Below are 129,771 nucleotides of genomic sequence, written 5' to 3' on the forward strand. Positions count from 1 at the left end.
CAGAAACAAGCGAGAGAGAGATAACGAAGGGTATATGCGTGAAAGAAGAGCACACAGGCTCGCGAATACTCCATTCCGAGTGTCAAAACTACAAATTTCCGTTTGCTCACAGCTCCCTCCATACAGCTCCATGCTTTGATAGGAGTTGGTCTTGCAGGAAAGGGGGTTGGGTAGGGGAGAGGACGGCGCGTGTTCGAACTGGCGGAACGATATTTGTCGTCGCGGCGCTGAGGCGCCATTGTGGCGACCTGCTCGTCGCGCAACGCTGAGCGCAGCGGTCGCCGCTCAATGCGCCTCCACCGATGCGAATCTAAACTGGTGCACGCGTTCTTCTCGCGCACGCGCACGTGCTCGTCGTTCACGGCACCGCGACTCGCCACAATGGCGGCCGCGGCCCTCTCTCCCCCACTCCGCACTCGTCGTGAAACGAGTGCTGAGAGAAAAAAAAAAGAGTGAGAGAGAAAGAGCTGTCCGTCAACGACGCGGCTGCCGCGGGAGCGCCAAATTGGCATCTCGTTAACGCCAACGCGTGAGTCGCATTGAACGACGATGTCGTTGTGGGGTCGGAATGGGGCTTGCAGCCGAAGAGAACGATAAAGAGAAATAAAAGAGAGAGAGACGTTCGCGAAAACGTGTACGAGTTTACGAGCGGAACACCGGACACTAGTGGAGTGCGAGGGGTGAAAGGCGGGGGAGGGAAAAGAGAGATAGGAAGGAAAGAAAGGTCACACCACAGGCGAGGGAGGTGCGGAGGATCGCGCAGAAGAATCGGCAGAAGATGATGCAGAACGCGAGGCTGCAGAAGGTAGAGCTTCTCTGCAGCGCTTGTAGGTACTGCGGAAGAGACAGCTTTCCCTTTTCCCCCTCCGCGGGTTCTGCTTGACGCCTCAATGGCGCCCCGCTGTCCTAGCTTCCGGTCGGCCATTGAAGGCGTCTGCCGCAGGGGGTCGCGGGCGCTTTCAGCACGGGGCCCGGGGAAGCAAAGCAACCTGCGGCGCTTTTGCCGCGCTACTGATGCCGATGCCACTGTGGCGGCGGCCCCCCATTAATTCGAGCACGGCCCAGTGAGTACGGCTGCCTTGCCGTCTCTGAATGCCCCCGCGCGATCGCGGGAACGGTGGTGCCTCGCTGTACGAGCGCTACGTGGCTGTACGCAGTACACACATACATGGTTGCTGCTATGGCTCAGAGAGATACGTACGTCAACGGAACTGGTCGCAGCCGCCTAAAGGGAAACCCTCGCGGTGACTGACTAGCCCCGGGGTCGCCTGTCCTTTCTTGTCACTGCTGTGTGCCTCCACAGGCCTCGTTCTGTTCTTGTGTGTTTCTTTCGCTTCTCTCTTTATGTCACGTGGGGAAGCAGGCGGGTTAGGACCCGAGGTCCCCGCCGTAACGGTTCGCAGCAGGAGACGGGCTCTTCAAGGCGGGTTCCCCGCTGGTTTTATATAAGTTGGGGCGCGCCCGCAGAAGAGCCCGACGTACGCGGGAGGGTTCGCCGCGACGATCTCTCGCTGGGCCACTCTCATCTCGATCGCTCTCGCTTTTTCTCTGTACACGGAAGCCCCTTCTACTTGTTTTTTTTTTCTTCTCTTTTTCATTCCATAGTACGAGTGCAAATGGAAGAGTGTGTTCGTTGAAATTAAGGGTGTCTGAGTGTGCGTGTGTGACGAGTTTGACGTGTGTTAGGCTCAAGCAGTCCGCACGACTGTACAGAAATAGAGAGAGAGAGAGAGAGGAAAAAGTGAAGTACGCTTCATACTCTGCGGTGAAAGTCAAGATCGTCCTTGGCGCCGCGTCGCGGTTTTCGAAACCATCTCGAGCGTGTGCATGCGTGCCACAGCACCGCACGGAGTGTTTGCCGTGAATGCGTGCGTGCGTGATGCCCGATTTGAAGGATCGCGAGCTCTTGTGGAATTGGCGTTCTCGCCGATCGCTTTATTTGGACTCTTTCTCTTTTCATCGATTTGTCTTCTTGTTATACATAGACCGCGCACTCGTATTGGGAGCACGGCTCGGTGGTTAGGAATCTGGAATGAGGGCTACACCCGCTGCGTCGAGGCGATTGAATGCATCGCTCATTGACGTGCTCAAGATGCCGAGACAGGTTGTCGTGTGCGTGTATGGGAAGGAGGAAATTAGAAAAAGGAAAGAAAAAGGTGATTTTTTTCTGCCTTTTATTTGCCCCCATTTAACGAGCGAAATACAATGCTTTCCTCGTGCTTACTTTTGTTGACTTCCTTCCTAAACGTAGAAGAACTAAATATCATGGACTCGCATTTAACGCAGTACATTCATTATGAAAGGCTCTTCAGCATCAGAGTGTATTTTGCACGCCGATGCTGAAGAGCGTGAATATAGTTTAAATCTTGTTCTGTTTCAGGAAAAAAAAAAGCGTTCACAGTTTTATTCATCATCGATGTGCATTTCATAAGAAATTGGTCCTTGCAGCGAAGAGCAAAAATGTATGCGGCAATGAATTAACGTAAGCCTGTAATAACACTTGCGATTACCTTTGTAACCCTGAAATATGCTTTAAAACCGTTTAGATACATTTGTCATAAACCCTGTACCATGCAGCGCGAGCTGCACAGATTAGCCTGTAGAAGATACATGTTTCCCGTTGAAATATATAGAACGAGTCAAAAACAGTGAAGAGAACTGAATTGCTCATATATATTTAAAAGGAAGCACGACATGTACGAGTCACAGCGACAAGCTTGGACGTTCGACAACAATACAGGGAAAGTTTTTGCCGGGAATTACGCGGAAGCCATCTTGCCGCTAGAAAGTATGTCGAAAAAGCAATTAATCACGCTGTGTATTTCCGTCATGCGTAAGTCCCGACTGGAAATCGTTACATGCCGATGCGCTGGTGGGAAGTCAGCATATATATATATATATATATATATATATATATATATATATATATATATATATATATATATATATATATATATATATATATATATATATATATATATATATATATATCTGCAAGCTTCCCTATATAATCCGAAAGCAAAATCCAACATGCAGCATTGCTTATTGATGCGATTGGCTATTGATATGAAAACCAGGCTAGGCTTCACGGCTACTGTACGACTGTTGGTACACTCTAAACAAATGGAGTAAAAAGGAAGTAAAACTGTCCTCTAGCGCACACCCTTTTAAAAAGGGTGTGCGCTAGAGGACAGTTTACTCCCTTTTTACTCCCATATAGGTGTATTTGTGTTTAGAGTGTAGGGCGCCAGCCAGAAGCATCTCATTGGCTAAGTAAGTGCAAAGCGTGGATTGTTTCTGCTCTTATTTATGAAGGCGGTGCCGATCGTACGTGTGCTGTGCGATGTCAGTGCACGTTAAAGATCCCCAGGTGGACGAAATTATTCCGGAGCCATCCACTACGGCACCTCTTCTTCCTTTCTTCTTTCACTCCCTGCTTTATCCCTTCACGTACGGCGCGGTTCAAGTGTCCAACGATATATGAGACAGATACTGCGCCATTTCCTTTCCCCAAAAACCAATTATTATTATTATTATTATTATTATTATTATTATTATTATTATTATTATTATTATTATTATTATTATTATTATTATTATTATTATTATTATTATTATTATTATTATTATTATTATTATTATTATTATCGTACGTGCTATGAAATTCGGATGAGTGGCGTGTGTACCATCAGGTTTCAGCCAAGGTCCAGCATGAGCATCGTGCCAAACCAAAATCTAGCAATAACAAAGCAAACGATTAGAAGAAATCAAAGGTGGTCCACCCGGTAATCGAATTGTGAGTCGAATTATGAGGATGGCGGTTCACATATACCTTTCGGGGAACACGCTCGTCAGCGACACCCTGCACGCGCGTTCTGCAGGTTATATAGGCGACGAATAAAAATTCGTGGGCTTCTCCGTTAGGAAGGCGCCGATAATAGTGTCGCAGAGCGAGCTTTGTAATATCTGCGCGGAGCGAAAGTTTTGACTTTTTCTAACGAACCGCTAACTTCACCTCCGTTTCCTAGAGAAAGTTGGGGGGGCGGGTTTTGCAGGTGCAAAAACGTGGAAAGTTTTTTTTCGTCTCTGCAGCGCGCCTGCTGTACCACTGAAGACGGGGCTCAAGGAACCGAAGGTCACGGGGTCGCCAGCTTAGATGGCGCCCTGTCCTGCCTCCGCCACAGTGCAGGTACAACAAAGGAGCGGTGGGGAAGCGATGCGTAGCAGTCTATAATAGTGGTTTGCTACAAAAAAGAAGGAAAATATATTGCCGGCCGCGAGTGTATACATTAGGTATATATATATATATATATATATATATATATATATATATATATATATATATATATATATATATATATATATATATATATATATATACTCTGGCTGCGGCCAGCGCAAAATAAAAGGGTCATGAATAGCCATGTGAATGTACAGAGTGGAGTGATAGCGAGAAAGGATATATGGAAGAGCTATATGGACAAAACAATTCCCCTCTTCGTATAATTTTGTTAAACACAACGACTTGTCGTCTCAAACCTAGCAACCCTAAGGCAACGCTTGCCTCACTGGTCGGGAACGCGGCGTCTCAGGTTTGTGCGTTCACAGTTTGAAACTAAGCTATGTGATTGGCCCCGAGAAGCCATTTTTTGATTGTTGAAAAGAAAAAAAAATGCGGCCACAATACTGCCGAAATTTCTTAAATGGTGGTTCTGTGGATTTCAGGGAGTACGAGGACACTATCTGCATCTTGTTGTTGCCAGTGGCCTCTGCTGCGAAGATGTTGCGTTGCCCCTCAGTATTAGTGTATACCTGTTTTGTTGTTTTAGCTTATATGTTTTGAACCAGCGTGAATAGTGCTTCGCATCACCTTACGGTAATAAACTATATAAACCAATGCTCGATAGTTAATAGGTGGAATAGGTTAGCTCGATAGGTGGAGCCCGGAACTTATACTTGGCTACAGTATTGGCGATGGCTCCGCAGATGAGCTGCGATATACTCAATCCACAATTCCTAGTCACTTCATGCTTATAGTTAAGCTTCCGTTTTATTTTTTCGGTCAACTTCGAGCGCATGCATTGCAGAAGAGTGTTGGCAAAATATTGCACATAACATAAGATGAGGAGGAGGAGAGAAGGAATTTGGGAGGGGGGAACAAGAAACTGGTTTGCCAACCCGCCCTGGGGAAAAGGGATGGGGGGATATAAAGGTGAAGGAGAATAGGATATAGAAGAAAATGAAGGAAGTAAGAAAAAAGCTTGCGACAAAGTGACAGCCTATGTGCAGGTCCGACGTTGTCAAGAAACGGAGCAGTGCCTGGCGCCACGTATACAAAAACACACCTTGGACATAATTGTACGCACGCAAAAAAAATTGAGGGAAAAAATGTAAACAATGACGAGAAATAACAGTAACGAAAGTAATGAGAATGAAAATCAACAACGCAGAAGTTGCGAGTCAAGACAAAGTTGTCAGTGTTGCGAACGGCGAAACAGATTAGAATCTTACATCGATGCGATGTGTAGACTAGAAGGTTGATTCAATTTTTGAAAGTACATGGCATTAAAGAGTAAAAGAACAGTCACTACATTGCACACGATTACGTATGTACTTTCCAGCAGTGATCCAAGTGCGAAGAAGATGGACTTGTGACGAAATGGATTTTCAGTGGGATATATATGGTGGCGAATATGCTGCATGCTACAAACAGTAAGCAGAAAGGCTTTCGTGCGCAGATCAAGATTTGTGGTTTCACCGACCCACCTATACTGTAGTAGCAGGCTATAGGTATTTTATTACAAGCGTGTACTTTTCTATAATTAGTTGTTATGCCATGTGTGATGAGATCACGGTGTGTGCGAGGCTACAGAATACATCAGAATTCCCGCAGCGCGTTTCACTGTCCTCGAGGCGCTGCCAAACTTCTTATACACGAGAATAAAAATGGTTCACTTTCAAGTCAGCGCTCTGTCATACATTGTTAACAATAGCGGAATGTTCCGGCTTCGCTTTCTGCCTGACTCTTCAGCTGCGCTTTTTCGTGTGTTTTAGGACCTGTAATGGTTTCGCACTACACACACGCACTTGATAGACGTCTCAGTCATGCTGAGTCATTATGATGAAGCTGCGTACAACCCTTAGTTCCGAAAATGCTAATTGGAATTGAACGCACTTCTAATCTATTCGCGCCCTGTTGAAATTCAGCCTGTTTGCTTTGCAGTTTACGAACACCCTTTAACCTGATGTTTTATATGGAATGCCTCACGTTTTTAAAGCGCAAAAAAATATAAATTACACTTTTCTTGTCGCAGCCTCGTCAGTGTACAAGGCATGTTTTCACTAACACCTATTTAGAAAAAAAAAATGACGCTGCTGTTTTCAAGGAGATACCTATTCTTTGCTATAGTGTGTGACTTGCGCTTCGTTGAAAAAAACAACTTATTTTTAGAAAAATGCAGCAATGAAAACAGAAAGAACTTGCACCCCAATGACACGTTGGTGACGTTTTGCGCAATGGCAGCCGCACTCTGGACATTAATACCGGTAAATGGGAGTATGAAGGAAAGTACGCTAGAGGGCAGCTTACTCCCTCCTTACTCCTTTCTGCTTAAGAGTGTGGGAATAAGTTCGCGGACAGAAAGTCGAAGTAACGGGCAAGTGGATTAGTTCCTGAATAAATCGGACCGCCTGCACATCTTAAAGACGTACGGAAATTTCAATACGCACGAATTTTCGCGTCTAGATTGAAACCGAACTGCGGGAATCGAACGCGCGACCACGAGCTCAGTAAAAGAACAGCGTAGCCAATGAGCCGCAGAAGTGAATATGTCCAAGCAACCCGCCGCGGTGGCTCAGTGGTTAGGGCGCTCGACTACTGATCCGGAGTTCCCGGGTTCGAACCCGACCGCGGCGGCTGCGTTTTTATGGAGGAAAAACGCTAAGGCGCCCGTGTGCTGTGCGATGTCAGTGCACGTTAAAGATCCCCATGTGGTCGAAATTATGCCGGAGCCCTCCACTACGGCACCTATTTCTCTTTCTTCTTTCACTCCCTCCTTCATTCCTTCCCTTACGGCGCGGTTCAGGTGTCCAACGACATATGAGACAGATACTGCGCCATTTCCTTTCCCCCAAAACCAATTATTATTATTATTATTATTATTAAGCAACAGTCTCAAGAGCGATTTGACAGTAGCTCCACTGACATTCCTTCCACTTCCCCTTCTTAATATCATTGGCCCAGTCTGAAGGAATATTGAAAGAAGTGTCACTTTGTCCCGGCACATGTCATCGCACGCAACGAAAATATACTGCCGAGCGTGAGAGCCTGGAATATTTATATGAAAATGTGCTGTATTTCTTTGGTGTTTGTGAGTGCGCTCTTCCACTGTTGTTGTGATCAGCTGCTGGGCTAGACACCCCCGGCAGAGGGCGCAAGGTGCCTCTCAAGCTGCAACAACGCAGCTTTTTGCCTTGCGTCCTCTCTCCTTTGTTGCTGATGTAACCTTGAGAGAGTTAATAAAATATAAATATATATAAATATAAAATAAATTGTAAATTGTCTTCATCTAAACACAGCCGCCGTGGCACGGGATTTACCTATGCGGAGAACGGAGCGCTAGCCAAAGGGCACACGCCATGAAGAAGCGACGGTAATTAGGTTTCGTGAAATGAAATAGAAAAAAAATGCTGGCGGTTTAGCACTGCTAACCCCAAACTATTGTGCAAAAGCAAGCTTTTGCAGGTGCACACCAACGCCGCGTATACCTGAAAGCGCGTATCCTTTCCTTTCGTGACTTGTCCACAGATTGAAGTTGACGAAGATGACGACGTGCAATGCACAGCGCGAGCGTGTGTCGCAATTTGACACGAGGCCTGATCGACTGCACATGTGTGTGCCTCGCAGACTTTTGATGTTTTGGAAGGAGGGTTCTTGCAGGGGTATGGTGGCCTGGTATTTTGTGGCGTAAGCGTGCTTAGGCTTTTCTTTTCGGCACTATTCCCATGCAATAAAGCAAAAAAAAAAAAGTTGCCCCGCCGCGGTGGCTCAGTGGTTAGGGCGCTCGGCTACTGATCCGGAGTTCCCGGTCTCGAACCCGACCGCGGCGGCTGCGTTTCGATGGAGGAAAAACGCTAAGGCGCCCGTGTGCTGTGCGATGCAGTGCACGTTAAAGATCCCCAGGTGGTCGAAATTATTCCGGAGCCCTCCACTACGGCACCTCCTTATTACTTTCTTCGTTCACTCGCTCCTTTGTCCCTTCCCTTACGGCGCGGTTCAGGTGTCCAACGATATATGAGACAGATACTGCGCCATTTCCTTTCCCCCAAAACCAATTATTAATTATTAAAACTGCGGCGATAGCATAGCGCTCTCGTGCAGTGGCCAGCGAAGCTGATCTGTTCGCGCCGCTGCGGGTTCGAAACCCAGTCGCGGCAATATTTGTTTTATATGTCCAGGACAGCCAAGGTCATCCCCATTTAAAGTCTCGCTTATTTCTCGCCATTTCCCACATCACGTGTCTAACTTTGCAAGGCTTCACCACGCTCCCAAATTAACCAGCTTATGAGGCCAATAGTGATTTCTCAATAAAAGCAATAATGTGATCCTCCTGCACCCCTTTTCTTTGTCCCTTTTGTTTGTGTTCGCGCTTCAATATGAGCTTTAAGATTAAGGCGAGCAAAACTCACAGCACCATCACAGTCCGGGAAATTAAACTGGGGACGCAGGAGTAACACTGAACAGAGAAAGGAAAAATTTTATATCTCGAGTCCAGGCTCGGCACAGCCCCTTCGATAGCAGCAGCTGGTGCTATTGCTAGTCGCGGCAGCCAGCTGTAAAGTTTTGAGAGAGAAGGAAAAAAAAAGTGGAGGTGATGCTACGCCAATATGCTGCATCTAATTGGTTCTCCGGGAAAACGTTACGCGGGGCTTAACGCACGAGCAAATCGGGAGAGCGGGAGTGACGTACGCGGCAAAAAGTCCGGGCTAACACCGTCGCTTGTGTGTCACTCAAGGTGTACGCGGGCCAGGCCTGTGCGGGCGCACGTTCAACGATTTTGCTGTTGCCGCCGCCACCAATATTCGCTGCAGCAACGGGCCCACTCAATCTCTGCCGCGCACGGGCAGCTTGTGTTGCGTAACGGTTCGACGCCACCGAAGCTAGACCTCACGCATCACGTGACACCCCCAGCTCCCCTGTAACTCCCATCGTTTTGTGAGAGACCGCTCCACCCTCCTGGTTTCGCTCCACACAGACGGGTCGCAGTGTGAGGTAAGCCTCGTTTAACGGCTTCCCATCCTTGCCTCCTGGAACAAATTCAACACCGTGCGCACCGCCCCCCCCCCCCTTTCCGCACACCACGCGTGCGTATAACACGTGACACACGTGGACTCACTGAGGACTAAATCCCTCTCACCCTCAGGACCTTCCCCCCCCCCCCCCCCTTCTCAACTGCACCCGACGATCTCAGCCACTTCTCCTGCACAGTTTTACCGATCCACAACGCTTACGCCGCCGTCAACCCACCCCCTCTCGATGTCCCCTCGCCCACTGTACGCATTTATGGATTCCATCCGTTAAGAAACCAATCTATCCGGAACGGAAGTGTCGTCGTCATCGGCGTAGCCAGCAGCGCCCGTCATTGTTTACACGACTCAACGCGCCGCGAGCGAGCCGACCAGCCGGGCGCGGCCGGAGCGAGCAGCAGTGCCCACGAAGAACCGGCCCGCGGCACGCGAACGCCAGCTGGCGCCGCCGCCGCCGCCGGGTGGCGCAGCGGTAGCTCGCTCTCCAGCGCGCTCCCCGGTGCCCTTCAGATTTTCCCTCTCTTCATCCTCCTCAACTCGCCAAACTCCTCCCTCCCTCCTCCACCGAAAAAAAAGAAAGGAAGGCAGATGCTCAGGTAACCTGGGGGGAGTGGTCGCCGTTGCACTGGGCGGGGCGTCGCAAAATTTTGGGGCGTGGCTACTGCAACAAAGAGGCGGTGCTTGAAGTGGAGGAGGGGATGGTGGGGTCTGGTGCTCCGACCTCGCAGAACTTGCGCCCTACGCAGTCGTCGGGCCCCCATCGTCCCTCCTCCCTCTTTCGCCTCGGATTTAGGGGGAGGGCGCCGCTGGCGGGTGGGGTAGGTGGTAGGGGGGAGACAGTGAGGGGGCGCAGAGTGGCGGAGGGAGGGGGGGGGGGAGGGGACACAGCGAGCAGAGAGCCGCGTCGAGCGCACGGCCGGCAGCGTTTCAAGATGGCAGCCACGCGGAGACGCTGAAAAAGCACCCCGGGAGCGTGTCACGAACCGCGAGCGGCGTCCGGCGTCGCGCTCCCCTGTACCCCGGCCGCCATGCGACACTGGGACTGCCACACGGACGGTGAGTACTCGAGATCGACGCTGACGGATTCGTACGCGGATTTGTGTACCGTCGCTCTCACGTAACTCCCGCGCATGCTTGGAGTGGTCGTGCACGGAGCGAACGATTCCGCTAGGCGGGAGAACGCCGGTTTCTCTAGCGCGGAACGTTTACACCGCTCGCCGCCGGCTCAACCCGTCCTCCTGGCGAGCACGTGCGTCGGATTGCGCCGACGGATTTTGGACGGAGCTGACTGCCGATGGCAATGGCCTGGATGTATACGCGTCAGAAATGAATGGTGGGGAGCGTGTACTGATTCCTTTCGGTTGCTTATCCGGGCAACGACCGTCATTGCGAGTTCTCGTTATCGGCCGTGCCGCTGAGCCATTACCGGGCAACAGACAGTGTTCAAACAGGTCACAGACCGAGTACTTGGCGCTGACGGCGGCTCGAACGATAGCCAAGCTGCTGCCGTTCGGCGATCTAGTTCGCGCTGTTTTCGCGATAGCCGGATCACCCGATGGAGCACGTTAAACGGGCTTCGCCAGAGTATTTGCCTCGATAGGTGTTCTGTATGTGGCTGTTTTATTGATGTTGTTTTATTTCATGACATATATGCCACGCCTTGAACGGGGTTGCGGCCTTGTGCAGAGTAAGGAAACCATTGACCTCAATGGATAGCGTAAGTGAAACGTCACACCTGGCTGCATTCGTCACGCGAGTACCACGTGACGCTGCTTTTTGACCGCTCATTTGCTTCTTTGCTTTCTATTAACTGAAGTGGTAGGGACAGCATTTGCACAAGGTATATGTATACCTCCTTTATGCGAAGGGAAGTACATCTCGCAGGGTAAACTTCCGTGGTTGACTGCGTGCAATGTCATTTTCTGAAATCACAACCGTCTCAAGTACTGCGCGAAGACAAAAAGAAGATAAAGAAATTTAATACCTCGTTTTCAGTAACTATTGCAAGGTTCAGTGAACTCTTTTAGGCTTTTAGTGAGATAAAAGAAAATTGCTGTTTGGGGAAAGGAAATGGCGCAGTGCCTGTCTCACATATCGGCGGACACCTGAACCGCGCCGTAAGGGAAGGGATAAAAGAGGGAGTGAAAGAAGAAAGGAAGATAGTAACCCGTATTTTATTTGCGCCAATGAGAACGACTATACAGAGAGACACATGGACAGGCTTCATTTAATAATAATAATAATTGGTTTTGGGGGGAAAGGAAGTGGCGCAGTATCTGTCTCATATATCTTTGGACACCTGAACCACGCCGTAAGGGAAGGGATAAAGGAGGGAGTGAAAGAAAGGAAGAATAGGTGCCGTAGTGGAGGGCTCCGGAATAATTTCGCGCTTCCGTTTCTGTCTTAATTAGTCGTGCTGCCGACTGGGAAATTACTCTTTGTTGTCTTCGTGCTTTTAATGGGGTTCTTATTCTTGTGTTCTGAGTCGTATTTGCTGCCGCAAGTTCTGCCATCCACCTGTGGTAAAGTGTAAGTGAATGTTCTTTTTATCGATTTAGACGCTTTCTTTTCTCGTTCAATTTTTTTAATATTAATTTTTTTTTTTTTTTTGCAAAGCCGCGTTTACCACTCTACATACGAAACCGAACTGTGGTGTGACCGTGATCGTGTATCGCCCGGAAGAACAACTTTCAATATGGCAGAATTTGGTTGTGATAGAGCCCACGTGGCTGTTTAGCCCGTCAAGGTGCCTTATATACAATTGCTATGGAATTCTACTATCAATAATCAGAACAAGGCAGCGGTTTTAATTCCAGGAGAAATGAAAAAACGTTCTTTTCGGTATATATGGCATTGAACATCAGGTGGCGTAAATCAATTCGAAGCTCTCTATACCGCGGCCGGGCTCGTGACCCAGGGCTTTTTCACTCCCTGGACATGTATTAATGAAAGACTTGATTCTGACTAGTTCGCACTGATTTCTATCGCGAACTCAACTAGGGTGTCGATTTCTTTTTCGGCTTTTGGCAAGTAAATGACCTCGCATATATGTGTACAGTCGTTCGTACCACTGCCGGACCTGACCAAATATGTGTGACGTATTGTGCATGTATACAGAAGTGCTAACAGATGAATATACTCGGCGTTGTCAGTTTCTTGCTTTGCGTGCGTATAGTTTCAACTATATACTATTTCTGCGAATGTAACATTTTTATTTAGTTTTTTTGTAAAGTCCAAGCATACGCGACATTAATGTTCTATATAAATGCGCGCCTTTTACTGCAGACGTGAGGTGCACAGTATGGCGATTGCTCTCCGGCCGCCCTGTACAAGTTAATTTTCGTATTTTCAAGGTCTCCGGTCACCGCGATATGTGAACTGCATACACGTGCTGTATTCATTCATACCGAGCATTTCTGGACAAAAACATTTTTGAACGGAACAGATTATGATTCTGGATTTTTATGGCGCAAGGGCATCTGTGGTCAAAGAGCGCCATGGCACAAGGTTTTTTTTTTTTTCTTATACTCAAGGTGGGGTCAGGGACCCATTTCCCAAGCATTTCACCCTAAATAAGCCGAGCACCAGACCAGGGGAAAGCTTGTACCCATTCTATCACCGGTGGGAACCTGGCGGCACTGGGGATCGAACCCCGCTCCTCCTCTCGCATGCGAGGCGGGACAGAGTTTATAGACGCAATTTTTTCATATATTGTAAGATTTCACTATAATAATAATTGATTTTTGGAGAAAGGAAATGGCGCACTATCTGCCTTATATACCGTTGGACACCTGAACCGCGCCGTAAGGGAAGGGATAAAGGAGGGAGTGAAAGAAGAAAGGAAGAAGAGGTGCCGTAGTGGAGGGCTCCGGAATAATTTCGACCACCTGGGGATCTTTAACGTGCACTGACATCGCACAGCACACGGGCGCCTTAGCGTTTTTCCTCCATAAAAACGCAGCCGCCGCGGTCGGGTTCGAACCCGGGACCTCCGGATCAGTAGTCGAGCGCCCTAACCACTGAGCCACCGCGGCGGGTAAAAAGATAGCAATGAATATATCCGCAGATCTCCCGTCGGAAGGCTTGCATTTGTTTATAATAATAATAACAATTGGTTTTGGGGGAAAGGAAATGGCGCAGTATCTGTATCATATATCGTTGGACACCTGAACCGCGCCGTAAGGGAAGGGATGAAGGAGGGAGTGAAAGAAGAAAGGAAGAAACCTATTAACGTTTTTTTGCTGTCTTGAAAAGCGTTCCCCATTGGTTTCCTAAGGCCGCCCTAACTGCTCGCTGCGAGTGATGAAAAAATCTTCCATATTTCCATCATATTTTCATAACAGTAGCTGAAAATTTTCCAATATTCAAAATTTTTGTCTAAGAATGTTGGACATGGATGTGCGACGCGAGCTGCGGCGACGCTTATATGCGTATATGCGCAGAACCAGCTTGGCGGGTCGCCTTCCGAGTTCTCGTTATCTCTCGCATGGTTGTCGAAAAACGGCGCGCTTTATACAAAGAGCGCAACGCGACCCCTGAGATGCCTTTAGTTTCTTTGAAACCCTTTTAGCCCCGCATGTTTATGCATATTATGCCTATCTATAACCGCGCCGAGCACTAAAGTGTTTTTCCATGCGTGAAGGGTGCATGGACGCCTCGCGCGCAGGTGTTCGACGCCGCGGGGGGAATCTATAAGTGCATTCTATAAAAGCGCGCGTCGCAGGTTAGACCCGTTGTGTTCTCTTTTTCACCTCCAATTATCCCTTTTCTGTGTGGTCCATTATCTTACCAGGGGCATTTAAGGTGGTTAAGTTTAGACACGTTGTGCGCATTCAAACATGGTTTACGCATTTCGTGCTGATTCGGTTGCATTACTTTGCGGGAGCCCGTTGTGTCGAGAACACCCACAGGCAGAGATAAGTGTTTCGAGAAATTACGTTGTGTAAGTAAACGTGCTGATTAACCAGAAGGGCGAAAGCGCGCGAGGGAATGTATATAGATGCGCTGTTATTTCGCGCGTTGGGTCCGCGTGACCAGATCGAGAGGCTAAGAGCGCCTGCTTTACACTGATGCATTTTCCGGGTTTTGGGTCTTCTTCACACTCTTTCCTTCCTTTGCTTTCTGTCCGCGCTGGTAACGTTGAAAAAAATGTCCTTTACGCTTAAAAAAAAATATTTGATGAAGAGAGAGAAGTTGTTGCCAGGAAGAAAGAAAAGGAAAGTGCACAGGCCTGCCCACTGGCTCAAGCCGAGCCACGATCGCTACCACGTGCAGATAGTAGGAGAGTTGAAAGATGGGATAGAAAGACAGGATAGTGCAGACGCGCTAAAGACAAGGCCGATCCAGGAGGTAGTGCAATACCGGGCCAACCGGTGGCGGGAGTGAAGCATCCTTCAAACTCTCCGCCACATTTCCAACAATAAGTCCAATTGGACCCGTAACAGATACTCTACGGGTTCCGGACAATCGCATATTTGATGAAGGGCACACGATTATTATGCACAAAAATCACTCCTTTGTATAGAGTTCCGCCCGCCGCGGTGGCTCAGTGCATGGTTAGGGCGCTCGACTACTGATCCGGAGTTCCCGGGTTCGAACCCGACCGTGGCGGCTGCGTTTTTACGGAGGAAAAACGCTAAGGCGCCCGTGTGCTGTGCGATGTCAGTGCACGTTAAAGATCCCCAGGTGGTCGAAATTATTCCGGAGCCCTCCACTACGGCACCTCTTTCTTCTTTCACTCCCTCCTTTATCCCTTCCCTTACGGCGCGGTTCAGGTGTCGGCCGATATGTGAGACAGATACTGCGCCATTTCCTTTCCCAAAAAAAACAGTTATTATTATTATTGTTATAGAGGTCCACCCATGGCATGTTTGTTTTAATTTATCTCTTTTTTTAAGTACGCATTCCCTTACAAAAATGTCCTATGGCCGGCTATACACATTTGGCACAAATAGCTATAAACCTTTCTATCTATAGCTGTAGATACAGGCTGATATATTTTTATATAGAGAGCTTAAGATAACTGAATGGTTCCAAAGCTATAGCTTTAGTGGCATAGATTTTTCAGTAGCTGGCAATAAGCACCTCTGTGTGTGCTTATAGACGTTCATAAAAGGACTTAGACGGACAGCTTTGTTCACAGACGCCCATAGGACGTTTTTGTATGGGTTGTGAACAGGTAGCTATAGACGTAGCCCAGGGTCTCACAGGATGCCTTCTGATAGTAGCATTGTATAGTAGAATGTATCTTCGGTCACTGGCCATGTCAAAAACGTTTGTTGGCGCTTCGAAATCTGTACGCGGGTTTCTTGCTCGCAATGAAACCGGCCGTGAAAGGTAAAGCTTGTGTAGCTTTAACTAATATAATTATTTTTCATAAGCTGGGTGAACATTTCACGTTGTTCTGTTGAGTGTTTTCGGCGTCATCAGTATTATCGAGGATTCCACGGGGCAGCGCCGCGTTGACAAATTTCTTTCGATAATAGCAACGATTTCCACGTTGATTTTTAAGTCGGTTAGTTAAAAGTAAGTAAGCACGCATCTTTCACGGCCCGTTCCTCGTTATCAATAAAGAACCCATGCGAATAGCGAAACGTCAGCTAACGTTTGTGACATGTCAGTGACCGATGATTCATTCTACTATATAAGAAGCTATAGACTTTCCCGAAAAATAAAAAAATAGATCTAAGCTTACCAACTTAGCCCACTAATCAGCGAGAGCCAATTGGCGTAGTGGCATAATAATAATAATTGGTTTTTTGGGAAAGGAAATGGCGCAGTATCTGTCTCATATATCGGCGGACACCTGAACCGCGCCGTAAGGGAAGGGGTAAAGGAGGGAGTGAAAGGAGAAAAGAAGAAAGAGGTGCCGTAGTGGAGGGCTCCGGAATAATTTCGGCCACCTGGGGATCTTTAACGTGCACTGACATCGCACAGCACACGGGCGCCTTAGCGTTTTGCCTACATAAAAACGCAGCCGCCGTGGTCGGGTTCGGACCCGGGAACTCCGGGTCAGTAGCCGAGCGCCCTAACCACTGGGCCACCGCGGCGGGTATGGAGTGGCAGGCCCATTTTAACAGTTTGACACGCCAGGTCGGGCGCCACACAGGCCCGTTTTAGCGTCTACATATTCTCTCACGTGCATACTGGTCTTCCGCTTGCTGTTCGATCGCGTTTGCGGCACACTTACACTGACTCCAGGGCCCGCTTGCACGATTGCAAGTAATCTAGTTCGCAGTGTTGTCTTATATGTGCAGTCTAAATCCTCCATTGGTTTTCAGGAAAGGAAAGGCGAGTAACAGGCTTTCTGGGACAGCGGACACCTCAATCGCGCTGTGAGTTGACGGTGGTGTACGCCTACAAATTGGGGCGATTATGCTCCTTTCCTTTTCTTAAAACTAACGGAGGGTTTCGACTGCAAATAAAAAAAATGTGTTACGAGTAGCGCGTTACACGGCTGACGTCGTGACCCCTGAATTTCCTCCACTAAATGGCTTGTATACAAAGCTATTACTGTTTTCGCTTTAAAAATGAGGTATTACATGATACTGCCTTTTTTTTTTCGCTCTTTCAGTACCGTGTGAACGTCATAGAACTTCAGCTCCAAGCATATACACACAGCATTGTGCTTACATTGTACCGAAGTAGACCCCTACATCCGAAGGGTGGTGTGGTTTTGCGGGCTGCATATCAGTCACCTTTCATTTGGTCGTTTGCGCACGCCCCATGGTCGTCGTCTTGTTTTCCGTTACCGCCAAACAGTCTTGCGATTTTTCTTAATCCGGTGATAGGATATCGCTTTGTCAACGCCTTCTTCATGTCGGCGTCGTGAATGAGGCAGAAACTCGCCCTGTAAACAAGAGAGCATCCGAAGGGAATTGGATTTCGTTCATTCCAACTGTCTTTACACGGCATTTATGGATGAAAAGTGCCTCCAGTCAAGCGCTCCGGCTAATGAGAACCTTAACAACGTTAAAGTATAGTTTAAACGCGGAAACTACATACACTCCAAATACGAATACGCCTGTATGGGAGTCAGAATGGGAATAAGCTGTCCACTAGCTCAGTCCCTTTTATAGAAGAGTGTGCGCTAGACGACATATTACTTCCTTTTTACTCTATTCTGTTTAGAGTGTAGATGGTCGATTAAAAGGGAGTTAGTAGAAACTTTTTCGTCGTGCGTGGCGCTGAAGAGCCATAGAGAAGATCAAAATGGCCAGATATATCGTATGTATTTAGATATGCGAGCTGAAATCAAGACGAATTAAGCATGGACAGGGCTTGTAATCCGAACGGGAGATAGCCGATGATCTCTCAGGTTAACGGAGTGGTTTCCAGGGGAAGGCAAGTGTAGCAGGAAGCGACTGAGAGTATTAGGAGAGCGGAGATCAGGAAGTTTGCAGAGATAAGATGGCCACAGATAGCACAGCACAGTGCTAATTGGAGGGGTGTGGATGAGGTTTTTATCCTTCAGAGGGAGTAGTTAGGCTGGCGATGATATATGGAGAGCTTGGGAGCTTTGCTTTGTTCAATAAGATAGTTTTAATGCAGCTAATTTGGGAAGTTGATGCATATTGTTAGATAATAATCACTTAATATAAACAAATATCCAGGAAAACGTATCTGTCTGGAAGATAATCTAGCCTCAGAAGAGGGGCTACGTAAACAATGTAGCATCATTATTAAACATCTGTTGAAAAATATGAAACTCCTTGTACAATGCTGATTAAGGCAGCCATGCAGTCGACAGGACAGCTTGCATTTCGTATCTGAACGGTGCATTAACTTTAAATTAAAATTGAAATTGGTTTTAGGGGAAATGGCGCATTATCTGTCTCACATATCGGCGGACACCTGAACCGCGCCGTAAGGGATAAAGGATGGAGTGAAAGACGAAAGGAAGAGGTGCCGTAGTGGAGGGCTCCGGAATAATTTCGACCACCTGGGGATCTTTGACGTGCACTGACATCGCGCAGCACACGGGCGCCTTAGCGTTTCGCCTCCATCGAAACGCGACCGCCGCGGTCGGGTTCGAACCCGGGAACTCCGGATCAGTAGCCGAGCGCCTTAGCCACTGAGCCACCGCGGAACAGTAGCTTTAGCTCTCGTCATTCTGCGTGCAAGACGATTCAAGCATTCGGATAACTACTCTTTATTTTTTTTATTTTTACTTTTCGCCGCTTTTGAAAGTCTTATGTTATTCCAGCAGTTCTGTACGTCCACATCTCTTACTTTTCAGAATCGGTGACAAAATCGCTGTGATGAGCACATTTTAAATACGACAGATCTGTAACTATGTATCCTCTGCCAATGTCTGTGAGGCAACCTCGCCCCCCCCCCCCCCCTCCCATCTCCACTTCTAGTTCCTCAATTTCCCTGAAGGAGGATAACATAAAAGTTCCATGCATTGGACGCTCGAGACCCTTTTCGCGACTTGCGCCATACATCCCGACACTTCCATAACTCCGCCATTAAAACCTGAGTCTTGGACAAATTCGGAGCGTCCCACTAGTCACTCCTCCGAACGCTTTCGAACATCTACGGGCAGTGATAACAAGCATAAACGGGGTTATATTTTACGATATCATGTTATCACCATGAGGTTGCTGGATAATATAAGTCGGTGGTCTCTATTACTGATAAAGCTATAGCTTAATCTAGCAATATAGAAATAGAAAAAAAACTTCGTATACTTCTGTCGGCTGGTAAGGAGCTGATCTGGGGAACGTGTGCTGGAGCCGGGGCCAGCGGTGGAATTTAGGGCTGTTAATTCCTAGCAGAAAAGTGTGAGTGCGTGTAAGGCCCGTTTCACATGCATGCGACTTTCGCCTGCGACACTGCGAATTCTGTCGGTCTGCGACTGGGGAGAGCCGTCGGTCTAGTCGCAGACGGCTTGCGATCGAGTTCCGTCCGGTTGGTATTCGGTCGCAGTGTCGGTGTGTTCGCTTTGCGACTGACCAAAGGGGGGCGCCGAGACGGCGTGCGACGTGCGGTCACGTGGGAGCTGTTACCGCGGTGGAAGCAAAACTGTTTATTCTAATGAAAACATACGGAATAATGCCTTACATCTAAAAATACGCTGGTCATAAAATCATCAACACATTTCGTGTGACGTTTCTGTCGAGTTTAATATAATGGGTTGCCTATGCAAACATCAAGCAACCTTGCCTGTTCCTCCGAGCGAATTCGTTGTGTCGGTGTTGCATGTGAAAGCACTGAGCGAAAATCGCACTGCGGCCTCACAGTCACAGACTACACCGGATATTTTCGGTCCAGTCGCAGCATGTGAAACGGGCCTAAGGCAAAATCATCGGTCGTCGCTACGGCAAATACTGGTACAGCGCGAATTATTGGATAGTAAAGCAAACGTAAACTTCGACTGCTCATGCGCTATTTCACTGAGTGTTATATGCTGCTGAGACCAAACCAAAACAGAATCCAACCGACATATCGGTTGGAGTGCCGCAATATCTTTTTTTTTCGAATAAAAGTTGTTGTTTATTACATTCATCTTGCACCCATTTAAATGATCTGGCGTGAGGAAAAATACTAATTCCGAGCGAATGCTATATCTGCCCAGATTAACGCATTGCCTCCGAGATGGACCTTACACCTTGCCACATTTCCTAACGCCGCAGCACTGAGGAAAGATATGAATACGCGTGTTTAAAATGGGGCGAGAGTTTCGTTAGCACAATCTTAGACTCCAACACACAGAACTTAGACGTTGTTTGCACATTTCTTTATGGAATTGCACTCACTCTCTCTACTTTTATGAAAAAAAAACACGTATGTTGGACGTCATAAAAGTTTTCTTTTTTGCTTCGGATTGGTGTGACTGCCGTGCGTTGGTCTCCGGTTTAATTAATAATAATTGGTTTTTGGGGAAAGGAAATGGCGCAGTATCTGTCTCATATATCGTTGGACACCCGAACCGCAGTTTTTTTTTCCACAAATCGTTTTAGGATTGAAGCTTTGGCAAGACTAGACGTGACCTAGCTTGGTGACACCTAATAATAATAATATAATATTTGGTTTTGGGGGGAAAGGAAAATGGCGCAGTATCTGTCTCATATATCGTTGGACACCTGAACCGCGCCGTAAGGGAAGGGATGAAGGTGAGAGTGAACGAAGAAAGGAAGAAAGAGGTGCCGTATTGGAGGGCTCCGGAATAATTTCGACCACCTGGGGATCTTTAACGTGCACTGACATCGCACAGCACACGGGCGCCTTAGCGTTTTTCCTCCATAAAAACGCAGCCGCCGCGGTCGGGTTCGGGTCGAAATTATTCCGGAGCCCTCCACGAATACGGGATCGCTCAAATATGCTTGTTACCATCCCGAGTAGTGGTGACCCCACGTTGGTCGCCAAATTGCGGCACCCCATCGAACTTTTGGCGCCCAGCAGTGTAGGGTCCAAGACAACGGCAACGGTCTTGTTTACGCCCGAAAAGTAAACAGCTGTTGCCCTATTCCGGACTTCTGTTCAGAGTGCACCGAGGAGGCTTAGTGCCAACTTAGCCATGGCCGTGCAGCTATGTATACAACCAGCATCGATACATGATGGTTCTGAAGAAACGTGCAGCATGAGGTCATATATCTCATGCACATATTTATGAGAACGTCCCTGTGTCGAAGTAAGATGCATGTATAAATCGCACGCAGTATAGCGAAAGCTTTGAAATGAAGCTCCATTTTCTCAGCGTTGTCTGCGGGTTATACACTGCTCTAGATACGCCACAAAGGTCTCTACCGTGCGCGTTATCGTTCTGCTTAATAATAATAATTGGTTTTGTTGGGGAAAGGAAATGGCGCAGTATCTGTCTCATATATCGTTGGACACCTGAACCGCGCCGTAAGGGAAGGGATAAGGGAGGGAGTGAAAGAAGAAAGGAAGGAGGAGGTGCCGTAGTGGAGGGCTCTAGAATAATTTCGACCACCTGGGGACGTTTAACGTGCACTCACATCGCACAGCACACGGGCGCCTTAGCGTTTTTCCTCCATAAAAGCGCTGCCGCCGCGGTCGGGTTCAAACCCGGGAACTCCGGATCAGTAGCCGAGCGCCCTAACCACTGAGCCACCGCGGCGGGGTATTACCGATTAGCAAAGTCGTTGCTGTCGAATGCTTTGTACACCTGCATTGTCACGTGGCAAAAAGGAAAATCGGGGACACATATGACTCCGAAGCCCTCATTTATACAACTATACAACTTGTATGATACAAAATCAAACTCAGTTGGTTCAGTCCACATGTAAAAATAACTGAAAGAGGAAAGCTGAAAGTATACATAAATACTAAGGACAGCGCGGTTACTGTGCTTGACCATAATTGAACTTGCTACTGCGGTTTAGATATATATTTTTTCTGTGCATGTTTTATTCGTGCTTTTTACTCTTTTGCTGTCAATTTTGCTTAATAAAATGTATCTATTTTTCCAGTATGGTACAATGGTACTCTTCTTCAACACCGTCTTTTCGTTTTCACGTAAGGTGCCTTCAAGCACATGAACGTACATTACACCAATAACGCCTGTTTAAAAAGCCTTAAAGACCACGGCACTTATTATATGTTATCGATCGGCAGTGCTGCGCGGCGCAGTAGCTCTGATATTACCTTCCTCGCCAGTCACCCCCTGCCTTTATTTTTTTTATTATTATTATGGGCCAATGGGCAGTTGCTTCATTACCGTGTCAATTTTGGCTCTTTCCTTCGAATAAATGAATAAAAACTTGACTGGGTTTTCGGAATTGCGCGGGTGGTCGTCCTTATAAAGTCCTGGATCCCAAATGGCTCGGGCTCTGCTGAGCACCTTGCGTTGCGCGGAGCGACTCATGTGGGCCAGTTCCGCATGCCACTGCGCTTGGATGAGTGCTCTATAGCGTTGGTTTCTCTAATTGTTCTTTATGAACTTGTGCGCCTATATGCATACTGGGCGCGGCGTCCAGTTCATCACCAATTCTGTCCCGCATGGGCGTCTATACAAACAGCGCGGTTTCGCTTCAAATCGATGACTGCATGTTTACGGATGAGTCGGGACACGCTTGACAGATCCGAGCGCTGTAAATGGCCGTTAAAGCCGCTTTTGAATGCCGCGTGCTGCTCCTCATAGCTTCCTGATCTTTTTTTTTTTTCGCCTATTGCCCCTAAAGGCACGGTCGGCATCGAAGCTAGCAGCTCCCTTTATACCATATGCACTCACGCGTACGTTCCGAATTCAGGCAAGGCGAGACGATAACGCGGCTGTATAGGTTGCGAAGGAAGAAAATGGTTAGAAAACGGGCTAAACAGCAGTAGACGGATTATTACATGTAACGTTGCGATGGAAGAGGCAATAGCGCGATGGCGTCTTTGGCGTTTTGTAAGCGACGGAACGGTTGATGCCCCTTTGGGGCCGAAGGATGGCCAAGCACGAAGAAAAAAGAAGTGTCGCTTGGTTACTCGATTTATAGACTTCCCTGGCCTCAAATTGGCACCTGCTTAGTGAAACAATTAATGGCGACAGCGTTTCCGACAGCTATACACTCACGTTGGGCAGGGGAGTTGCTTGACAAGAGGGAAGGGATGGTTTATGGGGGTTTTAAAGTCCCAAAGCGACTCACGCTATGAGGGACGCCGCAGTGAAGGGTTCCGGAAATTTCGACCACCTGGGGTTCCTTAACGTGCACTGACATCGCACAGTAGACGGGCCTCTAGCATTTCGCCTCCATCGAAATTTGACCACCGGGGCCTGGATCGAACCCGCACCTTTCGGGTCAGTAGCCGAACGCCATAACCACTGAGCCACCGCGGCGGCAAGGGAATGGATGGGAGCGCGCTCAATGGATACCACTGCACGGGGAACGATGTTGCGGAGTCTTTAAGAACAGTTGCGTGAAATCGAGTGGGCATGTCAGAAACCTTGCGATAGCGTAATTTTAAAAATTAGTACTAAATAAAACGAGCAGTCCGTGATATGCATACGGATAAAAAAAAAGCTCTTAAGTGATCATCGGTGGGTCGTTGGAATGCGTTAGCAGCCAAGCGTACGTTATATCCGAGTTTGGCACACTAAACTTTGTTATATCCGAGATGGAATACTTTGAAGTGGCATACTGCCAGGGCCGTGGGCAGGTGGCTATCTACCCACCGGGTTGTCGGCAACCTGCATTTCACTGCCTACTGACAGACAACGGTCGCCATTTTCGCTTGTCAGACCTTTCTAATGCTGGAGCTATAATAAAATAAAAATCCTCTGTTCGTCATATGCAGGTAACTAAATTACGTTTGCACGAACAATGTGTTCCTGTGAAGGCTGCATTCGATGTGCACAATTGCATGCACGATTTTTTTAAATTATTTTTTTTATGCTGACGCTGTTCGTGCCACGGAGGTAATCATAACTCTACATTTGCTGTCGAAAAAGAAAGGACGGAATATGAAACAATGTCCATTGCAAGCCGTTGTTAATGGCTTCTCAATTTATTAGGTGTTTATTACACGTTGAATAAAGTAGGCGGCCAAAAAGAGGTCCTTTGTAGCTAATATGGCGTTATATATATATATATATATATACATATATATATATATATATATATATATATATATATATATATATATATATACATATATATATATATATATATATATATATATATATATATATATATATATATATATATATATATATATATATATATATATATATATATATATATATATATATATATATATATATATATATATATATATGCATGTATGTATGTATGTATGTATATTAAGGAAGCCAACAGTCACCGAAATCAAGGTGCATAGGGAATGTTTCTTTTTTTTTAATATCTAGTGCCAATGAATTAGTTTTCTTTAAAGAAAATTACTTATAAAGCAGCAGATAAAAAAAACATGCCGCCGGTGGGATCCGAACCCACGACCTCCGAATATCGCGTCCTGTGCTTTTACCAACTGAGCTACGGCGAAAGCAGCAGATTGGACAGCCGTCGCCCTATAGCTCAGTTGGTAAGAGCACCGGACGCGATATTCGGAGGTCGTGGGTTCGGATCCCACCGGCGGCATGTTTTTTTATCTGCTGCTTTATAAGTAATTTTCTTTAAAGAAAACTAATTCATTAGCACTAGATATTAAAAAAAGAAACATTCCCTATGCACCTTGATTTCGGTGACTTCGCTTCCTTAATATGTTTGTCAAACGAGCCCCTCACTTCATTTGCCTTATATATATATATATATATATATATATATATATATATATATATATATATATATATATATATATATATATATATATATATATATATATATATATATATATATATATATATATATATATATATATATATATATATATATATATATATATAGGCAAAGGGTGGATGCAGCTGGCAAAGGACAGGGTTAATTGGAGAGACATGGGAGAGGCCTTTGCCCTGCAGTGGGTGTAGTAAGGCTGATGATGATGATATATCTTATAAGCACAATCTCAGTGCACACAGTGTGAATATCTGCAGCTGACCTTCTACGTGCTTTTTTTCCAACGATCGCAATTCTAGTGAAACTGATCCAATGTATGGCCAGGAAAATTTAATAAGGAACGGTATTTCGCTCGAGAAGACTGATGCACTAGTTCGCTTCCAGGTCTACAGAGGCGGCATATCATTCATCGCCTTAGAGCTTCGAGCACAGTGACTTCAAACACATTTCAATTTTTTTCGAATGTGTTCGAGCATCGTGAAACTTGTATAGCAGCGTCGTACACTGTTGTTGACGTCATCATGTGATATAGCACTTGAACTGTACCAGCGGACATTCGTGTCAGTGAAAATGAACTGAAAACGAATACAACTCGCAGAGAGTAACAAGGCACTCGCAAAAGCTCACAGGCCGGACATTGCATAAACACTATATAGTTGCGGTTCTTGTTCATATATCCTACCAATATTGCATAGGTGAAATTTCACAGCGAAAATCTGGACTCCTCTTCACACTTCTCTACAACATAATGGAACTCTACAGGAGGCACGTTGATAGTTGTACCGGTATTTGTACCTAACCTTGTAACCGCCGCTTTTTCCCTCTATCAGAAAGCCATAAAGACTGTGCACTGCATGTCACCGCGCTACTGTTGAGCTGTTGACAAAAGCAAACATGCTTGCATTATCGCGTGAGCTTTGATGCGGGAAGTAGCTCTACTTCCTTGAACTTTTCCGAAAGAGTATCGTGAGAGTGACCACCCTCACGGCGGCGTCGTATCGTCAGGTGCCGATCTGCTGACTTTTGCACGACTTGCAACGTGTGCCTTTTTTTATTTCTGTAAAATCAAGCTTCGTCAAACTCATCGGACCTTTGTTTTATACGATCTCAGTGTTTCTTTTTGATGTCAGTGATTTTTTTCTTTTTTTCTTTGAGACTGCATACAATTTGGACATTTGCCGCCTTTTTTCGGAAGTCTGTACTCCAGCTAATTCATTTCCTTTCTTTTTAGTAACGAAGAAAAGATTCATTAGTCATTTCTGGGACTGATTTATACTTATCCTTAGCTGCCGTTTATTGCAAGATGACAAAATTCATGGCGTAATGGCGGGATTGCTGCCGCGAATTCCTAAAAATTACTGTCATGTTTTACCTTGTTTTATTACATCAGAAAATAACACAGGATATATATAAGCGCAAAGAGGATGCTTTCTCTTCGTCCACCGGGGTAACCTATCGCATAAATGCTCCGATCTTTCTGCGGTGCGCATTTATGTATTACTATATATCCATGGGTGGCGCACATTAAGTCAATAGCTGCATGCATCTGCACAAACCATATGATCATGCGAATTCGAACGATGTTAATTAATTTGGCAGAATCAGCTGTCCCCAGACGAACACCCTTTTGGGTGCTAAAAAGGGTGCAGAGATCAGCACCCTTCAGGAAGGGTGCACTGCATGAAAGTTTAGAGGGCGCGCATCAGGCCAAGGCTTTTTCTTCATGGTTGAATCAATGTGGAGCACCCTTCCAACATGCATTCGTAGAGCTGTTATGGAAAAATAGTACCCTTTAATGAGGGTGCTACCATTACATCCTCTAAAGTATCATTAAGTGCACCCTTCCTTAAGGGTGCTCATCTCTGCACCCTTTTTTTAGCACCCAGAAGGGTGCTCGTCTGGAGACAGCTGATTTGCACCCTTAAGGGTGAGAAATTGTTTAGTGTGCATTTATATTTCCGTGTGACATCATCCACTAAAACTTGTTTTTTGTATGAGTTGGTGCATATCGATTTTGTAGAAAGTTTTATTTAGCGCGAACACGCACACAAGCGTATGTGTGTGTATTTCGTCTTTGTCGTGGTCCTTGCGCTAAAACTTTCTACAAGTATCATCTACGTAAGACAAAGCAAGACCTAAAACATTGTTTTTGTTCCCCGTATTTCTGTATTTTTTATAAATACAGGTAAAGCGTTCGTCCACGTTCAAGACTATATGTGCGACCAACTAAAAACCTAGTGCTTCAATTCAAGCAGGATTAAAAATACATAAAAAAGAAAACACCTCGTATTTATGCTTCCTCGCAGAAGTGACTTAACGAAACAACTTCGCAATGCAGCTAAAGAAGGACGATTAAACATTGTGACTACTTGATAGACGCTCATTTGCGCCGCCAGCTTGTATACGTCAGTGATCGAGCATGAAAGGGGTGCGAAGTTTATCATTTACGCTCGCTAATCTGCTCTTGAGGTTTAATCACTTGCGTAATCATCAGCAATGGCCTCATATGTTTCGTATCAGCAATGCATATCGCGAGTAGCCTCGTTCGTGGCTGATTAGCCACTCGGAGACCGAAAACGACGCTGGCAACGAGTACAGGATTCTGATTGATTACAAGATTGGACAAGATAACGCAGAGTCGTTTCATGCAATGCCTGCCCTCGCGACATTAAGGGGACGGGGGTGGTCATTTTAGATGACGTCGAACTAAGGGAAAAATAATATATAAGAGTGGTACCGGATAATTTGCCCGAACCTGTTCGCAGACCATAAAACAATGACGTAAAGAAAGAAAAAAGGAAAGAAGGAAGCGAAGAAAGAAGCGTGAAAAGAGGAGACAAGACCATGGCCACATTACATGTCGACATATTGAGCTTGTCATACTAGCGCAGTTCGAACAAAGCAGGGCTATGCTTCACGTTTTGTGCGGTACTTATTAAGCTCGCTGGGTCAGTCTTTTGTTTACTTTCCCCCTGCAGTCTGAATTAACGCTCTCTTCTCATTAATCACTAGTCTTGTTCTTCGGGCTCATTTTTTCTCTTTAATGTGGCGTTCCCTTGGGGTGGTTAAAAAACCGGATCGATATCCTTTTTCTTCTCGCCATCGCATGGAGATGGCGAGATTGTTGCAATATTCTGCTCACAAATTTTTACTTCTTTTTTTCCTCTTTCCTTTTATATCCACGTGGAAAAAGTGTTTGGTAAATGCGGTACTTTTTTTTTCTTTCTTTCTATCTCTCGTTCCTTCGGTTGTGGTTGATTATTGATGCTTCTCATACATACCTTCCTTTCAGTGTGAAAAGTTTAATCATTCTTTCTTCACTCGCAAAAGTCAAACTGACAAGCATGTAATAACGAACAGTTCAATTGCATTGCTTGTCATAACACAAAAGAAAGAATTCAAGAAATAAAAAAGAAATGAAACGACGGGAAAGCCACCCCAGTAACACAGTGCTCGCGCTCATTACGCAAGTCGACTGCTTCTTTTGTTTGTTTTTATCCGTGCCCGCTCATTTGTCGTGGCCCGTGATGACCGCCTCATCATTCCCTCCCCGCCTCATTCCTTCCCCAACACTTCGCGCAACTATTCGTTTCCTTCTTGTACTGGCCCTTATTTTTTTTTTCTTCCGCGGCCTTTTTTCTTGTTGCTTAGCTTCTTTACTTTTTTTTAACTTCTCACTCTGTACTTTTCTTTTTCTGACCTTCTCTCAATAGCGCGCAGCTGACTTTTGCTTCTTCCTAACGGCAAACATAGCGCTTTCTTTTATCACGGCGCTTAATTATCAGGAGCGATGCTTTTTTTTTTTTTTGCTGCCTGCGCGCTGTTTCTCTTCTTGTCTTTCTTTTTGTTGCTTCTTTTCTGTACTCCACTATACAGCCACCGCCCTCCCTTCGTGGGCAAAGCCACGCACTGCGCGCGCTCAATTTCTCCTCATTGGCGCTTCGGGTTCGCGGCGGCGGCGGAAAGCCCATTTGCGCGCGTTAATTGGAAGAAGCCGCGCCGCCGCACACACGTTCCGTCCGTATCATCCGCGGCTGCGGGTGCGCGCGAGCAGGCTTCCGATAACGAGCCAAAGATGGATTCGGGCCGCGCTGCGAACGCGACTCTGCACGCGGCGGTTCGGAGGTGCGCTCATGCAGCGGCGCTTCCGCGCGCCGGTGGGCCGAGGATAAGTATAGTGCACAGAGGGAATCCGTTTGTGGATGGCACGGACGCGTGTATGGAGGTATAACTCTGTAGGGGGCGCTGGAAGCGGTGGGAAGTGGAGGAGCCGAATGGCAATCAGTGCGGTCGCTGAGTTCCCTGTTCTACCGGGCGGAAGAGCCGTGCATGCCGAGCTGAGTGCGCCTGCATCTTCGATAATCGATGCCACGCTGGTTTGGGTCGTATAGGCTTCCACTGCGGCCGAAAATGCAGATTGGAGATCGAACCCTTTAGGTGTAAGCTCGCGCTTTCCTTTGACGTTTGTGTGGGCTTGCCGCGCGAATGCGCACGCGCGTGTGTGTGCGTGTGTGCGTGTGTGAGTGTGCGTGTGTGTGTGTCACGCGTGCGTGTGTGTAAACATACGCGACAAAAGCAGAGGGACGGACGGTGTGGGCCAAAAAAAATAAAACATGGAGTTGATCAACGACAACAAAATAACGTGAGTTTGTCCTACTGCGGCGATAATTTTTTCCTTTCTCTCTTCACGGCATTTGATGCCGAGAGAACAAGAAATGGAGTCTCCACCAGGTGGATGTTGCGATAAACCCTTAGGGTTGCGCCAGTTCCAGCAGTATTCCAGCTAATGCTGGAAATAACGTGGGAAAGAAGCGGCCATGCAGGGATGGCGTCACTGACGCGCAAGTTTGTACCAAAGAAATGCGCGAAAGCAAAAAAAAATTGCGGATCAGAAGTGAACTTGCGAACTCAAGACATGCTTTAAAAAAAATGTGAGGATGTTCCGCGGTATACTCGAGATTGGATATGCTGTACCGAAAATCGGGATGTTCTGTTTTGGCATGGTGTTTTGGGAAGTGCGTTCACTTTTGCATGAAGCACTCGGTGGGAACGCATTTTTACACTGTTGAACGAGACCACAGCGTGCACCAGTGCCCTTGCCGTCCTGTCATGCCCTCCCTCCCTGCCCTCTGAGCGCGTCCGAGCTTGAGTGCCAGAGTGCGCAGTTTTCCTGGCAACTCATCTATCATAATCGTAATCAGACTAACTACGCCCACTGTAGGACAAACGCCTCTCTCACATCCCTCCAATTAAGCCTGTCCTGTGCCAGCTGCGGCCAACTTAACCCCGCAAACGTCATCATCTCGCCCGCAAAGCTGACCCTCTGATGCCCCCTGTTACAGCGCCGTCTCTCGGAATCCACTCTATTGCCCTGAGCTATTATCTGATCTTCTTTCCACATTACATGTCTTCCCCGTGCCCATTTCCTCTTCCTGACCCAGCTAGATGTAATGTCCCGTTTGTTACCTGATCCACTCAGCTCTCTTGATGTTACCTATATCATTTCGCTTTCCATAGCTCGCTGCCTTGTCCTCTATTTAAATTTAATGTTTTTAGTAGCATACAGAGCTTCTGCGCCATAGCTGACTACAGGCAAGATAAAACTGTTATATACTTTCCCCCTGAGGCATGCTGAAGCTGCTGTTCATGACCTGAGAATATCTACCTGAATGCACCGCTTCCCCATTCCTATTCTCCCGGCTATTTTCATTTCACATTCCGGATGTGCGCTCTCGACCTGCCCTAGTCTAATCCCTTATACCAGTTGCAATACCTCGCCGGCCATTGTAAACTGTTGGTCCCTTCCCAGTCACTTGCTGCGCCTTTAGTGTGCTAGTAATTGCCTTGTCCTATACTCATAAGACTGTATATAATAACGAGCGAGCTCTGCAGCTGTTTTCTTCTCATAACAGCCCCACGTATTTCATCGAGGACAAAGGCAAAGACGTAACACAACACACGCGTGCACAGCCCAGGTATAACACAGCACTGGCGTAACACAACACAGATGTACACAGCGCAGGCGTAACACAGCAGAGGCGTAACACAACACAGGCATAACACAGCACAGGTGTTACGTCTTTGCTCTTGTCTCTGTTTTTTCGTGCTGCTAAAATATGAATGTACAACAACTCGCCTAGTTTTCTCTTCTTCCATCGAGGCTTGAGACGGCGCCGACGAAATCTAAAATCGTTCAGCTGCATCATCCCGAGGTCAACAACAACAACAACAACAACAACAACAACAACAACAACAACAACAACAACAACAACAACAACAACAACAACAACAACAACAACAACGACGACGACGACGACGACGACGACGACGACGACGACAACAACAACAACAACAACAACAACAACAACAACAACAACAACAACAACAACAATCCCGAACTTTGCAGCTGAGCGTTCAGCTGTGATCCATATCAGCGCGACAGACGGGACAGAGAAGAGAGGACACAGCACGGAGCGCTCTGTGTTGTGTCCTCTCTTCTCTGTCCCGTCTGTCGCGCTGTTATGGATCCTCGTGAGCACCAACTCGCCCAGCAATTGGTATTGTCGTTCAGCTGTACTGTCCTCAAAATGAATATGTAGCTCCCACCCATTCCTTTGAACTTGTGGATCTTTCCCGAAATGTGTGGAAATGATTTGTGGCTTCTACGAATTTTCTCATGATGCGTCAATGCTTCTGCTTTTTTTTTTTTGCCGCCACCAACAAAAAGGCGTTTCGTCTCGTTACCTCGTGGGTTTAAATCACAGCCACCGGATGAATTCGAATATAGCGCTGATGCACGGAGGCAACAGCTGCCGTTGGATCTTTGAACAGCAGTTGAGTTGAACAGATATCAGTGGTCGCATAGTCCACTGGCTTAACTATTATAAGGTGGCATTCGACGGTCTTGCCTTGAATCGGCCATGTCGGCGACATTTTCTGGTTCAATTTCATTGGTAATCGCACGCTGTCCTGGGCAGAACAAGGACAAGAATCTACAATTTTGAGTGAAAAAAGGTTTACCTATAAATGCCCGAGCATATGCAATGTCCCAAAGAAAGACCAAATTCTGCATGCGACCTAGTAATTAAGCTGTCGGTCATGGCTATGTGCAGTTATGTGTTGCATATAGACGAAGTGAAAAATTTGTGCACAAGCTGCAATTGAGGAAAATAGATAACGAGACGCAGACATACTTTTCCTCGTCAATGTTCCCCATGCGGCAAAATAATGTAATCGACAAGGTGACCTTGAATGGAACGCAAAGTGTTTCGTAAATGCCCTCGCTAGAGTCGTTCAGGTTACCGTCAGGCGAAAGCTTGATCAACTACAATTAAATCCAGAAGAATTGAATGTTGCGTGTGCAAATAAAATGTCGGTGCCTGGGGCTGCTTCTGGTCAGGGCTGTCGTTATCACAAAGTTGTCCTTAGCTCAGTGTTCCACCCGCCAATGAAATGTGATGCGAGACTGCGTTGTAATTATGTAGGACCCTAGGCAACTTAAACGTGCCCCGGAGAGACCACCAATATAAGAGGAACCGCATGAAAAACTATCACTGCAGGGCGCACAGCCTTCTATAGCATAATATACACTCTAAACAAGAATGCGCTGAAAGAGAGTCAAAAAGAGAGTAAGCTGTCGTCTAGCGCACTCTCTTTTATCAAGGTGAATGAGCTAGAGTACAGCTTATTGTTTTTTACTCCTTTCTGCATAGAGCGTAGAGCTAAGCACCCAACAGCTTTTAGAGTTATTTGTAGGAGTATGAGGCTACCACCAACTGAGAAGAGCAGTGTTGAAACAAATGTGCTAAGCCTGAACTAATTAAAGCGGCGGCGATAGGTCAAAGAACACATTGCATGTCATATATCATATCGCATCGCGTAATGTTGCATTGCATCGAATCGTATCGGATCGAATCGTACCATGTCGGAAAGTTCAAAAAGCTTGCTCTTCGCTTCTTTATTGTGTCCCGCGTTCTCCTCTCTGTTTCATTCCTTAATGTTGATTTTTCTTTATGCTCGTATTCACATGTAAAACATTTTTTCTACTATCACTGATAACTCCATTCGATGAATATTTTTTTAGATTGCCAAATCTGTTTATTCAGATGAATGAGCCTTATCTTTCCGATGAAGCATGCACATAGTTTGGTTACAAGAAAAAAAAAAACACATTGCGTATCACAAGTCGTGGTGGGCAGCATTCTTACGGCTGAAAAACTTTCCAGAATCGGTGGCTTATACACAGAAGAAAAGCTAATAGGCTTTCTTACCAAGTGTTTTCTGCGCAACCTCCTTCAAGGTTTCCTTGCCCAGGGCAGTTTAATGAAGCAATTTCGCCTACATAAATAAAAATAGAACAAATCAAAAACTTGTCCGGGAACGTTTTATGAAAATTGGAGGTACACTTAAGCTCCGCCTTTAAGGGTATCACGTGACAACGGTTCTTCTCGCCCACGTAGACAGGGACTATGTTTCTTATGTCAAATTCACAATCATTATGTGAAAAACCACACGACACACATATAAAGCGCCGCTTTAACCGAGCGGCACCAAAGTGCTTGCGTCACCCAGAGGTAGCGTGCCTGACTCGATACCCAAGGTACTGGGGTTCGATTCTGGACTACTCCAATTTTCTTTTCAACGCAGTTCATTTACTTTATGTGCTTCCCTGTCCTAATGACTTTTTAGTCGCGTTGAGAGCTTCTAAATCACCAGTTTTCGAATGTTTTAATGAATTTTTAAATCCGCCGCTCCACGTGTCACGTTGACACGTTCTCGACCAATTTTGATTTTTCGGTTACGACGACGGTAACGTCAACGCTGGCTTTTCTGCAGGACTGGACCCTTACTCTGTCGCGTGAAAGAAAATGCAGTGCTGGGATATGGGAGCCAGTTAGGAGACGTGTTTAAAATAGCACAGAATTCTTAAAATATTTCCGACTGCTTGAATTTTTCTCACATTCACTTACAATAACATAATGCAACATTTTTTGCGGTTCATAATTCAATAATGTCTGACAATGATTCTGTGATATTTTGAAAATATTAACAATGCCTGTAATTTCCACTCAGAATCATAGTCTTGATCTCAGAACCACAATTGTTTCACCGAAACGGTGAAATAATGACCAGTAAAATTCATGGACAAAATTTCTGGCTCGAAAGTATATAACAAATTTTTTTCAAAGAGGGCATAATTAGCCTAATCTTCAAGAGCTTAAAGCTGGAGATCTTCATTTTTTATTTATGCACACCAAAATACTTAATTTGCTTCTCGCCGCAGAAATCTGGGTCAGCAGGAGTTGCGCAGAAAAAAAGAAGTTGAATAGGAAAGCTCATGACTTTTCCTCCACGAGTCACCGAACTCGAAAATGCTTCAAATCACCAATCTGCGGTTCGCCACTTCTTGTGATGCGCGGTGTTTATTTTTATTTTTTTTCACGACCGATTGTCTGTACCCTGTATCACGAAACTATCAGGTTGGTTTCTTGGTGCGGACATTTTTTTCCATCTTTCAGCAAAATTCAATCGGTAACAAAAAGAAGTCAACCGACTACAATACTAAGTGCTGTTCAACACGGCCTTGTAGATGTCGGCCCCATCGCCACAAATATCAGACCTGCTCACCTTCATGCACGGGATGTTAGCGTGGTCACTGTCGATTCTCCGCTAGGCTCGTGAGGTGCTGCGATGATGGAAAATCGAGAACTGCAGCATACCAGTGCATGCGGAAGCTTTTGGTCGTTCGTGTTAAACAAGCGAACGTAACTCCCATTAATTTGTTGGCACGATATGCAAATCCGACTAATAACAGTTTCATGGTTCGTACTTGCCATAAAAAGGCATGAGTCCAAGTCCAAGTTGAAGGGCAGAGTCCAACAGCATAATCAGGCGGGTTGCAGTGCACACGTATACGAGGACCATTCCGCTTGTAAGAGCTGCCTGAGCACGTGCTCACACGCAGGCCCTGAGGAAACGGCTGCCCGGGCGCCCGATATGGCAGAGGCGGCAGCAGCGTCCTGCGCTACGTCGGCTCGGCCGTGAACCGCGGTTGCGCTGCTGGAAAGCCGCCGGTGTGCGGGACCTGTCGGGGGGATCTCGGTGGTCGCACTGGCCACCGCCCGCCACTATGCCCCACAAGGGTACGTGCACGGCGAGCATCCCCTCGCACAACGAACACCCTGTGTACCTTGTCAGGCACCGCAGCCCCACCTATCGGACAGGCAGGCGAACATGCACGCATCTCTTTACTTCGACTGCTCTACCAGTAATAAGTAGGACGCCGAGGACAACCTCAGAAAATCTCGAGGACAAGGCAGGCACAAACACGAGTTTTCAGAGGCCCCGTTGTGTCCATCACTATGTCCCTGTATGTCCTGCGGTCAATGAACAGACTTAATGGTGACGGCACACTATAAGAGGTAGGGATGACATCGGAAACCATTTATTTAATAATAATTAATAATTCGTTTTTTGGGGAAAGAAAATGGCGCAGTGTCTGTCTCATATATCGTTGGACACCTGAAGCGCGCCGTAAGGGAGGGGATAAAGGAGGGAGTGAAAGAAGAAAGGAAGAATAGGTGCCGTAGTGGAGGGCTCCGGAATAATTTCGACCGCCTGGGGATCTTTAACGTGCACTGACATCGCACAGCACACGGGCGCCTTAGCGTTTTTCCTCCATAAAAACGCAGCCGCCGCGGTCGGGTAGTGATGACATCGGAAACCATTTTTTTGACAGTTGACTGCTTCGCTCAAGCGCTGGTATACTACTGTGGAGAGGTAGTAGTAGTAATAGCCGCAGCAGAAGTAGTAGTAGTAGTAAGTTACTGTACGAAGGAAGAAAAGGAAACTGCAGTCGGGAGGTGAGAGAGTACTTTCACTTCCTCCTTTATCCCTTCCCTTATGGCGCGGTTCAGGTGTCCAACGATATATGAGACAGATACTGCGCCATTTCCTTTCCCCCAAAACCAATTATTATTATTATTATTATTATTATTATTATTATTATTATTATTATTATTATTATTATTATTATTATTATTATTATTATTATTATTATTATTATTATTATTATTATTATTATTATTATTATTATTATTATGTCAGAGAGAGATAGAACATTCGCGCGCCGCAGCCATATGTGCCGAAGCGATCACGATGCGTGGTGCTGCAGAAGCCAGATACGTGTCCTGTCTCTTTGGATAGGTGAAGGGAAGAGTTGATGCCTGCTCTCTGGATAGGTGGAGTGAAGAGTAGATGCCTATAAACACTAAAAACAAGAGACCTCAGTCTGGTAGAAGTCTGTATACCTGCAGTCACTGAGTTTACACAAGTGCATGTACGCTTTGAGCTTCGAAGTACACCCCGGGCGCGCGTGAATGTAAAAGTGAGAAGCTGCAGTAAATACTTTGCACTGGAGGACTCACAGCTTCGCTGCTTCAGAGAGGCAGGTCATTCAAAGCGCGAGGCACGAAGTATGACACAGGGCATGACATGTGACCTCTCGCCATGAGGCTTGGTCCCGGCTGGAAGCTCATCCGGGGCCCTGGCAGAGCAGAGCATTGTTTCTTCGCGGTTTATCGCTAACTTTCTCTGGTTGCACTCGTGTGATTGAACGCACTCAGTGAGTGGCAGCCGCGCGAGTTGCATTCAGCTCTCGAAAGGGTCCACAGCGACACTAAATGCTTACTTCCTGGATTTAAATGAACTATAACCAAGAAATAATGGCGCAATTTGTCAGTTTTGATTGAAAAAAATTTTCGCAAATATTGTTCAAGTTCCGCATTTGGTTGCTTTTGTTTCGCTTAAAGCTAAATTTTTTCGCCCGGTAGTGGCATGTACTCTCGACTACTACAGCGTACGACAGTTAATTACAAAATTAATTACAAATAGCTCTGGTACGAAATGCGATGATCATCGGCTGTAGCTGCAACATTCACCAAGCGTCCGAGCAGACACAGCTAGGACCGCCGCGGTTGCTGAGTGGTTACTGCGCTCAGCAGCTGGCCCTAAAGACGCGGGTTCGATCCCGGCCGCGGCGGCCGAATTTCGATGGAGGCAAAATTCTGGAGGCCGGTGTGCTGTGCGATATGTCAGTGCACGTTAAAGAACCCCAGGTGGTCGAAATTCCCGGAGCCCTTCACTACGGCGTCCCTCATGGCCTGTGTCGCTTTGGGACGTTAAAGCCCCATAAAACAAAACAAAGACACAGCTAGGGCTCACGTGCACTCGCAAATCTCGGACGTGGTATAGGGACACTGAAATAAGCTGCTTTGTAAAGAGGGGAAAATAAAATAAAAAGGAACGCCGATGTTAGCGCTGTTGCTGGACGGCACAAAAACTATTCAGCGTCACGCTGTGGACGTAGCAATCCAGATTTGTTGTTCCGTCATGTTGACGCATTCCTGCGGCGAGTTGCTGAATTTCTGAGGCCAGCTAACCGCCAGAGTCATCTTTGGTGTAAAATTTGAATACGCGCTATGCTTTGCAGACATCTGACGTGATGCAAAATTTGGTTGAACATTAGAAAATATCGGACCATATAAAGTCTATGTATTTTGCCACTAAAGTTTTTGTCACTGTTCTGCCATTAAAGGTACAGTTGTCAGTAAAGTAGGTGAAAGTTCATACGAAGCAAACGCAATGAATTCTGAGCTAATTTTTCGTGCAATCAGCACTGCGCATTAGAACAATGCCGTGCAGCAGATGGTAAATGGGTCGCCCAAACGCCTTGAAGGCTGAATTTTTTTAACACAGATTTGCGAAACACGTTGTCGAAACAAGCGTCAGCTATATCGCCTTTTTGCTCCGCTTAGTTTATTCGGTGCATGTGGCAATCAGTCTCAAAGTGCTTTCTGTCTGCGAATTTGTACTCCTTTATGGTATTAAGGTGTTCACTGTTTTTGGCAACAGCCTCGAGATGGTCGCGAGCGTATCATTCATAACGACTAACTCTCTTCTTCTTTCTTTGTCAGCTCGGCAAAAGGTTCCTCATTTTAACCACTTTCAAAAAGAAATTTCTACTGTCAGTCAGTGGACGATGAGCTGTCCATCCTTCGTAATATGCATATCGTCGTGTAGGACGCTGTTACAAAGTTGGAATTTACGCTGCAGACTACCTTTATTTTTTCACTAAATTTTTTGCCGAAATATTTATAAGTTAAAACCATCTTTTCGCGTAGTGTGTAACTATTAACCATCACACGCGTTACGAAGCTTAAGCTTTAACTGCGTATGAGGACATCATTTACACCATGTTCATTTCTACTGTTTGCTATATTAAACTTTTTTTATGTTTCTAATCACGCTTTGGTCCAATGCATCTGCCCCTGCAGATATAGTGAAATAGACAAACTCTTCAAGACTCATTTGAAAGACAAAGAGGACAAAGCAGACGGGGTCATCACACCTGTTGTTTCCACACACCACGAGCCAAGAGTTAAAAAGAAAAATCTTGAACACGTTATTGGCATGGTTCTCGTGCAGTACGTAGTGATCACGGTGTCGTAATGAGAGGAGTATGCTTCACTGCAGATAGCATTTTTATTCAGACGGAGTTAATTGATCAGAACTAACACATTCGGAGTTTGCGAAGCTTTTCCTTGGAAAGCTTTATAGAACGCCAGAAGAAGCCACTGACTATACGATATTACTGAAATTATAGCTTGTATCCACGCTTCGAACATTACCTCAACTCCGAACGCGCCGAAGGGAGTATGCGAAGGCACCATAGGATACCAAGGTTGCCCCTGGTGGGCGTCGATGGCGACATCGGGCGCATGCCAAGACATCGACCACTTTTTTTTCGAATCAGAAAGACTGTGCTTTTGCGAGTTCCTTACGATATGGTACAACTTTCTACTTACAGCATTTCGGGCTGGTACAGTGGTTGGAAAGTTGTTTGTAATTAATTAGATTATTTAACGTAAAACGCAATTCCGTTTTTCAAGCGAACGCTGTGCGTTTCCAAATTCGCAATATGTGGCATTTCTTTTTTTAGCCCTGACGTGAGACACGCGACGTATATCGCCGCATGCTGCGTTATTTGTAAAGAATAGCGTTGTGTTAGGTTCTTTTGTGCAGAACTGAGTTACCTAAATGACAAGCCTAACCCGGATAAGTTATTCACTTTCTCTGTGTCTCTATAAGTATATTTGCGGCGATTAAAACGTCTTTCTGTCGTTTTACTTGCTTATATATGCATACGCACATCGCCAGAAACATGAAGGTACCTCCACCGTCAATAGTCTATGGAAGGATGATGTATCTTTGAAACAAATGTGATTTCGTTGATCCAAGGCGTATTGCTTGAGATTTAATGGCGCACTGTGCAATCCACACAATAACAACAGGCTGCGTGGGTTTTTTTTTTTTCTGTGATGCGTGGAAAGGTAACAACGATATTAAAATTTTCCGCTGCCATTACCTGCCTTCAACAAACATTTAACTGTGAGAGTCCATGTGCAAATTCTGTCAACATTTTGCCGCCGGTACATGGCTCCTGACAGTTTTCTGCAGCAAGAGGGTCAGCCTTTACTACTTCTTTTTCCGTACTCTTTTTTTTTCTTTTTCGAGTGAATAACCCTTACAAAGGTTACCACTACGGTTCTCGTTGTCGACAGGCCAACACTAACGTGACGGTGCGCAACAATGTGCGCACCAGCGATGTAATATGCAATTTGTTTGTTTGCTTTTGCTGGATTGCTGCTGCGGTAATGCGCCCAGCACTTATTTCAGAGTGCCAGAGAAGACAAACTTAGAGCGGGGGAAGAAAGAATAAAATAAAATTGGTAGTATTAATTGGCGCAGTCGACAGGATATAGGACAAGGCAATGTGGGCCACCTTGAGTGCTTCCAAAACCGAAGGGGCATGCTCGACTTTTCAGCGTGACAAGCGCGAGCCGACAACGGCTATGACTTGCTCAAGAAGATAATTCCTCAGCTACTGGGTTTTGTTGCTGAGAGGCGGGAACTAGACCTCAAAAACTTCCTTTTCGGGAATGAGCCAAACTGTGCACTGAAGCATTGCGAATTTTGAGGTTATTTGATGATGCCGCTTGTGAAGATGTCTGAAAGCAATTCCATGGATTCCAGCAACGACTTGTTCCTTCTTCGATTGCTACAAGAGCAAAAGTATAGCGCTGCGAGAAGCATCAACGATCGACTCATAGAAGCCACTACAATCGAAGTACATCAAATGCTCTCGATATGCAATAACGAGCCTGCACATTTTCAACGAAAAAAGCATACGCACAGAATTGGGGATAAAGTTTTTTGAACCTGCGTGTGATTGCAGGTTTCAGGTACGAACTCGGAGGGCGCACGAATAATGTACGTTTATTCTTGAGACGGCTCGGAATACGAAGCAGTGCGACGCTTTACTGAGCACATGCCGAACAATAGGCACGACTGATTATAAAGCTTCAGAAGTAACTAGCGTCAGTCCAGAACCCCTCCCCTCAAAACTCTGGCCACCGAGTTTTCTACAAGTAAAGATCGAGAAACTTGTTCGAGAGTTTTGTAGCGAGAGCTACACTGGCCGCAAAGTCGCAACTTCGCTGTGGCGGTGGTCGAGCCGTGGTCGCACCGCTTCTTGCGCCGTTGCCTAGCAACCGCTGCTGCGCCATCTGGCATGACGTCAGAGGAGAACGGCGCGCCAAGTGGGCGGTTCGTCGGAGGCGCTGTGGCCAGAAATGGAGAGCGAGTCGGTGAAGCTGAAACGAGCCAGGCTTAGCCGTCGGAACGAAACGAGGCGAAGGCGACGAGCCGAAGAGACCGAGGAAGAACGCGCAGAACGTCTCGGTAAGCGACGGCGTTAAGATGCAGCTCGGCTCAACCCAGAATGTCAACCTGTCTGAGTAGGTCGGACGACAGCCTGCTGTCTTCGTCCAAATGATGCACCTCACGTCGCGAAACAGCATCCGAAACGTGTTCAAATGATTGGACGACAATATGCGGACTCACTTAGCGCTCCCCTTAAAAACAAGTTTAACTGCATGGATCTGGCCAGAGACCCTCGCATGCAAACCACGCAGTGGAGCTCCACCATAGATCTGGTCTACCAGAGGCAAACCCTGAACTCAAAGTTCCGCGTTTGAACCATTGAGACGGCCGCCTGCTACTTCTCCGACCATATATAGCCCTCTTTGTATTAATTGATAAGCAACAAGAAGAACGACGAAAAGAAGAAGAGTTGTAAATAAATAACACACTTTGTGCATAACAATATGTCTCGGCTTTAATGTAACAGTGAGGAGAAAGAAGCTATAAACATTGTGCATAACCATAAGTTAACACTAAAGTGTAACCAAGTTTAACCATTTGCTCTCGCTACGTATATCCGGCATAGATGAGCTAAGCGACAGCCAATTTTTATGGAGAAAAGGCACCTGCTGTAAGGGACCGACCCTAATCTTCAACCCAGGAAACTCAATAGTACCAGATTAATGATGTTGACCCGCCGCGGTGGCTCAGTGAGTAGGGCGCTCGGCTACTGATTCGGAGTTCCCCGGTTCGAACCCGACCGCGGCGGCTCCGTTTTTACGGAGGAAAAACGCTAAGGCGCCCGTGTGCTGTGCGATGTCAGTGCACGTTAAAGATCCCCAGGTGGTCGAAATTATTCCGCATCCCTCCACTACGGCACCTCTTTCTTCCTCTCTTCTTTCACTCCCTCCTTTATCCCTTCCCTTACGGCGCGGTTCAGGTCTCCGCCGATATATGAGGCAGATACTGCGCCATTTCCTTTCCTCCCCAAAAAACAATTAATATTTATTATTACTAGATTAATGATGGCTTGATAAAGAAAATTTATACGCAGGCATAAGTGATGCATTCATGGTGATTGAGGAGGTTCTACATTGTTTTCATGGAGTTTATTTATTCAGCATACCCCCAAAGGCCCTCCTTCGAGGATATTAGAGGGGGGGGGGGGGGGGGGAGGTCAGTGTATAAAACATGTATAAGGAACATGAAAGGTGAGAGGGGTGAAGTGGGGGTGGATCACAGTGGTGTTGGTGGTTGGGCATTCCCCTAGCTAGGGGGCAGATGATTGGTTGTTGATGTTTGGGAGGGTGCAAGCTTCACTCACCGAGGCTCCATGCTGAGGCTTCAGTACCAGACTGACGCTTCACTACTCCACACTAAGGCTTCACTACACCACACTGAAGTTTCACTACCACACTGAGGCTTCGCTACACCACACTGAGGCTTTACTACCCCACACTGAGGCTTTACTACCCTACACTGAGGCTTCACTACCACACTGACACTTCACCACCGCACTAAGGCTTCACTACCACACTGAGGCCTCTTGCTTTCTCTTCGCGGCAGCGTGACGATATTTAGGCTCTATTGCACAGAACTCCAAATAGAACTGCATGGAAAGTGAACGCGAACAGATTTTTTATCTCGTTGCGGTTGTATAGCAATGCCCTCACGCTGAACTGATGGTTGTTACATACATGGGGATGCTCATTAAAAACTCAGCGGTGTATTCAGTGAATATTTCCGCAGTATAAAGTCACATCATAATGTTGCGAGGTCACGCCATTGAACCTCAGCTCCTGTCGACATCCTGTCGGACGTGCTAGAGCAGCATGGACGCTCAACAGGTGAACTCCGCGTCCATTTTCGTAAACGACATAGCCATGCTAGAGCAGCGACAGCGAGATCGAGCCGCATCCGAAACTGCGCGCATCCAGGCACGATGCCTGCGCCTCCGCTGTGCGCGCGCGTCTCTCGCAGCAGCCTCGCCGGCGCCGTCCCGCCGTGGTCTTCTATCTCGAGAACGCAGGGGCGCCGCCATGTCTCGAGATATGCTTCGGTGGCGATTGTTTCATCTCCTCCGGCCGCGCCAGCGGTGCCCTTGTGCGAAGGCAGCCCGTAATTGATCGGCGGTGCTCGCTCGTGATTTCGCCGCTCGCCACGGGGGCTGTGTGTGTATTGGAAAGCGCGCGCTTTGCTTTGCGCCGCATCCCTTATCGCGCCGGAGAGCTGTCGCGGACTTGAAAATGAAGAGGTGCGCGCCCCCTTTGCGGATGCGCGCGGTTTGCCGACTGCGGTGGTAAAAGCGAGGCGCTGAGGGTCGCATGGAGTTCACGTGCTGTGCACACGAGTTGTAATTCGCTTCGTTTAGCTTAATTTTGACCCGTTTCCAACGTAAAAAAGGCACCGGAATATGTGGCCTCGGAAAAGCGTGGCGTGCAAGGTGAAAAGTTCCACAAAATAAAGCGGTGCATGTCAACGCAATTACGAAACAGCACGCGTATAGCAGTGAACTATACGAAGTGCATTTCTGCTTTTGCAAGTTGTGTCATCGGCTATTCTCACGTGCAGCATTCTCGGACAATAGTTTTGAATATTGGATAATTGCGAGGGTACTTTTTGGAAATATTGAGGGTAATGGTCCGCTCTTCCGATGTGTAGGAAGATGTTTTTTTAAGTTTTTCTATCGCTCGCATCGGAGCAGTTATGACTCTCATAGAAAACGAATGTGGAACACTTCTTACGATAGCAAAAACGTTAACAGCAAAAAAATAAGAAAATGCAAGCCCGCCGACGGGAGATATGCCGACATATTCATTGCTATAGTGAAATCACAATGTATAAAAAATTGCGTTCGTAAACTTTTTAACACAGATGCTTGGGCGAGTTGGTGATCCATGAGAGTAGAGAGCGTAAAATAGACGGAGACGTAGGAAGAACACTAAGACGAGTGGTGACAGTTAAAAGGGCCCGATGTACCTTCACTTCTAGACATCCGGCCATTTTAATTGTCAGCGCTCGTCTTTGTGTTCTTCCTACGTCTCCATTTTTTCTCTTGGGGGGGGGGGGGGGGGGGGGGGGTGTTGTCTACTATCGCAAACTCTTTCCCGTTCAAAAATCCTTTTAGTACACTATTGTTGAGTACGTCTACAGGAACGGCGATGCGAACGCGTAAATCCCGCCCTCTGCTAAAGATCACTCAAACCCGTAAGGTTGTCAAAATTGTCACCGATATATTGGACCGGTCTGCATTCATCAGCTGGTCTCAAACAAGGTTTTAGTGTATATACACACATAAATATATAGTCATGAGTAGACGAGCTAAGCTCTGTTGACAGAGCATCGTGCGTCACATTCGTAAGGAGTGGGTTCGCATCCCACTGGCGGCATGCGGTTATTTTTTCTTCCAATTTCCAATCAGTTAACTTTCGTGTAGAAAAGGAACTTCTCTACTAATTTCCCATTGATCAACAGCACCGATATAAAAAAAAAAAAACCTGCTACCCAATGCTTTGCTTTGTTTCGGTGGCTGTCGGTTTCCTTCAGATGTATGTCATAAGGAGCCCCTCATATACCGTGGAATGTTAAATACACATGAGTGAGCATAAGCAGGAGAAATTTAGGTTCAAATCTACACCTAAATGTAACAGCTCGTGGAACGCACATAAATCTGTCGTCACGACTTCAACTCATGCAGCTTGCAGACTAAAACAATGGGACAAAGTATAACGAAGTAAACTGGCGCGGTCATTAGCTACAGACTCATAAACCAAATTACGGGCGAAGCGGACTCGTTCAAACCGATAAGTTTTCGAAATGAAGAAAAAAAATGAAAGCGAGGAGAAAACTAATGAGCGGAATTTAGCAATTCAAAATGAAGGTGGATACCATCTTATGATCACAAAGTGGCAAAGTCCAGGGCAATCATTACGGCTCTACTAGCTGTGTACTGCGGCGCCAAGGCATCCTAAATATAGAGAGACCCTAATGCGCCATCACGCGCACCGCTCTCATACACCTCGGAGCCGAAGTAAGACACCTTGGGTATATGGGAGCTTTTGGGCAATTACTCCCTACGCCGCAGCGAGCACCGCGGCCTCTATATATAGAGCAAACATGGAATCAATACGGCGGAAATGTGGCGCACTGCCGCCTCCACTTAGCTCGTACGTATATACACACGCCGTCTATATAATCCGCCGCTCTCTCTTCTTGTCCCTTGCTTCTTAGTCGAAGGCTTGTTGGTTTCTTGCAATCTATTTTTATTTTTTCCTCTCGCCTCTGTAATGTTCGCTCGGGTGAATCGTTGCGCAAATCAGGCGTGAAGTTATATACCACGATCAAGGTGATCGCGCTCGAACGCGCTCTCGTGCCTTTGATGGTTCCCGCACCGCTGCATGACGGTCTCCCTATATACAGGAGAAAATAGCGTTTCAACCAGGCAGAAATCCGAGAGCTCCCTCGTAAAACGATGTGCTCTATATGGGAACGATCATCTGTTATCACACGATAATATTCTTTCTTTGTTTTTAGGCAGTCATGGTGTATATGTTGACCTGTGTACCGGCCGCGTTTGTGCTGAACAATGCCAGTTTCAAAAAAAAAAAGTGGAGAAGTTCTAGGGAAGCCACATTATGTATCTTTCGGAAGGTGCGGCTAGCGTCTTTATCTATTTAGACGTTTCGCAAAAACAAAACAAAAGCTGCTTTAATTACGAATATATTCAAACATTTCTGAGTGGTTCGTCTTCAAAGTAGAACAGTGCAGCGGTCACTATAGTGAGGTGACGGTACTGGATGAATGGCCACAAATCCGACCTTCCTATAGTGTTCAGCCATTGGCAGATGTTTGCGGTATGGGGATTCGCGGGGAAAAAACATTTCGGCGTGGTGAGACAATGCAGGTCAATGAAGAGGATGTAAACGCAGCGGTACATGCCTGCTCCATCAGCTAAAACAACTAAGAGCTGAGTAGCTAGCAATACAAGGCAGAAATTCATTTTCCCCTCTAAACAGCATCCGCGTAAGATTATCACGCTAAACAAATTCTCACCCTTAAGGGTGCAAATCAGCTGTCCCCAGACGAACACCCCTTTAGGTGCTAAAAACGGTGCAGAGATCAGCACCGTTCAGGAAGTTGTGCACAGCATGAAAGTTTAGAGGGCGCGCCAGTCCAAGGCTTTTGCTCCATGGGTGGATCAATGTGGAGCACCCTTCCAAATGCATTCGTAGAGGTGTTATGGAAAAATAGTACCCTTTAATGAGGGTGCAACCATTACACCCACTAAAGTATCATTAAGTGCACCCTTTTTTAGCACCGAACAATTGGAAAAGGGTGTTCGTGTGGGGACAGCTGATTTACACCCTAAAGGGTGAGAAATTTTTTATTGTATATATACATGAAGCAAGCGCGACGTCTCGCTTGCTATGACAATCGCATGTATGCCCGACGTCTGTTAACGTCATAAATTTTTTTTATAATCCATTAAAAGTTAACACCACATCTGTTGAAAGCTGCCAACTCACATTTTACTGAAAGTGCTTGTAAGCGTGGTAGCGCAGTACAGTAAGCGGTTTTCCTTCATCTCTAGAAATATTTTTATCAAATTGTTTCGGCTACACGTATTGGATTACCGGTTTTCATTAGTGTTCCTGCAAGTCGATACAAAAGGTCAGTTAGGCTCAATGACTACTGACGAATTTTGCAGCTTCAGATTGAGTTTTTTATATGCGCTGCTGTGCACTTCAAGCTAGCATCCCTTGCCTGTAAAATTAATGAATAATAATAATAATAATTGGTTTTGGGGGAAAGGAAATGGCGCAGTATCTGTCTCATATATCGTTGGACACCTGAACCGCGCCGTAAGGGAAGGGATAAAAGAGGGAGTGAAAGAAGAAAGGAAGAAATAGGTGCTGTAGTGGAGGGCTCCGGAATGTAAAATTAATGGCCCGCTCCCCCTTTGCTTGCGCGTTCCGGGGGCATCAAAAAGTCCAGGCATTTTGTCCGTTGGGTTGCGATGGTAGTGTGCGTTTCCTCCCTGCAGTTGTGCGTATCTACGCGTCAAAGTCGAGAATATATTACCTTCGCGTTTGTGCCATCTTGGTAGAGCCAATCGCAAACAGGTGATGGTAACGTTAAATGCCGTTTGTGCGAGGCCATGTCCATATTATGCATGCGTCGCTCGTGCGATATAGCTGAGTGTACATGTGCCCTCCTCCCCCGTTCTTCTTCCTCCTCCTCTCTCTCTATTCCCCTTGTCTACCCTCGTGCCCAGATGTGTGCCAGCTGCGGTCGGGGTTCGCCATTGCACCGCCGGAACCAGGTGAGAAAAAAATGGCCCTTCCTCCTCGCACACAGAGCAGCTCAAGAAATACAAGGCAGGAGGAAGGTCACCATGGGATGTAGAGAGAAGGGGAAGCTTTGTGAGGTGATGCCAGTTTTCAGTAATTCCGTGCACTGTCTCGGCTATAGTTCCTGTTTGTCCAGTCAGACGATGAACAACACATCGACATACTAGCATATATGTATATATGCGTTATATAAACAAGTTTTTCTTGATTGTACATCGTTAGCTAAACGACTGCGAAACAGGTGGCTGTCAGGCGCGCGTACATTTCCACGCTTCCTAAGTTCCCGCGATGCTGCACACGACTAGCTAGCCGAACGAAGTTTGGGAAAGCGAGCTTCTTTTTTCTCTTCCCCGCCGGTTTCTCTCTCTCTCTCTCTCTCTCTCTCTCTCTCTCTCTCTCTCTCTCTCTCTCTCTCTCTCTATCTCTCTCTCTCCACCTCGGGTATAACCGTGGTCATGCAACGAGGGATTAATCTTCCACCGGTGTGTTGCGTGTGCGCTCCTTGTCGGTCGGTTTCGGCAAGCTTGGCGTGGATCGCCGGCGCTTCGAGCTCCGCCTCCCTTATCTGCGTCGTAATTTATGTGCGCCATGAGAAACCGCCGCGACTCTATTCACCGCCACCACCGCGAAACACCACGGCAAAAAATAAAAAAAGCAATAGAAGGAAACGCCTTCAAGCGCATAGGTGAGGAGGTGGCGAAAAAAAAAAGAAGCAAAAATTTAGGCGCTAAACGGTTGGCGGAGAAAGCGCGAACTATAATAAACGGCGCCCGCCCATCGCGCTTCCGGACTGAAGGTGCGAATCGGCATTACGAGAGGGCGCTACAAACTGAGTTAAGGAAACACGCCCCCGGAAATTGAGCGCAACTTGTAACAGATACGAAACAGGAGTAACCAGATGTGGTGACTCCTTGTTCCTTTTTGCTGCCAGGCTGCCGCCGGGCGTTTTAATACAGCTGTTACCCGATGCGGTGCAAGCTGGTTTTTAGCACCCAGCTTTCTAAACGGCGCATTTAGCCGAATGGCACAGCACGATATTATTCCTGAGAGGACAAATCTGGGGGAATTTGACGGTATGGTTTTAACGTCGCATAACTGCACATGGGATATGGGGTGAGATATGAGGGACACTGATATGCCAGCTGTTTCTGGGAAGCTGATCACTAATTTTTTAAAATAGGCTTTTTGAGTTACGAAGACGACTTCTGTGGCAGAATAATACCAGTGCCGGCGGACATCAGAAAACGGGTGAATAACGTTAACTAGTTAGCCGCTAAACTAATTTCTGATAATTATCTTTTTAACAATTACAGTTACGCACCTGGTTGCAAATAGATATTTGTAGCCGGTCGTTGCTAATAGCCAGAACTGTTTTTAGAATTTAAAAAACGCTATTACTTTTGGCTGTCTTGGCTCCACATAATTTGACTATTTCTACTAGTACGTGCACTGGAGGTGGGGTTTTGCCTCCATGCTTTTCGGAAGCGCGTGTATTTTGGCGCGGTGTAGCCAGAAATAGTTTAGTCATAGCGGCGACGACAATCGCGTTTTAGAAATTCTAAAAACTGATTGGCTATTACTTAAGGCCGGCTGCAAATCTATCAGTAATAGTGAAGAAATGAACTATTAGAATTTAGTAAATCGCTTTACTAGTTAACGTGATTCGACTGTTTGTTTTTTTTTTTTTGGCCTCCGCCAACACTGGTATGACTACGCACTGCAAAAAGCTTCTCTTTACCTCAAAAGCCCTATTTAAAAAAAAAATCAATGGTGAGCTTCCCTGGCACACCTGTTATATAGAGGAGGGTTCTGAATTAGTTTCCGCCACTTACGGTTATTTTACGTCCACTGACATCGCACAGCACACCAATGCTTCTGCATTTCGCCTCCATCGATAGCCGTTTTGTGACCAGGGCCTACAGTCAAACAGTGTCAGAATGGAGGAACCGGCCTATTTACAGGACATTTGAAGTTTGAGATCAGTGTAGCTTCTTCCTATACATTTGGGCAGTAGCGCAAACAGACGTGTAGCGGTTTCTTATTCTGTCGTTGTGAGTGTTCACTCGTACATTTCGAAACATCGCGAGAACGCTCTATCATGGGTAATGTTCTTTCAATACTTAGTGCGTCAAACACTTTTAAAGCTCGTCAGTAATGTTTGAATCGCGCCGAAGTAGAACAAGTTGCGACGTGACAAGTTATGCAGAGATAGAATCAAAGGTAGAAGCTTTCAATGCGCCGTGATTGGTAAAGTTTGAAGAACCGTGGCCGTTTCAGTCAAGGAGCTGTTTTCCATAACCCACCCACCTTATATTTTCCTTTCATTACATCTTGTTGAATGAATGTAGGCTTCTCTGTCATCACTGGAGCTGTTGGAAAGTCGCACATATAAAACTGTGCTTGAAGGCTGCACATTGATAAAGCTTCGCTGCGATATATAATTTTCTGGTCTTTGTATATACAGCTCTTACTGACAGTGACGAGAATACCATATACGGCACCTCACTATTTACGCCGATAGAGTGACACCCTGAGAAGTTTTATAGCTTTACTGGTGTCTTCGATTACCTGTCAAGAACTGAGCTCTGATGCTGACGTACACGTGATGTCCGAAACAAAAAGTACATTTCATTAAGAACGGAACTTTCATTTTTTTTATAATTTCTCTATGAACATGAAATGGTGCCGGTATGCCACTGATTTGAAAACGGACAGCTCCCAGCAAAGAACGCTCACCCCATTTTTAATTTAATTCTCACCTTTCGTACGTTTTTTTTTTCTTTTCTGGGCATCCCCTTCAGACTCTCTTTCCCCTTGGTATTCGTATCGCTGTGTTATTTCAAATCCTCTCCCATATGCCATTCGACGAAAGGCTCCGCTCTCAGTTAAGAACTACGCGGTTTTATCAAAACACAAGTCCCCACAACGTCGCGGTCATTGATTCTCAAACCATCGGAGTCACACCCTTACAACCCCGCGTATTTGCGGACACATGTGCAAACACCACTCCAAGCTGCATCAGCGCCCCTCGCGGATTGCGCTGCTTTTACAACCACTTCGGCCCTCTTGACGCGGGGCCGTGCGAGCACAGAGCCTGGCTACAAATCTACGGTTCTATTAAGGCGGATGAAGAAGGGGGGGGGGGGGGGGGGGGTATGATATAGAGTAAGGACAAAGTAAAGAAATCTTCTCGAGGGTCAATCGCCGATCTAATCGGCTTGTTTCTCCAAGAAAACGCATCTGCATGTCCGCCACGCTGTGTGCATGCAGACCATGCAGACGCAGCAATGGGAGCGGCGGCGAGCAGCTGTCTCGGTCCACAACTGTTGTCCGCGTATCACCTATACCTTCGCCAAGGCTCGGGACGCAGCAGAAACGGAGGCACACTCAGCGACCGCGCGGTAGCCGCGCTGGGGGAGAATAAAAAGGTACCGGGGAGGGTGGTGGTGGGAGAGGCCCTTCCCGCAGCCATTGTATCTCAATCTCGCCGCTTAGCCGTCCTCCCGCCAAAAAAGCCACTGTCAGCGCGCTCACATGTGCTGCACGAACATATCACGGTGGCGCTCACGGACAGCGCGCGTTTGTGCCCCCCGTATGATCGCAGTCATAGCCCAGCAACGCCCGCAGAAGCGCACGAAGTTGTGTGCGTGCGTGCGCCAAATGATGGCGGAGGGGGCGGTCCCGAGTGAGCGCTTTATAAAGGAGAGGCGGCGGCCCCCCTCCGTCGGTTGCGGTTCCCCCCCTGCTGTTCGTGTTAAAGCTGCCCCCGTGTGTCATTGTTCGGGCCGGCACAATACGCGAGGTCCGCGGTTCCGAATCGCGCGCGTTGCCTGCAACAGCGACCGTGGTCGCCATTCCGCGTTGACGAAGGCTCGATTCGCTCGTTGTATTTGCTTCTCTTACCCTGTTTCTGCTAAACCGCCTATTGCGGGACTTCTTTCCGCGTTGACCCGAATCGGACGACGAGATGTCGGAAAGGTGGCGAGTAGCATTTTTGACTAAGGTCGTCCTTGGAAGAAGCAACACGCCCGAGCGCTTCGCGCGTAATTAATTTCGTGTTTGGTTTTGTATTTCTCAAACGTGTATGTTGTTTCTTTCTCTCAGCTTATCATCGTATGTCTCTTGCAGCAATCCGCCTATAATTACTTGTTGGTTTTGTACCTATCATTAGTTAATCTTCGGCACAGGGACACCACGCAATAGGAAAGCGACTTCGCTCGTGTCATCAAGTCCCGAGGCGAAGTGTGTGTAAGTATGTATATTGCAGTGAGGGTGACAACGTGCCTTGGTCAGGAGTCTGGACTCGCTCTGCTGTTAGCAAGGTCAATACGAATCAAGAGAGCACTGTGTTGGGCGAGCTAGTCGTATACATAATTAAGAAAAGAACTGCGCAAAAAACCATGGACGAGAGAGAAACAGTCTGCGCCTGTCCTGTTCCCTTTTTGTCTATGTTTGTTTTGTGCCTTCAATTTCTTTTCCAATGCGAATCATCAGCTACACGCTTAGCTAGCCGCGCCTTGAAATTTATCTCGAGAAGTCAGCCGCCGATACAGCACTCACTCGATGCTGGAGTTTGGAGTTCACGAAGCCTGAATGTTCTTATGGCAACCGTCAGAATCATTACCTCATAATCGGTGAAAAGACTGTGAACAAGCATACAGTTCTGGAGTTTCCAACAACCCGGTACTGGTTGCAACTGTGTCGTTCGGCTTCTCTATATACGCGAGCGACCTGTCGCATGTAAAATATATTGGGTGGTGTATATATGCGCCAACTGATCTTCATCTTCCCTGTTGAGAGGCCTTTCGTTGCAAGAATTCGCAGCTTCCTCACTCTTTGCTCCGCCACCGCATAACAAAGCCCACACGTGGTTTCCAGCTGGACTGTGTCGTGGTCAGCTCCCACCTCCGCCCTCCTCTCAACGTGTTCATGATTTGTAAACTAGGAAGCGCAAAATACCGGACGTCGGACAGAGTAAGGGACACCTAGTTTACAACATGCATCACCAACTAGCCCGGCAGCTTGCTCTCCTGAAGTGTTCATGATTGTTCGCGTTGTTTTTGGTCGTAGGCTGCAGTGTGGGTCACATTCCCGTGAATCTACTCAAGGTTCTGTTATTCACCCGATGCGATATCGAAGACAACTGCTAAAATGCAGACATGCAGGCTCAGTGCAGACACACACACTTTTTTTTTCGTTACGCCTGCATGCATGCATGCGTGAGTCATGCATCAAAGTTCAAGCTACGCTCGAGCTTCGCGAAGCCTTCGCCTCGATCGGGGACACTTCTTTTGCCTATCACGGAGTGAGCGTCTTCCTGGCCCCTGAGCACTTGGAGCTCCCACGAGCCTGCAGGGACCCACGGGCGGGGGTTTCTACAAACACCCACGGGCCTGGATCCAAAGTAGGTTCTTGGATGTTTGTCGCCCATGGGTGTTTGTCGGGTGCTCGAAGTCCACGTTTTCCAACTGCGGCGAGGCTTTGGAGCGCACACGCGAAGTATAGACCGCACCTGCGGAAACTCCCAGTCCCGTACAGAGATAGAGGGACAAGGCAGGCAGGCGCGGTCGCATGGCGTAGCAGTTGGGGTCTGAGGGTAAAAAAAGGGGGGGGGGGGGGGGAACCGGAGGAGGAGTGGGAGGAATGGATGGAGGGGAGGTGGCACAAAAGCGCGCGAGCGGCGTACATTCTTCCGTCTCCCGCCACCGTCATGGTCGGGCCCCCAATTACGGCGGGCGGCGGGACAGTCACACAAAACGCAAAAAGTCTTACAAAGCAGCAAAAGCGAGCGCGTGCACGACCAGGAGGCGACCGCGGCGACGGCGGCAAACACGGCGCTGCACTCCGTTCGAGAGGGCTTAGCAGATTAAGGTCCTCCAGCGAAGAACTGCCTTTGCGCTACGCCCCGGGAGGTCGCCGGCGGCGGTGCGGCACCATCGCTGCAGAGACGCGGCTCGGGATAGATGAGGGCTTTGGGATACGCGGGTGCGCTTGTGGGTATGTGTCCTCCAGCGCGGCGTTGTTGTGTGCCTCTTTGCACTGAGGCCCAGCGGGAGTGCGCATACTTGGCCGACGAAGGGGACTCGGCGACGCCAGTTAGTTAAGATGTGTAAGTGCTACTCGGACGCGGCAGGAGGTCGTGTAGTTTGGCTTGGGGTTCGCTGGCGCCAACTAGTTTTCCGACGTTGAGGGGCTTTGAAGGGTGTACACAGGAAAGTATCCCAGTTTTGAACTCGATCGCGCCTCCGTGAAAGTGGTCTTATGTCCTCGGGGAATGCGAGTAAGAGAGTAACAACAAACTGGATGAGCGACGAGTCGCTTTTCTTTTCTTCATATGGTTGGCCTACCGGAGAGGGACTGCTTCACGAGGACCCTATGGCCAAGCAGCGGTGGGCCTTTTAGCGTCTTGCCGCTGATTTGTATCGAGAAATTCGCTATGTTGAACGGCAGCTATCCGAGCACATATACAACAGATAGTATGACATTATAACGTCTGCATGGACTACGATGAACGCCGTAGTGGAGAGCTCCGGATTGATTTCGACCACCTGGGGCTCTCCGCCGCGTTTTCCGCCCTTTTCACAAGAATATGGCTGATTAAAAAAATTCTTTAGTCTTTGACCTACAACGTCTAGAAGATTTTTAAGCAGGTAAATGACCGTGTGGTAATTTATAACGCGTGAACATTTAAATTATCTGCGCTCTGTAATGAGCATCCGTGGCAGACGGTCGTGACGGGAGTTTCCGGAAATAATGCATAAACATTTTAAGTTGGCATGGCAATGGGGCGAGCAACTTGAGCAGGAGAAAGTGTATGCAGCTTGAGTGCTGCTGTTGTTTTAGAGTAGGGCTTTTCTGCGATATTGAATGCGAAGAAGTCAATATTTTTACCCACAACTCACGCGCACGATAAATTGCTCGAAATATACAGGGCGAGATCTGCGTGGCGCTCTCTCCATTCACCGCCGGAGGAAGAGCGAAATCAGCGAATTTACGATTTTTGAGTCGCACCCAAGGCTGGAAAAGTTTTTCATCGTGTTCAACAGCCCTCGCCTGTGTCAGCAGAGTGGCCAAGGACACCCTCTCTTCAAATCTGAGCACAACTGTCGACGTCAACTTTGAAGCTTCGTTGCCCCTATGACGCGATAAGTTTTGAAATCTAGAAGGGTTTTATATAGGAGCTGGGACCAGTGAACTTGTTTTCATTCATGAAAACTAAAGATCAATTAAAATTGGGTGCATTACTTTCATAACTTAATCTTACGTCATTACATTTTGTGAGCAGTACAGTCGAACCTGGTCATAACGAAATTGTTTATAACGAAATATTGGATATAACGAAGGAATGATTATTCTCCTTGGAAACTGGATAAACACGCGTGCTATAACGAAGCTGCGGATATAACGAAGTAATCGCCGGGCCCCTTCAACTTCGTTATAACGAGGTTCAACTGTATTTGGCAATGTTATTTATCTATATTTACTGTATTTGAAGAATTAACACAGCTATTCAATTACTGTCCCGAAGTAACTTTGCCATGTTTGGTTTGCTTCTATGATTGAGAACATAGAAAAAAATATTAAAATTGCATTTCTATTTACAGTGCATCGTAAGAATTATAAAAATGCCGTGCTCGTGACTACAATTAATTACTTAATTAATTAATTATTACGCAGCTAAACTGAGCGAGCGACCATGAGGCTGCGGCTTTGGAGTAACTTCGATTACCTGGTGTTCTTCAAACCACAGGAAATCTCACTACACGGCCAGTTTTTCATTTCGGCTCCACCGCAATGTGAATGCCGCGTCCGTGTGTTGGCCGAACGGTATCAGCATCGTGCTAAGCATGCAAAAAAAAAAAAAAACCGTATAACGGGCACGATTGGTTTAATAGGTGGCGCTTTTGTCGCTGGATCTACATGGCTTTACACTCTCACCTGCTACTCCGAGGAACCGAGACTTCCATTTTATTGGCGTCAAATAACTGACCATCTGCATCTGGCGCTCTGTAGAGTAACCACCGCTCTACTGTACACTTGGGCAGTCCACTGCGCAATTTGCATACTTATGCGTATGAGAGACTTGCATCTCTCCAGAAGGTTGCGTGGGTATATAGACCCGCGTCCAGTCTAGCTCGGTCGTTTGAACGAAGTCAACCTCCGATTTTTGGCGCATAGGACTCCGTTTCATAATTCATAAAGTTGGTTTCCCCACACTGCACGCTGTCTTATAATAATGGCGTCACTAGCCATCCATGAGGCAAGGATAAAAGGCTGCCACAAGCCTGCTAGAGCTTGTTGTTGTCACAAGAACAACGTTGACAAGTTCCGCTTCACGAAATATACAAGCTGTATAGCTCCATTAGACTCACAAGTAACATGGAAACGACGCTGCAGCTGAACGCTGACGAAAAAAGTCGATTCCTGAATAATTCTATACATGGTGTGACCATTTGTTGTTGTCTCCTTTTTGTTGTTTGTGTGCGCAGGGCACAGCGGCGTCAACCAGCTGGGAGGCGTGTACGTGAACGGCCGGCCGCTGCCGGACTCGACGCGCCAGAAGATCGTCGAGCTGGCCCACTCCGGAGCCAGGCCGTGCGACATCTCGCGCATACTGCAGGTCTCCAACGGATGCGTCTCCAAGATACTCGGCAGGCGAGTCTCCTCGTGGTGCTTTTCTTTTTATCCTTCTTTAGTCCATGCTTGGGAATCTCGTGTAACTCGGGCCAAAAATATAAAAAAGTCATTGTACTACTCCGACGCATCCCGAGAGAAACGAAGGTGAAGCATCATGTATTAAACGTTGGCGTATTTTTTTTTGCTTTTTACCAGTTAATTAAAAATTGATGCCGTAAGATTTTTCAACAGCTGCAATTGCTATGTAGGGTTCAAATCGGCAAAACCTGGTCGCCAGTATTATCAGTTCTCTCAAGAAAGATACGTTTGCGTTCAATCTACATATTTTTTTCTCACGCCGTAAGCGAATACCTAAAACTCCAGGTATGCCCAAGACTGCGGCTTCTCTGCAACCGATAGCAAATGCGGCTGCCTGAACTTCGAGGGCACAGTGGCAACGGCTAGAGTAGAACCCGTGCGGAAGGTGCGAAATGTTCAAAGCCGGAGTACGCCTCGTATTTTTCGCGGAGATATAGATTACATCATAGAGGTTTTTCCAGAGCATACTGTCCGTGGGCCATTGTCAGCTTGTAACCAAAATCGCAATGACGCCACCGCCGCGCTGTCATGCGATTCAGGTGGGCCTGGGCCATGTCTGCCATAGGTGTACCGCCACCGCAGTCCCGCGAGGGGGCGCTCTCCCAGGCCCACGTGGCCCCGGCCGACCTGGATCACGTGGCCGCAAACGGCTCACTCTCATTGGCCAGCAGGTGAAGAACACGCATCAATGTCCTATTCTTGTTGGTCAGAAAGCGATCTCGTAATCTGGGAATGGTGAAGTCGTCAGGCTCTGTGCTTCGGCAGGCCTGTACACCTTTTCAAATTAACCCTTCTCGGCGCAGATATATTGCCACTGGGCTGTGCCAGCAGCGTTTGGATTGATGGATGTCACAGAGGAAAATTACTGCGCATGCCCACCGCAGCACAAAAAGCACATACGCTCAGGCAAGGTATAAGCAGTTAAAGGTCTATACAGCTCAACACGAGAAGAGAGAGAAGTACAGGAGGGGGGGGGGGGGGGGGGGGGGTTGGTAAAACGGGTACAGATGTAATTTCCTGGTTTCGGGCAGCAGGACCGAAGATGCTATAAATACATTTTACCTCGCGCGTCCTGTTCACAACACATGAAAGTCGTTGCTAGTGAGTACGTTTCAGTGAAGTTACGTTTGGTCAGTGGATATTTTTCTGCACACTGCCACGCTTACTCGTGCAACCCGCCGCGGTGGCTCAATGGCTACGGCGTCGGGCTGCTGAGCCCGTGGTTGCAGGATCAAATCTCGCCCGCTGCCGCCCAGCGTACCGTGCGATGCCAGTGCGCGTTAAAGAACCACGGATGATCGATAATATCCTGGAGCCCTCCACTACGGCGCCTCTTTCTTTCTTAATTTTTTTTTACTGTCTCCTTCATGCATTCGCTCAGGGCATGGCGGAGGTGACCGCCGAGAGAGAGAGGTATTCCCTTCGTATTTCATTTTTCTTCAGAACCAATTTATTGCGGTGCACTGTGCGATGTCAGTGCACGTTAAAGAACCCTAGGTAGTCGAAATTTCCGGAGCCCTTCACTACGGCGTCCATCGTAGCCTGTGTCGCTTTGGGACGTTGCACCCCCATAAACGAAACAAATTTATAGCGACAAATATTATCCTGTTACTCAAGGCTTTCGGTACGTCGTTGGCTACTTGCGTCCAACTTGCTTTTAGCCAAATACTATAGATAACTCATTATCAAGAAGTGGCCGCTTTTATGGCCACCTCGTGAAGACTGCCTTCGGCTAGCACTACAGTATAATCCAGTGGCATCTGAATGAATCGATATTGGGAGGACAGTGAACGAAGCATTCTTTTTCCTGAAGAGATGGAACACGTCCCGCGTAATGACAGACTTTGGTTGCGGCGCTTTAGCAAAGATGGCAAATTAAGCTTCATCGCTCACGTAATGGACGATGTCTTGCAGTCCAGGTCCTCTTCGGGCGGATGCCGCTCAAAGATGGCTTTATGCTGAGCGATAGTCTCAACTCTCGGCCACTTTGATGTGGATCTATACGTCCCAGAACAGCACCGTTAAACAATGCCGCATGCTCTAATGGAAGGCTCTGGATTAATTTCGACCGCCAGAAGTTGTTTTACGAGCACCTAAACTTCACTAAGCTGGCGCGTTGTCATGTTCCCTTCGTCGAAATGAAGCCACTACGATTGTTATCATACCTCCATGCTCAGCATATCAGAGCGCCATATCAGTTTTTCCCCCAAGCACCTGGCGTAGAATAATAGTAAGCCGTAGTTTCCGGGATGGGAAGAACTATTTTGTGGCTTCAACTAATTGTGAATACGACGTGCACGCTACAATACAGCTTTATTTTCTTTTTTTAACAACTGCAAGCTAGGTATAGCAGCTTTGGCCTCTGAGCACTGATTCGTTCAGCAGCTATGCATAGAAAGCGGAGAATGATGTTAAAGTTGAGGAAAAAAAAAAACTCAGTGCCACCTAATTATATTATGAGTTGGCAGTGCGATAGCTTTATAAGCTGTTGACGTCTTTACCTCAAGTTTTCTGTCATTCTTTCGGGGTTACGTTGGCGGACCCTTACATGTCTGCCTGCGCACAACCAGACGCCTCTTCGGGGCACTTAGCTGGTAGTTAGAAGTTTCCCCAAAGGTGCCTGGAGGTGGCTACAAGGACGCAATGAAGATACATCGAAACGTTTTGTTGTCACTTCCGGTCCAGTGGCGTCACTTCTGGTCCTGGAAATTATGTGATCAACGGCGCATTTCTTTTTTTCCGGCGTGGCTTCTAATGCTATTGCATTAAGAAAAAAAAAATAAAGGCCAACAAGTGCAGCAGATAGCTGGGCATGTAACAGTAAATACGATCAGTTATGGCGAAATATGTTGAGCGCTGTTTTATCTTTGAAGTTTTGACATGGAGTATTATTCTCGTTCATCTGGGCTTTTTGTTACTTGTCCAGGGTATTTCTACGCTATACGCGTTTGCTGTCTTGATCTTCTTTTTGAATGCCAGCCTGCCTGCAGTAAAATAGAATATAGAGGTTGTGTGAAAGTCTTGAACGGCGACAAGGCCGGATTCAGCAGGCCAGCCAACCTTTGAGGCTCTTCAAGGTTTTTAAACGCGCCTTAAGATGTCAGGTCCTGCGTGTATACGCGACTAGGGACTGCAAGGCGTATCTGGCGTGCAATATATAGCTCACAATAATAATAATAATAATAATAATAATAATAATAATAATAATAATAATAATAATAATAATAATAATAATAATAATAATAATTGGTTTTGGGGGGAAAGGAAATGGCGCAGTATCTGTCTCATATATCGTTGGACACCTGAACCGCGCCGTAAGGGAAGGAATAAAGGAGGGAGTGAAAGAAGAAAGGAAGAAGAGGTGCCGTAGTGGAGGGCTCCGGAATAATTTCGACCACCTGGGGATCTTTAACGTGCACTGACATCGCACAGCACACGGGCGCCTTAGCGTTTTTCCTAGCTCACAATGAACCGGTTTTCCAGCTGGGGAGCATCCATCTCAGAATGCTACTCATGATGACTTCGTAGAGTTGGGGTTCTATAGACGCTGCCTTCGAGGGTCTTTGCAGTTCCGGTTTCTCTTAATTTCTGTCGCAAACATGCTGGCTGACCCAAGCGGTGTGCGCAGGTACTACGAGACGGGCTCAATCCGTCCGCGGGCCATCGGCGGCAGCAAGCCGCGTGTGGCCACCCCCGACGTGGTGGGAAAGATCGCCGCCTTCAAGCGCGAGTGCCCGTCCATCTTCGCCTGGGAGATTCGGGACCGGCTCCTCTCCGAGGGCATGTGCTCCGGTGACAACGTGCCCAGCGTGAGTGCCCCGCCCTCCACTCTGCGTATGCATCTTTATTAAAGGTTGCCACGAACCTTTCATATAAAGGGACCCTGAAATGATTTCGATGGTCATATGCTAGTGCAACAGATCTGTAGAGGTGGTCTTTGTGGCTCGCCCAGACTGCCCAATGACGTCATCCAGGTAGTGGACGCGCGGTGAGGTGTGTCGCACTAATTGGTTGCGAGCTACTCTGAGCAGCCATTTTTAAAAATTATTTCTAAATTATAGCGTCCCCGCAGAGCTTTCACATTTGACCCGAATTCCCACAGAGACGATCTGTACAGATTTGTGGCACTAGAATATGACCATCGAAATCATTTCAGGGTCCCTTTAAGATACGAAAAATAGGGTCACAGTCGGACATCCGTGTCTTCAGCACCAAAAGTGCCGGATGTAAGCGGCCTTCGGGGTGCTGTTTATATATGGCAAAGTTTTGCAGAAACAGTTATCCTTTCTGAACTAAATACCCACGATTAAGAGATATTATTCCGCTGTATTTACGCTATAGATACTTTCTTCACGGCACCCGAATAAGAACTTTCGATGCCTTTCAGTTCTCTCACCAAGCCTTTCAAATAATTCGTCAAGGTCGTGGTGTCGATTGCTGAGAAATTATCGGTTTCTAACTAAAAACTCGGTTTAAATGTCATAAAGACGAGACCAAGAAGTAAAACCTATTGTCATGTTCATCTGAACTCGTGTCCGCAGCAGGTCTTCGCATTTGAACGCAACGGGCGGTCGTCGCGCGGGATAAACGAGTCCAGCTTTATACGCCATGTGTGTTCGCACCCGAAGAAAAATAATATTCATTTTCACTTATTTACGCATTCAAGATGTGCAGCGAATAATATAATAATAATAATTGGTTTTTTGGGGAAAGGAAATGGACCCGCCGCGGTGGCTCAGTGGTTAGGGCGCTCGGCTACTGATCCGGAGTTCCCGGGTTCGAACCCGACCGCCGCGGCTGCGTTTTTATGGAGGCAAAACGCTAAGGCGCCCGTGTGCTGTGCGATGTCAGTGCACGTTAAAGTTCCCCAGGTGGCCTAAATTATTCCGGAGCCCTCCACTACGGCACCTCTCTCTTCCTTTCTTCTTTCACTCCCTCCTTTATCCCTTCCCTTATGGCGCGGTTCAGGTGTCCAACGATATATGAGACAGATACTGCGCCATTTCCTTTCCCCCAAAACCAATTATTATTATTATTATTATTATTATTATTATTATTATTATTATTATTATTATTATTATTATTATTATTATTATTATTATTATTAAAGGAAATGACGCAGTATCAGGGAAGGGATAAAGGAGGGAGTGAAAGAAGAAAGGAAGAAAGAGCTGCCGTAGTGGAGGGCTCCCATAAATGTATTCTTGCGAAAGTAGCCTAACAAAACTGCCCCATGTGATTAGTCAGATTAAGAACCTGTCGTACGCTCTTTCCTATATAGCATCACAGCATGTAATTTTGTCCACCATGTCCCCTCCGTGCATGTCTTTCCTTTTCTGCGCTGCATAGACAGCTCGTGCACCCGGCATCCTCGCATGCGGCATAGCCGTGGCGGGTCTTCCTGAAACTGACAGGCAGTGAGCAGGGCAGGTCGGTGGTGGGAAGGAGCCGGCCTTATCTGGCAGTCCACATATATAAGCGGGGAGAGTGGCGGACGAGGCTGGCCCCTCAGCGGTGCGTTATCTCAGCTCCCTCAGGAACGGCCGTGCTGCCAGCTTCGTGGGCACACGTACACAGGCGGGACCGCATCCTCGCGGGAACATTAGAAGCCGCCGCCGCCATCGCAGCAGTCAGTGCGCCTGTCGAAGAGCGAGCAGCTCGAGCAGAAAGAAGCCGATGTGCGCGCGGCCTCGCTTCGCCTGCACCGATGCTCATCTTGAATCTGCGTGGGACGATGCTGCCGCGGTGGAACAGGAGGGATATATTTGAGGAAGAATTTAAATAGAAGTCTTTACATTAGCAAGACGAAGCGAACGAATGTAGACGCGCTAAATGCGTCGAGAACGTCTGGCGGATTGTTGCAGGCATAAAATACGTACATAGGGAAACGACGAAGTCGGTAAGAGCTCTACTATAGTCTGACTGGCAGGGTATGACAAAAGGAAAAGCTCCCAGGTCAACGAAGCTTTAATCCCTGACACGAATGCAGTGCATATTGAGAACTTCAAATGAAGTTAGACTATTTACGGCCGGACCGAGTAGACGACGTAGGCAGCCGCCGCGGTATCTGAGTGGTTATGGCGCTCGGCTGCTGGCCCGAATGACGCGGGTTCGATCCCGGCCGCGGCGGTCGAATTTCGATGGAGACGAAATTCTAGAGGCCCGTGTGCTGTGCGATGTCAGTGCACGTTAAAGAACCCCAGGTGGCCGAAATTTCCGCAGCCCTTCACTACGGCGTCTCTCATAGCCTGAGTCGCACTGGGACGTTAAACCCCCATAAACCATAGACGACGTAGGCAACTTGGAAGCTAGCGAAGTGACTGTCACTTCGGAGTCCGCTTGTGAATAGGTCTTCGGCTGTTGAGTGCTGGTCGGCCGTCGTTGTAGCAACTGAGGGACCGGTGATACCCTGGCGCGCTCTCCACGCACAAACGGCCGGTGTATTGGCGTAAGATAGGGGAAGGACACAGAGAGAGCGAAAGAGAAAGGAAGAAAGAAAGCGCGTGGAAACGAGGCGCGACGATAAACACGCGAGCCGGGAACCTATTTCGTCGTCGCCCGCTTCTTTTCGGCCCATTTTTCGGCCGCAAACGAGCGAATCATACCATATCTCCGGGTGTTCCCCATCCATTCATGGCTCGGGCACGCACCCCGGGGCGGCGGGGCATGCGTCGTCGGATCCTCTCTCTCTCTCCAGGCGGGAGACGCGCAAGCCAGCAAGCGCGCACGTGCGCATCCCATCTCGAAGTATGGAGAAAGAGCGGAGGGATGGAAGAGGAGGGGGGGGGGGGATGTAAGAAGAAGGCTCCTCGTATCTCCTCCCTCGCGGCTGCAGCAGCCGCCGCCGAATTCTCCCCCGGGGCACGAGGGCCGCGGCGGCGTCGGGCGACGGCAAAGCGTTAATCCGCTCCTGTCTTTAGCAGCGCGGAAAATTGGTTGCGATGTGGCGCCAGCCCGACCCAACGCGCGGTGACGGCAGGACCGAGAAGGAAGCCTGGGGGAGGAGGAAGGGGGGGGGGGGGGGTTGGGAGGGGCGGCGGTGGCGGTGGCGAAGCTGCCTAGGCGACGGCTATACGCGGCCTGCACTGCTCCGCAGTGCGGGTTGGGCGGCCGTGTGCGCTTGCTTCGTTCTCTGCTTTCCTGCGTGGCAGGCGCTCGGCACTGCCGCCAGCAGCTCGACACCCGATGCCTGCCTGGCATGCGCTTTACCCCCCCCCCCCCCCCCTCCTCCTCCTCTTGTTGTTTTTCTCGGTGCTTACATTAGTTGCGTGCAGCACTTCGGAAAAATCGGACAGCTAGATAGGAGTCCTGCAATGCGGCTCCAACTCTAAGTGAAAACGGCGTTTCACATAACAGTAACGATGCGTTTGGAAGCTAGCACTGCTCACGTGACCGACGAGTATAAATGGGTGCTCTGAAGGATGCACACTTCGTTCTTTCGTGAACGACCACGCAGACTCTGCGTGTCGCAACGTTCAGGTGCGCTCGCCATTGTCTCGTTCATGGTTGCGCTCCGTGACTGCGGCTTTCAACTTGCGGACTGCTTGCGTAGTGCCGGGCAATGCATTGTTTACAAGTGCGCGGCCTATGCTGCGGTCACCGCCGGTGATTGCTGAGCACGGTATAGCATACCACTACTCGGTCTTCGCTCCTCCTGCATAGAACTGCTTCAGGACAGAGCCGATACTGAGCCGACCACGCAGGCCTTGCGCGCGTGCCGGGGCGCTTTAAGACTAGCCCCGTCCGCAGAGTGCGCGAAACGAGGCGATCCCCGACTCATAACGCGGAGCATAAATTACAAGCGCGCGGCGGGCTCCGACCGGCAGCGTCGTCCGTCCCTGCCTGGCGCCTACCGCGCAGCGATAGCCGCGAGGATTTAAGCCAGCAGTGTTCGTCGGTGCGTGCAAACGTTTCTTTGTGTGTGCGCGTGTGCATATGAGTTTGCATCACTCGGGGGCTGTTTGTGACAAGCTGCGCCCTCGTAACAAGCTTTCTCCTCCTCGTTAGCGCGGCGGGATTTCGGGGCAGTGGCGTTTCGGGGAAAAAGAAGCCTTGGTCGCCGCCGCCGCGCCGAGATTGATTGTGCGACGCGAACCGTAGCGCCGCCGTCGGCGAGCCGACGTCGCTCGCGGTGAAGGAAATGCCGCTGAACTGTTTTTCTTTTTGCAACACTGTGTAGATGGACGCACGTACGCGTATCACACTGTGTAACGACGTCCAGCTCGCTGCGTCACCGGCCGCTCGAGGCGAAATTATGTCTCCTCACGATGAAATGAGTGCCCGCAGGGCAGTGCGCATTGACGTTGGGCTGTTTACCTAGAAGAGTGTGTGCTAGCAGGAATCGAAGGCAGTGAAGCGGACAGAAAATAAGGAACATGACTCAGATTGGCGTGATCCGTTTCGCTGCCGGTCTGAACTGCTGCTTCTTTCATGCAACTTTTACATCGAAAACTAAATTTGAAAACACAACGTGAAGGTTAGTGGCCAATGGGTTCTTATGTGCCAGAGCAACGCGTGGGGCTCCAAGGTGCTCCGTATAGTTGAGCCCAGGAGGTCAATTTCGACACCTGCGGTTAAAAACGTGTTACGACATCTCAGCACGCGACCGTATTTACATTTTGCCTCGACCGAAATGCGGCCGCCGTGGTCGAGGTCGAAACCTATACTCATTAACTCGCTGCATTGGCCATGAGCCACCGTGCCGCTAATCACGTGAAGCTATGGCTCATTAAAAACGTTCATCTCTTGTGGCTAACAAGCCAGACCAGATTCTTGGGTGCCATGTGAATCAAAGGTTACGTAGAGAAAATTCACTTCGGCGCGTTGTGTGAGCGGGCCGGTATAAAATATATAGGACAGCTTGCAGACACGTATACCAAGGGCTTCAGATCACCGTTGGCTCAAACGTACGCATGTCGAAGAGCTGTAGACACGCGCGTATCGGAGCTGTTGGGGCCGATAAAGCTCCTCACATGTTTATATATATGTGTTGCCCAAGTCGCTTCCTTTAGGTTGCCATAGCACTCACGTTTAAGTCCGGACCTTTACTCGCGATAAGTCGGACGTTCCAGCCGTCGTGCCCATATCGTTACGGATGATACAGAGCTGCTTCGGTTAGTGCGTCAGTCACTCCGAAAGTACACAAAACGCGCTCCCATGATGCAGCTGTGCTGCCACCCGGATTACAGCGAAAAGCTCAACGGAGCTTTTGTTTCGCGATGCAGCTAGAGTTTACATCATTAAGCTTCACTCACAAGACTTATGGAGAGCTTTTACGGCGCGCGTGTCGTGTCGTATCTAAATTGAACATTCTCCCGCGATGCAATTGCGCGGGTGTCATGGAATATTGGGAAGGGTATGTATCATAGTACTCTGGCGTGCAGGTGCGTTCATACATGCGCGCATGGACACATGCACATTTCGGCACAGGTATAACCAGCTTCCTGAATTTACGAAGGTCTGTCGCCAGTGTATCTTGTTCTCAGAACTGCGCCCCGTTTACTTACTTTCAACGCCACTCGTACGCCATGGACTACGTGTTACTCTCCCTTGTCCCACGTGAACTGCTGTTCCGGAAAAGGAATAAAGAGAGACGTTGCGGCTCTACGTAGCCACCGCCGTCAGACGGAGGCGTTATGAGGAGACGGGCGAGGTTTCACAATTCGTTGCCTTGAGGCGTATACGCGTACAAGCACGGAGGTGTCGTCATCAGAGCCAGCAGCGCGGCCAACTTGCCCCGATGGAATCGGCTTCCGTCTGGAGACCCGATGCATCATCGCCCGTTCCTGGCGCGAGGCGTCTTGCGCGTAGGCGAACACACGTTCAGAGGCGGACGCAGCGCAATGTGCCGGGTCGTGACTCGGCGTGAGAAGTGGCAACTTTCTCGCGCGCTTATTTGCATAGATTAGGCCTGCTCACCGCCGTCGCTGTCTTAGCAGCGCGTCGATGAATTTCTTTAAGCGCAGGCGCCTGCGCGTGAATAGCGCCGATATTCGCATGGCCAATATACAAGGTGTAAAGCAGAAGACGGGGATATGAGCGAGCCTTATGACCACCGCCACTATAGTGCGCACTATAGTGCGCGCTCCTGGCTGGACTGGCTGATCTTGGACTACTGTTGGCCCTGCTCCCGTTCGGAAATTTCTCCAAATAAACTCCATCTTACAAAGGGAACATTTTGCATGCCGTTTGGTTTGGTTTAAGGTGTTTAACGTCCCAAAGGGACTCGGGATATGAGGGACGGAGTAGTGGAGGGCTTCAGATAATTTAGATTACCTGCGGCTCTTTAACGTGCACTGACATATACCACAGTACACGAGCCTTTAATATTTCGGGTCCATCGAAATGGGACCGCCATGGCCCGGATCGAACCCGCGTCTTTTGGGTCAGCAGCCGAGTGCCATAACCACTGAGCCACCGCGGCGGCTTGCATGCACTTAAGAACTACATTTATTTATTTATTTATTTATTTATTTATTTATTTATTTATTTATTTATTTATTTATTTATTTATTTATTTTTGCATCTAGCTGGGTTCAGCTTCGAAGTGTATGAAAGGGGTCATGCTTCTGGGAGAAAAATTACATTTAAAAAAGTATATTCCTCCCTCAAATTTGGAGATAAATTATTGATAACATAAAGCGTGACCTTTCACATCGCTTCGGCCTGTATATGCACAGCCGACTACACATGTTATGATATCGGCACTGTGCAAATGAGTGCAATGAGGAAGAACCTTTTGGCAGTGCACGTTGGTTTCGCAGAGCAGATTTTGCGCGGCGTTGTAGGGCACTTAAAAAAAAAGTATTGTTACTTACTAAGGCAAACATACTAAATGCTTGTCACATATAATGCTAGCTATTAGTAACTGCAGGTAGTAAACGGAATGGTAGTAATCGTTTTTAAGGTCCGAGAGCTAGTACTCATAACTGACCTCATAAAGAAAACCCAGTAGCAAGCACGAGCTTTTGGCCTGTCACCATTACTAACTATTTTAGTAAAGCCTAGTTACGAGCACCACCAAAATTAAATATGCTTTACTAAGCTGCCCATAGTAGCAGCACCAATAAATGATGCTGCCTCTAGCAAGAGTTCCTAACTTGTAGGAAGCAATTATGCATGCAGGCTAATTAACTGGAAGTCATTTGTTTCTCGTGACTAAGTAACCACACAACAGGCAAGTGTCACCAGGTTGGTCACTGTTGACTAATTTGCTGCCGCATTATTTTGAAAGTCGCGTTAAATCAACGCTGAACATCTGCACGCAAAAAAGCAAGAAGAGAAGGAATCCAGTCTTGGATGCGTCGCTTTAACCATGTAAATGGCCACCGTGTGTTAGTCCAGTTCGGTATGATATTACTGTAATTCAGATGGAAAGCTGACTGTCAGCACTGGTATAACACATAGGCTCTGTAGCATTGTGCTGATAGCTATTATGGCTCAGATATGAAATGGAAAGGCCATTTATTTTTGCACCCAAGAACAAATTTGATCGCTACTTATGCACTTCAATTTGAAAATGCTTCGCGGACATTATCTGTCGAGGGGAAAGCTACAAATAGAATGAAAAATAAAGTGAGCTTTTCACTCATGCATACGCAATAATCATTAGTTGATCAAAGCCATTGAAAAGGCCTCCCATATATAGCTCCCGTGTGACCTGGTTCCTTGATCCTAAAAGAACCGATGTTCTATTAAACATCGGTTCACATTTATGTCTGGAGCAATGCGCTGCTAGGTTGCCAGATGCTGCGACTTGCGCAAGATGTATGACCAACTAGCCCCGTTTAAAGACTTGCTATCATTAGTTGAATGCGAATAATGTGTTCTCTTTCACAGCGGATCTAGCTGTACAGGTGCCAACGGGGTTAGAAATATGCAGTTGTTGTAAACTAGGCTTTGGTAATCGTGATTGTGAAATAAGGTTATTGGTTAAGAACAACTGCTGCCTACACCTTCTTCATGTGTATCTAGATTGTACAGTCTTTGTCAAAAGTATACAGCCCAGGGGGTGTGCTTCTGAGCCCTGCAGTGCGGCTCTTCTTGCGTACTCAGGGTCCCTAATCTCACGAAGGCGGGAGGAACTTAAGTCCTCAGCCCTCCCAAGCTTAGGACCGTCAAATGAGCTTAAGAGCCCCGCTGCATGGTTTGGAAGCACACCCCTGGGGCTGCATATTTTTGACGAAAATTGTACATATAGCCTGCACATTAAACACACTTTGGTGTTAGAATTTCAATACCGGTCAGAATATATTGTATAGCTTGATTCAGTTCGTTGTTATAGCATACACAACTGATAAACCACGTAAGCCGCCGCGGTGGCTGAGTGGTTATGGCGCTCGGCTGCTGGCCCGAAAGACCCGGGTTCGATCCCGGCCGCGGCGGTCGAATTTCAATGGAGGCGAAATTCTAGAGGCCCGAGTACTGTGCGATGTCAGTGCACGTTAAATAACCCCAGGTGGTCGAAATTTCCGGAGCCCTTCACTACGGCGTCTCTCATAGCCTGAGTCGCTTTGGGACGTTAAACCCTCGTAAACCATAAACCATGACAAACCACGTGACCTTGCCATCAAATGAATTAACACTTCTGAAATAAAGATTGGCGTTGTAATGAAGAAACCTGTAAAAAATGGCTTATTACGAGCACTGAGTGCTTCAGGCACATGAAAGAATGCTAAGATGAAACATCACGTCAAAGACACCACAGATTGTGTACGAGACCTTTAATAAAGAGATTTGCCAATGAAACCAGGGGACCATTGGGTGTTATAAACAACGAGGGTCTGGAAAATGCTGATTTCCGAAATGAATGCACTCGACTGTATCGGTGACAACCATGTCATAGATCCGATAAGAATAACAGTTGTGCGAAATGTTATAATTCTGACCAAAATAATGTAAGAGAAGTGGGGCGCAGGCTCCGCGGCCATCGATCCATTTATTAGAGAAATGCGTATAATGTAACAAACCCTTACATATAGTACCGACAGGCATTACGAGAAGGCATTTCCACTGTGTTGGAAATATCCGTGCTAACGAGTGCATTGCGTAACCAAGGTACGGAGGAAGCTTGAGTGCACGAGGTAAGATACACAGGGACTGTACAGCACTGATGGGTCGTCCATAAAATGAGCTTGCAAATTTATGGAAAGGATGACAGCAGGCACGTATGCAAAGATATGTCTCTGCTTCTGATCATTACGCTCGGGAAGTCACAGAAGAACGATTGCGTTGAGCTTGAAAACTTCTATAAAGAAAATTGAGCCATGTTTAACAATGGCTTACGGCAAGTAGTGATGCGTTGGAAGTAGTTAGCGCTTATGTTAATACCTTGAACACGTACTTTCGAATCATGAGAGATAATATCCACCAGTTATGAGCACCTGCACATTATCGCCGCTTTGGAGGTGCTTAGAGGCTGCTCCTACACAACCATATCAGCTATTCAGATTTTCCTTTCGTTCAGAAACTTGTCGTTTACTGTAGCGGCCTCATCTTGCTCTGCACCGCAAATGGAACGCGTTTACTGTTCACACAAGTTTTTTTTATGTTAGAGAAGTGTTTTCACGCAGTTTCATTGCAATTTAGTTTATTGCTGGATCGCATGGTTAGCATCGTGTGAAGGAAAGCATTTTCTTTAATGACTGTTTTGTGGAAAGCTATCATTTTTGTGAGTCACTGGTGAAAGAAATGATGAATGGAAAGCCATCCTGAATGGGGACACATATTCCTCTGAGGTGAAGTTCCCCTGGTTGGCGCACTTAAAGGTGATAAACTGCAGCTGGTCAATATTCAAGAAAAGACATGCAATTATTGGACTGTTCCTACCCTTATTAGAGCGATAGTTGGTAGTAGTAGTAAGTGGTTTTTTATTAAAATAATAATAGAAAGAAAGGAAAAGATTTTTCCTAGCCCCGGCCTCTGCCATCGATACTGAAGCACCTGAGCTGGGGCAGCGGAAATAAAGGATAGCAGGCAGAATGGAGAAATGAAATGAAAGAGGTGAGGGGACAGGAAGAGAGGATAGGGGGAATGCTAATAGTTGCTAATTATTATAGTTGGATGGAGCACATTCTGGAGTATTTCTACCGTAGCTATGCATATATGTGGTACAGCTGTGGCCACAGGTAGCTTCTTCTTTCACTTCTGCAGCTGCAGCTGTACGCAATCATACAAGTTTCTCGTCCTGGGTTGAATGAAAAGACCCGGAAATGCATGGTCGAATCTTGGAGGCTACCGAGACAGCTTGAAAGGAGGTTAAAGACAGTGCCTCCAGCAATGGGGAGAAAATCGATCGATGTGTAAAGCCAAGAGGGAGAAGGGGTGCAGCGGGGATTAGGGAAAAACTGGTGATGTATGTAGTCTGAAATTAAACATGGAGAAGCGGATTTGGGCCCGACTCATGATGCCGAGAACGGGCACTCGTTGATGTAATTGAGCGACAGAGTACTATACGGTAAGAAAAATGATTTCGTGGGTGGTACACATTAAAGTGGAGTGGTGATGTTCAGAAAGTTGCCTCAGCTTGGATGGCCACAGCCATGCAAAGGTAGCTGGAGGTCAGTGACAGTGGTATATGTGTCCTACAAAAAAAAAAAAATCCCTGCTGATGATAATGCCCGTGAATGTATATAGAAGCCGGTGGAAATACCGTTACCAATGAAAAAATGCACTTCTACTATACCCCACTCTGCCCACTTGACACTTCCACTGTACCAGTTAACGACTACAGCAGCACTGCTGTGAAACCTATTGACGGTTGACTCTGCTAGAGAGCTCTGTGAGGACGAGTCAGTCCATCTAACTCTAAAATAAGCGGGAAAAAGCCTGTACCCGCAAGAAAGATAAATACGACCTATAACCAGCTAAACGAGCCAGCGCAAACTCTGAAACTTTACGTGTGTAACGAATGGGTTCACGGTAAGCCTATGCATGCACGTGTAAGTATACAGTCTGGCACATTCGCTCACCACTCCTCGCTTCAGATGCCACGGGAACGGACCTGCTCATATTCTAGGTGTAGTAAGTCACCGGCCTGAGCATATTCGCAAGATAGACGTTTACTGTTCCAGGGTCATACGACGGTCGAACCATTCTCGCATCCACAGGAGCCGTCCAGTAAACGCGGACGGCCAAATGTCGAGTATGGTTCGATGGCAGTGCGCGGAGGAATGCTTAGAGCGCAAGCGGAAATGTCCGGGCAACTGGCACAGCCAGCAGCCAACAGGATACCCAGAACCCGATCCTGCTATGGGCGCCCGGTATGGGGTGAATGAAACCGGCCCTTCGCGTGCGCTTGTGAATCCAGGTGGGGATCAAAATCTGCGCATACCAGCAGCTTTATCGGGACTAGCTCTCAGGTTTGCAGTGACATGCGAGTGCTGTATCCCTGTGTCACGGAGGAAGACTAAGGAGTGGAAACTCCGCCGTATGCGGCGACCAGAAAAGGTCACAAGCCCGCGGCGCCATTATCCTGCTGGCGGCGCCTGGCGGCCTGGAAAGAAACTACTGAAATACAACGTCACGGCGTGCCCGCTGAAGCAAACACCCGTGTCGTCTGCTTGTCGTCTGCTTTGAGCGCGCGCCGCCTGCCCGGGCGCTGCATTTTTTTTTTTCTGCTGCTTCTACGAGGCGCCGCAAGGCGCCGTTACTGCATGGGCCCTCGTCGCTGCATGGGCCCCCGTCGCTGCATACAATTGTGACTTTATCTGGTCGCCTGCGCTCGCTCGCGCAGACGGGAGTTTCACCTCCTGTATAGTATTGCTCCGTGCCCCGTGTACAGAGCGAGCCGTGTCCCGTGCGAGGCCCGCACAGTTCTAGCCCGGGCTCCCGGAAGGATCATCGGCGACCCCGTGTCCCCGACGCAGGTGTCGTCCATCAACCGTGTGCTGCGCAACCTGGCCGCCCAGAAGGAGCAGCAACAGGCTGCCGTGCAGGGAGTGTACGACAAGCTGCGCGTGCTGAGCGGGGCCTCCCCGCTGGGATCGGCCGCGTGCTGGGGCCCCTGGCAGCCCACCACCACGCCCACCCAGCCCACCCAGCAGGGGGCCGGACCGCTGGCCGCGGCCGTCGCGGCCGCCGCTGCTGCGTCCACCACGCTACACGCGCAGCACGCCAAGGCCGCCGCCGCCGGTGAGTCGCACGTCTGGCTGTCTGTCATTGCTCAACGAGCCGCGCAGTGGTCGACGAGCGGTCAACGTGTGGTCAACGAGTTGTGAAGTGCGCGGTTTCATTTCAGAGACGAACTCTTTCAACACGTGGCCTCTCTTTTCGTGTGATAAATGGCGCCTGTCCCAGGTTGGATGGCGCGACGTCTACATCTTCGTTGCCGTACGCCCCTAAACAACAGCGACCAGGCGACTGGGCTGCGGAGCCATTGCTCATGCGCAAAGCCACGTTCGGGTGTTTTGTGCAGCTGAGCGAAATCGCGTGCGCACCGTGTGCCGTACAGTCGGGAACAAAAGTCCGTGGGCCACGTGTTCCTCAAACGGAGCCCATAGCTTTGCTATTAGCCGGCGCCTAAAGACTACACTTGTGGAGGTGAAAGAAAAAAAAAAGTTTGACTTTCACCTCAACAAGTGTCGTCTTCAGCATCTAGCTAATAGCAGAGCTATCGGCTTGGGTTGAGGAACACGTGACCCACAGACTTTTGTCCCCGACTGTACATGGCATATCGTTTGCGGGTTACTTGAGAGTGACACGAAGCAAGCGGCGAAGGAAATACGCGTTGAACGAATTTAGTCGAAGGCTATACGCTCTGCAACGTCTTTGAAGTAAACATATGTGCGACAGATCACCATTTTCACCTCTATAGCCTCCAACGTATGGCAATTGATGTCGAGGTTTATTTCACTACGTGTAGGGGGCGAGCGACCATTCGAAAATTTCTAATAGTGAGACAAATATCCTTCTATTCGATTATTCGAATGAATCAAATAGTGTGTTTTAAAAATTGTTCGAAACGAGTTGATTATGCTCTCGACTTTTCGAATTGTTTTCGAATAATAGGAGGTTCGATAAAGGCCCTGCCGTATTTTTCCTCGACGGCTGTTCCAAAAACGGACCACACCGATGCCGTGCACCATCCTTTCGCGGAAAGTATGAACGGGATGAAGGGTTCAGCGCCATGACGCGGTCCATATGTGTGGCAGCGTGCATAATGCTTGTACATGGCCTCTAAGACTGGAAGACGCGGCAGGACTCAGGCAGGTTCACCAAAACCCTGCCTTGATGCTCGCTGTCGGAGGTCATGGCTCATACGTATGTCTTATTTCCTGCGGTGTGGCTCTATAGTTCCGCAGGGGTACCCACCAGTTTTCTAATGGGTTTTCTCCGGCCTGGAGCTCGGCTCTTCTAAGGTGAAACTCTTGGGAAAAGAGTCTTTGACCAAACCGTGCAAATGGTAATTTTCCTATACTTATAACTTGACAGTCTTAGGGTTATTACGCACTCTAAACAGAAATGTGTAAAAATGGAGTAAACACTCTTCTAGCGCAACCCTTTTATAAAAAGTAATGCGCTAGAGGAAAGCTTACTGCCTTTTTACTCCCATATAGGCGTATTCGTGTTTAGAACGTATACAGTGACTTCATGTCGCGACCTGTGTGTGGACATTAATGTTGCGTCTTTCAGCAGCTGTAGCTTTAACTGTGAAAGCTTGAAACTTATAGCACCGTCCGTACAGCAGCGCCACCTCTGGCGCTTCAGTGTTTCACTTTATTGCTCATTCTGTACGAATATTCGGGCAAGTAGCGAATATTCGTAGTCGATTCAGGTTTTAGCTACACCATTCGTATTCGACTCGGAAGCGAAGCTACACTATCCTTATTCGATTCGGTTTGGATAAACTTACTATTCGCACGCCCCTAACTGCGCGTATTGCTCTTAATTTTTTTGTTCTTGCAATTTACTCAGCAGCTGCAATGCGCGGATGCTCGCTATCTGAAGCGCGGCTTGTTTGGCTGTATGGTATACGTGGTTTCGATGCATGGTGCTTGGTTTACCATTTGAAAAGAGTAATCGCGCACTCGCGTGCACACTCTATAGCCTACCGTAACCTATTCCAAGGATGGCTTGTTATATTGCGGACTACTGATTAGACTTCATTCGGTTAAGAGCACGACTGTTTCCTCTTAATGAACTTTTTTTTGTTAGTTTTAGAGAGGTTGACTACCCCGAGGTACTGTTATAGTCGTAAACTTCACTGAAAAAATATCGCTAATTCAAGCAACGCCCTGCCTACTTTGTGTACGAAGTTTGGGCGTGTTCACACCAACGGCTTGCAAAAATCGCGCGGATGTGTTCGGTTGCGTATTAGCGATCTACATAAACGTTTAGTGCGGCGGTTTAACCTGCGGATAAGCAGGTCGTTTCCGGTTTGACCGCATCGCAGAGGGGGCGCCTTTGTCACGGCTTTCCGCTCTAAGCAGGAAGCTTTAAGCGACGGCTTTGAGCGGGCCGATATATACGCTGGTCTTCCGTGCACTTGAAAAAAGCCTGTACTGGCTTTAACGGAATAAAAAAAAATAACAAGCGAAGCAATGCCGCGGAAGATATTGACTGAAAAAAAGAGAGAGAAGTTCGTAATACTATACAGTATACGTTGCCCTTTTCGCCTTAACAATATGGGGGAAAATTATGAAGAACTCAACAATAAATGCCGCCGAACTGCACAGTGCGATGCGAGTAAGCTACAGCCTCAAACACGGTTTACAAAAAGTGGGATTATTACCGCTTTCCTCTGGCCATTTGTGTCGCGGAAAGAGGTCGCTGGTGCGTATATGCACTATGAGTGTGTGCTTGCATGCACGTATGGCCGCTTTGTGCCTCCGCCGCTAGGGGGAACCACGAAGCCGCCCAGTTAAGTGAACCAAAAGCAGCTTATTAATGCATATACAGGTGTCGCAGCTACCATGACCATCGTGTCTTTCTCGACCAATGGAGCCTTCTTCCTCGCGTGCGATATTGATGGTGTGAAATTGTGTGTTGGCGCTCACTTTTGGATCAGCGCTTTATGTTCGTAAGCATTGCTTAAAATTCCTATGCTCTTTAATCATTTTACCTTACAGTTCGTTTCAAATGCGTGGGGCGCAGTACTGGTTTCTCGCAGAAAAATAATGGGAACTGATTATCATCATCGAAATATAGGGGCCCGCAACAAGGAGGGTGTAGTCACAAAGTCGTAAACTGTAAGGCGATGTAGTTTTTTAGGTAGTCATCCTGACGCGACGCCGGGCAAAAGTGGTGTAAGATAACTGGCAGTAAAATTAACGGCGCTCGGCTGTCCTCACACTTGGTTTATCCTGGTTTACGTAGTAAGAAATTTTCCGCGAACTCAGTTTTTGTGCACGTCTGACGCGAAATTTTGGATTTGCACGAACTTGTGTGCTCTGTTCGGACGTTGTTGGAACATGGATTCTGGGTTCCTACAAAAAAAAAAAGAAACACACTGAGCGTAGAGTGTAGTTGTCACGTGATCAGATAAAAAAAAAATGTTCGCTTGGTGTGGGATCAGTTTTTACAATAAACAACAAAAGAAAATCTGCGAGTTTTGACGGTCACGCCTGCTATATTTACTGAGCCTCGTTACAACTTCCTGGACAAGCGCGAGATTTTTTTTTTGTTTTCTACGAGTGTAGGCTGAATAATAAGGTAGCAAGGCGGGCGAGTTGCTGATGCATGATGTTTGGTTGTTGCCTGTTCGCTTATATTTGCCTGTTTGCTGTGATTAAACTTTAGTTGAGAGTCAGCGCTTGTCCAGTGTTTTCTACCCTTGAAGTCCCCGTTTTCCGCGCTGTGATTTTTCAAATATGAACAATAAGCTTTAGACTTCCTGTAAATGACTATTTGGCGCGTATGGACGCGTCCCCGCTTTCAGTACACCGCCACAAGCTACTTGTACGTCGCCCTGAGCATTACTACATTGGACAAAGCCACTTAACGCATGCTCAGAAACTCAAAATGTTAAGTGGAAAGGGATAGAATGCGGACCCGGCTGTGCGAACAACGTGCGGCACTTGCGGAAAGAGACTTTTGCTATGGACCTTTCCATCGTTTACACCGCACGCAGATATTGAAACACCTCCTCTTTGGCCTGTTGAGAACAGGTTTTGAAAGCTCGCGTTACGTTTGTTGCGCTATGTGCAGGCAGCGTTCCACTGATGAAAATCTCACTGCATGTGGTGCAGCGAGAGTGCTTTTCTGCACAGCACCGGAGTCTTGCGTACGGGCTGCCACACGTCAAAGTTTTGCGTGCGGCGATGCGCTCAGTGACGACGCTAGCCATGGCAAACACAATAATCACGACCAACGAAGCGAAGGCATTCGCCGAACGCTTTCGGCTCATGAGCCCTAATGATAGCACATACCGTTCCTGCGCTCTATACATGTACCACTGCTGTTGCCGTTTATGGTGGGCACTTTCTCTGCGCGATTTAATTTTAATGATTTACTTTTTATACCCATTTAGCTTCTGCAGGCAGCGGTGGTGCCAGGAATGGTAGACTAGCAACTATCCGAAGCACGTTTCAGCATACCGTGCACGAAACTTTTGATTCATCTTAACTAGCGCAAAAATTCACGGACACTGACAGCTCCATAAGCCTTTTCGCGCTAGTTAAGGTGTCTGAAATGTCGACCGACCAACTAGCCAAACTCGGCGCTTTAGCGGACACGGAACGCGATCGCACTGAGGCTGTGTTGCGCATGCAGGCTACGGTAGCTAGCTAAATAGTGACGCACTTCATAAAGATGTATAATGTAAATGTGCATTCACACTTCTTGCCGTGTTATTCTACATGCGTCACCTAGTGTTTAGTGCAGAAAGCTAACTTATTCGCGTGACATCTGCGCTGCCCTAAGGGAAAGTGAGCTTTGGTTCCATTGCAGAATAGCGTATAGAGTGATAATTTTTTGCGACTCTCACAGTGCGTGCAGTTTTCGGGGAGTCTATAAGAAGTGTGCACAAACGAAGAAATAAATGACACTAATTGGTGCACTCTCCAAATGGGCTATGCCGTGTCACCAATTCTCACTGCTTACTCTATTACCCTGTCCTATTCTATATCTGAGGAAGTCGCTTGACCTCCAAAGAATGATTTTGGGGGACCATTCATGCCACGCACATCGAGACCGCTCCACAAATGTGGTAGACCGTTATAAACGCCAGCGCCTGTAATATAGATGAGGAGCCAAGGCCAACAGCTTAGTTTGTCAAAGCCAGCTTTCTGCTCGATGTCATGTGTCTCAGTTGAGGTCAGCCATGCGTCTTCTCAGAACTGACCTGTGTAGACATCAAGCATATACGCGTTCATACGCAGCTGTTCGCCACGTATACGTTCAATTTGTAGCCATGACACAAGCCCAGGTAAAATCTGTTTTTTGCACGTGGCATGCACGTATAGCTTCCGAAGTTCCGATGCCCGCACCAGTGCAAACACGCCCAAGAAAAAGCGCCGATTCACTGCTTAATTCACCGTCGGTCGCAAGGTTAAGGGCCTGGGTGCCGCACATAAATGTCACTCACGCGGAGCCCCCACAAGGACGTTTTCTTCTTCTCAAATCGAGAGCTCCTTTGCTCCCGCATAACCGAACGAAACGTCCCTGCTCTTCAAAAAACCACCCTGTCTGATGCGCCCATTGGAAAGCCGCGGAGGCCCGCCGCCGCGCGCTTTTCTCGAAGAAAAACGTGCTTTCTCCCGCTGTCGACGGCGTCCTCGCGTCGCAAGGTGCGCACAAATGTTCGCAGCGGGAAGCCCATGGTTGCGGGGGGCGCCTGCGCCTTCTTCGCCCGCCCAGGCATGCGTGTGTGCGCGTCGAGCTAAGACCCCAGGGTGGGCACCCCCCCTGCCAACCCTGCCGAGAAAGCCCACTGGCGGGACGGACGTCAGAGCTGGCGTCGCTTCCTTCGTGCGTCAAATTTTGGTGGTGGCGCCGATTGAAGCGCACGCGCGACCAAGCGCACGTGCACGGAAGTCTGTGCGTTGTACATGCAGCGTGTACTATAACTCCGCTCCTGAACCCCCCCCCCCCTCTCCCGCTTCCTTCTGTCTGTGACAAAAGGCCGTACACACAGAAATACATATACAGACCGTCGCCCATACCTCCGGCGCAGCCTAGCGGTGACAGCCAAGCCGCGGGCTCGGCTATGTATATATGCCGCCGGATTGTCGCAAAACGTCAAAGCCGCGCACTGCCGCGCAGGAGACAGTGTGCCACACGACAACGGGTCTACGAAGAGGGGGCCGATACAGACGAGAATACAAACGTATTAAAGCAAGGGGACAGAAAAAAAAAGCAACTCTGGGCATCTCTGTGTATACAGACCGCGAATCGGACTATATAGGGAGAACAAATGCGCCGCTGGAGGTCGCCGTGGGTGCTTAGTGTACGCCTGTTTGTTTGCTTGTTTGGATTTGCATGCGCGCTTGCGTGTGTGCGGCTCCCACGGAAGGTGACACACAATGTGAGCGAAGAACGAAGGGCGAAGTGCTTTTTTCCCTTCTTCTTTGCCTGCACTCGGCGGTGTGTCGCGCCCGGGTGGCCTGTCCGTCAAAAGCGACAGGCCCTCTCCGCTCGTGAAAATGTCACGGCGGTTCTGCACCGCAGCGGTCCTTTAGCTATAGCTGCGACAGAAGCCTGGACACCCACCTGTCGAGGGTGTTGAATTCCGTTCATGCGCTGACGGCCGCGGATAACGAACTTGGCGCGGAAAAGTCGCCTATGCGTTCCTGAGTCAAGGACTGTGTAACTGTGTACAAGTGGACGCGCGTTAGGTCGTAATATAATTATAACAGCTCACTGACCGCGAGAAGAGCACGAATGATTTGTTGCGTCTTCGACCGGAACTCTCCGCGATCAGATTACTGGAGACCGGACGCGGCACTCACGTTGGTATACTGTAAACACTATAGGTTACCCACGCTTGCAATAAGTACACGTGACATCAGAACGGGACGGTCCGGGAAGGACGGCATCTGCGTGGCTAGCTCAGCATCTGAGGCGTGGCGGTGCATGCGGAATCCGCGTATTCCCTCCGAGTTCACCACTGGTGTGTTGCATTTCCCTCTTCTGAACCTATAGTCTCAGTGTTTTAAAAAGATTCTATTTCACACTTCACTTAGAACACTGTCGTCCTCGATGTTTTCCTTATGCCATTAATTTGTGCCTCCTTCATTTGTAGCACGCAAGACACGGGAAAGGAAGTCACATAACGCCGAATACTCGCGTCAAAGTAAGACGCGAATAAGAACGGGGCAGAAATTTGTATGTACTTGACAAATGCGCGGTATTTACTAGAGGTCTCCCCGCAGCATTCACAGCCGTGGCTTTCTCCTTACCCTCTATCGCCTGCACAGCCTCCGTTTCAAACGCCATGCATTATCCGAGTACGCTGCCTTTGTTGCTGCAGTCGAGTCAGTCATTCGCTATAGTCATTCGCTAGCGCACTAATTCACTCTCAAGCAATCAATTTTATTAGTTCCTTAATCAACAGTCATTCTTAACGCCATACGTAAATATAAATGTGCAGAAAATGCCTCAATGTCGCTGCTACAAAAAAAATCATGAAGGCTTTGTAATTTATGAAAGAAATTTTTTAAAAATCTAATCGGTTGCTGGCTGGTCAATCAATCTCGGCTACACAACACGTCTCACAGAAGACCAAACTACGGAAGAATTGCGGAGCGTATCGCCAACGACGGGACTCGGTGCACGGGCAGCTAACTCCACCTGGCGAGAAAGGGTTAGACGCGCAGCGCGTTATAAATCTAACCCGAGGGTGTCTTCCTCGACGCAATAGAGTCAGTGTCGGTTGGCAACTGACCAAGGGCCTGGCGATTTATATGAGGTACTCCGAATTAGGCGGAAATTGTCAGCTGTTTGTGACGCGGCCACATGGGTGACGTTAACTTTGTGGTGCTGCGCAGTTTAGGTTTACGGAACCTCTGTCGTGCAGGGTTGTCTCCAAGAAAGGCTTCTATGGCACACCTTTACATCCCCAAGTGTACTGTTTATAAAAGTGTCTTACGGCTCGGATAGCATGTGGCAATAGTATTACTTTCCTAGCTCGAATGACTGAGCTGTGCCGAAAAATGTGAACTTGTCTCTGGCGGAAGAAATCTTACGGAATACATGCGCTGTTGCATTGTTGCCTCATTGTAACTATCGTGCAGTCTTTAAAAGAAATGCGGAGAAAAAATCTTAGGCTATAAAGGCAACGAAGTACTGCAAGGCGAAAACTACTATCGCAGCTAATCAAATATATATCGCAGTCCATTCACGTTCGATTCGAAAGCGCGTGTTGTGTATAGAAGATGATGCGACTGTAAATAAAGCATAAATCCTTATAACCGCGCATTCCTTAAAGTCACTGTTCGTGTTGAAGGGGGTTACTTTGTGCACAAAAGGCCCTCTAGTGAAGCTTTGTCGCGATTCCATCGACGCCGTTTCATATCCAACATTCTCGGACAAAAATTTAAGATGAAAACATTGAAGTTAATGGTCCATATTATTCTGATGTGTAACGAAATCTTTCTTTTAACCTGTTTGCATTGGTAGCATCGTGCAGTTAAGACTGCCATAGAAATCCTTTGATAGCAAAAACGCCAATAGCAAAAACATTCAAGACTGACGTCGTGTGGCCGGCGGTTATATTGATTGTTATACTGAATTCCTACATTATGTGAAAAAATTGCGTTCATAAACCAATTCCCGCTCAAAAATGCTCTTGTCCACAACTGTTGGGTACGAAAAATGAACAAGCCTCGCTTAATAAACGGAGCGCGTATTGTTCAGAACGGCGTCGGAGGGTCTCGCTTGGAAGCAGCCAGCACACATGTTTCTCCTGGGTGGCTCCGAGTACCCGCTGTCTCGTCGACGGCGATTGCTTCGAGGCCTGCCGTATAGTGGACCACCAGGAGAACGTCCGGTTCTCATCTGGCTTCAATAAACGGGCTTTGCTGCGTCGGAGTGCGGCCGCCCTCGACCCAAAAGAACGACGTGCTGAAGTTTGCTCGCTAAGGTGCCCAATTTCCGGCGTCGTACCAAGAGCCACCGCAGCGAGCAGGTGGTCGTTACCTTCCCCATTTGTCGCGACCATGTCTGGAGACAAAGGTCTTGTTTCCGGTGTGTCCCTTCCTGCGTGCCTGCCTCACAGGTCCGGTGTTATGAAGCACAGGTTTCGGCAACACGTGTCGACCACCATGGAACAACACGTGATGACCAGCTGCCACAGCCTACGCGACCTCGCCGGCATTCTCCTCCCTCTCAAGCTCAAACACGTGACGGGGGCATGTCCACACGTGCATGAGAAAGTGTGAGATTGTGCGCGAAAGTGAGCCTTCAGGCCACTCCCTCCTGGGCGAGGCCGTCCTCTGCTGGGACTTTAGGGAATGGGAGCCCTATATGACTCGGCAGTGAGTGTGGCCGAGGGACTCTTCCGTTTGCTCTCGACGATGTAAAATATGCACATAAACCCACTCGTAATCTTTATCCCATCACCCAACTCCTTCACTCGACGGCACTGCTGTCCTGGTGGTGGGAACGGGCGTCGACTTGACCGCGGTTTCGTCAAGCAGCTTGCAGTAGCGACCCCGAACCCCCATCCAACAGTGTATAAGCTGTAAAGGTGCTTAGGCAATGACATTTTGTGTATGTGCACTGCATGATTTCCTCTTTTCCGCGTCCGGTGATGAGCATACCGGTCCGCGCTCTTGCCTCCCAAGTACGTCTCTAAACAATCAACGGCTGACAAGAAAGGCATGCGGAAATTAGGGAGTAGAAGTGCAATGCTGTAAGAGATGCTTTATTTGCAAGTTTTTAACCAGTTCTAAGATCAAAACTGCAGAATAAATCTGGCAAAGCGGAACAACACCTCTCTGTCTTCCAAATTGGATTTTTGTTTTTTGATTATATGTGTGTTTCGGCAGAGAAGTTAGCAATCTTTCTAGCCATTTACCTTGTGCCAATGCTGGTCGCACCCGTTGTTATTTGAATTTCCCAGCCTATCTTATGCGTGAACGAGTATGACGCGCACAATCTCATCAAATGCTCAGAAATAATCTACATCCTTTTTTATACCCTTGAAGCGCCAAGAAATGGCGCACAGTAGTCGCTCTTTTTGTTTGGGTCTGACGCGTCTGACCTCTGTGCTTCGACATATGGTTGACTCGGACCCTGTTTTCAGCCTTTTCCTTATCGCTCATGCATTGAACTTCGTCCGTCTCTCGCGGTTCCACCCGCAGACCGCGCGGGGAAAAGGTACCCGTGAGAACGCGTCGTCACAGAGTATGCAGCAGCGCCGATCTCGCGTATATGTGCAACACATGTGGGAGCGAAAGCACTCACGGAAAACAAACCAGGTGAATGAGCGCAGTCGAAACGGCGCGCCAAAAAGAAAGATGAAGGACTCACGCGCAGAGGGAGCCAAGCGATGGCCAGATAACCTGCTACTGAGTTTCGCCGCCGGGTGGCCTTGCTGTCAAGAACTGTACTCGTCAAGTCGCGGCGCCCTTCTGCTGCTTTCAAATTTATCGGGGCGGAAGAAAGCGGCTTCGCCCCTGGCTAAGCAGAGGCCTAACAAGGTGTGTCGGCCTGCACATACATCGACGTACGTGCGCAGCCGCATCGAACAAACTTTGAAGGAGATGGCTGCAATGGAGTTAAGGATCTATATTACACTCATTTTACGCTTTTCAGTCGCATACGGCTGCGCTTGGGTGGATGCTGATGAGTAATGCCTCCGTTATTTACAAAATTCACTCCACCTAAAGGGATTTTTCAACTCCTAAGACACATTAGACAAGACAGAGAAGAAAGCCGGGCTAGTTGTTCTCGGTAATTCGGGCGCATTTTTTTTCGGCGCAGATTAGACAGGACGTATGGGAGAGAGGCACACGCAGGACATACGGTGAACTCCAACCGATGGTTTAATGGCATGACCACAAGCACCGTTCCCGCTTCGAGTTCGCCAATTTGGCCTCGCCCTGCCATCTGCTATAGCATTCGTGGTTAGCTGACCTGGTAGAGTGCCTCCCCCGGAATGGCGGTGGTCCCAGGTTCGAACCCCCGAGCAAGACGAATTTTTCTTCAGCTGCGAAGCTTCCGAGCAAGCTCTATAGATTTCCTTTGTAGCCGCACGGTGGCGCGCAGGCGGACGCTAATGCGTGATTGCTCCCTTATTTTGCTGCTATAGTCAACATCTATTCATGCTTCTTAATAAACCCGTTTTTTTTTTTCAGCGCTAAAGTAACACTAAATTCGAGTGATTTCCAGTAATCAACTAGCACTGTTTGGACGTCGATCGCGAACCATGGCAGAAGCAGAGCATCGGCGTCCCGAAAAAAATGTAAAGAATATTGCAGATCTGTAGCCGGCTGTGCAAAATAGAAGGCCTATGTGGGGTTGTGCCAGAAACTGATTCGTTGCTTGATTAGTTCCGTACAGGAACGATTTTTTTCTCATGGACAGTGCGCGCGTTCGTTGGTTTGGTGCCAGCTGCTGTAGATGTCGCTAGTTGCAGGTATACCGGGTTCCTCGACTTTTCCGCTTGTCTCATTTGGCATTCAACCCTAGTTAAAATGGTACGCGGGGCTAACTAGCTATTTCGTGTTCTGGGTGTTGTAACGAATCGACACAAATGTAGCTCACTGTATTTTTAACTGCTCGAACTTTAGGGATAATTAGGCCATTTCATTTCGCTGATAGTGAGGGGCAGCAAGCCATCTAGACATTAATAACAAATTAAAGTGCCTGAATCCTAGCCCATACGACATCGACATGAGTACTGAATGCCACAGCAGACATCCAACTTTCAGAGCGGAACGTAAAGAAAAAGTAAATTAACAAATACTTAGGTGGAGGTATATACGAGAGTACAGAATTAACTTATTAATAGAAACTATCTCCACAGAGCGTGCACATTGCTATACGCGCGAACAATGTTCGTGCTTAACGCTGAAAGGCGGGTGTTGTCGCTCTTGCCAACGAGACGGTACACTTTTGCCAACATGAAAAGGGTACAACGTGGCGAAAGGAGCGCGCTGTAGAACCGCCAGTATTTCGCACTTTTGTTTAATCACAGTTGTATCGAGACAACGTGCAAACGGCAACGCTTCCAGCGCCACGGCTTCGGCGCTGGCGTAACACGCGCAGAGCCTATCGTAGCGCTAGCTACCGCGCTCCACACACGGCGTCCTCCATAAAGACGTCGGGTATAGCGCGATGCACTGGCTCAGTGGTGCGCATCCCTGGTTCCCTTATCGACGCAGGGAAAAGGGGGGAATGGATGTCGCCAACTCGGCCTCCTCTCCTCTGTTCTCTGCCGACACCCTCTCTCCCCTTCTTCCCGACGATCGAGAGCGGTCGGCCTCCGCGGTTTCTCCTCTTGCCCGCGGTGACGCGCCGCCGATAAGGGTAGCGGCAGCGGCAGTAGCGGAGCCCGTCCCGGCGTCTCGGTTGTTGGCCGGGCATGAGTTGGCCCGACCAGCAACCGCGGCGGAGAAACGCCGCCGAGATCGGGGCCGGAGGGACGCGTCGCTCCTGACCGCGCTGGACCGGAACGAACCGATAACGCGGCGTTTCCTTTTCCCCCAGCCTTCCTTTCTTTCCCGGCCTCCTCCTCTCGGAGGAGCCAGACGACCGGTGCGTTGGCCTGTGCTGCCTGCTGCTTGTGTTGTGGCTACAGGGTATCTCCTGCTGTTGAGCCGGCGCTGTACGGTCGTGCCTCACGCATCGCTGTTGCGATTATAATGTATACTGTGCCGCAGGTCCGCGCTCGTGCTGCTGCAGTTGTTGCGGGAAGGTGGCGGAGCTGTGATCTGCTGTGTGTGCTCACCTTCACCCGCGACACGAGCGCCAGACCACGATAGTGTGAAGCACGTGTAGTTACTGTATACGACAGGCTAATATGAAAGGATACCATAGCTTAAGGAGCTGAGCACGCTGATGCGAACCATTGGGATGCGAACCTGTATACAAAACAAGCTCTGCGATGCGAACTATACACGGGTATTCTCGGCATAATCGAAGACCTACTGCGTTTTGATGAAGCCGTTGGCGTCCCTTTGCGGCGATACGCACGTACACGCGCACGCGAACGCACGAACATGCACACGCATATAAACTGTGTACAGGTATAGTGTATATGCCACTGGAAAAAATTTATATACAGACGTAGAACCAAATTACGATTCCTCAGAACACACACTGTTGCACAATCACAGCCTGTCACCCATTCCTGCGGGAAAGTTTGTAACGAGGCTTATGAAAGTTCTGTTGGAGCTCCGGGTTGGGTACTTAGCATTTTTTTTTTTTTTGCAGTAGGAGATCTGCGTTCCGCTCTCATCACCAGTTCCTTTTGCAGCGGGAACCGCTGTATAATCCTTGTTCTATGGAGGAGCCGCTTCATGCCGTCCTTCAAAGATCGTTATCGCAACGGTCCAGTGCATGTGTTACATTTTCTTACTTTTGTTTTTCTATTGTGCCTCCACTGTTTATTCTGTACCTCGGTCTTATCTCCTTTTGTACTAATAGAATCAATCGCTGGAGCGATGGATCAATCGCGCAATTATCTCCTCTTTCCCAGAGCTGGACCCGGAGTCCCAAGAGAGCGGCGATGATGAAGCGGCGGCACGCCTTCGACTCAAGCGGAAGCTGCAGCGAAACCGTACCTCCTTCTCCATGGAGCAGATCGAAGCGCTGGAGAAAGGTACGCGCCCTTTAATGCTTCCCTAGAATAGTGGTGCAGTGTGCAGAATTGCGTGCTGTCCGCATGTTGTGCGCGTGCTTTCCGCATGCTGCCTGCGTGTGGTCCGTGTGCTGTCCGCATGCTGTCCACATGCTGTCCGCGTGCTGTCCGCATGCTGTCCACATGCTGTCCGCGTGCTGTCCGCATTCTGTCCACATGCTGTCCATATGTTGCCCGCATGCTGTCCACATGCTGTCCGCATCCGCATGCTGTCCGCATGCTATCCACATGCTGTCCGCATGCTGTCCACATGCTGTCCGTGTGCTGTATATGCGCTATCCATGTCCTTTGCGGCGTGCTGAATACAATATGTCGTGCCCTATCCCGATTCCATGCCGTCACAACTACGAACCCAAGTTGCTTCGAAGTCAGTCCGGCCGAGCAAGCACAGATAGGGTTCCACAAACGATGACTGACGTACAAACTGCAAGGCAGCTCCTGGCGGAACGTGTGGCGAAAAAAAAATTCGCCACTATAGTATTGCCAGAAAGTTTCAAGGACGCGGGATGTAAGAATTACAAAGTCGTTCCGCTCTCATTATGCGCGTTCCGGCGCAGCCTGTAACACGCTATGCGCTCCGTCCATTCCGTGCCTTGCAGAGTTCGAGCGCACCCATTACCCGGACGTGTTCGCCCGGGAGAGGCTAGCCGCCAAGATCGACCTGCCCGAGGCACGTATTCAGGTGAGGACTGCAAGCCCCGACGCTCGCACTGCCCTCTGCCATTCTCTCTTTCTTTCTCTCTCTCTCTTTTTCTCTCACGGCTCCTTTGATTGGGGCAAATCATTCACTCTGCTGAACGTGAGATGCCTCGCTATGGGCCCTTTGCATCGGTTCCCGTTGAAGCCTACGCCCGAATAGAAGTTGCGTGCAGAACACTGTTTATTATCATTAAGCATATGCCATTCTTATCGGCGCCACCGTCTTATACACCACCACTCTTTCGAGGAACCCTATGAGAGACTGAATGGCGAATTGTTTACAAAGAATTTACTCATCCCAGGAATAGCTGTGTTGCACCAGCAACAATTAAGTGGACCTTTCATATACTGTATCTTTCCTTATGGTTTCTTTATATTTATTAGATAAAGTGTGCCGAGATTTCTAAATGTATCCGAATCGAAGAGGCCCGTTTACATGATGACCCATCTGGAAAGCGTTTTCAGCAAAAAGAAAAAAAGCCTCATACCGAAAGGTTGTTTCACGTGCTACTTAGGTAATATTGTACTGCATCTAACATGCAACGGTACCTATTCATGTTAAGTCTCGAATTTCTCAGCGTTACTTTCGTACATCATTCCTATGCCTGTAACGCAGGGGTTATAGAGGCGAAAAGAGAAAAAAAAAACAGGGGCACTTAGTATATTCGCCCGTACCGTTTATGAGCTTCTCAGGTAGTCAAAGCTTCGTCGTGTGATGTAATGGCGTGATTTCCATGCTGTACGTGCACTTTGCTGTTGCCGGTACCACGAGGATAAACCCAACGCTAGTTGGTTTCGAAAAAAATCTCACTTCTCGTCCGTTGCTGCCTTGTGCCGCTGCCCAGTATTGGGGAAGCATAAACTTCCGAAGGGAGTAATAAAGAAGCACCCAGAAGAAGTGAAAACTTTCGAAAGCGGTGCGACAGGTGACACCAAGAGAAAGCCACGAAGGACAAGCGCTTGTCCTTCGTGGCTTTCTCTTGGTGTCCCCGGTCGCGGCGCTTTCGAAAGCTTTCAAAGATGTACCAACTAGCTCAATTGTCCGTACTACTCCAGAAGAATTGGAGAGCTTAGATGTGGTCTCCCAATCACCAAAGTGTGCGTATTGGACCTAACCTTAAGAAGGTTAATAAACAGTTCAGAATATTCGTCAAATAATAAACGACAAACACGTAGTAAATGCGGAAGTTTAGAGAACGATGAGGCGAAGATGCAGCCATAGGCAGTTTTGCAGCCATTGGCACTTTGCAGCTGTAAAATGCGTGCAGCCAGGCTCACGTCATTTGCATGCCATGACGCCGATGGACTCGTAATTTGGCATGCATTGCGGTGCGGTACCACGTCGCTGGTGATGTTTCACTGCAATCACGTTGATAGTGGCAGAGCCACAGTACAGGGATATCCACGATTCTGAACAACGTCCCGGAAGAAGACATGCATTCTCGTTGAAGCTATACGGTTGTAGATCGATGTACTTTACGCCCGCGTTACTCCTGTATCGAGTCATAGAATTCTGGGCCTTTAACCTGCGTCTTTGTTTCCGTTCTGTCTGTTTATCCCGCTCTACTCGACTCGAGCATACCCCGACATTTGATTTGGAAAGCCGCTCAAAGCTTACCTCGAACACTACCCTCTCCTTCTCTGTCAAAATCTACGGGAACACAATGGCCGCCACATGCGCACTCTGCTTCCTATATAACCAAAGCCCAGTTCGGACGAAAGCGCAGTACGCATGGCCTGTAATGACTGCAGTTATGACTGCTGATGCGTGTTCTTCGCTTTTATTTGTTTACATTCTTTAAACGAACGGACCCATTCGCTGAAAAAGAGGAGAAAACGCGCGAGCGCGTGCTGCGCATAGATGGCGCGCGAATCGCATCGCGCGCTCAGCCCCCACACATTGGCGCCGGCGCTCTGCTGCTATTGAGTCGGTGCAACGAGGCGGCGCTGCTCGCTGCAGTGCTCGTTCTCGTGGAAGGCCATCGACGAACGCGAGCACGTGCGCCAAACAAAGGCCCCGAAGCTACGGCGCGTACGGAAACCATTTTCGGGAGAGGGTGGGGAGCAAGGAGGGGAAAGAGCGAGACGCTGATGGCAAGTTCGACAGACGTTCGGCGCTGAGGGATGCCACACGGAGCGGAGGAGGGGTTCACTTATTGAATATGCGCGGAGATTTATTCGATGGCGCATCTACCGAGTGGTGTGTTTGGAAGATTTCTTTCCCTGCAGGGTTTCTATTCTTTCCTATTTTTTCCCGCTCCCGATGAGGCGTTTTGTCCCCCGTTCAGTGTGAGTGCTTTTATTATCGTGATCTAAGGCCCCATCAGGGAATGGAAGTGCGCAGCTGTCCGAATAGGCCTCGATGAGCTAGTTGGTGGTGGCCGGACATTCTCTAGCCGCTTCGCATGTTGCATACATTCTTTTTTTGTTGTTGAGTTTTCCTGCGATTGGCATCTCGTTGCTTTGTGGGTGTCAGCAGGTATGATTTAATCAGCCCATACACCATGTCTTTGCGGCCGGTAATCTTTCAGATACAGTCAATCTTAAATGCTGGTGGCAGGGATTTACTCGGGTTTAGAATGTAAAGTACAACTTGACGCGCTGATGCTTTCACTGCCTTCTTCGAGGCTCCACGCAAGATTTTCTTGTCTTCGCCAGCAGGCATTTTCGACGCGTATACGCAGTGCCACCACTGGTTAATGTAACCGCGCTAACAACGCGCTATCGTCACGAGCGCCGAAATAGGTTGCAGGTGTCAACTGGAACCGGTATGTTGGGAGCGTTGGGTAAACAACAATACAGTGAAAGTGAACTGACTTTTGACCTTAACTGACCCAAACTTTACTTTGCTCCAGTCCTGTCAAGTGCTGGACACCGCCAAATTGCCCAAAAAGACAAGTAGTGACGTCAGTGACGCATTAGCCAGCGGTCCGGTTTTGAACTGCGCGCCTGTCACGACGCCACAGGCTCGCTTACTCTGTATCCCTCCTACCGCTGTCGGTAACATCAGGCCTAGCTCTCAAGAGAGAGAACTGCGTCTGAAGGAGTGCCGAGTTCGTCGTCCTGTCTCCAGCGGCGCGTGCATGCCGTAGAACAGTGAGCTGTGCGTAGAGGGCAGGGCCGGACGACGAGGAAGGAATCCACACGGAGTGGCCCCGCACCGAGCTTCTCACATCCTCACACGACGACTTGAGCGCGCTTTTCTTCTCTTTTTTCCACCCGGTCAGGTCTGGTTCTCCAACCGCCGTGCCAAGTGGCGGCGCGAGGAGAAGCTACGCAGCCAGCGACGCGACGGCGCCGGCAGCGGCGGCGGCGCGGCCGGTCTCGGCGGCACCGGGTGCAGCCCTCCGCGGCCGAGTCCCGGTTACGCGAGCCCGCTCTACCCGTCCCTGCACGCGCCGTCCGGGTGCGGTGGAGGCTCCGGAGCCGTCGTGCCCGACATGTACGGCGGTGGGTCTCCGGCCACGGGATACGCGGCCGCGGCGGCAGCTGCTGCCGCGGCCTCCTGCCTCCAGCAGCAGCAACAGCACCAGCAGCATCAGCAGCAGCAACACCACGGCGCGGCGGCGCCGCCGGCGCCGGCCTCGCCGTACGCCCCGTGCGTGCTGGGCCCGTCGGGAGGCGCGGCGGCCGTGTCACGCTCTCCGTACGACTCCATCACGGGTCCGTACCCGTCCAGGCCGACGCACCTCAACGCCCAGCTGGCTGGAGCCGGATCGACGGGTGAGCGCTGCTGGGTTCTTGGTGGCACCCTCGATGGTTGCGCCGCCTAATTGCTGTACTCTCGCCGCACTGTAATAATGACTGCAGTTTCAGTGCACGCAGGGTCGCAGTTGTTTCCTAAGGAAACTCTTCTCTTTTGGTGTAAAAACAGTGAAGATCCGTACCTTATAAGCTACAACACAAACGAAACAAGTGCAAATGATGAACGTGACAACGGTGGACCCGCCGCGGTGGCTCAGTGGAGGGCGCTCGACTACTGATCCGGAGTTCCCGGGTTCGAACCCGACCGCGGCGGCTGCGTTTTTATGGAGGAAAAACGCTAAGGCGTCTGTGTGCTGTGCGATGACAGTGCACGTTAAAGATCCCCAGGTTGTCGAAATTATTCCGGAGCCCTCCACTACGGCACCTCTCTCTTCCTTTCTTTCACTCCCTCCTTTACCCTTCCCATACGGCGCGGTTCAGGTGTCCAACGATATATGAGACAGATACTGCGCCATTTCCTTTCCCCAAAAAGACAATTATTATTATTATTATTATTATTATTATTATTATTATTATTATTATTATTATTATTATTATTATTATTATTATTATTATTATTATTATTATGATAACGGTGGTTATAACAACGGCGAAGAAAAAACGCTTGTTTATCTCAGAGACCACCCACAACTTCTTTCCTTCTGCCCATGAGAAACTAATTTCTTAGTGTGCCACCGTACTCAGCCTATGGATTACTTTTTCTTTTACGGCAGCCGATGCTTTTGCCCATTGTGCCAGGAAAAACATCTCTATTGTTGGCGGCCGCTCGGGACTCACGCGTCGGCGCACATTGTGCAGGGCTCATCTCGCCGGGCGTGTCGGTTCCCGTGCAAGTGCCGGGTCACAACAGCGGCGACCACCTGGCGTCCAGTTACTGGCCCCGGATACAGTAGGCGCCGCCTGACACTGCGGCCGAGGCGAACGGACGCATGCCCCAACGACTGGGCTACTTCTGATGACCACGACGGCTGTATGGCATCCCGGAATATCCACAGCATCATCACAGACGGACTACGGCAGCACGCGAGCTTGGAAAGTGCGGCACGGTTAGACACTGCGACACGCGGGAGCGAATAAGCGACGGCCGGGTCACTGCGAAGCGATCATGGAGCCTATGAGTGATCACATGTCTTGTGACGGACACCATTGAGCCACAAAGGTCGCTGCAAAGCGGAAAATGAGGCATTCTGGCGCGGGAGATGGATTTTTTTTTCCACGTAGGTTTATACGCTGGCTATGCGGCGTTTAGTGGCAATACAGCACGGTCTGCTCGCTATGCACTTGCGTAGATATATTTTTTGAAGGAGGCCATCGTAAAACGTGCTAGCTTTTAGGACTTTGAAGACAGAGTGTTCCGGGTGCTGAACTTTCGTCGTCCGCAGGTGCACGCAAATAATCACTAAAAGAAATAAAGGTGGGGATGGAGGAGCGAGGGGAACGTATAGGTACTGGCTATGCCGAGTAGCACTCTTTGTACGCTTAAATGCGGACACGATTTCTGCTTGCACGGTTTGCAGAGTGCTTCCGCTATCAAAAATCCGCAAAGTGTAAGGTTTCACATACAACTATATATCTTCAGGAGCAAAAGATGGCCCCTATTTAGGACATCAGTGACCGATAAGACCACTTTCACACATTACGAAAAAAGCAGCCTGTAAAGACAACCCATCAGCGAGCCGTTGTCCCGCCCCAACGTACTCCACGGCCGCCCTCGATCTCGCTAGTGTGAGCGCAGTGTCTAACCGTGAGTGAGCTCAAGTCGAGAGACTCGTCGTGCATATGCCATCGTCGTGGTTGTGCAACCGTCGCCTCGAAGAGGAAAAAGCTGCCGCCGCAGAGTCCGGGCGGATCTCACTGGCATCCGTCGCCAACGACAGCAGGAAACCCGGAAGGCAAGGACGAAGACGCCCGCCCCGGACGATCCACTTCGACGTGCGTCGAGTCTGGTTCCCGTGCTCGTGAAACGTGTCGCACCGATGAAGACAGAGTGAAAAGTGCGCGTGTGTGTGCTTCGCGTTTTTTTTTCCTTTTTGTGATCCGTCTTATGAACGCCGTACTCGCGGAACTGAAACTCTTCACCGACTCGCCGCCCACAACGTTTAGTGGAAGTGGCGTCGCAGCTACGGATGTGACATGCTCACCGGACTTCGAATGGGGGAGAAAAAAAGTAAGGTTTATGCGTTAAATGCTCGGCGGATTTCTAAATCCTTCAAGAAGAGGTGATTACGATCCTTAAAAATGCGTATACATGATTCTCGATTTCATGGAGCAAGCAAGATGAAAGGTTATTCAAACTAGGGCACTGTTTAAGCTGTGATTTCTGACAGAAGTTGTGGTGAATTGTATGTGAGACCACCTTGTTTTAACACTTTGATCTTGCTTCCGGGCCTCCGTGCTATATGTCAGACTCGTTCGGTAGAATCCGTGAGAGTTTCGCATTTACAATTCTAAGGCTAGAACAATTGAAACAACAACAACAGTGATCGATTATAGCTGCTGGCAGGGTTTAACGGATGACTATGAAAGCAACAATGAATACGCACGAAATGTACAGTACGTGTCATACTTAGAGGGAACACAAGACATGGTTAAACCGGCTCTTAACGCCGCGATGTAGTCGCGGAGAGCTCGAGAGGACGAACCCGAAGCCGCGCTCCTGCTTTTCGGTGAAACCTACTTTTCTCCGCGTCAAGAACCGATTTAACCATGTCCCGTGTTCCCTCTAAGTATGAAACGTACTGTGCCCAAATTGATCAGCAGGCTTTCGCGTATTGGCACATTAAATGACGTTTGACTTTAATCACGTAGTCCTTCACTTTTCTGCGTGCAACAGTTGCTATTGGTTCCACACTATTTTTAATTGGAAAGACCGAGGCAGTACAAGCTTGATGTCTTAGCTGACGAAAGTAAGAGTTTTTTCACATTGTAAGACGTACCAGGCGTATTTCCCTTCTTTTTTTTCTTTGCCGTTTGCATTCCAAAAGGACAGGATAAAACCCATTGTAACTACTGATTAAAGGACAGTCCAAAGTTATGTCCTTTCTTTGACAGATGTCATTATGTCCTTTGTTCGTGCGACCGTTTCAGGTATGCAATCGGCATAAAGGAATAAATGGGAGCTAAATCTTCGGAACAATCAGACCAGCAAATGTACAATTCTGCAACCGAAAACACCTCGGGCGACGTGTCGGTGGCCACAGGCGGGCGCATTGCATGCACTTCCTCAGTCTAACGCTCAGCTCACCCAGGGACTCCCGGGGGCTCCTTACGTGACACTCAATCGTGCTGTGTGTGCGTGTGTGTGTACGTGCGCGCTCTCCTCCTCTCCGTTGTGAGCGACCGGAAGAGACCTTCTGGATGCCAGCACGTGCACGGCGCGCCCCCCCGCAGCAAAGTGACGCACTGTCGCCGCACGCGCCATAGTGCCTCGCAGTTTAATAAATAAATGCATTTCATCGTCACACCTGCACGCCGCTCCCTGTCTTTCTCAGTGACTCCTCAGTGCGGAAAGGAGTCCCGTATTTTGAAGCGAAACGCTTCACAACGCCAGCATTTCGAGCCGCCAGCGGGGCCGCAGATTTGACCTTGAATGTAGCTGGATGTCAAACCATGAGCATAACTGGTGGTATTCAGGTTCGACACATGACGTCAGCTACAGCAGCGACACCAGCGGCTGTTACACCAAATATCTCGACTTTGACCTTGACCTTCGGTCAAGCGGGAAAGCGTCTGCCGGCATCGCATACGCAGGTCATGAAAATGGGTTCTGCATTATGGAGGCGGAGGCAAAACGCTAAGGCACCCGTGTGCTATGCGATGTCAGTGCACGGTAATGATACCCAGGTGATCGAAATTATTCCGGAGCTCTCCACTACTGCACCTCTTTCTTCCTTTCTTCTTTCACTGCCACCTTTATCCCTTCCTTACGGCGTGGTTCGGGTGTCCAGCGATATATGAGACAGATACTGCGCCATTTCCTTTGCCCCAAAACCAATTATTATTATTATGGAGGCGAAACGCTAAGGCACCCGTGTGCTGTGCGGTGTTAGTGCACGTTAAAGATCCCCAGGTGGTCGAAATTATTCCGGAACCCTCCACTACGACACCTCTTTCTTTTTCACTTTCTCCTTTATCCCTTCCCATAACGGTGCGGTTCAGGTGTCCGTCGATATGTGACACAAATACTACGCTATTTCCTTTCCCCAAAAAAACAATTTTCATTTTCATTTTAAACGCTGGTGCACTTTGATGCGTTCAGCGGAACGCTAGGTGTGATCGATGCGACGCCTGCCGTGCAAATAGGAGGAGGAGGAAAGGAGGCATCCCAGGTGTGCTGCCCCGTTACGTCACACACTTTGACCGAGCGGAGCGGGAAAGCGTCTGCTGGAACCGCATGCGCTGGGCATCAAAGTGGATTCTTGCAGTTTTCGCTCGTTGTGAGGTGATTGAATTACCACCTCTATGTCATGTGACTGTGATGGCACATCGTCATCAACCAGTTGGAATTTTTTTTCTGCATAAAGCGCCGGTGCACATTGATGCGTTCAGCCTAATGCTAGGTGTTTATTGAGACGCCTGCCATGGAAACCGCAAGTCGCTCGACCACAAACGTAGCCAGGGAGATGCAGCTTTTCGCGTTCGACCAGGGTTAACCAGAGTTAAACCAACAGCATTTTTTTTTATGCCCGCACTGGTGCGGCTCTGGTGACGCCGGTGAGCGTTCCGCTGCTGATGGCGCGTGGAGTTGCTGGCTTTGGATGAACGGTTGCACCATCTGCCACAGCTTGACACTGGCAGTAATAACGTTAGCTTGAGGTACTAGGAGTACTAATAATAACGGGCCAAAGGCGTGCATTTTCAGAACCTAAAGAGCGAATTTGGCTTTAACGTTTACCAGCCGCGGTGGCTCAGTGGTTAGGGCGCTCGACTACTGATCCGGAGTTCCCGGGTTCGAACCCGACCGCCGCGGCTGCGTTTTTATGGAGGCAAATTGCTAAGGCACTTGTGTGTTGTGCGATGTCAGTGCACGTTAAAGTTCCCCAGGTGGCCTAAATTATTCCGGAGCCCTCCACTACGGCACCCCTTTCTTCCTTTCTTCTTTCACTCCCTCCTTTATCCCTTCCCTTACGGCGCGGTTCAGGTGTCCAACGAGATATGAGACAGATACTGCGCCATTTCGCTTCCCCAAAAACCAATTATTATTATTATTATTATTATTATTATTATTATTATTATTATTATTATTATTATTATTATTATTATTATTATTATTATTATTTGTTCCTTTGCCTGAAAAGTGGTTTGGTTTGGTTTGCGGAAAGTGACTCTAATCTATACCTTGACCTAAAACTTCAATTCCATGCACATTTTGCGCACTCAAAGCCAGAGGAAACTAATGGCGACAACCAAGTGATAAAATGTTGCAAGTCTGAAGGTCGCTTTTCAATTCCGTGACCTAGCTACCACGCAGTGTACTAGGGCGTTCATGTATGTAAGACGTCAGACAGCGCGATGTTAAAGCAAGAAAATGTTTTTGCTAAAAAAGGGCAAAAAATGAATGTGGATTAGCTCAGCGTTAGGACATGCAAAGCGAAAGCTGTCGGCTTTCAATGTGTTCATTGGCGTTGGCGTTGACAACGTTCCAGACTCCGATGATTCTGAGGAAAGGAAGGACGCATAACTGGCTCCCTGGGTCCACGGACGCCTCAATCCCGCTTTGAGGTACGTGGCGGTGGTGAGAGATGTGAGCTGCATCAGTGCTGTGGCATGTTGCAAGTTGCGCGTCCGCGCCGTAAGTGTCGCCACGGTCGGAACGATTGCAGCGATCCTGGTATCTGGCAGCAAACGCGGCTGGAGTCAATGACACAACGCGTCTGCGCCGCCAGTGCCGCCGCGGGCAACGCTGCAGCGCAGTGGCAGCAGACGACAGCGACCGGCGCAAGCATAGCGAGCAAAGTTTTGAGCAATTTATGTTTTTACCGCCAACTCCCAGGCACCGCCACCGTCGCATTTCAAAATCGTCCCCATTGGCTCTACGGGAATGTCACACCCTTGGCTGCATGCATTAGCGCTGAAAGCGTTGTGGCTGACATGCGGCACTGCAGCAATAGCTAGGCCGCAGCGTTCATTTGCTGACCAACCTCCCGCGATCAACCATTAACTGTCCAGCTCTCTCATACTGCCCCCTCACCGGACTTTGCAACGTGTCAGCCACAGCAAAAGTGTTTATCTATACCGCCTGCCCATACTGCTGCGCATCTTCTCTCATTCTTCATTCAGACTGCCAAAGACTGGAATGATCTTCCCCCTGCTGTCATGCTCCACTCCTTGCTGTGTACAGAATTTCAGAAGTTATTTCGACAAAACGATTATTGATATTTTAACTAATATTCTGCTTGGACGTTGTACTGTTATCCCTCATGTAATGCCCCATATCTGGTGTATTCTAAGTAAATAAATAACTGCTACCAGCCAGGGCGGCAGTGTGCGGAAAGCAATCAAAGCCGGTTTTTGCATTCGGACAACCCGCCGCGGTGGCTCAGTGGTTAGGGCGCTCGGCTACTGATCCGGAGTTCCCGGTTTCGAACCCGACAGTGGCGGCTGCGTTTTTATGGAGGCAAAACGCTAAGGCGCCCGTGTGCTGTGCGATGTCAGTGCACGTTAAAGATCCCCAGGTGGTCGAAATTATTCCGGAGCCCTCCACTACCGTACCTCTAATTCTTCCTTTCTTCTTTCACTCCCTCCTTTATCATTTCCCTTACGGCGCGGTTCAGGTGTCTAACGATATATGAGACAGATACTGCGCCATTTCCTTTCCCCAAAAAAACAATTATTATTAATATTCGGACACCAACGCCAACCCGCCGCGGTGGCTCAGTGGTTAGGGCGCTCGACTACTGATCCGGAGTTCCCGGGTTCGAACCCGACCGCGGCGGCTGCGTTTTTATGGAGGAAAAACGCTAAGGCGCTCGTGTGCTGTGCGATGTCAGTGCACGTTAAAGATCCCCAGGTGGTCGAAATTATTCCGGAGCCCTCCACTACGGCACCTCTTCTTCCTTTCTTCTTTCACTCCCTCCTTTATCCCTTCCCTTATGGCGCGGTTCACGTGTCCAACGATATATGAGACAGATGCTGCGCCATTTCTTTTCCCCAAAAACCAATTATTATTATTATTATCAACGCCAATGAAATCAATGAACGCTGGTGGCTAACTTGTTTTGTTTGGTATTAGAGGAAAGGAAATGGTCCAGTAACTGTATCACATATCTCGGTGGACACCCGAACCGCGCCGTAAAGGAAGGGATAACGGAGGGAGGGAAAGAAGATAGAGAAAACTGAAAATTGAAAGTTCGATTTTGAGGAAAGGCGCGGCGTTGCGCAGCGGCAGAACACCTGTGGCTCAGCGCAACTAGTGGCGCATGCGCAGCAGTATAGGGAGCGAGATAATAATAATAATAATTGGTTTTGGGGGAAAGGAAATGGCGCAGTATCTGTCTCATATATCGTTGGACACCTGAACCGCGCCGTAAGGGAAGGGATAAAGGAGGGAGTGAAAGAAGAAAGGAAGAGAGAGGTGCCGTAGTGGAAGGCTCCGGAATAATTTCGAGCACCTGGGGATCTTTAACGTGCACTGACATCGCACAGCACACGGGCACCTTAGCGTTTTCCTCCATAAAAACGCAGCCGCCGAGGTCGGGTTCGAACCCGGGAACTCCGGATCAGTAGTCGAGCGCCCTAACCACTGAGCCACCGCGGCGGGGCAGGGAGCGAGAGAGAGAGAGTAATATCCGTGGCGAGGCGCGCGTTGTGACGTCATGTGCCTCCTCGGAGCACAGCCACGGCGAAATCGCAAGTTCGCGGCCAGTAAAGCTTTCGCTTTAAAATCTGTGAAAAGGAAATTCGCAAAGAACAAATTCGCGGACTTGTATTCTTGGTTCTCAATCTATCATTCAATATTTGTTAAGTAACAAGCCTCGTGCGCGTTAAACAGCGACGTCATGGGCGTTTTCGTTATTTTCATCATATTTGTTATTTACGGAGCTTCTTTTCTTTCTGCTTAGTCATCTGCAAATTTCATTTATTTCGTGGTGCTTTAATTATCCATGTGAATACACTAACTTGTATGACAATGAATATGGATACTGCAGATCACGATTTATTTCTTTTCAACACCAAACATGTATATATATATATATATATATATATATATATATATATATATATATATATATATATATATATATATATATATATATATATATATATATATATATATATACCGTAATTTTAGTTCACGAAAAGCTCACATCAGCAGGAAAAACAGGAACAAGTTTTGATGCTGTAGCCTGAACAGTATGTTTAAAAATGTCCCTTAATAAAATTAAAATAGAATAAATTTCGTTTTAAAAAACGCCAGTTTGCTTGAAAGGATTTTCCTCAAACTTTGTAGGCAGCGTGTTGAAGCACACGGTTGACGCGTGCAAAATTGTAACTTGTTTTCTTCACCAGGAGCAGAAATATTGGCAAAACATACTGAACGCTACGTTAGCCTACCATCCCCCTTTAGGAGGCAATTGCGATGAGATAACTGCGTTGCATGCTATTCTTGAAGCAGACATAGCATGAGTACTTTGGAGGAAATTCTGCAGTTCCCGCACTCAAGCACTGCATGCCCTGCCCCACCAGAACTTAGAATAATTCAGCTGACCACCCAGCTATAGGCAGTATATATATATATATATATATATATATATATATATATATATATATATATATATATATATATATATATATATATATATATACTCACCGGACGCGATATTCGGAGGTCGTGGGTTCGGATCCCAACGGCAGCATGGTTGTTTTTCTGCTGCTTTATAAGTAATTTTCTTTAAGCGATTTATTAATCTAAGTAATATTATCCCACTGATAAGCACAACACATTAAAAAAATAAAAAAATACTAATAACAACGTTCCCCTATGCACCTTGGTTTCGGTGACTGTTGGCTCCCTTCATAAGTTTGTCAAACGGGCCCCTCATTTACTTTACCTTCTCTGCTATATATATATATATATATATATATATATATATATATATATATATATATATATATATATATATATATATATATATATATATATATATATATATATATATATATATATATATATATATATATATATATATATATATATATATATTGCACGCGTCAACCATGTGCTTCAACATGCTGCCTACAAAGTTTAAGGAAAACCCTTTCAAGCAAACCGGCGTTATTTAAAACGAAATTGATTCTATTTTACTTTTATTAAGGGAGATTTTTGAGCCAACTGTTCAGGCTGCAGCATCAAAACTTGCTCCTGTTTCTCCTGATGTGGGCTTTTCGGGAGCTAAAATTACGGTATTTGCTTTTATCGCTTTTTCATCGTGGCGCGCTATTTAAAAAGCGAATTGGTGTAGTTGGCACCATTTTTAAGTATTTTGCGGCGCTTATATGAGCGCGCCGTTTGGGGGCCATGTTTTGTAAAAATACTGGTATTTTAAGTGCAAAACAAAAAATCCCTATTCTGGCCGCTTTTACCTAGCATCCTCCCTTAGAACTTACGCTATTAGATAGTAAGTGTTTTATAATCCTTATTTCGGTTCCCTTCCCATTTTTCAAGGAGTACGTGCAACCGAAGGTCTGCAGTAAGATACGTTTATATCGCATAAATATGTTGACGCTACTGTCCACATATGATTGGTGCAAGCAGGGGCTTATTACTTTTCAATATTTCTAGGGTGCCCCAACCTAATATTTGTCCAGGTATGGCCTGAAATAATCTGTATATGTGCATATATCGAATTCATAGCCTGCGATTCGCACCACAGTGGTGGCGACATGTTGCGTGTCAACACGCTATACCTGCATGGTGAGACTGTGCCGGGAAATCAGTCATAATTACCGTGTATTTTTACAGCTGCAGCCGAAAAGCAAAAATGATGTAGCAAGCTGCGCTGTTATGAAAGCCTCGTACTGCATACACACACAGCAACAAACTCTTTCGTCGGGCGCTCATTTTTACCGTTTTCTTTGTATGGCATAGTTCGAGGGAATTTAATTAATTTCACGAGGCGGCCGAAATAAATTTCGCAAGGTGACTGAAGCCGTCTTCTCAACCTCGCGACCAACAATATAAACTGCGCCATAGCCCATCGAGCATTTGGTTAAGAGCTGGCAGAAATCACACATATTCATGCAGTTTTACTTGGCTACCAATAGTCGGAATACCCGTCGCAGTGGCTCAGTGGTTATGGTGTTCGGCTGCCGACCCGAAGGACGCGGGTTCGATTCCGGTCGCGGCGGTTGCATTTCGATGGAGGCGAAATTCTAGAGTCCCGTGTACTGTGCGATGTCAGTGCACTTTTAAAGAATCCCAGGCGGTCGAAATTATTCGGAGCTCTCCAGTACGGCGTCCCTCATAGCCTGAGTCGCTTTGAGACGTTAAACGGCATCAAATCAATAGTTAGGAATAAAAATCCTAAACTATCAAACTTTGTTGGTGATTTCACAAGAAGATTTACGCACGTGCCGAACTCTATATGAGGGCTGTATTTGTGTTGGTGCTTAGTTATTTTATGCGCCTGTTTCCGATGCTAAAACGCAATGTATGGTGTATACGTGCTCGTAAAATGCTTGGATATTTACTTTAAAGCGACAGTCGCTTTACATCGTATAGGACAGTGCGTATAGGACAGTGAAGACTGAGCTAAGGCTAAACTAGTGCTGTGTAGCCTCATCTTTGTTAGCGTAGTTCGGCCCTACACTCTGACCATGCGTGAATATGCCTATATCGGAATAAAATGTCGTCAGAGGCACTGAAGACTGCTTAGGTGTGAAAAGGCGTGTGATCGCCCCCTCACTTTGTGAACGCAGTCACCGCGTGCTGTGGCGTGACGTAACCAGCCGCCACGCAGCTGGCAATTCTACCTCTGCATGGCTCTATACGTAGCCGCCGTCGCACCCCTACTGACCTGCGCGCGGATCCGCCTTAAGGGAACGACGCGATAGCTAATGGGTTATCGACCATATATGCAGAATTTTTCTTTCTCTATTTGACATTCATAGATCCCTGGAGTCCTCGTACAACTCCTGCAGGCGCAACGGTGCAGCGTTTAAGCGGTGCGCCACCGCCCTGGTATCGACTGGTAGAATTAATGCTTGCCAGGTTGGCCTTCCCGAGCAACCTCACGCGACCAATCATTGATTTAACCGCAACGCGCCAGGTTACATAAGGGCGCCATTTTTTATTGGGACCATCGAGTGGTAACACACGCATACACGTACACAGACGGGTTTCCGCTCAATGGGCGGGAAAGCAAGGCTTACGCCTTAAAAAGGATGTAAGATGTCCTCTATCGCAATTCATTTCATAAGAGAAAGTACGTTAGGGGTCAGCCTTCTCCCTTTATCTCCCTTTTTCTTAGAATGTACAGTAGCGCTGCCTCTGCGCTGAGTGCGACGAAGGCCCTTTTGAGGTTTCCCAGCGACACAAGACGTATGTGCACTCAGTCAATATTTCACGCGTGCATATGTGCGCACGCGACTTATGTGCTGGTGCGTATCGCCCGATCCTTATCGTTCTCATTTGGGGTATTCTGCCAGTGCAAAAATAATAGTTATCTTCGAATAGCCTTAATAGAACAGTATACCTCTGGGCAATAATTTAATAAAAATAAGAAACCTAAAAGGCTTCAATACACTACCTTGGCGAACACCAATACAAACAGGGATCTAGATATAATTTTTTTCGAATATGTTGCTCACGAGGATGGAGGTATGCGTGGGAAAAAGGTTTAATATTATTAGCGTTGTTGAAGGTTGAATTAACCTTTAGCAACACTTTGGGGTGGGAGGCGTTGTAGAACGCTCTTGCTTAGCTAAAAAAAAAAGAATCAAGTGAGTTCATCAGCGACTCTTTATTGTTCGTGAAAGATCAAGACCTGATCAGAACATGTTTGGAACATCATGCTGCACTGAAAAAATTATGTTGTAGGCGCGCAGCAAAATGTTAATAAGCGCTGAAATACAGCACCCTGAATCAGGTGGCTGTGAGAGAAGTGGGGCTGTATACAGCGACCTAAGTCATCTGTCCTGGCGCTTTTTTACATCGGAACTACTTCGGAAATAAATGTGCGAACTGCGTCAGTATCTGAGATAGCAGTTAGTTTGCGCAAAAAAAAAAAAAAACCGTGTTCTTCTGTTATTTCTATATGGTTAAGTTGAAAATGACTCATGGGCGTTATTTTCTCAGACGGAAACTATTGATAACAAAAAAAGGTCTTCTTTTGAGTAATAGATCGAGTATTTATTGTTTCAACGTGGATAACTATTCCCTTTTCATATTAAAGCTAGCTGTACTCCGGGTACCTGATTTTAAAAATATGCTGAGATAGCGATATACTGGGCTTGTACGAGAACTGGTTCCAAGCGCTATCAGGGCCAGGACTCATAAACATGTTGGTATGTGTAGAAGGAAACTCACAACACTGCCCTCATTAGTCTGGAATGTCGGGCACCGAAAGCTAAGGTCTGGGTAACTTTAACAGCAATAATGCCATTTCTGACTCTCACGAGTAAATAACACATCAAAACTGCTTTCAACAAACTGCCATGACGCTTTAGCAAAACCATATCCTTAATAATAATAATTGGTTTTTTGGGGAAAGGAAATGGCGCAGTATCTGTCTCATATATCTTTGGACACCTGAACCGCGCCGTAAGGGAAGGGATAAAGGAGGGAGTGAAAGAAGAAAGGAAGAATAGGTGCCGTAGTGGAGGGCTCCGGAATAATTTCGACCACCTGGGGATCTTTAACGTGCACTGACATCGCACAGCACACGGGCGCCTTAGCGTTTTTCCTCCATAAAAACGCAGCCGCCGTGGTCGGGTTCGAACCCGGGAACTCCGGATCAGTAGTCGAGCGCCCTAACCACTGAGCCATCGCGGCGGGGCTAATCATATCCTTCCTAATTAAGATTTTTTGCAGCAATAAGGGATCAGAAAGTAAGGAAACACAGCCCTTGAAGTAAATGCCGAGCAAAATTTATTCTTTCGCTAATGAGAATCTTTGGTGGGTGGCGCTTGTGGTGTTTATGGTGGAATGAACAATATCTGCTACCCCCTTTCATAAGGCCAGTGTCCTCTGAAAACTTCCAGAGTATTTTCTCCGTTCCCGCCGCTCAGCGCGCATAACATATACGAACCCTCGCCCGGTACTCCGCTTCTCTGGGGTGAAGTGCTTAGCAAATTAGACTTTGGCCCCACCTTGGGTAGACAACGCCTTGTACCATGGCGCTTTGGTCAAAGCTACTCTTGGGCCGTAAAAATTCATCGGCATCATAATATATGCGAACCTTTCTCAGTATGGCTCTCAACAGCATCAGGCCTGCGTCAGAATGAATGATTCTATCGGAAACTTGTTCCGCTTCTCTTGTATACATTGCTCTACTGCCTACAGGCCGAAGCAAATTATCGGACATAAATAGATGGCGATCTGTGTCGTCGTCGAGAGTGGGCTTAAGCATGAAATGAAACGCAGGGAAGGCGTACCCCACGGTATGCGCACTCAGACATCGGCATGGTCCCTTGGCTTTTCGACTTTCCGCTGCCTTCGCACGTTTCTGTTCTCATCGCTCGGCAGAGCGCATTGTCTCCCTGGCTGCTTTCGCAGCTTGAGGAGCCGTCGCCATTAGCCGCTTCTCTTCTTCCAGTTGGACAGCGTGCTTGGCGTCCTTCAGTGCTTTTAGCGCTTTGCGTACCTCGCGCTCAGTCGCTTTACTTTTTCGTGGAGACAAATATGCTCGGCGTCCCATGCTGGTTTCGCTGCTTGACGCACTATATCGCTGGCCCGCTCTTCGTCAGCCTTAACGATGCATTCGACCAAATTGGCCGCCTTCTCACCTTTGTGTGCGGATACATAAAACTGCCTTTGGCGATGTAGTAGGATACCCTTCCTATCTCTCGACTCATCGGCTCCATTCATGGCCACGGCTGTTGCGCTGCTGGCACAGAGTGTTTGGAAAGCAGAACAAACAGATGTAACATGACGCTGACGGCGGTTTGCGGTAATCGCTACCAAGTGCTGGACCGCCCACGCATGTTGTACCGCAATGCAAAACCTGTAGTTACGCCAAAAACACGTTTCAGTCGAGTGATGTGCTCTAGCTGAAGTACATACATGGCGAAAGTTACTTTATGCGAACTGATTACACTTGCTGATGTGTTTGGCGGCTCTCTCCTTTCCCCCTTTTATTTATTAGCTATTACATGCTTAGATATATCCCTGTCATTCTAAGGTGCGTGAGACGCTTGCAGACAAAGCGATTGTATTTGCGCCGACGATCGTTCGAATCAAGTAGGCATTTGATTGGGGAAGTAGTAGCTGTTGTTTTGTTTTTTAATTGCTGGGTACCATGCGAAAAATTTCGGAAAGCTGCCGCTGCAATTTTGCTGCAGTTTCGGCTCCAGTTTCGGCTCCAGTTTCGGCGTCGGCTTCCCGCAGTTAAGGGCCGACTTTCACTTGAGTTTGCCGAGAACGGGAGCTAAAAGCACTTGATGCTTAAATAATAACTGAACAGCGTTCACCAGACACCGCAGCCGATTCGCTATTTTAACTGTACAACACTGACAACAACACTATCGAGGACAACGCCACCCCATACTAAGGTCGTCACATTTGCTTGGGGCATTTGCCATTAATATGAAAATGCTAACACGTTTAGCTGTGTTCTAATTAATTCACAAATAACAATACATAGGGAACACTGTTCGAAATCGGAGTTTGAAAAAATGCAGCACTTTAAGGTTTTACGCTATATATTGAATTTTTTATTTATTTTAAATAACTTTTTAGTTACCTAAATCGCGTCGTAGGACATTATAGCAGGGGACAGATGTTAGTGCCTGTACAAGAACGTTTACAGCATGGAAAACGGTGTTGTTGGTGGAGGTATAAACAAGCTTCTTGGTGGAAAACCGTTCCAGCCTCGGACAGTTCAAACTAAAATACCTTCTCATAACTATGCCGTATGCTTGGGAAATAAATGCTCTTCAAGTTGCACAGCTTACCGGATTAAAAGTGAAAAAAAGAGAAAAGAACAGAAAATCTAGTACGACATGGTGTAGTCGAGATACTGCTCAGTTTCGTACCTTTGTTCGAATATTTGCCATCACGAGCTTTGTTCGTGCAAACACAGCACTGTATGGCATAGTGGGTCATTTTGGTTCATCAAGCTTGCCTTCGCGTTTCGCAGTGAGATAGTGTACACACGCCAGACTTCAGTACCCTGACCATCGAACTGCTTTGAAACACATTTTCAGCGAACAACCTGAGCAAACTGGGAAGTATACAGGAGCATAAACAGTCTTAGCAGCAGCAGCCCCACTGCATGCCGGTCATCGAGAGCTCCAGAAAAACCTCACCGACATCACTGGTCACGGCTGGAGGCCTGCTCAACACGGTCTGTAACAACGGGGGAGGGCATAATGACGTGTTTACCGCCATCCAAGTCACAACAGCAACAACCCCCTCCACAACGATAGGGGAGTGGACAGGAGGAGAAGGCGGAGGAACGGTGTTTACCACGAGCCAAGTTGCAACAACCTCCCCATAAACAACAGACTTAGAGAGGGGGAACCACCGCAAAAAGGCGCGACCGAGCGGCGCGCCAGTGATGCATGGTTGCGGAGTGTCTCGCGCTTGGACCGTGCCACGCATTTCCTTCCCTTTCCCTCTCTCCGGGCGGCCACTGCTGCAACACACTGGACCCGTCATCATCAAGGAACGTTCATCTCGCGCCGGCAGCGGCGGAGGCGATGTCCACAAAATTCGTCCGGAGAGCGCGCACTACGCTTGCCGCCCCATCCCCCTTCCTATTTCCTACCGCCATCCGTTTTGCTGCCGCGTCTCCTCCCGGGAGATTCGGGGCGGTGCGCCATGTTACCGCACGCGCATCCATCTTGGCCCGCCGAGAAGCGCATCACCCCCCCCTCCCCCCCCCCCCCCCCCCCGCTCCCTTTTAGTCGGACTATCGCACTGCGCGAGCGGCGGGGATGCGCCCATTGACACTGCCCACTCGATGACCGCGGGGGTAAGAGGGCCACTGAGAGGCGAGAAATTGCGCCCTCCTTCAGCCACGTCCTTGCGCCTCACTCTTGGTTCGTTGTTGTTTTTAGCTTTTCTTGCCTCTTTTCATCTAGGCGGGTCTCTAAGTCATAATAATGACCTGAAACTCAGTGCTGGTGACTTCTACGTCCGTATAAGGGAAATGTGAAAGAAGTAGCTAGAAGTAGCTTGGCTAATAACGATTTCAAGTGTAACTCTTCCTTCTTTTTAATCCGTGAGCTGAGAGATTTCGCCACTGTATAATGCTACAGTAACGGTAAAATAGTGCTACTCTTGTGCAATTAAACGCTACAGTTTCAAACTCTTATTTAGTCATTAGTCAATTCTTTCCAAATGCATTTCTGACGCCATCTGAGTCTTCTAAAAGGAGTGACTGAAAGAGAAAACAATTATTTACCACGCCAGTCCTGCGTTAGCTCAAATGCAGCGACGGCGTTGTGCTGTGGCATCTGAGTGCTCTGTTAAAAAATTACAGGCTGGTTACAAGTTTGTATGACCCAGCGATATCTGGCTAGTGATCTCATAGGAAGCGGGTATTAAGCCGGTCAGTTTATAATTTTTCAAGTCCTTGAGGTCTCCTTTCTTATGAATCAAGAGAATAGTAGCGTTCTTCCAAGATTCCTGTAGCGCTGAGGGAACAAAGGCGAGTTAAGGATATCCTAATCGAAATCGAGAAGAAAAATTTAGCATACAGGCAAAATATTTAATGCGAAGACAAGGTAATGGATGGATCGTAATGGGTAACGGACTGGATACCATGAGAAATTAAGCGTAGCCGGCGGATGCAGAAAGTTAGGCGGGCGTATGAGATTAGGTACTTTGTGGGGATAAAGTGGTCATAGCTGGCACAGGACCAGGTTAATTGGAAAGATATGGGAGAGGCCTCTGCCGTGCCGGGAACGTAGTCGGTCAGATGGTGTTGATGATTAGCGTGGATACTATAAGCACGGCCGCAACTGTGGCCTCAGGGGATCTGTCTCGCACTCAGGATGCGCAGGGTGTCAGTTGGCTGCTCCTGGTGGGTGTGCAGCGGTTTCTTGGTAGGTACCGGGTGGGTTTCCTGCGGCGCGCTGTTCGGACGCCGCCGACTCCACATTTATCAGCAACGAGATACTGTTTACCCTATAAAACTAACCCCAAGTGGTCGAAATTATTCAGGAGCTCTCCACTACGGAGAGCCTTTCAAACTTCCTCATTTCACCCCTTCCTTCATGCCGTAGTGCACTGACTTCGCAGGAAGACTCAACAGGCGCCCGTGGGCTCTGCAATGTCAGTGCACGTTAAAGAACCCCAGTTAGCCGGTTTTTCTCGAGCCCTCAACCACGTACCTCTCTCATCCTTTATATCTCTGCTTCCTCACTTCCCAACAGATGCCGATCACCGCAACCTCGATTCCACATGTGGGAGGCAAGAAACACTCAAGAAGAGGTGGAAGAAACAAAGACTAAAAAGAAGGCTACGAAGTCGAATCACAAAACTCAAAGAGAAATGTGCGAGAGAAGGCACCTGGCAAAAGTGGTATCAAACCTGCGACAGCATAAACGGACAACTGGGGAGTAAGAGGGAGTGGCACCTGCTCCGCCACCTTCTTGACCCCACGCAGTGCAAGTCGGCTGTACAAGGACAGCACGCTCCAGTAATCCATCAACAACCGTGGAACGAACAAGACTTCTTGGACCTCCTCCAGGACAAATACCAAAACAATGCATACCACGGAGAAATGGTTGTGTTGTGATGACCCCCATAATGCGCAGGTCCACACGGGACGGAGAGGCAAAGAGACACCGTATGGCTCAGTTTAAACAAACAGATATATTCAATAATTACACATGATTAAGATTATACATCAGAGGCTGGGGCGTCCGAGCTTACGTGCCGACGACTTCATGGGGGCGATGGAGTGGCTCCGGAGTTGGGCTCGAGCGGTTGCTGGAGAAGCTGCACGCTGTCGGGCTTCGGCGCTGAAGGCCCTCTTGGCGAACGATGTCGTCCTGAGCGTCCTTCTTCCGTACTGCTTCTCGATTTTTATATCCTCTTCTCCACACTCCCTAGGGTGAGGACGCCCACGCCGGAGGGGAAGGAGGGGGGGCTAGGGCTTTCACTTGGGCGCACAAACATACCACCGCACTTATTGTCTCGCCCCCCTCACGTGTTGAGTCCGAGGGAAAGAAGGTTGTCTTCGCGGTAGCGCATAGCGTCGGCTGTGGTACGGCGCGCTCTGGCCCGCTGACAGTTCCCGCGGGTCACCGGCCTCCATTCTTCATCCATCAACTGACACTCGCTCCTCAAGGTAAGGCGCGCTCTGGATCGCTGTCAGTTCCCTTGTCCTGGAATGTGCTCGGGAGGGCCGCCCCTGGAACCGCCACGCCAATTGGGGAGGATAAAGCCTGTTTCCCCGCGGCGGCGGCGGCGGCGGGTCCGGTTGGGTCCGGTTGGGCTTAAACCCCTTTGTTCTGGTCGTCACTCAAAGTGCATGGCTGGGTAATTGATGATGCCGCTGTCATCTGGGTCTCCGTCTACGCCGCGCCGTGGAACGCGGAACCTCGTAGCACACACAAGGAATGTACCTCGTAGCACACACAAGGAATGTACCTCGTAGCACACACAAGGAATGTACCTCGTAGCACACAAGGAATGTCACAGTGTTTTGTTGTGTTGTGTTGGGCTGTGTTTAGTGGCGCCCAAGCATCAAAGGCTATCATGCGCCAAACACAAGGTAACGACGGAGAAACGAGCCCACAATATTCAGGACAACCAAACCCACGGCTGGACGATGTTTTCAGTGACTCAGAAGTCTGGGCCGCACTGGGCCAGCTTAGGACAACCTCAGCGGTAGGACCATGCAGACCTAATTACAAAATGGTATACTCCGTGACATATACCTGCAATATGTCACGGCACTTACAGATTACATCAACATATGTTGAGAGACAGGAATCATCCCCAGCAGCTGGAAACATGCCATAGTGACATTTATTCCAAAACCTAACAATAAACTCAACGTGGGCAACCTAAGGCCCATTTCCTTGGCATGTTGTCTCGGTATAAGGTCATGAAACACGTGGTAATGAAGAGACTACGGGACAACACCGAATACCACAGCCTCATGCCAAGGTGGACTCCAAAAGAGGAGAATCTACCCAAGATGGCACACACCAGCTATTGCGTGATATACCCGATCCCTCCGTTTAGGACTCGATATCAAAAAGGCATTCCACAACGTACCACATCCTGAAGCATTTAGCCAGTTACAGCCTTCATAGAAGAAAGGTAGAGACCACCATCGGGCCGCTTGAATCCAACACAATCAGGCTTAGCAACAGAGGAACACCACAAGGGCAGTCTTGTCACTCTTCCTCTTCAACCTGGCTTTAATCAAGTTTTCGAGAAAGGCTCAACGCCATTGAAAACATCCATCACATTTTGTATGCAAACGACTTTACCATCTGGTGGAACCGCGGCTCGGAAAGGCAAATGGAAGAAGCCCTCGAAGTAGCGGTTGTCACGGTGGAGGAGGAGGCAAGACAAGCCTGCCTCGAATGTTCCCAAACCAAATCAGAACTCCTCGTCGTTTGAGGCGCAAAAACCATGAAGACTGGTTCCCAATCAACATTAAGATAAAACGCAAAAACATCGAATAAGTGGAGAACATTCGGGTCTTAGGACTCCACATCTCCAGCACCCCAGCAACATTGTAGGCCTGGGGAGTCTGGAAAGCTCAGTACACCAGGCGGCGCATAATCAGGCGCATCGGCAACAAGAGACGAGGCATGAAAGAGCATGACCTACACAAACTCTTTCAAGCCTTCGTCATCAGCAATATTACATATCCTTCCAGTACCTCTATCTTAAGAAGGCAGAAAAGAAGATTGAAACCCTAATCCGGCTCGCATAAAAAACAGCCTTGGGCCTGCCTAAACTCACAGCCAAGAAACTCCTTGGCCGGGAGTACACAATACCTTACCCCCAACTTAAAGAAGCCCAATAACCACACAAACGGCTTGACTCCCCAGCATCCAAGAGGGGAGAATCATCCTGGATATACTGGACATCTAAGGGGAATCTATGGCGGACCATCAAGGACCCGTTCCTAGCCATATCCGAAAAAAGATTCATATAAAACCGATAGCCAGGAACACGAACCCGCAAACCAAACATGGTCGGCGGGAGGTGAGAGCCAGAGGTATGCATCGACACTTCAGACACTCCAAGACGTCATCTACGTCGGTGCATCAACTACACTTAAACAGAAAGGAGTAAAAATAGAGTAAGCTGACCTCTGGCGCACTCCTTATAAAAGTGAACGCGCCAGAGGACAGTCTAGCCCTTTTTTGCTCCCATATAGGTGTGTTCGTGTTTTGAATGTACCAAGATAGCCCTCACAGATTCGCCATCTGCGGGGTATCCCATTCTCGAGACTATGACCCGGCCACCTCACTCATGGTCGCTACGGTATTCACCAAAAACACGGAAACTGCAGAAGAAGCCGAAACCGCAGCTGCTATTGCCTTTACAGATGTTATAAACCATGATTAGTGATTCCAAATACGCCATCACCAACTTTGCCAAAGGCCGAACCTCACTCACGGCCAGAAGTATCTTGCATAATGTTGACGAAACATTTCCCCTTAGAGACATTGACCTGGCATCGGTCCCGGCGCACGCCGCAAACCCCAAGAACGAGGCCATCCGAGCACAAGCTCGAGTTAAAGCCGGCCGAGCAGTAGACGGTCCGAACCAGGAGGCAACCGGTGAACAGCTAACCTCTTACCATGACCACACCGCCCAGTTCAAACTCGGACGTAGACAATACCCGCCACCGCACCACAACCTCTAGAGGGAGCAGCAGGTGGCGTGGAGAAAACTTCAGACCGAGTCCTTCTCCAACCCAATTCAATACTCGGACATATTTACTGAAAGCCCAAACCGCCGATTCTGCGGCGAAAAAGCTACTTTGGACCACACAATCTGGAACTGTAAAACGCATCCTCCACCCTAAGATCTTGCTCTATTATGAACTAACCACGCGCACAACCTGGACACATTTCTTATTGTGTAAATAGTTTGTACATATCCTGTCCCCTCACCTTTTTCATTTCATTTCTCCATTCTGCCTGCTATCCTTTATTTCCGCTGCATCGGCTCAGGTGCTTCAGTATCATGGCAGATGCCGGGGCTAGCAAAATTCTTTTCCTTCTTTTTTATTATTATTTTAACAAAACCACTTACATACTAAGATCTAATGACTGCTCCCTCACCTGACGCGTGGCTTTCAGTAAAGGCCAGCGACGACCGATACACTCAAGTCAAGGCCGTAGAGTGGGGCTATGTTGTACATGACCTGCATGGTCTGGACATCCCCTACTGACCAACACTCTACTCTTTCAGACGTCCAGCACGTGCTGTCGAGTGGGCAGCCGAAGTCGCCAGGAGGCACGAAAACATCAAGACCACCGAACACTGTCCACAAGAAGCAGCGCCATCTTGGACACTGCGCTAAGAAGCAACCAATGAGTTTCTAATGAGCTGATGAATAAAGGTTGGCATTCTATTCTATTCCATCCGTTCCATCCGGTGTACTGTGAGCTGCACTGTGTATTGTATCTTTTTTTCTTGCGTATAAGCATTGCCGCTGCACCGTTTCCAAGGGCATGGGGGCCTGCGGCTTTGTCAAGGGGTCGTTTGTGACAGCTTTTACTGGCGGCCTCCACTGTCGATCGTGTACTCTACGACACAAATAAAGACATGATTATTATTGTTATTGAAATTTTAACTCACTAGTAATTGCGCCTTTTCTTTCCTTATTACCATTTTTTTTTCCTCGCGGCGCGGATAATCTGTTCACATTTCCTCCTGCCTCTATTCATTCTTCAACTCTCTCCCTCATTCCTTCCCTTATTAACGGCTGCAGCGGCTACGTTTCGATGGAGGTGGTCGCGTCTCTTTTTGAGCCGCCGCGGTAGCTCAGTGGTTATGGTGCACGATTGCTGACCCAAAAGACGCGGGTTCGATCCCGGCCGCGGCAGCCGAATTTCGATGCAGGCGAAATTGTAGAGGCCCGTGTACTGTGCGATGTAAGTGCACGTTAAAGAACCCCAGGTGGTCGAACTTTCCGGAGCCCTTCACTACGGCGTCCCTCATAGCATGAGTCGCTTTGGGACGTTAAACCGCCATAAACCATAAATATTTCTCTCTTGCTTCTTTCACCCCTTCTTTAATGCCTTCCTTCGCGGCGAGGTTGAGGCGTCCAGCGAGAAGTTAGTTACTGGGCCATTCCCTTTCCTCAAAAACTAATATTAATTCCCGTGTAGCGGCGCCCGTGGGCTGTGGATGCAAGCGCACGTTAAAGAACAGCAAGTGGTGGAACTCAGTCCCGGGGAAAAAAATAGAGCTGTTTGAGGAAAGGAAATGGCACACTGTCTCATTTCTTGGTGGAAACCTCGACAGCGCCGGGAGCGAAGGGATGAAGGATGGAATGAAAGAAGAAAGGAAGAAAGAAATGCCGTAGTGGAGGACTCCGGAATAATTTCGACCACCTGGGGATCTTTAACGAGCACTGACATCGCAGAGCACACGGGCGCCTTTCGCGTTTTGCCTCCATCGAAACGCGGCTGTGGCGGTCGAGTTCGAATCCGAGCACTTTGCCTGGCGTCGTATTCAATTCTGACTGACGTCGCAAATTCAGAATACCAAAAAAACAAAAAAACAGTAACGCATAATTTAAACAACCAAAAGGTTCGGTGCAGATTCTCATTACAAGCGTAACTGTGCAATGATTTGTGTTTTTTTAAACCGAAGGTCTAGCTACCTTCATCAAGCTGCCGGGCGCTTTATCTCGATTTGCTTCGTGTCGGGATCACGCAGAGATACACAACACACCCGCGTGTTACCTCTGAACGAATATAGTTGTACATCCTACCACGAGCGGTCATGCCTAACAGTTGACGCACTGAGGGCACATTTTCGACACATATCCAGGGTTCCCTCTCACCATCTTGCCAGTCTACCTATTACCATGCCGCGCACATCGTGTACGAACGCCATTGATGCACATCGCGCAATTCTGCCGTCCGAGTTTGCACTCGCCTCTAGACCGTCCACGCCACTTTGGAGCCTGCACAATCCCCGTGTGCTTCTTTCAATACCTGACATCAAGAAGAAAAATTGGTGATGGCATAGCTCTGTTAGGCCAGGATATACGTAGCGAAAGGGCGGAGACTTCCGCATCGGAAGAGTGCATTCACTAGATGCGCCTTTATTCATGGTTAAAGCTAGAGCCGTCGTGGCGGAGTGGTAGCGTCTCCGCCTCAAACGCCAAAGGCCCTGGTTGGATTCTGAGCCTCGTCACAGGTTTTTATTTTATTATTCAGTGAGTGTACGGGGGGCTTCAGTGGCTTCCATAGATGCCGCCACCGAATATGTTGTTTAGCGGCTAAACGCAGGCGCTATTAGGGCGCTTTTACTCCGGCGTAACGCGCCCGCGCGCGCGCGCTGCACGGCGACGTTACGTCGGACAAAGCGAGACCCTTTATACTCCAACTTCGCTTGACCGCCGACGCGTTCGGCGGCTTCGGCGCACTCTGACCGCACTGGCGGAGACTTGGAGCACGCCTATTTCGCGCCGAGTGCGCCAGCCGCCGCCGCCCCGGCCAGACCGGTTCGGCTCCGCCGCTAGGCGCGCGTTGTGACGTCATGTGCCTCCTCGGAGCACCGCCAAGGCGAAATCGCAAGTTCGCGGCCAGTAAAGCTTTCGCTTTAAAAGATCGATCGGTTATCGCCGATAGAACTAAAGCATGTCACTCTTGAATATTGCCGTGAGCACCATAAAAAACCGGGTGCACGCCTACACAGACGGCTCAGTGAATCCTCTCAGTTCTTCGGGCTCCGTGGTCATCCTCGCAAGGACTACAGAAATTAGAGTTAGGATAGCTCACCAGACTTCTTCGACGGGTGCAGAACTCGCTGCTGTTCGTGTCGCCATTGAACATTTCAATCAGCAGCACCCAGAGATGTGGTCTATTTTCGCCGATTCAAAAGCTGCCCTCCAAGGCTTACAAGCTTCTCTTCGCCGTGGAGTCCATGAACAGCTGGCCGTGGAAATCCGACAACTACATCACTGTGCCATAAATAAAGGCCACGACATTATCTACCAATGGCTACCGGGGCACAGCGGCATAGCAGGCAATCACCGCGCGGATGAGGTCGCGCGAACTGCTCACCACGACGGCGATATTGTGTCGATCCCCTTTTCGAGATAAGACGCAGCGGGCAGGCTTCGCGCTCTTGCGCGGGACAAAACGCTTGCCGCGTGGAATTCCGGCCAATTTTCCAATTAACGTTTGAAAGCCTTGGACCCAGATCTGAAGCTTGGGCTTCCATCCTGCCTACCACGACGTGAAGAAACTTTGCTGTGTCGCCTTTGGCTTGGTGTAGCTTTCACCAAGCACTACTCGTTCTTAATCGGTATGGCTGATAGCCCTGCATGTGCCATCTGCGGGTATGACGAGACTAAATCATCCCGCATTCTTTGTGACTGCCCTGACTACAGCGCCAAAAGACAGTCTCTCTGCCGGGCGCTGGAGCATCTATATCCACGCCCACTGACAGAAATGAAGAGTCTCGGCCACTGGCCGCGGTGATCGTCAGCGGTGAAGGCCTCCAAGACACTGCTCCGGTTCTTGCGAACTTCTGGCCTGCACGATAGGCTGTGACTTTTACGAACGCTGACTTTTTATGGTGACTCTCTTTTCTCCTTCATCTTTTTATCCCCACACCCCTTTCCTCCCGTGTAGGGTAGCAAACCGATTACTCTTCCGGTTAACCTCCCTGCCTTTCCTCTTCTTCCTCCTCCTCCTCCTCCTACCACGAGCGCGTTTTCCGAATTTCTGGACAAATGGGCAAATTTCGTTCAGCCACAGACGCGACAGCAATCGGAGTTTCGAAATGTTGGATAGTGATACTATTTATTCTAACGGACAGCTACAAATGTCTAATTGCAACCAGATGTCTAAATGTTACAGTTAAAAGGTAACTGCTAAAAATTATTAGAAGCTATTAGCATTCATCGCGTGCTTGGCAGTGGCACTGAGTCTACCGCGTAGGCAAATCGTCAATATATATATATATATATATATATATATATATATATATATATATATATATATATATATATATATATATATATATATATATATATATATATATATATATATATATATATATATATATATATATATATATATATATATATATATAGTTAACACACGTGTGTGAAGACACTAATGCACGCCCTTTTTTCGTCCTCATTTGCATGTATGTATGTACGACGTTTGTGTGAATATGTACATAAATGTAAATATTTTTTTCTAGTCGCACCTCTCACCACTGCTCTTGCTTTTATCAGTTCCTGTCGTTCATATTTTCTCTCCCACCTATATTCTGAAGGCTGCGGAGCTAATTACGGGGTCCACGAAGCACCGTCTCATCCGACGAGCAACACACAACAACTAAGGCATAAAATAATAATAATAATAATAATAATAATAATAATAATAATAATAATAATAATAATAATAATAATAATAATTGGTTTTGGGGGAAAGGAAATGGCGCAGTATCTGTCTCATATATCGTTGGGCACCTGAACCGCGCCGTAAGGGAAGGGATAAAGGAGGGAGTGAAAGAAGAAAGGAAGAAAGAGGTGCCGTAGTGGAGGGCTGCGGAATAATTTCGACCACCTGGGGATCTTTAACGTGCACTGACATCGCACAGCACACGGGCGCCTTAGCGTTTTTCCTCCATAAAAACGCAGCCGCCGCGGTCGGGTTCCAATTTAACTCCGGGTCAAGAGAATTAGCGCTCATAAGCTTAACCAGGCTGGTGTAGCAAAGCAACTGAGAAAAGTACTGCGCTTCGTCTGCCGCGGCGCCATGAGAGCTCAAGTCTGGCCTACAGAATGTCGAACATCGCAGCGGTTCGGGCAAAACAACGCTACTAATCGTAGCTCAGCGTAGTACAACGAAGGGGCTGCTGATAGACGCAAGCACTCCCGCCGCCGGATATCGCTCCAGCCTTCATCTCGATGCTTGCCGCCTGTGGAAAGTCGCTACAAGGCCTGGAAGGGCGCTATTATCCCCAAGGCATTATTTTGCAAGAACATCTCGGCGGCTGGCGCGGGCTGCCAGAACAACGCTGTCCGCTGCCTCCGAAACCGTACTGCAACAGAGCTCATACCCAGCAACCTCCGTGAGCTCCTTTCTCCATGCTTATCTAGAGGGACCCAGGGTAAGAAATTTCGTGTGTATTACACTGACCGACCAGTCCAGACATCAGCGCCAATTACTCCCATAGCGGCCGGAGGAGAACCAAATGGAGCGTCGCATCGTCGTCACGGCAATAATAATAATAATAATAATAATAATAATAATAATAATAATAATAATAATAATAATAATAATTGGTTTTGGGGGGAAAGGAAAATGGCGCAGTATCTGTCTCATATATCGTTGGACACCTGAACCGCGCCGTAAGCGAAGGGTAAAGGAGGGAGGGAAAGAAGAAAGGAAGAAAGGGGCGCCGTAGTGGAGGGCTCCGGAATAATTTCGACCACCTGGGGATCTTTAACGTGCACTGACGTCACGGCAACGGTATCAAATATAAAAAACTTCATCGTAGAAAAAAAAATAGACCAGCTTCATTTTTCGGTGCCGCAGGCAATTCGGTCATAGCCGGCGCCTGTCGCGCTGCGTGCAAGTGCTGGAATTATTCAGTTTTAAACATCAGTTCTTTTCCAGTCTCTCACCAGGCGCGCTGAAGCAGTTGAAACCGAAACGAACTGGAGTTTGCTGCCACTGGCGTCGCTGCCGCGATCACGTGCGCGCTCTTTGGCCCTAGATGCCCTTGCGCCAAAAAAACCTAGCATCATCATCACCATCATCATTCCATTTCAGGATAAACTGTCCAAGCAGTACAGGTAATCAGCCCAATATTGGAAATGAATGATTTCACTCTAGACCTGCGTAGGACCTGCCTTTGCCAATATATTTCGAGTATTGGACCGATAACTTGTGCTGCTTGGGTGGCTGAACATGCGCAGTCCTGGCGCATTTGTCTGCACCGCTTCCACACAGAGAAAGCAGGCGACGCGCTAAACCATTAGGGGCCATGAGGCTCACATCTACATTTCATCCCTCCGCTGACCACACGCGCCGTAAATCTGCAGTCGATTTCTTGGCGGGCAACAATCTTTTTCTTCTTTCTAACATTATTTTGAACGAACCACTGCCACCGCCTGCCAGACTGAAGCAAAAAAGCACGCATGAAAATGTCGCGCGCGAATATATTTTTTTTCACCCCTCTGTCTCCTCCTCCTCCCATTTTTCCAAACAACTGGGTTGCCTAAATACCGCTCTGAGCAGGCCGACGAGCACTGCGCGTCGATTTATTTGAGCAATCTCCTCTCACATCCCGTCCCCCGTTGCTATTTCTTTTCCTCACATCTCTATTTCAACGTCCGGGCGGCGTGTGCGCGGGTCCCCACACACGACAGCATATTGGCCGAAGCCAAGTCACTGTATTCGTGTAATGAATGAGACGGCGCCACAAAAAGTCGGTTGCGGCGAAACTTGTGCGCCTCTCTTTCACTAGGCGTCCTCGCCCTCTCTTCCAGCTCCCCGTTCTTTTTTCTGCCACAGCCTTTATTCGGGAACCGCAGCGACCGCACCGTTCAGCGGCGCCGTATTCCGTGTCGTTGCGGTCGCCACTGCTCTCGCAAACAAAGGCTAAAGAGGAGCAAAAAGCGACGCAACCTCCTTTATTCTCGCCGCATAAAAGGCTGTTCGTAGCGCCACCTCTCGACGGGCGATGTGACGAACACAAAAACAAAACAAAAAAGAGTGCACGGGGTCACAGGCTTTCGGCTCGTATATAGCGCGCGACAAGAAGAATAAAGGTGTACAGGCCGAGCACGGTGGTGCGCGCTAACAGACCGCAAAACCACTCTGTCACCTTCCGAGTCGCCGCTAGGGGCGCTGCTTGCCACGCACCTCTGCAGCTTGACTCACGCGCGCGCTGTCTGCGCAGGCTTCTAGGACCCCAGAAACGAACACCCAGTGTCCCAACGCGACACCCACACCTCCACGCTATCACTCTTCTCCTATTGGGCCCTCTGATTGTCCCTATGCACCCATACTGCCCCTTAGCTCCCATTTCTATCTTTCTTTTCCTGTAACGCGCTTTTATACTGCTTCCTCTTTCCCTTACCGTCTCACGGTTGATGTTTTCGTCATACAAGTTTTTTTTTTTTTTAAGTCTCGTGCGGCGGCGTGAGAGGGACGCAGCCGCTTCCTGGAGTTCCTCTTCCCCGCGGTACGTCATATACAGCTTGTGTTGTATGCATCGTCTCGTTCTTCATCTCTTCCGCTTGCCCCTGCGATTTTAGGCTTCCAATGAAGAAGAATGGAGTACTGAAGAGAGATAGAAAGGGAAGGGGGAACAGCGGCTTCATGCCGCTTTTTAAGCCTGAGGCGGCGTCCCTCTATTCTGCCTTGTAAGTTCTCGCTCCATACCCTACCCTCCTCCCCTACCATGTCTTAGGGAAAGTGTGCGTCCTTTTTTTTTTGCACTTTAGCGCCAGTCGAAGAAGGAGAAGGTCCGATGCCGTCTCGCGAAAGCGAAATGTTTCTGCTGGCGGCGGGCTGACTCCCTCAGCCGTACACAGTTTAGTGCCTCTCCAATGTGCTGGTCTATTACCACACTGGAGCCCTTTACTGCAAAACCATCCGTTCGCGGACATTCTTCCTTCAACCACGTCCAGCTTTATGCGGCTCCCATACAGTAATACATAAACAGACACATCCCGAGATTCTCGTCCCCAAGACTGCCCAGATTCACTCCCTTTCTTACTCGTTTCCTTCTCCGCCACTTCGGCCTACAACGCCACAAGCTTAGTGCCGAAATACGGCCATGAACGCACATGCAAATAAGCACACACACTGGAGAAATCACTCGCTTCTCCCATCTCGCCAAAGGCAGCAGCAGCAGCAGCAGGCGGCGGCGTCTCTTTAGAGCAGAGTCAACCGACCGCAAACCACCGCGGCTGCTTCTGGTGCTGCCTCCGCTATTTGTCCTCACCCCGTGCGAGCACAGAAGCGGCACCGCTTAAGAGGTTTTTACGCATTTTCTCCCCGCCTCTCGGGCCGATGTTTCACTCTTTTGCCGCGCACCACGTATATATTGCCGTCGCCGCATCGCCCCAAGGCGCTATTCTCGACGACCCACGGCATGCCCCGCCGCCGCCTGTCGGCCCGTGTGTGCGTATGTACGGAACCCGCGCCGTACGCATACACGTCTCTATAGCCGTGCCGAGGCAGTCGGGAAAGGCGGCTTCCTTTCACTCAGCCCTGGTGATGGGGGAAGGGGGGGCGTAAAGAAGGCTGCTAAGCGACTGCGCGCGCACAGCACTCTGGTATGGTGGCGCTGCAGCGCGCCGGGCCCTAATGGCGGGGCGCGCACAAAAGCGTCAATTGTGCGGCGCAGTGGTCGCGGTGGTGGCGAAGATTCCCTTTTTGCCTGCGCCGCCGCCGTATGCAGCCCTGCCGGTCGCTTTCTTTTTGGCAGGCGAACGCGTTATATGGAGGAGGTGAACGAAATAGCGCAAAGCGATCCGCCGGCGGAACTGTGTGCAGGGGTCCTCCGATGTAAGGGCATCGCCGTGTTCGCGGGTCGCCTCGCTCTGGAGTAGCTGTTGTTGTTGTCGCTCGCTTTAGACGACAGCGGCCCGAAAAGGAAGGAAGCGGTGGTCGGCTGCTGCCCAGCGCGCCGACCTCCGGGTCGGAGTTCGGTGGCATTTGTTAGACCTGGAGGGGAGAGAGTGGAAGCGGGGCCCAGGCGGAAGACCGGAAAACTGGACCGGGAGCGGGGGAGGCTATATCGAGTTAATTCGGCAGGCCTCGCGGTCTCCCCCCCCCCCCCCTCCCCTCTTTCACTGCTTGGATCTTTCTGTCGCTCCTCACTACATACTTTCCTCTGCCGGGCAAGTTCGCAGTCGCAAGCATTACTCCACGGGGCCGCGCTTTTTGAAAGACGTAAACGCGCAGGGGTTAAGATGAGTTTATAGATGAGGGGTAGGCAGGACGAACATGTTTATTACGAGACGAAATACCTTCTCTGCATCCGTGTCAGCGACCGAGTAAAAGAGGAGGTTACAACAAAAGCTCGTACCAGAACTATCGGCTTCACTGCCTACTTGTACAGTGAAGTTGCCATGAGTACTGTTGCCTAATCTTCGTAGTTTCTTCAGCTCTTCGCTCAAGTGCGAATAAGCGGAATGAAACTACATTTTAGGGCTAATTTGTGCAAAGGCAATGCGAAGTACGGTCTCAGCGTACTGAGACGGTTTTCTGCCGACCTCGTCCTTTCTTCGTCATCCGACGCCAGATGTATTAATTCATCATTTTCCTTTTCGCCTTAGGTATTACTCTGAAAGAAAAAAAAATGCGAGAAGGCTCGACTATGAATGCATTCGTTGCGTCAAAGCAGTTCACTGCATGGTTTATACCGATTCCGCCGCCAGGGTGTTTCGTGATGGGTTAACTTTGCGCTTCAAGCCTTGCTGGAACTCATCCACAGCACCAAGAGCCTTCTACCGCAAGGATATCTTCGCCTTCGTGACGAAATCGTCCCGGCGTATAGTGAATAGTATAAAAGCATAATTATTTATCGGCTATAAATTCTTGACTAGCCATGGGAAATGTGCATAGTATTCTTTACATAGATTTTTTTTTTAAATTGGGGTGATAAATGCGCTGGTACGATATGTCACGGAATGGTTTTCTCGACGGGATGGCAGCACACCATAGGTGTCTGGATAACGAACGGGTCGTCTGCAACTGTGGCTGCTTCGCATCCTGGAAATGTCGGCCTGAGCAGCTGTCGCAATAATCAGCCGACATCCGCCCTAGTGGTGGGTAGCAGGTACTCTCGAGAAAAATTTTGCCCATTTTTTAAAGTTTGATGTGCTATACACTGGCATTATTCGGAGCGCCAATGGTTTCTGCTCGCCAACTGAGCAAGCAATGAAATATAACACATCGACATTTCCTTGAAATAACAAAGTGGCGGGATAGCGTAGAGTTCACGCGCGATTTTAAAACTTCAAGTTTTTTTCAAGCACAATTTTAAAAGTGACTTCCCAACGTTCAGCATTTGTCTCATAAAGACTGATAACCATTTAACACAGCGAACAAATGGTACACATTTAAACAATTTTTTAGTAGATTCGTACCAAACTAGTACCAAATTCGTAGCAAGCTCGTACCAAAGAACATTCTGACTCTTTTTATTCACTTCAACAGAACTCGCAGAGTTCTTACTCAGCAGCAAATAAAAAAAAAAGAAGTGGTGCATGCCCGAACCCCGCGTGATTCTGTATGCGTTTCAAACGCCTTTGTTTTGCCGCCCCAGTCATAAAGAGAGCTAACAAAAAGCTGATTGTTGATTAGTTGATGCACCATAGTTACCAGAAGAATAGTATTCCAACAACCAAAAGGATCACTATTCCAAAAGGATTGCGATCAGTCCTGAGGAGGTAAATAACTTTGAATTCTGAATGTCTATTCAAGATGGAGACACTGTAAGAACTTTTCCAAATTTCTTCCAGGCATTAATTCATCCACGTCCGTTGCCTTCGAAGGCGCGTGCATAAGGGCCCGATTTGTACAACACTATAGCTCTAAACGAAGAAACTGTCACAAACAATTAACCTTGTATTTCGTAAGACGTTGGCAATATGAGAACATGACACTTCCGATTTTACACAAGCCTTTATATCTGAAACAATGTGCTGCATTGGTGTGAAGACCCACCACCTGGCATCTACACGCGCAGCACACGAAAGGCTGAGCGAGCAAGGAAAAAAAAAATGTCTCTGCCCCTTTTTTCTCACGTCCCCGAGCTACACGAATGCTTTCCTGCAACACTGGTGTCCCCTTTATGCTTTTCTATAAACACTTCCGTCCCTGTTATCATGCAGAGATATCGAGTGAGATTTTAATAGCGAAAGCTGCCGACAGGGGGCGAGGATCCCGTTCGAGAAAAAAGGGCCTTTCCGCGCCTTGCGAATGCCCGCCAGGGGAGATATCTCGATAAGGCGCGCGCACGTGCAGAGTGAAATTCACCGCTCGCGAGGGGAAGCCTTTTTATTTACTGCTTTCCCATGCGGCACCGCTCCCCCGTTCAGCACCCTCTGCCCTCATGGGATTCCGTGTTCTCGCTGTGGTGAGATATCTAGTTGTTTTGTTTTGATTTGTTTTATTTTTATTCCGCCGTTTTACAGACGCCCAAGGACGAATTGAAAAGCAGCCGTTAGGGATAACGCGGAGCCAATGGGCGAACTCTAGCTTCGTCAGTGCTTTTCCAGCAGAACAGGGCTTTACGGTGGGATGATAAGAGTATTGCATACACGGTATTCCAACTACAAGTGAAAATTACTCACCAGAAGTCCTGATTCGCGTGGATGCTGGAATATATCGAACTAATTACATTAAAATGGTAGTGATAGCGGATGTGACCGTCACCCTGGAAATGAACAACAATTCCATTTCTTCTTAAAAGCAACCGTAGTACGGAAAACAGTGTGCTTTAATGGCAGGCACTGCTCCAGCCTTTAGCAGCAGCTGTGCATATGTGATAGTTTATAGAAGAAGTACAACTCGAATATGTTTTTTTTACAAAGTTCTCATCGATAAAAATGCGTTCTTGGAAGCCATGTGCCGCCATGCATTGACGCTTATACATTGAAAAAAAAAAAACGGCAGCTGAAAGGCAGAAAAGAAAACAAATATAAACTTATTCAGGTATATAAACAAATATTCAGTTATAAAAAAAAGTATCGAAAAAACTTCAGGATTTACGCTTTTCGCAGGCTTGGCTGGGCCACTCGGCGCCAGCGTGCATTCGGCAGCACGCGCTTGGGTAACGCGGAAGACAAACTGGGACCCAATACGCGCGCTTCAATCAGCTGAGCTCGCACGGAGACTGCAGCGCGTTCGAGGCCGCATAGCATGGCCGCCTGGCTGCCTCTGCTAGCTACGCGTTCGCGTGCGAGCAGCGCCTTTGCGCAGACGTGCGCGAAAGTGCGAATTGCGCGCCTCTCTGGGAGGAGGAGAAAGCGCGCGCTTTTCTGTTTGCACAGCGAGCCGTGCGAGGCAGCGGGATTTGCGAGCTGAGGTCGTCACTTTTTGAAACAACTGGCTGTGACGAGGGCAATGCTTGCGGGGGGGGGGGGGGGGGGGGGGGGGGGGGAGGACGCGTCGCGAAAGAACTGAAATGTACACACACTCTTGAGGGATGCGTGAAAAAAAAAAATGGGGGTGTTTTTACAATGAGTCTGCGTTTTTGTACGAGGCAAGTCGCTTTGTTTGTTCTTCGGTGCTGTCGATGTCGATCTCCTTCGGCTTTTATATATATATATATATATATATATATATATATATATATATATATATATATATATATAATATATATATATATATATATATATATATATATATATATATATATATACAAAAAAGTGATTTCTGGCAGCTGATTTGGTCAATATAATATAAAATCACCAAAAATTGAAAAACATAACAGGATTTAATTCATGATGTTTCGGCTGGAGGACCAGCCTTTTTCGACCCTCTCTCTGTCTCTCTCATATATATATATATATATATATATATATATATATATATATATATATATATATATATATATATATATATATATATATATATATATATATATATATATACAGGGTTTTTGAGTTAGAAGAGCGCTTCTTTCGACTTAGCAATGTCACCGCTGTAGTATATCAGGATACAACTAAGACCTGCTGACTAGCAGGCTGGTGAACTAATATTGAATAATTAACTTTTAGCTATTACTATTAGGCTATTTCAATAGGTTACGTGCACTGGAGAGGTTGTTTTACCTTCAAGCTTCTAAAAAGCGCATGTATCTTGGCGCGATGTATCAAAATTTGTTGGGCCACAGAGCCGAAAGTAACCGCGTTTTTGAAATTCTAAACGCTGATATGGGTATTAGTTACGGTGGGCTACACGCCCCTCACTAATTTAGGAGCGTAACAGCTATAGTCAAATAGTTAAATGTTCAATATTAGTTAAGCAGCCTGGTATAGTTAGCTCGTATGAGCTTCATTCTGATGTACTACACCGCTGACAATGCTATGCCAAAAAAAAGCGCTCTTCTTACTCAAAAAGCCTGTTTTAAAAAAAAATTGTGTAAAATCTTAGGTGAGAGACCCTGCATATCACCGACGTGAACTGTGCTATATAATTATAATTGGTTTTTTGGGGGGAAAGGAAATGGCGCAGTATCTGTCTCATATATCGTTGGACACCTGAACCGCGCCGTAAGGGAAGGTGTAAAGGAGGGAGTGAAAGAGGAAAGGAAGAATAGGTGCCGTAGTGGAGGGCTCCGGAATAATTTCGACCACCTGGGGATCTTTAACGTGCACTGACATCGCACAGCACACGGGCGCCTTAGCGTTTTTCCTCCATAAAAACGCAGCCGCCGCGGTCGGGTTCGAATGTGCTTTATATATATATATATATATATATATATATATATATATATATATATATATATATATATATATATATATATATATATATGTGTGTGTGTGTGTGTGTGTGTGTGTGTGTGTGTGTGTGTGTGTGTGTGTGTGTGTGTGCTAGCCAACATCTCCTGTACCACACACATATATAAAAAAAAACTGTTTATCCCAAACTGCTCAGTCAGGGCAGCCATGTACATACCCTTCGAGAGATTGTGCTGAGCCTCGTCTTTTGCCGTTCTGAGTCTTTGAGAGTGCGGTATTTATTTGTTGGTTCCGAGAGAAAAGAGCCTGCGTTCTATGCGCTAAACGCTGTTGTTTCTGCGGGCAGACAAAGCCTCTTTTGTGGGATTCCGAGAGAGACCTCCATAAACCCACCCCATTCAACATTGTTCACTGCATGAAGAGCAAAGAAAGAGCGTCAACTCAAGTGTGTGCGTGTTTTTATTGCGCCCGCGGTCACCGCACTACGAGTAAAATGTTTTGAACAAAATTTTGAACCTGATCCAAGAGTTGGGCGCGGTTCCTGCATGGAGCATACTATAAGGCCCTTACGACTAATACGCTCGCAAACAGGTTTCTATTATAAGAATATTGAAGGTGTGCCCAAAGCTTGTCGCATATAAACATCGGATAGTTGAGAGATGAAGTTGTCTTTGTTGTCCTCGAGATGGATATGTACCCGGAACAGGCGAGATGGTGCGCTAATTAAAATTGTTGAAGAAGCCTTTTTTACAGCGGTAGCTGTTAGGCTTGGCTCTCTCGTCGCCGTTGGCGTAACCGTTGCGTGCATTAATGTCACGGTCACGTGACATTCACGTCAATGTCGCGTGGCGTTAATGTCTCGTGACCTTATTTATGTCACTGTCAACCTGGATCGCATAAGCCAACGGGTGTCTCTGTTTGGAACAGCCCCTGCCAGTGCAGGATGCATCACTTGACCACTACACCAGTGCGCCAGGAATGTATATCACCGAAACTAAATTAACCCCTAAACAGCCATCGCTGAACATCGCGTTACGCAGTGCGCAACAATCCTGCGAGTTTTTGGCGACAGCGTTAAGAGTCCCATGTCGCAGAAAAGCAGTCGTCGGTGTCGTTGGCCGTAAGCGAAATATGAACTAATACTCCCGAGAGAAGCAACCTAGGTGGCACCTGCCGCGTGATCTAGGTGGCACGTGGGCCACCTAGGTCGCGTAAGCTTGTGACGTTATCACTACCTGCCCACCGGACTGCGAGCAAACTGACCGCCGTTGCAGGTGGTAATTCAGTTAATGGTTGGTCGCGAGAGGTTGTTCGGGAAGAGCAACCCGTGTGTCACAAGCCCCACAGGTGGCAGCACCTGCCATCGCAGGGCGTGACGCATGGCTTGACCGCTGCACCACTGCACCAGGAGTGGTATGAGGACTCCGAGGGATCTATGAATGTTAAGTACAAAATGATCAACAGGCACTAACCCATTAACGCTATCTCGTCACACCCTTAAAGCGGAGCATAAGTTTCCCTTCGGTTTTGATGTGAATGCATTACTAGTGCCATTACATGAAAAGCGCAAGGTGTGTACGTGTGTGTTAGTGTGTGTACTCGCAGATGGTACAGAAAATCCCAGCGATGGCAAGAAAAATACGGTGACGCCATCAAGTGGCCGTGTGACGCAAACAGCAAGCCGAGCACCGCCACTTAACACAATCCTATACAAATGGTCCGTCTATATATATATATATATATATATATATATATATATATATATATATATATATATATATATATATATATATATATATATATATATATATATATATATATATATATACTCGCCACTGGCCGACCTCCATGTGGCGCCAGTTTTTCCGACACTCGTGCAAAATTTGTGACACGGCTGTTTGTCGTACGCAGCGTTCCGGGTGGCGTCATACGGTTTATCGTTGCATATATCTTGCAAGCGCACCGAGGTCAGCCTGCGACAGCAATTCGAACCAGCGACATATGCACTTTCAGTTGTGTGCAACCGTTCGTAGTACACACCGTTCGGGTGGTGTGATACGCGCCTGTGAGTGTGTGAGCGTCCCAAACAGCCAAACGTCTGCGTCTTGCGTCGAAGTAATGCAAACTCGGCCAACCTCATCGCCGCGCAGTGAGAGGCTCCAAACTTTTGGGCTCTGGTGCGCTACCAACATGTAAACACATAAACTCGTTGAAAAGAAGTTTAATGCATGTGGAAACATTACGCGTAAACAATGCACCCAGGGACAGTGATGATTTCGCATTCCTACACTTAAGCAGGCCTCTGCCTAGTTTGTTTCTTCATCCAAATTATTCATTAACAGCTCTGAAAAGCGGCAATATAGCTCACGGTTGGGCAGCGTAAGCTATGCGGCACTGTGAACTTACGCGCCGCTGTGAACATAAGTGCGCTGGATTTAGTTCCATGTAGGTGAATGTGCTAATTAAGAGAACAGCGTTACAACGCGCTATTTTAAGCAGTTGTGCATGCAACTACAGGATGTCTCACATAAGACTTTACACAAATTTTTAAAACAGACTTTTTGAGTTTGGCCCCGCCGCGGTGGCTCAGTGGTTAGGGCGCTCGACTACTGATCCGGAGTTCCCGGGTTCGAACCCGACCGCGGCGGCTGCGTTTTTATGGAGGAAAAACGCTAAGGCGCCCGTGTGCTGTGCGATGTCAGTGCACGTTAAAGATCCCCAGGTGGTCCAAATTATTCCGGAGCCCTCCACTACGGCACCTATTCTTCCTTTCCTCTTTCACTCCCTCCTTTACCCCTTCCCTTACGGCGCGGTTCAGGTGTCCAACGATATATGAGACAGATACTGCGCCATTTCCTTTCCCCAAAAACCAATTATTATTATTATTATTATTATTATTATTATTATTATTATTATTATTATTATTATTATTATTATTATTATTATTATTATTATTATTATTATTATTGATTTTCAGGCGCCCTTTTTTCGGCATAGCATATCATTATCAGTGGTGTAGTAGTACATCAGATTAGAGCTAGGACGTGCTAAACAGCAGGCTGGTTAACTAACTCTAAATAGTTAACTTCTGAACTATTACTGAGAGGCATCTTAAATACTGAGAGGCGTGCACCGTAATTAATATCTACATTAGCTTTTAAAATTTCGAAAACGCGGTTACCCGCGGCGCAGTGGCCCCAATAAATTTTGGCTGTTTCAACGAGTTACGTGCACTGGAGAGTTTGCGTGTATTTTGTATTTTGGCACGATAGATTTTGGAGCGATGTAGCCAAAATTTGTTGGGCCACAACGCCGAGGGTAACTGCATTTTCGAAATTCTAAAAAGTGATATTTATATCACTTACATTAGGCTACACGCATCTCGATAATTAAGGGGCTTAACAGTAATACTTAAAAGGTTAACTATCCAGTATTAATTTGTTAACAAGCCTGCTAGTTAGCATGTGTTAGCTGTATTCTGATGTACGACACCGCTTAAAATGCTGCGCCGGAAAAAGCGCTCTTCTAAGGCTCAAAAAGCCTATTTTAAAAACTTTTGTAAAGTCATAGGTGAAACACCCCGTATATTGACAATGGATGCGGAGCAGACCCCGAGAACCAAAAGCGATTTGTTTCCGACTTCGGCGAGAACCCGGTCTCTGAGGCTGTCTGATCATGTATTCATAGGCTACGCTCCAGACACTGGGTTCATCTTTGAAATAATCATATCGAGATGAACAAAAAGCGGAGATCACTTTCGGACCTCAAGTTTCATGCGCAGGCGATTTATTGATTACATCTATTGGCTCCTCCCTGCAGTAAAGGAAAATTGGGTAACCAACCGTGTTAAAAATTTTGGGGCAAAAATTTTGAAAATTGCAAAATTGTAAGGCACTGTTATGGAAATATTGAAGGTAATCGTCCATTGTTCTGATATGTAGCAAAATATTTCTTTTAAAGTGTTCCCATCGATCGCATCGAACAGTTAAGACCGCCACAGAAAGCCATAGGGGAACGCTCTTGACGATAGCAAAAGCGTTAATAAAAAAAAAATACAGGACTGCCGTCGGTTGGTCTGAGGATATATTGATTGTTATAGTTAAATCTTACATTACGTGAAAAAACTGCGTTCATAAACGGTCTCCCGCTCAAAAATGCTTTTGTCCAGAATTGTTGGGCAGGAGAAATGCCTTCTAGCCTTCGACAACAATGATCACGCAATAAGCCTTACAAGCGGTACCTCTCTCTCTGAATCCGGAAATTTCTTCAAAACATGCAACACCTTTGCTGTAGCAGAACATACCAGCGTACGAGCGCATACCAGAGATCATACCTGGATACGAGCGGGAAATTTATAGAAATCTGTCTTTTTTGCAAATGCCAAATAAAGGTGAACAAAAACAAGAGCACCTTTAATGACGCCGAAGCACTAAATGAGAATCCGAGTGCTTTTTGAGACTGATTAGCGTAGTACAAATATCATACCTGGATATGAGCGGGAAATTTCTAGAAATCTGTCTTTTTTTCAAATGCAAAATAAAGGTGAACAAAAACAAGAGCACCTTTAATAGCACCGAAGCACTAAATGAGAATCCGAGTGCTTTTTGAGATTGATTAGCGTAGTAAAAAGACCATACCTGGATACGAGCGGGAAATTTCTAGAAATCTGTCTTTTTTGCAAATGCCAAATAAAGGTGAACAAAAACAAGAGCACCTTTAATAGCCCCGAAGCACTAAACGAGAATCCGAGTGCTTTTTGAGATTGATTAGCGTAGTAAAAAGACCATACCGGGATACGAGCGGGAAATTTCTAGAAATCTGTCTTTCTTGCCAATGCCAAATAAAGGTGAACAAAAACAAGAGCACCTTTAATAGCCCCGAAGCACTAAATCAGAATCCAAGTGCTTTTTGAGACTGATTAGCGTAGTACAAAGATCATACCTGGATACGAGCGGGAAATTTCTAGAAATCTGTCTTTTTTGCAAATTCCAAATAAAGGTGAACAAAAACAAGAGCACCTTTAATAGCCCCGAAGCACTAAATGAGAATCCGACTGCTTTTTGAGACTGATTAGCGTAGTACAAATTGCCCTCTGCCCGCGGGCAGAGACTGCCCGATCGAATAACAGCGATCGGTTTTAACTCTGCATGGGCTGGGACACCTGAAGCGCTGCTCCTGCGAGCTCAGGGGAAGCACGAGGAGAGGAGGTATTGGAAAGATGAGGGCAATCAGCCTAAGGATCCGCACGAGGCCGAGAGGAAGAGAGCGAGAGAAAGTGAGAGATAGAGCGAAAAAAAGGAGTGGGAAAACGTGAGGCGACAGCGCAGTGAGCCTCTCCTGTCTCGAGCCCTGCAGAGCCGTGGCGGCCGCAGAATCAATTGGATACGGCTCCCCTAACTAGGAGCTCGTTAAAAAGT

General features: G+C 47.9%; 1 protein-coding gene and 2 non-coding genes across 4 annotated transcripts; 2 read left to right on the forward strand and 1 right to left on the reverse strand.

The window, feature by feature from the left end:
- Nucleotides 1-10,227: 10,227 nt before the first annotated feature.
- On the forward strand, nt 10,228-93,050 carry LOC144128371 (paired box protein Pax-6-like). 2 transcript variants are annotated; one of them, XM_077661731.1, is made up of 9 exons: nt 10,228-10,362; nt 46,585-46,632; nt 55,150-55,315; nt 59,004-59,184; nt 71,242-71,506; nt 84,957-85,079; nt 85,718-85,800; nt 89,045-89,540; nt 90,381-93,050. In XM_077661731.1, exons 1-9 carry the CDS (start codon nt 10,335-10,337, stop codon nt 90,473-90,475), a joined length of 1,485 nt encoding a protein of 494 aa, XP_077517857.1. In that variant the 5' UTR covers nt 10,228-10,334; the 3' UTR covers nt 90,476-93,050. The 2 variants fall into 2 exon arrangements, with proteins under 2 accessions (XP_077517857.1, XP_077517858.1); XM_077661732.1 differs by lacking the exon at nt 46,585-46,632.
- TRNAS-ACU (transfer RNA serine (anticodon ACU)) lies at nt 13,269-13,340 on the reverse strand. The gene has a single exon. It is a non-coding gene; the product is annotated as a tRNA-Ser (tRNA).
- TRNAS-GCU (transfer RNA serine (anticodon GCU)) lies at nt 67,687-67,758 on the forward strand. Its single transcript has one exon. It is a non-coding gene; the product is annotated as a tRNA-Ser (tRNA).
- Nucleotides 93,051-129,771: the final 36,721 nt, after the last annotated feature.

This window comes from Amblyomma americanum, chromosome 4 (genome assembly GCF_052857255.1).
Source record: "Amblyomma americanum isolate KBUSLIRL-KWMA chromosome 4, ASM5285725v1, whole genome shotgun sequence".
In the NCBI taxonomy this organism is placed as follows: domain Eukaryota; kingdom Metazoa; phylum Arthropoda; class Arachnida; order Ixodida; family Ixodidae; genus Amblyomma; species Amblyomma americanum.

What these genes read in the sequence shown, in the direction of transcription:
- LOC144128371 (XM_077661731.1), top strand. Translation starts at nt 10,335, where the DNA reads ATGCGACACTGGGACTGCCACACGGACG. An exon ending in CATTGCACCGCCGGAACCAG is followed by an intron (nt 46,633 to 55,149) that starts GTGAGAAAAAAA and finishes TTGTGTGCGCAG; the next exon opens with GGCACAGCGGCGTCAACCAG. An exon ending in CGCCAAGGCCGCCGCCGCCG is followed by an intron (nt 71,507 to 84,956) that starts GTGAGTCGCACG and finishes CCTCTTTCCCAG; the next exon opens with AGCTGGACCCGGAGTCCCAA.